The 144,179-nt window shown below is 43.6% G+C and overlaps 1 protein-coding gene across 1 annotated transcript; it reads left to right on the forward strand.

Annotated features, from left to right (window-relative positions):
- Positions 1-38,221: 38,221 nt before the first annotated feature.
- ATP10B (ATPase phospholipid transporting 10B (putative)) lies at positions 38,222-118,078 on the forward strand. Its single transcript, XM_056847969.1, has 22 exons — positions 38,222-38,493; positions 40,235-40,429; positions 59,906-60,110; positions 66,687-66,772; positions 69,148-69,254; positions 73,030-73,161; positions 77,830-77,957; positions 80,462-80,714; positions 87,716-87,945; positions 90,299-90,478; positions 92,881-93,478; positions 94,721-94,827; positions 97,120-97,246; positions 98,504-98,688; positions 101,014-101,329; positions 103,328-103,404; positions 104,375-104,500; positions 107,639-107,839; positions 111,245-111,325; positions 111,617-111,721; positions 112,307-112,494; positions 117,598-118,078. Exons 1-22 carry the CDS (start codon positions 38,222-38,224, stop codon positions 118,076-118,078), a joined length of 4,380 nt encoding a protein of 1,459 aa, XP_056703947.1.
- The last annotated feature ends 26,101 nt before the right edge of the window (positions 118,079-144,179 follow it).

The raw sequence follows: 144,179 nt of genomic DNA on the forward strand, positions 1-144,179 counted from the left end.
AGAAAGTCCACTGTTTGTTGGTTTATCAGACCCAATTGGAGTCCTTCTACAATAAAAGTCTGAATCAAGTTTGTTAATTTAGACGTGATATTTCCAGCGATTTTTTTAATAAAATCTGGTATCTGTAAGTTGCCTCATGATCTCGTCCCTATACTGTGAAGCATCCTGTATGACAATTGCCCCACCTTTATTGGCTGGGCGGATCACTATCGAGTCGTCACTGGCTAAATCTGCAATAATTTGATTTTGAGCAATGATTAAATTAGAAGGGGGCTGCCATTTGTGTGATTCTATTTTAGAAATGTCTTGGGTAACTAATTGTTGAAATGTGTTGATCAGACAAAAGAATTCGGAATAAAGGAAGATTTACCACGGAATTGTCCGGTTTCATTATTGGATTTATTTTGAAAAAATTCTTTCAATTTAATATTACGGAACAACTTGAACTGTTCTATTCTCGTCTGGAAAGAGGAATAGGGTGCGTTAGGAACAAAACCTAATCCTAATTTGAGAGTATCAATTTCTTCGTTGGTAAGTTTGCGAGAGGATAAATTAACTACTATTTTTTCTTCTTCCGTTGAAAAGTTTGGGGTCGGGCACCATGGGGAAAAATTTTTTGCCCTTGTGACCTCAATTGATATGATCTATTGGAAGAAGTAGAATAGTTGGACCCATAAGAACTGATGCTGTCTTGGTCAGAACCCATAGGATCATTATCACGGTTCTGATTATCCCAATTATGATATTTTTTGTTCCTATTTCTATTGAAATTACTGTCCTGAAATTCCCAGTTGTAAACTCTATTTTTAGCATAATCATCCTTGTCGCAATTGTATTTGCGCAATTTATAAGTTTTTATGTTGGCTACATATGAAGCTAATTCCTTGTCCATATTTTCAATTTGAGTTTTGTACTCCTGTTCGGGTAGATCTTTTTTAATGGTACTTTTTGTCTTTTCAGTTTCAGCATTCAAATTGTCAATCTCTGTCATAGCCTGTTCAATGATAAGGAGCATCAGATCCATAGAGCAGCGGTTAAGCACCACCGCCCATTTTTCTTTAAAGGCAACGTTCTCATTGAACAATGCAGGGCCTTTCTGTATACGGAGACCTCTCGGTATAATATTCGCTTTCGCATAATCAGTTAACGAAGATCCATGCATTTCGATTCTAGCCTTTTTCTTAAGTATGTTATACAGTCTGTCACAATCAGCAGCCTCAACTGCATCAGAGCTACACAATGAAGGCATCACTTTCAATAATTTTTCACGTTCAGCATTGGAAAAGGTGAACATAGAAATTTTATGAGCCATATTGAGAAAGGAAACTTAGCAAAAAGACTCAATGCCACTGTTAATACAAGGTTGTAAGAACTAAACAGGGACAGCTCAAAAGTCAAATATACAAAAATTGTATATTAAACGTTACAACAAGTGCAAAAAATCAGAACAAACATTGTGACAAGCTATATACAAATATGTACAAAGGTAATTACAAGCTAATACGATACATATAACTTTAAGCACACTGGCCAAATCCAAAAGCGGGTGATCTCCTGCCACCACCTGGAGGTTGGCAACCCTAGTTCTCTGCCTAAGCAGGCATGTCTAGCTGTCTTTTTGATTGTTGGTGATGTTTTCTTCTCTGGTACCCTCTCTGACCTACTAGAAGATTCGTCTGTACTTAACCTCTAACTGTTGTGTTTGGTAACCATCTTCCAAATAGTGCTCATGATCTCACCTCCCCCTTTTCCTACTAAAGCTGGAGCCAACAGCTTTATTGATATGTGTTGTTCCCAAATATTTTATATATCACTCTAATATGATGCTTTCAAGATATTTACACAACTCCTTCTTTATTCTCCCCTCATAACTGTTGATCGCATCAGTTTTTGAGGTATACGAAGAAACTAGCTTAAAATAAATTCTATTAAATGAACGTGCCAGTTTCCTCCACCCAGAACTTTCCTCTAAGAAGTGTCAATATTATATACAAACAAGTGGGGACCTGCAAGAAACTTGCAAGAGCACCTATCCCATCCCCCACCTTTGCTTTTGCCCCTCTCCCCCTACTTCTCCCAGTCTCTCACTCTTTCTCCCTTTCTTTCTGCTCCCACCCCACCCCACCCCATCACACTCCACCCCATCACTCTTTCTGCCCTCCTTCACCCTCCTGGCCTCCACCTGCTTCCTCTGCCCCTCCCCTGGCAGCAGCAATGCCGGCAGCACTCCACGCTGCCCCCCTGCTTCCTCCCCCTCCCACAGCAGAAGGAGGCAATGACTCTCCCAGAATCACAGCGGATGTCCCAGCTACAGAGATCAGTTCCCCTTAAGTTTGTACATTAACTGTGATAGTAAAATGGGTTTGAGCCACAATTCTGTCTGATTACCAAATGCTGTAGACCCAAAGGGGAGAATTGCTATCATCCTATCGATAGATAGAGTTTATTTGCGGCCCTTGGCCAGATAAAACAAAATACGTGGACAAAAATGGTCTTACCGACAAAGGTTTACAGTCCAAGTCTTAAGTCACTTAAAAATATATAAATAAATAAATAAATAACATCCAAGTTACATCTGCCATTTGGACTAAGAGACTACTCCGTGGCAACGAATTTTCATTGCAGCCGTACAAAATTTTTCATCCTATCTTTACAAGAAGTAACTGGCCACTCTAGGAGATGGAATATTGTTGATGCAATAAAAACAATTCATGTGTTGTAATGTTCTTTTAATGTTTTCTTTTCAAAACATCCTCTTCGCTTTTCGTTCGAAAAAATTCCAAACATGAAAAAAAGACTTGCATATGAGACAGGATTATTTGTATATGTATATACTGGGTGAAAAACCTGTTCCATTTGCAGTTTCCATGGTAACAGGACTGAAGCCTTACCTGTTTTGTTCCATTACCAGTGGTGAAGCACAAATAATTTTTGCAATGTTTGAATCCAGTATTAATGTATTTTTCTGTGTTGGTAAAGGCCAAAAGCACTTGGTAAAGACCAAACATTTTCCTCTTCTGTAATCAAGGGCTCTACAAGGTAAAGATTTAAACACAACTTCTAATAAGCATTCATGAATATATGGAATTCAAAGTGCTCGTTTCTATTTACTATGCAAATGAAGATCAAATTGATTGCAACAGAGATACTTCTCAGTCTCTAGAGAAATGGTTTCAATGTAACCTCATCTAGGGATAGCCACTAGCACAAGCCTGATGAAGTCTGGATTTCTCAAAGCCCCAGCATGTTTATCCCTGCGTGTTTATTCGGAAGTAAATCCCATTGATTTCAAAAGAGCTTATTCCTGATTGCAGCCTTCTCATTAACTCATTAACTGCTCATGACATTCACAACCAAAGTTCACAGAGTTCTGTGTTACTTCTCTTTTCTCAGACTCTTGTAGTATTTGCAGTTCTTGGATTCATGGGTGATTTCTCATGACATATCAATGGTTGTGTGTTGCATACTGTAGATAACTAGCAACAAAAGTATATGTTAAAAACTCCAGTAAATTGTCATTTTGGATTATGTATGTCTGTGTGTAAGTGCCATCCAGTCACCTCTGACTCATGGGGACCCTATGAATCAATATCCTCCAAAGCAGCCTTGCTTAGGTCTTGCAAACTAAAGTCTGTGGCTTCCTTTATTGAGTCAGTCCATGTCATGTTGGGTCTTTTGGATTAGAATAACAGTTAGGATGGCTTTCTAACAGTGGAAAGGGGGGGAAGCTACCCCCTTATAATGAAGTTAGAAAGCAGGAATCACTGAGCAATAGCGATACCTGCAGGTACAAGAGGTAAAGTTGCCAACCTCCAGGTGGTTAACAAAATACAAAAATTATTATTAAGTGCTAGACAAAAGAGACAATATGAAGTGAATATTCTTAACAACTGTGACTAAGCAAAATACAATATGTACAAGGAATAAGTTATTTTCTGGGCAATAAAGTCCTCTTCTTAAAGATGATCCGTTCCAATGGTATAATTAATTCTCAGATATTAATCCAACAGGTATGGATCCACAGTATTTTAAATCAAGACATAGGGGGACGGCCGTTTCACCTTGGTTTCTTCAGCCCCATATTATTTCATCCATACAAAGGTAATTTCACAGCCTAATCAAGTCCATAAAGGTTCAATCTTAAGCCACAGCAATGTCCACAAGTTCCCCTAAGGGATACTAACATGTGAAATTACCTTTGTATGGATGAAATAATATGGGGCTGAAGAAACCAAGGTGAAACGGCCGTCCCCCTATGTCTTGATTTAAAATACTGTGGATCCATACCTGTTGGATTAATATCTGAGAATTAATTATACCATTGGAACGGATCATCTTTAAGAAGAGGACTTTATTGCCCAGAAAATAACTTATTCCTTGTACATATTGTATTTTGCTTAGTCACAGTTGTTAAGAATATTGTCTCTTTTGTCTAGCACTTAATAATAATTTTTGTATTTTGTTAACTGGCTCTGAGTATTTGTATACCTTTTACCCGTGCTAATTTCCAAACCGGTTAGGTATAGGCACGGAGGTGCTTTTGTTTTGGCTTTGTTAACCTCCAGGTGGTAGCTGTAGATCTCCTGGGATTGCAACTGCTCTCCAGCCAATAGAGATCAGTTCACCTGGCCATTTTGGAAGGTGGAGTCTATGGCATTATACCCCATTAAAGTCCCTCCCCAAACCCCACCCTCCTCAGGCTCCGCCCCAAAAATCTCCCAACCAACACCACCCAACTAAAACCTATGCTGCCAGGCCTGCTATGGCTCTCAGCCACCACCACCCTCAGTTTGGAGAAAAATCTTTCTTCTCTCCATGTGGGCTCAATCAGTGGATATAAGTGTCCACAGATGAACCCACATGTGGCTATTAGATATATAGATGTATTGCAGGAGCAAGGCTCACTGCCCCATTAAGGAAATGCATGACAATTTCCAAAAGCTGCACCTCAAATTACTTTTCCCTCTTCCCCCATAACATGCAACAAACTAACTGCAAGGTGTCATCATGCTTAGCATCCTCTCTGCAATCAGCAGCCAATGAGATGATGGAGAGGGGAAATGAACAACTTCTGCATAGCATTCTGTGTGATGGAGAGGAGACATGGGGTCATTGCTTTTGGCTGACAACAGATATTCCTTAGAGTCGTGAGGTTTAGTTTGAAGTTAGTAACTAGTGTGCCTCATAGTAAATGAGAATGCATATATAATGACCAGGTAGGAAAACTGGATGGAAGAGGAGTTTCAGACTTCAAAAAGTATCAGGGGGTAAAGATGGTCATGGCTGATCAGAGACTGCTTCTGAAAGCAAAGATTCAAGCAAGACTGAAACATTTTCAATAAAGTTAGAAGCACCTTGGAATTGCTGTGAACTTAAATTCCATGCCTAAACTTACCTTTTTACAGTGCAATCAATTGATTCTACGAAAATTATAGGCATTTGCAAAAACAAAATTACAACAATGCATAGGTGATTTCCTGTATTTTTATGTTGAACACTCAAGAATTCAATGTATAATTCAAAGAGCACTTCTGGAGACTATAAATTAAACATTTGGTCTGCAATGGAGAACACAAGTACCCATCCCCTAAATTTTCACTGAATATAAGGCAAAACAAAGTGTAAGCCAGTGGTTTTTAATGGAGCCATATTGCAAAACTTTAAAAACTTTTTAAAGAACATCCAAAACAAAGTTACAGAGTTACTCTGTCTTTTAGGCCACCGGGGAGGGGCTGTGGCTCAGTGGTAGAGCATCTGCTTGGCATGCAGATGGTCCCAGGTTCAATCCCTGGCACCGCCAGTTAAAGGGACTAGGCAAGTAGGCAAGGTGAAAGACCCCTGCCTGAGACCCTGGAGAGCCGCTGCTGGTCTGAGTAGACAATACTGATTTTGATGGACCAAGGGTCTGATTCATGTGTTCATATTTTCATGTGTTCAAGCTTACTCAAGGAAAATAAGCACAGCAAAGAAACTGTTCTCCCCACCACACACACAAGTGGATGCTCATAGCAGAGAATTGCTACGATGCATTCTCCACTCTGAATATCTGTCAGAAGTTTTCAAAAGAAGATGCTTTAGTAAACTTAATAGTAATTAAATAAACAGGGGTATTAAGTAGGGTTGTCAGCCTCCAGTTGGAGCCTGGGGTTCCAGAATTACAGGAAGTATGGGATGAAAAGTAAGTATGTATAGGTCGTACCTAATCCAGAAAAGTAGAGACTATTCAGTATTTTTGCTAACTAGTTAACACCTGTAATGACTGGACAATCTCAAGTTTGGGTAAGATAGTTAACAGGAATAATGTAAGACATCCCAAGTCCCTATTCAACTCTGTGCAAAGTGAGAAGGGAGTTAATGTGAAATTTGTTAATGAATTCCAGTTCAGCTCTTTCATGCGTCACGATAACGACACATCCGGGTTTACACTACAAAACAGGGACACTCTAGCACATTTCTTTTAAAACTCTATGGAAACCATAGAATTTTGGGAGGAATGTAAACCCAGAAGTGACAGAAACGCTCAAACACATTCCTCTAAAAACTCTATGGTTTCCACAGAGGAGTTTTTTTAGAAAAATGCTAGAGACATTATTGCGGCATGTGCGGATCACACATACCCTAGCCCCAACACAATAAAATGCCCGCCAGTGGCGAGGGGGCACCTGGCAACCGTACCCACTCTACAGGGGTGGAGTGGCTATTTAATGTACAGGGAAAATTCCTGGTGGGCCCTGGAAGTAGGGTTGCCAGGTCCCTCTTCACCACCAGCAGGAGGTTTTTGGGGGTGGAGCCTGAAGAGGGCGGGGTTTGGGGAGAGGAGGGACTTCAATGCCCTAGAGTCCAATTGCCAAAGCGGCCATTTTCTCCAGGTGAACTGATCTCTATCAGCTGGAGATCAGTTGTCATAGCAGGAGATCTCCAGCTAGTACCTGGAGGTGGGCAACCCTACCTGGAAGTGAGGAGCATGCAGAGCCAAGCCCCAACAATTTTGCCAGCACTTCAAGATCTACTTGGCTTGGACCTTCCAGCAGCAACAGTGATTGGTATCAGCTCACCCAACTGCCTCCTGCACTGCCTCTAATTTACAGGAGGAGGCAATGGGGGAGCCAGTACCCACATCTGGACCTGCAGCAATGGCTTGTAGCTCTACAAGGGCTCCTCCACTTGGCTTGATCCAAAGCCATTTCTTTACTTCCCAGTCCGCCCTAATGGATCTCACTACTGTATTCCCCCCCTTCCCTTCAGACTAGTCCTTCCTTTATCCCTTAGAAGTTCCTTGATCCTTTGATCTTGAGCAGCACAAATCTAATGTTTGAGGGATATAAGGACTGAAATAAATTTTGCCACTGACAATGTAGCCTTGGGATCCCTGTCACTTAGTAAAAAAGGCATTATGTCAGAGACAGAGGCATTAGATTTATATGTTAAAAGGGGACAGATATAATGTGATCGAAGTTCCTCGTAAAAGCGGCATTCCAAGAGGGCATGAGCTAATGAATCGATAGAGCCAGAAGAGCAAGGACAGGTCCTGTCTGGGTATGGTATATTCAGAATCCTGCCCTGCATAACCATAGAGGGGTTAGCATTCAGTCTAGCTAAACAGAAGGCTCTAGAAAGACGAGGAGTTGTCAGATAGTAAGTATAAGCGGGCAAACTGCTTGGTGGTGGTATTCCGAAAAACTGAGATGAACAAACACGGCAAGCACGAAAAGTAGTGCTGTTATAATCAAGCTCTTCAATGCGCTTTTACCCTTCAGACTATTGCTGTAAAAGGGACCAAGGAATCACTCAAACTTTCCCCCCCTTTCCGCTGTTAGCAAGCCATCCTGAAATGTAACATTCTGATAACTGCCTTCAATGCTTATCTATTAATAGCTCCATTTCATACATCATTAGGTTGCAGCTTATGAAAGCTTACTCCTTAAAAAATAACCAAAGTTGCTCTGTAAGGCTCATTCTTCCTTTTCAGCTTTTTTCCCTGCATTTTCTCTCTCGATCTAGGCAAGGCTTTATTTTTATTTATTTTTTATTTTTTTAATTATATTTTCAAACATAAAAAAATAATACAAAAAATATATAACAATATAGAAAACTACATAATAAGAATTATATATATATATATATATATATATATATATATATATATATATATATATATATATATAATTTTAAAAAGAACCAAAATACATTCATTGCATTCTTATTACATTTATCCTACCCATTTATTCTCACCGCCCTCCACCAGTGTACCCTTAATCCCTCCCACCACTGTGTTGAACGTCCGGAGAAGTGTCTAAACAGTTTATTAATACATTATTTAAACAATAATCTAAATTACCAAAAATTGAATCTACAACTCGTTCACTATATTAATAAAGTTCATTTTTGCCAGCTTGCTCCAATATGCGAAGGCTTTTGACCACATAGTTTTAAATTCTTCCACATCCTTCCCATGAAGGGAATCTGTTAATTTAGCCATCTGCATATATAACCATAATTTTTCTCTCCAGTCCTTAATTAGAGGTCTATTTACTAGCTTCCAGGATTTTGCAGTAATAATCCTTGCCCCTGCAAAACTATATTGACATATGACTCTATCATTCCTATTCATGTTATCTTTAGGAATTCCTAATAAACAAAAAGCTGGATCCATATTTATTTTGATATTAATCAAATTGTTGGTCTCCCTTACTACCTTTCTCCAAAACTTTTTAATTTTTTTACAAACCCACCAGGCATGCATAAAAGTTCCTTTTTCCATTCCGCATTTCCAACATAAATCAGAATTTCCCACTTTAAATTTACTAACCATCACTGGTGTAATATACCATCTATAAAACATCTTATATAAATTCTCTCTTATTTCATTAGTGATTGTAAATTTAAATTCTGTTTTCCATAATCTTTCCCAAACTTAAAGATTAATATTATACCCCAAATCTCTCATCCATTTTATCATGACTGGTTTAATCCTCTCTTGCTCTAAATTTGTTTCTATTATAAATTTATACATCCTTGCTATCTGACCTTTATTTCCTAGATTTAATATTAATTCCAATTTAGATTTATTTCTATTAAACCCTATTCATTTATCTTTATTAAATATATCCTTTAATTTATAATATATAAACAAATCTCCAATCTTAAATTCTCTTGTTTTAAGAGTCCAAGTATCACCACTATCCTCGATAATATCCCTATAATTACCTATATCCAAATTAAGCTGCGTTCCCCTTTTCATAAATGCTTCTATAGGATTAATCCACCCTGGTGTTTTAACTTCCCAACATCTTTTATACCTTTTCCAAATCTGTAACAAACTATTGCTAACATGAGAGTTAAAGTCTCTGTTTACTTTATCTTTATCATACCATAAATATGCATGCCAGCCAAATCTTATATTAAAACCTTCAATTTCCAACAATCTAGGATTCTCTAGTAATATCCAATTCCTTAACCAACCAAAACAAGCTGCTTCATAATACATTCTTAAGTCTGGAAGACCCAAGACTCTAGTTTCTTTTAATTCAATTAAATTGTGATAAGCTATCTTATCTTTTTTCCATAAAAAATTCGAAATTTCCTTCTTCCAAACTTTAAAAATCTTTACTCCTTTTATAATCGGCAAGTTCTGAAACAGAAAAAGCATCTTTGGTAACACCATCATTTTAATTACTGAGATCCGTCCCCATAATGATAACGGTATCTTCTCCCATTGCTTAAGATCTTTAACAATTTGTTGCCAAATTTTTACATAATTATTCTGAAATAAATTAAGATTATTTGAAGTTAACCATATTCCTAAATACCTGACTTTAGATTCAATAATAAACCCTGCTTTACTAGTTAAATCTGCTTGTTGTGATAGAGTCATATCCTTTACCAATATTTTCGTTTTGCTCCTATTTATTTTAAATCCTGCAAGCTTTCCACAGACCTCTACAATGTTATTCCATTTTTCCATTTGACAAGTAGGATTAGTCAAAATACACACTAAATCATCCGCATATGCTTTAAGCTTATAATGATTTCTCCCAATTCTTATACCTACGTTATCATCTTGTCTAAACGTATTCAATAAAACTTCCAAAATCCTCAAAGCAGCCTGTTCCAAGGGACATACCAGAAGAGGACAAATCTGAACAAGCATCTGGAGGTGTTCACCCAGCAGAAACACCAGAAGAAGAGTCTCCTTCAGAAGAGAATGATGGCTGAGCTGTTTTTATAAGATTCAGGGGGGGAGGGTGAGTGGGTTTAAATAGGTATTAAAATTGGGGGGAAATAGGGATGGGAAGAATTGTAAATTGATATGTTAAAAATATTGTCATGGAATATTAATGGTTTGAATTCTCCCAACAAGAGGAGAAAGGTGTTTTACCATTTACAAAAATCTAAGGCCAGCATTTTTTGTTTACAGGAAACACATATGTTACCCAAGGATGTAATAAGATTAGAGAATCTGAAATTAGGGAAACTATTTGCATCTTGTAATGAAAAAAAAAGTCAATGGAATAGCTATGAATGTTTCTTTGATATTGGAACCAAAGTTAATTTATAAGGATATGGAAGATAGAATTTTGTTAATAGAAATTACAAGTGGATATCAGAAAATACTATTGGTTGGTATTTATGCTCCTAATATGAAACACAAAAAAATTTTTTTAATGATTTAGCTTTGATACTGGCTGAGTATGGTACTGAGAAAATGATTTGGATGGGGGATTTTAATGGGGTATTGGAGCCAAAACTGGATAGATCTGTAAAGAAAAAGAAATTGAAATGTGAGGGTAGGTTGCCTGGTATTTTTTCAAACATGACGAACCAATGGGAAATGTTTGATATCTGGAGACTTATAAATGGAGGTAAGAAAGGATATACATACTTTTCACACAGATATCTTACCCACTCAAGAATAGGCAAGGTTTTATTTGAGCCAAACATCACTACAGCTCAATTCTGTAGCCTGTTTTTAATGTCAGGAGTAGTCTGGAAGATGTCAGGAAGTAATGCACATTTGTAAAGTACCACCGAACACCCCCAGTTTCCCCTAGCCTCATTTCTGGGATTAGAAAGTAATGCTTTAAGATTAAAAAAAAATCATAGATTTGAGTTGTGCTTAATGTTTGGCAACTCCCTTTTCTTAGGGATTAATGACTGGACCTTCCTAAGCAGAATCATCCCTTAGACCACACAGCAATGGTCAGTGAAGTTATGTGATCACTCCGATGGTGGTAAATGGCTGCTGCCGAGCTGCAACGGAGGAAGGGCACGCCCTTCCTGGCAAGCATCATAGAATAGCTTTTGCACCAGGAGCCGAAATCAGCACCAGGCAGGCATGCAGTTGCTGCCAGTGAAGGGTGGTCCCTTTCCATGCCCACCAGTTAAGGGTATCTTCTTCACTGACAGCCATTCACTACCAGTACAGTGCCTCATTGGTTACCATGGCTACCGTATATTTAAAATTGCTGAGATTTCCCTATTTATCGTTTTTGAAAGTTTTAAAACTTTCAGCTCTGTTGACTATGGGCCTAGCAACCCTATCCATGACTCCAGTCCCAATTTCGGCCAGAGGAACCAGGAGAATACCATGATTGGTGATACTGAAGGCCACTGAGAAGTCCAGGATAATCAAGAGGGTCACAATCATCCTGCTTTAGTAACCAAAGCAGTCTCGTGGCAAAATGAGACTTGAAGCTGGATTGAAATTATTCCAGATAATCAGTAGCATTGAGATAAACCTATAGATGAATTGCCACCACTTGGTCTGGCATGAGGCAGCAAAGCTCTTGGCTCCCACAGCTGTTTGGCGGAGCAGTGGGAACAAAATGAAGGGGAAGTGGGGCATTATAGCAACACCACTTCTGATTAAGTAGCCAGAAGTGCCTTTGCAGCATCTCTGTAGGAATCTTTTACCATAGAGATCTGGGGAATTCCTAGAACATTGCTGTGACTCCATGACGTCACTTCTGAGCATGTAATGTTATCAGTCAGTCAGCCAGTGATTAGAGACAGAGTATTTCTAATCACTAGCTGACTGATGGATTTGGCTCTATATTTATTTATAAAACTTGTGGCCAAAAGTAGCACGCAGTGAGACATGGCAGAGAAATGAGAACTATTATCCCACTATGTAAGAACATGCATGCATGAAACTCTGCTAATTACACTCTACTGTGCTGTACTGATTGCATACTCTAAAACTAACCTGACAAAAGGGCGTGAAATGCTCACAAATAACCCAATAACCATGGAGAATTGGCTCCCTGTTCACCACTGGTGAGCAGAATGTGAGCCAAACTGACAAGGTGTTCCCTAGCCCTGACCCCATTCAGGCATGGAAGTGAAGAAAAAGTAGCATCCCGATCATGATGGATACGACTAGGCTAAATGAAGGACTGTCTCCTGCCATATATGCTTACCAGCCCTTGCCACAGAGTAGTCTCTTAATCCAAATGGCAGATGTAACTTGGATGTTATTTTATTTTCTATTTTTTTAAGTGACTTAAGACTCGGACTGTAAACCTTTGTCGGTAAGACCATTTTTGTCCATGTATCTTATTTTATCTGGCCAAGGGCTGCAAATAAACTATCTATCTGCTTACCAGCCCTGTGCCCTGCAATGTATCCCTTTTCTGCTTGAGGTGCAATAAGTTGGGATGCATTCTCCAGAAAAGCAACATGATGTTGAATGCTCTCCTGAGAAAAATCCACCTCATTTTTCATTACGGTTTTTTTTTATTCTTCTCTAAGTTGACCTAGTTTTAGTTTTCCTTTGCCGTCTGATACTTGAGGGATTGATATTGACTGCTGTGGTTTTGCCATTTATTGGTTAGTTTAAATGAATATATGCTTTGATATTTTTTTTAATCCAGGCTCACGGATTTTGCTTTTGCAATCAACTTCTGTTTATATGAAATTCATTGATTGCTGGCTGATAGCCCCTTAATTGTGGACATATATTGAACATCAAGAAGGATTGTTGCGATAGATGAATTTCAAAAGAATTGGAAGTGTTATTTTGATTATAGAAAATAGATAATAAACATGGAAGAATTTATAGCAGAGTCATAAGATTAAAATAGAAGTGGTGGATAAGGTTTAAAATGTTTGAAGTTAGAATTTTTAATCTGTAATTAAAATAATTAGAAAACTGACAGCAAGTGAGAAAAGAAGCTCATAGCATGTAAATAAATGTATTGATTAATTTTGAGTGATGTAGAATTGCTAATCAAGCTCCCTGGAAGAAGCCTAATTGGTATCTGTATGTGTATGTGTATGTTAAATGTTTGTAAATTTTAAAGTGTTAATAATTTTTTTTTAAGGATTGTTGCATCTTATTTGATCTGACATCCTTAGCAGCCCAAGAAGTGTTGTATGGGGCACATTTGTACAAATGAAAACATGGGATGTTCTGTTTTCATGGTGAAACATGGCCATATGTAGGAGCAGGGAGAATTGAAAACACTGCAGTGATGCTTACACGCTCATCCGCAGTGGCAGGGCCCTGTTGTAGCCCTGCCGCAGAAGGCTACGTTACAGATTCCTGCTCTCTGCTCCTAATTCAAGCCATGTTTGAAAGACTTATGCAGTTTTCCTTAATACCTTTCCACACAAGGCTCTCTGGTAAATAATGCATTTCAAGCAGAGATGCCCGGGAAATTAGCAAGTGGAGTGTTGAAGATTTGGAAATGGTGTTCTTTGGCAGGTAATCTGCTAGACGGGATTTACCAAGCACCAGAGGGAAAAGGTTTCTACCAGGAAAATGACAAATGGTGTGACTTGAATAATTCATTCAGACAGCTCTGCCGAACAATGCTTGTCCCCTCGCTCGAGTGGTGGCTATCAAGAAATGCTGTTGCTGTATTTGCACTGGATTTCTGTTTTCAAACACATTTTCTCTCAATTTCCCTCACTCTTCCTTGAATTTCTGAAAGAAAAGCACGTCACCATGCATGGATGGGGGTCAGGATTTTCTTGCAGCAACTTTGATAGCCGAATTCTGCCTTCTGTACCCAATAATTAGTATTCTTGTAGGAGCAGTCTGAGAGACCAAGACTTATTAATCATTAGCAGAACCAGTCTGTCCATAGGGATGTGTTGTAATTAGAACTGTGTCAGCCTCCCAAGCAACTGTTTAACAACATATGGTCTAACTTTACTGACCTCTGTTGTTGCTAAGGTTGTTTGTTGACAGTCAGGGTCAGCTCAACCTGTGGACATCTGTCAATGGCAACATCTGGCCTGTGGTTGTGTTTTTATGGGGCTGCATCTGCTAGCAGCTCTTGATCTTTCTTCCTTCAGCAGCCTACTTTCTGTGATGGTCCACTTCCAAAAGGCATCTGAAACAGGTAGTCTTTGGTCACAGGAGAATAGCACTGACATGTCTCTGGTGCTTACATAGTTCAATTGAGTTCAAGTGGTTTCAGGAACATAGTTCCTGTGATTTCAGAATTTTTGGGCCAGCAGCAGTGTCAAACTTTGAAAATATTATTTTCAGAGAAGAAACATGAGAAGACACGTTTCTTCCAGCCCAGGATGAAAACTGGAATAGTACACATAAGTCATTTATGCATGGGAGTTTACCTGAGGTTCGTTGCTCCCTGGACCCACACTTTCCTGTCGGGAGTCTATGCACCAGCAATCTCCAAGCTTAAATCAGGAAGTATTTGAATCCCTACCTCTTGAAATGCTGCTTTGTAATTGGCTGTAGTGAGATAAAAGTCTCCCCCCAAACCCATTTGCCGCATAAAAAAGGCATTTTAAGTAGGGTTGCCAGGGCCCTCTACGCCACTGGCGGGATGTTTTGGGGGCAGAGCCTGTGGAAGGCAGGGTGTGGGGAGGGGAGGGCTTTCAATGCCATAGAGTCCAATTGCCAAAGCGGCCATTTTCTCCAGGGAAACTGATCTCTATCGGCTGGAGATCATTTGTAATAGCAGGAAATCTCCAGCTAGTACCTGGAGGTTGGCAACCCTAATTTTAAGAGCATTTTAAAAACAAAAAACAGAGCTATTTGAAAGAAGGGCTCATTTTTAAAAGCCTTCTGCTCAGAAAGAACTCTGAGGAAGCAGAAAGTATTTGAATCCCTGCCCCTTGACATGTTGCTTTGGCTGTTTACTTGCTGTGAGAGAAACCAAGCTTCTGTGTCCCACACTTTGCCTTATGCATGGGGATTTCACCCGGGCTGACCTCAGGGGAGAGGAAAGAATCGGGTTAACAGGGGGATGGGAAGTCCCAGGATTTGCGATGGATGGCAGTGAGGTCATCTCTGATGAACAGAAAACTCATGCGTAACTCCAAGGAACAACCTAGACAGATGGGGGGGTGAAAGTGAGTGAAAGTACCCATGCATAAATGACCATAGCTTAACAGAAGCCATGATCTACCAATAGAGTCTTTTCATAGCTGCTCAACAAATGCGTGAACCTTGCTGTGGGATTCAGGGCTCCTCTTGGACAAGCACAGACTGGTAGCCATATCTGCTTTTTCTCTCTTGCTCTACTCCTCTGGCCTGTGGCCTCCCCTCCCCTCTTGAATGGAGTAATGTGTATGCCGGTGAGAGCCTGCTTCAATGTTCAAACTCACTGAAGATCTGGATGAAGGCTAACAGTCCAAAATGTAATTCAGGCAAAAGAGAAATGCTGCTAGTTAGAAATCTATTGGATGGGGTTGCACACCTCCTTAAGGTACAGGTTCACAGCTTTGGGTTCTTGGACATGGCATGACTACTAGAGGTTGAGAGACAGCTGTGGCTTAAAGTCCCCTTTACCAATTAAAACTGGTTTGCCACATGTGCCCTTTCCTGATAGAAAAGAACCAAGCTAGTACACTTCAATTACATATAGGCCTTTTATGCATGGGTTTGATCTCCCTGGTTGGACCTGGGTTCATTGCACATTAATGTAACCCGATTTGGGGGAACTGTATGCATTGGCTTGAATGATCAGGGACAAAACTGTGTGCTAATCGAGCCATGAATACAGAAAATCAGTCTCCCAAGCTCAAATCAAGTCCCACACCTTTAAATGCTGCTCTGTAATTGGCTTACTTCACAGTACTCACTGTGAGATAAGATTTCCTTTTCCCCAAACCCAACTGCCCCATAAAAAAGCATTTTAACAACAAAAACAGAGCAATCTGAAAGGGGGGGGAGAAATCCAAACCTCGTTTTTAAAAAGCCTTTCTTTTGCTCAGAAAGAGCTCAGAGGAAGCAGGATGCACTTGAATCTCCACCTGTTGCTTTGTGATTGGCTGTGACAGAAGCCAATCTTCTGTGTTTCCCCCTGCTTGCCATCTGCATGTTGCTTGGAACAGGCTGAGCTCAGGGCATGGGGAAAAGTCAAATTAACGGAGGAACAGGAGGACCCGGGTTGGTTTTGCGTTCGAACAGCGTCAAGCTACCAAGGAATGGGATATCGTACATACTGAAAAGTTAGATCCTGGCTGAAACAGGGAATAAAGGAAGTTACAGTGACTATGCATAAATGCCCATAGATTCAATTACTGCAAACACTCTGTGTGGACTTGCTTTGCTCAGAAACTGATGGTCCCCAAAGCAGCTGTCAAACTTATGATTGCATGCCAGCATTACTACATCTTCAGTGGCTTCCAGATAGTTTCTGAGTCGAATTCAAAGTACTAGTTTTAACTTTGAAGCCTAATGTGGTTTGGGTTGAGAGTACATGAAGTGCCTTCTCACATATATGGTTGCCAACCTCCAGGTGGCACCTGGAGATCTCCCACTATAATAATTGATCTCCAAGATCAACAACTGACGACCAATTCCCCTGGAGAAAATGGCTGCTGTGGAGGATGGACTCTATCTCATTATACCCTGCTGAGATACCTCCCCAGACCCCAGGCTCCAACACCCCCCTTAAATCTCCACTTATTTCCCAACTCAGATCAGGCAACCCCAAATATGAACCTGCGTAATTTGAAAGATCTTCCTCTGAGATTCTGTTGTGAATGCCCCCACCATGTGAAGTGTGTTCAGGGTTATACATGGCAAAGGAGTAGAACCAGGTCATTTATGCATGGTCGCTTTATCCTCCTTTATTCCCTGTTTCAGCCAGGATCAAATTTTTCAGTACGCACGTTATCTCATTCCTTGGAAGTTCAACGCTGTTTCAACGCAAAACGAACCCGGCTTTTCCCATTGCTCTTTTGGCCAGAATTAAACCGTTCATCCTGGCTCATTCCTGAGTCAAAGAGCGAGCATACTCTGTTCTCGGGTAGAGCTTCGCCCCACCCTTTTCAAGGCAGCATGAAGAAAGCCAAACAGGGGAAGCACAGAAGATTGGCTTTTCTCACAGCCAATCACGAAGCAGTCTGTAAAGAGGCAGGGATTCAAGTGCTTCCTGCTTCCTCAAAGCTCTTTCTGAGCAAAAGAAAGGCTTTTTTAAAATGAGGCTTGGATTTCTCCCCCCCCCTTCTTTCAGATTTTTTTGTTTTTTGTTGTTAAAATGCTTTTTTATGTAGCAGTTGAGTCTGGGGGGAAGGAAATCTTCTCTCAGGGTGAGTACTGCAAGTCAGCCAATTACAGAGCAGCATTTAAAGGGGAGACTGATTTGAACTTGGGAGACTGCTTTTCTGTATTCATGCCTCCATCAGCACACAGTTTCATCCCTGATCATTCCAGCCAATGCATACAGTTTCCCCCAACCCAGGTTACTTTGATCCTGGCTGAAACAGGGAATAAAGGAGGTTAAAGCGACCATGCATAAATGACCTGAGAATTCCTTCCTACGTACCTCATCATTAATGTTTTTCAATTGACAAGTGAAGACACTCCTATTCCCAAGAACACTGGGAATCTGTTTTGATTGTGCTCCAGTGTGTTTTGCTGTTCCTTGGTTGATTTGTTTTGACAGCTTGATTCTTATCTTGGCTGCACGCTGATTTATCATTATGCTTTGTGTCTTCTTGGTTTGATTTTGCATATTTTTGTGTCGTTTGTTCTCTTTTTAATTGTGTGATTTCAAAAAGAAATTTTTAAAGGACTGCTAAACGAAGCCTAGGGGAAAGGCAAAATAAATATTTTATTGTGCAGTCCTAAGAATACTTTTCTGGGAGTAATAGGGTTGCCAGCCTCCAAGTACTAGCTGGAGATCTCCTGCTATTACAACTGACCTCCGGCCAATAGAGATCAGTTCACCTGGAGAAAATGGCCACTTTGGCCATTGGACTCTATGGCATTGAAGTCCCTCCCCTCCCCAAACCCCACCCTCCTCAGGCTCCGCCCCAAAAACCTCCTGCCAGTGGCAAAGAGAGACTTGGCAACCCTAGGAAGTAAGTACCATTGAATAGGCCTACGGTAAGTAGGATTCTGAGTAGGCCTGTTTAAGATTGCTGTGTACATCAGCTGATCAACAACTAAAAAACTATATGGTTTGCATAAACTTTGTTCCTATTTACTCAAGACCGACCTTTCCTAGTGAGCCAGGCCTCCTTACTTTCATAATTATGTTTTATATGGACTTACAGCCATGTTTTGCTATTTCTACAGCTCGTTCAGAAGTCCATATACCTCAACCCCAAGGGTTGATTGTGGATATTCTTCCCTCAGGCACTCAGATTTGTGACAATACTAATGCGGGTCCCCTTGGAAACTTGCCTGAGTACCTTGGAAGCCAGCAGTGTTCACAAAGTAGCCCCCCCCCCAATTATCATCTGAATGGCCCTCTGAATAAAAATTGAGTCCCTGTTCCTAAAATGTAATTACAAGTCTGTTGTCAAGGTTGTCAAGTACAAAATGTTTGTGGGTGTGTTATTTATTTGGAGCCCTGCTAGATTAACCTCTCATCACAATCATGAACATATAAGACTTCAAGGAAGTCATTTTATCACTTACTATAATGGTGATTTTATAACTCTACTACAATGGATTTTTTTCCCCTTTATACTGCCAGTTTTTTCATTAGTAAAATACTAGGAGAAATTGATGGGTTTTTTCTCCAACCTGTAATGCTGGCTGTAATTCATTATACCATAATAACGGAGGAAACAGATTCAATGAGCCAACTATTTATGTCCTATTCACTGGTGCAATCTTGGGAGAAAAACTCTGCTCCAGGTAGTGCAATAAAAACTGAAATAACTAGACTGATAAAGCAGTCTCTGCTTATCCTTCACTTTGCGCAATGCATCTCTGCCCCCTTTTGGTCAATTATTTTTACACTCTTGTTGGGCAGTATATTCTCAGCTGAAGTTGTCCTGAACAATAGAATTCTGGTGTCTAAAAATAAAACTATGTTCATCAAGGTTTTTTTTTAAAAAATCATTAGATTTGTTTAAAATTGCTTTAAAGCAAAGGTTATGCCATTTCCCTGTTTTCATCAAACTACAGTGCCTGAAAAACTGGGGGGGGGGGGAATTTAAATTATTGACGCTCAGAGGCAGATTAAGCCTAAGAGCTAGATAATGGTAATTTAGTCATTTTTAGTAATTTTTTCATGTAGACGCCCTTCATAATCAGTTGCCCTAAGCTGTAGTTTGCTTTGCTTGGGCATATATCCAACTCTGTTGAGTAGGGTTGCCAGCCTCAGGGTGGGAAATACCTGGAGAATTTGGGGGTGGCGCCTGAGGAGGGCAGGGCTTGGGGAGGGATTTCAATGGTGAATAATGCCTTCCAAAGTAGCCATTTTCTCCAGGTGAACTAATCTCTGTTGCTAGGAGATCAATTGTAATAGTGGGAGCTCTCCAGCCACTACTTGGAGGTTAGCCACCCTACTGTTGAGGCTTACAGGCTTACCCAGCACTTAGTCTCACTGAATATAGTGGGGCTTACCTCTGAGTAGACCTTAGGGATACCAACTGATATCCAGATTACAAAGTTCAGATCCCATGGAGGATTATACTGTGGGTGTAGTCCATAATATATCATAGATTCTAGGGAAAACAGAAGTCCTAGAGTGACATCACATCCCCACTGAGCTCCTTTCCAAAACTGTCTTTCCCTTAGCACTGCTTCCCAAGTTGGAGCTGACAACAGGCATGCATAGAATTACTGTATATCACATGCTAGTCACTATAGGTATGGTTGTTAGGTCCCTTTTGGCAACTGGTGGGAGGTTTTAGCGGCAGAGCCTGAGGAGGGTGGGGTTTGGGGAGGGGAGGGACTTCACTGCCATTGTCCAATTGCCAAAGCATCCATTTTCTCTGGGTGAACTGATCTCTGTTGGCTGGAGATCAGTTGTAATAGTGGGAGATCGCCAGCTTGTATTTGGAGGTTGGCAATCCTAACTATAGGCCCTGTGCAGATCAGACCTTCCTCCCCATCCTGGCCACTAGGGCTGTTGAATTAAAAAAAAATCGGTATAGTTCAGATTCGGCTGAATTCGGCCCGTTTAGATTCGGGATATGCCAAAGTCCGAACTCCCCCGCTTCGGGTCCGTGCAATTCGGTGGGAATTCCAAGTTCGGGGGGGAAATTCGGCCGAATAAAGCCATTAAAAACACAACCGTGCCTTTCCGCGGCTCTGGGGGGGCATTTTTGGGGGTAGAGGTCCCAAACTTTCAGCGGAGCTTCAAAGGCCGTTTCTTGAAAGACTCCCCAAGTTTTGTAAAGATTGGGTCAGGGGGGGCTGAGATATGGGCCCCGAAAGGGGTCCCCCCACCCTTAATGTGCATGTCTGAGCAGAGCTTGCCGCCCACGCACAAAGCTCCCAGCCCCGACAAACAGCTGATAAGTTTTGAGCAAGCATTCAAATAGACCTAACCGCTCTTATGAATGAGGGAAAACCTGAAGACACACAACTGAAACCACCCCCCTCAAACCAGGGAGAGAGAGACTCGAGGGGGAACACACACCCCAGGCAGAACCGGCAAAAGCCCCCTTTGGCTTCCCCACCCACCCACAGAAACTGCTCCCTCCCCACACACACACAAACTCTGCTTCCCCCCCCCCCCACACACACACACACAGGAGAAAAATTATAGATTAAAGCCCCCAAAGGGGTCTTACTGTGGCTGTCTTCTGTTCCATCAGGAGGGGCTGGGGAGGACTTATAATCCAAGATGATTCCAATTAGGCACGGGACGTTTTGCTCTGGAGAAGCATACAGGATGAGCTGGTCCATTCATCCCAATAGGGAAAAGGGGAAAGGGGAAAGCCCATATCTCGGGACCCCCTGACCCAATGTTTACAAAACTTGGGTGGTCTCTTAAGAAGGCTTGTCTGAAGCTCCACTCAAAGTTTGGGATCTGCACCCCAAAAAATGCACCCCCTGCAGCCACGGAAAGAGAACCCATCTTTACAAAACTTGGGTGGTATCTTAAGAATGATTGTCTGAAGCTATGCTGAAAGTTTGGGGGCTATATCCCCCAAAAAGCGCCCCCTGCAGCCACGTAAATGGGAAAAGGGGGAGGGAAAAGGGGTGGAGCCCATATCTCGAGACCCCCTGACCCAAGTTTACAAACTTGGAGGGTATCTTAAGAAGGTTAATCTGAAGCTCCACTGAAAGTTTGGGGTCTGTACCCCCTAAAATGCGCCCCCTGCAGCCATGGAAAGAAAAAAGGGGGGAGCCCATATCTCGGGACCCCCTGACCCAATGTTTACAAAACTTGGGTGGTCTCTTAAGAAGGCTTGTCTGAATCTCTGCTGAAAGGTTTGTGTCTGTACCCCAAAAATACGCCCCCTGCAGCCACAGAAAGGAGCGAATGTGCACAAGCACCCACACACACACACACACACAGGAGGATTTCCTCCCCTCTCTCTCTCTCTCTCTCCCCGGCCCGGGCCACACATCAGCTGATTCCTCCAGTACTCAATCCTGACTGATTGGCCAGAAGAAGACCCAGCTTGGCCACCGATTGGCCGGGGGAGAAGAATGCTGCTGACTGATGGTTATGCTGCTTACTGACGGCCCCGAATTGGCCGGATTTATTCGTGAACTCCCGAACTCGCTGAATTCGGCTCCCCGGTTGCCCGCCATTTTTGAGTTCGGTTCGTCCCGAACTAAAAATCACCGAATCAGGGGAAATTCGGTTGTTTTTCAGTTCGGGCCGAACCGAATCAACAGCCCTACTGGCCACTACTTGGCACTAGTTGGTGAGGTATGTATGAGGCCTACCTATTTCCTCAGTGAGTGACAAATGTCTGTTTCATTATGAACTGTCTCATGGCTACTGCCTCTCAAAACGTTATTAGATAATAGAAAGCAGACAGTGAAATCTTAATCACACATGCTGTTCTTTCAAAAGTCCAATAGTATGACGTAAAGATCTCAATAGTTCCTGATATACATACTCCAGAATTAGGTAAAGAGGTCAAAACAGCAGCAAACTTCTATACAGAGTAGCTTTTAACTCATAATATGAGTTGTTTTAAAACTCACAAATTTCTGTCAGGTAGGCTAAGGTAGGAAGCTGTTCTTTTACCACAACCTCTTTCCCAAGATTTATTTTGTTGAGTTGGGATACCAAAAGAACATCAAAATTAGCCGAAATCATAATAATTTGATAACAATTCCTATTAGGGCTGCCAAACTCCACATGGGGCCTGGAGACCTCCTTGAATGAAAACTGATCTCCAAAATACAGAAATCAGTTCCCCTGGAGAAAATGGCTGCTCTGGACGGTAGTCTACTCTGGAGGGTGTTGTCCCCAGACTCCACTTCCAAATCTTCAGGAATGTCCTTACATGGAGCTGGCAATCCTGATTGCTATCCTGTCCATTAAAAAATCACCATCCCATTTCCAGCAAATATAAAGTCCATACCGAGGTGGGCTAAGGTAACAGAATGTTTAGAAAAGGGAGAGGGTGGCATTGCTAGGGTTGCCAACCTCCAGGTACTTTTAACAATAATAACAGCACGAGGGCTCAAATAAATGATACAATTTACTGAAGTAGAATTCTGCAATGTAACACCACAATAACACAAAATCCGAGAAGGCATATAAACAAAAGAACAGAGTTCTATCTAAGGAATAGCCTGTGCATCAAGTCCAACATAAATGAAACTAGGTTAATTCACCCAATAAGTATCAAACCAACAAAGAGCAGAAAGTTCTTCAACAGCAACAAGGCGACTCCTCGAATTTGGTGGTGGTTTCGCAAGTACAGAGCTTCTTCAGTTATTCTTCTCATATGAGTGGGCAGAAATCCTCTGTGGGGATACACAGGAATATATTTGATAGAAAGAATTTTTATACATCTTAAAAAGGGGCCAGAAAAAATGGTCTTACCGCTGTCATATACAAAAGACCACTAGTTTCCTTCCAAAAATAACATACAGTTCATAGGCAAAATGCCTCTGTAAAGATATTAGAATACAATCAATATAATCAATGTAGAAACATTTGAAAGAACAAAGGGGCATAGAATCAGAAGACAACTGCTATTACAACTGATCTCCAGCCGATAGAGGTCAGTTCAACTGGAGAAAATGGCCGCTTTGGCAATTGGACTCGATAGTATTGAAGTCCCTCTCCTCCCCAAACCCTGCCCTCCTCAGGCTCTGCCCCAAATACCTCCCATCGGTGGCAAAGAGGGACCTGGCAACCCTAGGTATTGCACATTCTCTGGATATGGAAAAAGTAGGAGAGGGAATGTTCGAGTATGCGGTGCTTCCTGTTTTTCTATAGCTGGTAGAAGATTTGAAAAAGTACTTGCGGGGAAAGCAGACAAACTCTGGGTGTCGAAACAATTTTCATGTCCCTGCCATGCAAATTCCTTTTTTGATGTTATGCTGGCTGTGTGAAAACAGAGTGCATAACACTTCCTACTATTGCTGCAACCACTTAATAAGTGAAACTCCCCTCAAGAGGCATTGTGTGACAGTTTTCTGAGGGGGGTGGGATAACGTCAGGATGGAATGAGTTTGGAAGAGTGGAGAGAACTCCCCGAAGTGCATAGAAACTTCAGAAAGAATGATCACTGTATCTAATAGGAAACTGGATGGCTTGAGCCATCCAGAAAAGCAGCAAAATCAGGGCACCACAGACAAAATAGGAGTTTCTACATACTTGGAGAATGCCACAGGTATTAACCAAAAAAACCCTCCAAAAATGGTCAGCGGAAAAATGAGCATTCTTTGGGAGGTACAGAATGTTGAAAGCTGTTTGTTTATTTACTTACTTACTCCATTTATACCCTGCCTTTCTGCTAGGGTTGCCAGCTCCGGGTTGGGAAATAACCTGGAGATTTTGGGGGCCGGAGTCTGAGGAGGGTGGCGTTTGGGGAGGAACTTCAATGCCATAGAGTCCAATTTCCAAAGCAGCCATTTTCTCCAGGGGAACTGATCATGACCCAGCAACTACCTGGAGGTTGGCAACCCTACATTCTCCCCAATGGGGTCCCCAAGTGACTTACATCATTCTCCTGACCTCCATTTTATCTTCACAATAACTCTGTGAGGTATGTTAGGCCGAGCATGTGTGACTGGCCCAAGGTCTCCCACCAAGCAATCATGACAAAGTGGGGATTCGAACCTGGGTCTTCCCAGGTTCTGGCACATTAACCACTATACTACATTGGCTCTCCAGTTGACAATCAGTGAGGGTGGGCAGAGAGAGATGGGTTAATTAGTCTGCTCAAGACCCTGACTGTTTAACGAATTGGGGAGGGGAAAATTTGGGTTTTGTAGGGAATTTTCAAACTGACCTCCCTGATTATTTTTTACAGTCCTCTAGCTTGTAAATATACTAGGATTAGCAGCTGTCTGGAGAAAAAAATGTCCTGCCCCTTTAATAGAGGCTTAATCGGATGTTATTTACCAGGTGATGTTATTTACTTCCACATAGGAATCCTCTGTTAAAGGAACAGGACATTTTTCTCCTGGCCTGTTGGCAACTCTAAAGTATTCTTATGTCAAATGCCATATTGACTAGCCTTTTGATTTTAGTGACAATAAATACTTAATTGTGTTGTATATGTAATGATGGCATAATTAACCATAGATGGCCAGTAAATGAATAATGCCCATGTTTGCAGTGCTTTTTAAAGGCACAAAAACTCTCCTGCCCTCAGTGGCTTCCTTATTCAGATCTGCTGGCATATTCCTTTATGCATGTGGATTTGTTAACTCCTTTGGAGTAACAGGTTAATCTACACATGTAAAAGATCCCTTTGTGCACTGTGGCACACCTGGGTCCTTGGATTAGCGTGAAGGTCTACCATCTGGTCTTCTCTAAATATGCCAGTTGCCACAAAACATTGCTTTTCAGAATTATGATGCCTGGCACACATGCCTTGTAGCAGTCCCAGCATAGCAGAGAGCTGGTCGGAATTATGGTCACGGGTCCCAAATATAAGCCTATTCCGAAAGCTTTTGTCTGCGCCATTAAAGAGCAAAAGACTTAACGGTAAGTACAATTGTGCTGAATATAACAACCCACATTTTCACTCTGTTCTGAGAGTATCTCGATGTAAGCATTACTGCCTGATAGTAATTCTGCCTGGAAGGTATGAGTTTTAAAGAATCATCACTGAGAACAATACTCAGCAGTTATGGAAACCAAGGCTGTACTGTATTTTTGCCCTCAAATATTTTTGAGCTGAAAGTGACACTTTGAGGTGGTGAAATTCCCCTTTAAAAAAAACTTGTTGTAGTTGTTCACATCCAGTGGCTTCAGTCTCTATTGCCATTTCAGCACTATTTTGTTCTTTACTGCATTCTACCTTAAGTAACTGCAACCAATTAAAGGTAGTCCTCTGTGCAAGCACCAGGTCATTCCTGACCCATGGGGTGACGTCACATCCCGAAGTTTACTAGGCAGACTTTGTTTACAGGGTGGTTTGCCATTGCCTTCCCCAGTCATCTACACTTTGCCCCCAAGCAAGCTGGGTACTCATTTTACCCATCTCGGAAGGATGGAAGGCTGAGTCAACCAGTTAGGGATCACTTAATAGATGAGATGACAACATAGTAACAGGTAAACAATCAGAACAAATAGCTAGTTATGTTCCTGAGGGCAAACAAAGCTTCACCATGAATTAGGCTTGTCGATTGCCCAGTATTGGCGGGCAAATGCTTAGAGGAGATTGCTAGAGCATCCCCATCGCTTCTGGGTTTACCCTGAAGCGATGCAGATGCTCTAGCACACTCCCCCCAAAACTCCATGGAAACCATGGAGCTTTCAGAAAAGGTTGATAGAGCGTCTGCCTCACTTCCAGGTTGCATCGCCCCAGCCCCAGAAAGCTCCCGTCGGTTGCCAGGGGGGGACCTGGCAACCCTACCCTGAATGACTATGGGGCAGAAGAGGAATATGGCCTTATTGCTGAGGCACCCATCCTACCTGCTTTACACTGTTACTCCTGGTAAGTTCTGCTGTGACAGCTCTGCTCATCTGAGCAAAACCATTAGCCACCCTGCAAACCAGTAAAAAAAAATTGCCCATTCACATGTATTCTCTGTGGTGGCTTTTACATTATGGAACGGTCTTCCTCAGGCTATTATGAAGGTTCTCGTACTTTTATCATTTGGCAACGTGTACAAAACAGACTTGTTCAGGAGGAGGGCATTCTGAAAGAGAGAGCAAATCTGTGTGGTAATAGATCAGCATGAGAGGTCACTTTCATTAGAAGAAGAAGTGGAAGAAGAAGAGTTGGGTTTTTATATGCCGACTTTCTCTACCTCTTAAGGCAGAATCAAACAGGCTTACAATCACCTTCCCTTCCCCTCCCCACAACAGACACCTTGTGAGGCAGGTGGGGCTGAGAGAGCTCTATCAGAGCTGTGACCAGCCCAAGGTCACCCAGCTGGCTTCATGTGAAGGAGTGGGGAAACAAATCCAGTTCTCCAGATCCACCACTCCAAACCACCACTCTTAACCACTACACCACACTGGCTCGCTTAGGGATAAGGTTCTTCCTGCACTGATGATCTTGCTGCCTTAAACAGATAACTTTGTTTGAGCTGTTCTTTTTCTCCTCCCCCGTTCTACAATCCCAGCCCAATTGCCTTCTGTTGTTTCACCAGGGAGCTTTGCTGTTGGATTCAAATGTTGTTATAATATTGTTGTAATCCGCTTACTGATTGACTGAAGTTTGTCTCCTGCTTGTAATCCACCTTGAGTTCCAGTCAGAAAGGCAAGCTATAAGTGATAATAGTAATAACGAGGCGTAAGGGCAAAAGCTTTCTTCAAAGGCAGCCAGGGGAAATGGCTTGGGTGGATGGGAGCAGAAGCTTTGCATTGTCTCATGGCATCCTGTCCTGGCCCAGTTTACAGCAACAGCCTGTAATGCCTTTAGCGGCAACTATCCTCCTTATCCAGCTCCACAGCCAGCCTTTATAGTTGGGGCAGAGCACCTATGCAGCAGTCAGGAAACTGAACTGATTAAAAAGTAACAAAAGCTTTATTCGTGGACCTAGTAAACTGGATAGGAAAGAGATAAACCCACCTGCCTTCTAGCAGAGAGAGACTTCTAGTAAGGTTGCCAGGTCCCTCTTCACCACCGGCGGGAGGGGCGGAACCTGAGGAGGGCGGGGTTTGGGGAGAGGAGGGACTTCAATGCCATAGAGACCAATTGCCAAAGCGGCCATTTTCTCCAGGGGAACTGATCTCTATCGGCTGGAGATCAGTTGTAATAGTGGGAGATCTCCAGCTAACCTGAGAGGTGGGCATGGGTTCCAGGCTATTTATTTATCAAACTTTTCTCTCTTTCCCTTTGGCTTCCAACAATATAAGCACCATCAATATAATATACTGCACAGAATACAATTGTAGCTTAAAAGTTGGTGCAAGAGCAGTCTTAAAACAACCCAAAGGCAATAAAGATAATCCTATTATAATTAAAGCAACCATCTTGAAAGTAGCAAGGCTAGCCATTTTCCAGCTGGCCTACACCTTCATCCTTGGATCCCAGTGTTTTACTACTATTATTATTATTATTATTAAACAAGGCCATAACACCAAAAACCTAAAGCAAATACCAAAAAATTAATCGAAGTCTGTAACAAGACTATCATTATATACCAAAACAGGCTTTAGGATGAACATATAGTATTAAATAAAGCCTTGACAAGGGGAACAGAGAAGGATGCTGTCGCTGGCCGCTTTCCGTTACACGTTAATAGCAACGTTCTCCATGAGTGTAAAATATGGCAGCTGCAGGAAAACAGCAGGAGCAACTAGTTTCAAACAGCCTGTGATGTGTGAAGAGTACAGATTCCAAGCATCTCTCATTGAAAAGGTCTAATTCAGCTGGCACAAATGTACATCTTCAGCCCTATATCTGGAAGCAGAAACCCATCTATTAGCCAAGAGCGCTGATGTGAACACTGATGAGAAATGAGAGGGGGAAAGTACTCTGTCAGCCTGATGGAGCCAGCACAGCTGCATAAACTACCCTCGGGGATTATCTTAATGAAAACCATGAGCACGTGGGAGATATTGGAGGTAAACCTACTGGTGTGGTTGCTTGAGTGGAAGTTAATACTCTAAAGCACCTCATACATTGCCAGTAGTAAAGATTATACACTTTAGAAAGAAATAAAAAATTTAAAAGCATCTAGAACTTTTTAAATATACAGTTATTTCTATATTCCACAGTTGGGGACTAAGAGCATAGGAAGACATTCTGAATCACACCAAAAATCTACCCAAAGGTTTCCAAGAATCAAGGCCAGTTCTGTCATGAGGCCAACTAAGGCTGGACTTGATGGGCCTTGGTCTGATCCAGCAGGGCCTTTCTTAACAGACTCTGGAGGGCTGGCACTAGGGTTGCCAGGTGCCACTGGCAGGGAATGGGAGGGGGTAGAGTTGCCAGACCCAGGTTGAGGAATTCCTGGAGATTTAGGGATGGAGCCTGGGGAGAACAGGGACCTCTGTGGGGTACAGCACCATAGAGTCCACCCTGCAAAGCATCCATTTTCTCCAGGGGAACTGATCTCTGTAGTCTGGAGATGAGCTGTAATTCCAGGGGGTCCCCAGGTCCCGCCTGGAGGCTGCTATCCCTAGCTGGCACCCTGCCAGCCTCCACTTCCATCACCTTCCCCTCAGAGCTGAACTAGATGCTTTTAAAATCTTCCTGCCTTCTCTCCCCCAGCCCTCTTTCAAATGGACATTGCCCTCAGACACATGAAAAGCATTGGTTTTTTCCTGAGACAAGGGATCTGTCCTTCAAGATTCATCAAGGATGTTTAACCCTTTTCAGTTGATGTCTTTGTTTTATCTTCAATGTTAGTTCACAGCATAGCCATTAGCACTTGCATAGCTAACCCGCTGTTATTTTGCATGGTTCCTTCAGGAGGGTTCTTCTTGGCAAACACAAAAGGTCGCGTTAATTGGGCTCTTTAGTAATGCGAAGCAGGTATGCACCGGCTTCGCAGTCACTTCCAGAATGATAGTTCAGCGTGAAAAATTCAAAAAAATATATGGGGCAATTCAGCCTGGAACACGCGCTGCTAACTACCATGAGAAAATGGCCTGTGTTTACCAACTCACAGTGCTACAACAACTAAGGTTGCCAACCACCAGGTAGTAGCTGGAGATCTCCTGCTATTACAATTAATCTCCAGCTGATAGAGATCAGTTCCCCTGGAGAAAATGGCCGCTTTGGCCATTGGACTCTATGGCATTGAAGTCCCTCCCCAAACCCCGTCCTCCTCAGGCTCCGCCCCAAAACCTCCTGCCGGTTGCAAAGAGGGACCTGGCAACCCTAAAAACAACTGACTTTAAAACTACCCCAAAGTCACAGGACTTGCTGTGTTATAATCTGTCCATTCAAAAGTTGTGGAGCAAAACCTATAGACTGTGAAAGCCCAATTGGCAATAATTAACATCCTTGATTCTGTCCTTCCCTGCCAGTAATATTCAGTCTCTAACTGCAGAGCAACCAGAAGAGAGAAACAGGTGGGACAAAATTCCAGGGGCCCATGTGTATTTCCAACTTTCATTTTTTAAAAAGGAAGTCTCTAGCTCTTTCCATTGCAGAGATATGCCTTTCCCCTTGTATCTCCACAAAAGAAAAGACTAGAGATTTACTTTTGATTTCTACTGAAAGATGGGAATTCAGAACACTACAACACTACTTATCTGCTTCCCCTGCCATGTTGTATTGTGGCTAGTTTAACTATGAGAATAACAGGATTCTGCCTTTTGCCTCTTTTCTAGATCTTTAACTTTTTTACAATAATAGTGCATGGCCAAAGGCTGTAGAAAATATGCAGATCTAGTATACAGTGGAGAGGTCTGTGCTGTGCCAAACGGGAAAAGGTATGTATATTCCATCTCTGGGCTTGAAAACAGTGCAAACAATTGCAAATTCCCAGCCTTTTGTGCTTTAGAAAAGCTGTTTATAAGTATTTATAATAAATATCCCAGCTATGTTAGTATTTGATTGTACCACACATCCCAGCTAGCATTGCCAAGTCCCTCTTCACCACCGACAGAAGGTTTGTGGGGTGGAGCCTGAGGAGGGCTGGGTTTAGGGAGGAAAGGGACTTCAATGCCATAGAGTCCAATTATCAAAGCGGCCATTTTCTCCAGTTGAACTGACCTCTATCGACTGGAGATCAGTTGTAATAGCAGGAGATCTCCAGCTAGTACCTGGAGGTTAATAACAATAATGTACTGAATGTAACAAAGTGCTACACAGCCAAACAATTGTACATAAAGAATTATATAGTCCTGGTACAGTAACAATCAATCCAAGGTCGATGTCTTCAGTTGAAGAAAGATAAAAAGGGATACGATCGTTTCAATTCTTCCTCAGTCCCGTTTAATTATTGATGTCAAAATAAGTACTTTTTCAGTATAAGCGTCTGTAGCTTCAAGAATCTTTCATGGAATTCTTAATCACTCCCCTTAAGGGATCAAAATAGCAACGATATATTTCTCTGTATTAATAATTCCAACAATAGGATATCCATTTATCACAGTTGCACAGGCAGGTTCACAGTTCCCACGTTCCCGAACGGTATTGGTACAGAGGGGTTAATCTGGATTGCTTGAGTACCTGGAGGTTGGCAGCTCTAATCCCAACTGCAATTTTTAAGGCCTCCCCCGCTGGGCATTTCTGTCATCAAATGACGCCAGGACAGTGGTGTATTTAGAAACAAAGCTGGGGAGTCATTCATAAAACTCAAAGTTACCAGAAGGGCCTCAATAGTTATTTCTCTATTTGAATTTATGAGAACGTTGCTTGAGAGCCATTTCTCTTCGGCATCAATTTTCTTCCCTCAGAGTGAATGATTGTTTGTCTGCTGACAGCTGGCACTGTGATCAGCACACAAACTGTTCATAAATGTAACGGCTTTCAAGAGAGCTATTTGTACAAGGCAGGAAAGCACAGTGGCTAATAGAGGGAGCTGGTAAACACGGTGTTGAGGTGGTAAAATAAATTCATAGCTGTTCAGAGATTGTCTGCAGCTTAGGACAGCTTACACCCTTATGAGAGGCAGAAGCTATATGTTTATTTTTTTCATGAGGTTTGTGGTCTTAATTTTTTCCTTGATGCAAAATGCAGGTGCCTTCTCTCATTCCACTGCCAGTGTTATGTTGCTAGTCACGAAACCATGCTTAATGGGTATGTTATTTATCAGGGGATTTTTTTTTTAGCTCCGTGCCATGAAAATTGTCCTGTCCCTTTAGCTGATGCTTAATAGGTGGGAACGGGCAGCTGAAGCTTTTCATGGCACAGAGGTGTATAACAGCTGGTCAATAATATCCCATTGAGCCTCTATTAAACAGACAGAATATTTTTCTGCAGGCAACTGGCAACCCTAATCTCCTAGCATGGTTATCAAGCACAGTTCCTTATGGGACCCGCTTACCTAAAAACGGTCCATTTAATAAGCACCTATGGAAAATCCAAATCAGGTGTTATGTGCAGGGGCAGATTACAACAAATAAGTAAACAGACATGTGAATCTCAGCAACATGACTTCAGACACAGCCAAGTAATAAATCAATCATCGTTGTAAAATGCAAGTTTGGCTTCTTAAGGAAAGACGTAACATTTTGGGACTTGGTATATGAGCAACATGATTTACACTATTAGTTGAAGTAGAACATATCAGATAAATGTCTTTTAAGGACAGTTTGCTGCTTGCTTGCTAAATTTATTCTAAGTCAGAGGCTGGTTAACAGTAGCTGTATACATTATATTTTTCTATTGTACGCCTAAGTTGTTTTATGTGGAGGAGTGGAGAAGGGAGAAAGGCACACCCCCTGATGGAAATTCCTTCCATTAGCAGAAACTTTCAGTGGATCCAAGCCAATGAATGAATGTTTTACAGGTTTTACAGTGCAAGCCGAAGAACATTTTCGTGAGAGTCTCTTTGAAGAGCCCTGAGTAGGATTCTGAATTATCCTGCCCAGGATTGCTTTTAGTGCAGTTCCATGTTGCATTTGCTATGGGATGCAGTTACAGCCTAGAACATTCTTTCCAACCTCTTATGGTTCACCTGCAAGGAATGCAGGTGGACCATAATGGATTTTTAAGTCACTTCAAGAAATGTTTTTGATACCTATCAGCCTACCAAAGCAAATGGCCCTGGCTAGCTACATCATAATATAAGAATGTGTAAGCACAAGCTATAAATCTGCTTTTCCTCTAAGCCAGGATCACTTCATAAATTACAGACTCCATGAGGGAGCTTCTGAAAATGGCTTCACAGCCGTTCAGGTAGGAAGTGTAATGTTCATAAGGATTATGTCATACCACCCGCCTACTCAAGTGGAGAGTTTGCCAGCACAAAATATGTTTAGTGTGGAGATTTTCTGATGACCTGGTTGGCATGTGTCTCTTACCTTACAAAACAGAGTCCCAGTGTGACATACTAGAAAGAGTGCTGATCTTGGACTATGATTGGAATCCTGCGTTCAGATACATGCTTGGCCACCTGGGGCCAGAAACTCTTTTTCAACCTAAAACCTCACAGAGTTCTTGTGGAGATAAATCTGGAAATATTCCCATGTACACCCCCATGAACCATATGAAGGAAGAGACAATAAATAAATAAGAATTTTTGCAGACTATAAATATTCATACATACATACATACATCATACATACATACCTGGTATGTGTCCCACTGCTATGTGGAAACAGCTTTTAGTATTCAGCACAAATAAAGGTGTATAATGTAGAAGGGGCCCTGGCAGCAGGGTGTAAGAGGCCCCGACTCCACATGAGCGGCGGAGGCTATTCTGGTGAACTAAATTTGTTTCCCCACTCCTACACACAAAGCCAGCTGTGTGACTTTGGGCTAGACCCAGTTCTCTTAGAGCTCTCTCAGCCTCACCTACCTACAACAGGGTGTCTGTTGTAGGGAGGGGAAGGGAAAGTGATTATAAGCCAGTTTGATTCTGCCTTAAGTGGTAGAGAAAGTCGGCATATAAAAAACAGTTCTTCTTCTTCTATGTTATAAATGGCATACGTATTCATCTCAAATATGTAAGAAACAGTTGTATCCTATCCATTACACTAGGACTGCCACCTGTTTCTCCAAACTAATCTAATTTTTTAGTGTCTTCCCATGATCATTGTATCTCCTGGTTTTTTTGCATGACCCATCTTGGGTTCACCCTTTCTTATTATAAGTGGAGTTGACAGAGGCTTGTGTGGTGGTGGAAAGTGCCATCAAGTCACAGCTGACTTATGGCAACCCCATAGGGTTTTTGAGGCAAGAGACTTTCAGCGGTGGTTTGCCATTGCCTGCCTCCGTGTGGGCTGAGAGAGTTCTGAGAGAATTGTGATTGGCCCAAGGTCTTCATGTGGAGGAGAGGGGAATCAAACCCAGTTCTTCAGATTAGAGTCTGCCGTTCTTAACCACTACACCATGCTGGCTCTCCTGGCAAAGTCTTGTACTGCTAATATTCTTCCAGAAAGTCCTAGCGTAACACGTTCTAATTTCAATTGCCTTCCTTTCGGTTAGTTTTGGGTGTAAAGTTCCAACAAGTTGCAGCCGATTTATGGCAACCCAGTAGGATTTTTAAGTCAAGAGATTAACAGAGGTGGTTTGCAATCGCCTTCCTCTGCATAGTGACCCTGGTATTCCTTGGTGGTCTCCCATCCAAATACTAACCAGGGCCAACCCTGCTAAGCTTCTGAGATCTGACAGATCTGGCTAGCCTGGGCCATCCAGGTCAAGGCTTCTGTTAGTTAGAGAGAACTTACTTGCGATGATGATAGCTACCTGGGAAAAGTGTGTGTGTGTGTGTCCAAATGGGATATTCAGGATGTAATTAATTTTGTCAGAATGAGCCATAAAATTTGTGGCAAACAATTTAAGAAAAAGCTAAGACTCTAATAACATTATCTTATTGAAATTGCTTGTAGGCCTTGGAGACAGTCTTATATCCTGATTAATACACCGTCTAGATAAGGCATATACAGAGCAGCTAGACACTGTCTAGTCTGATGTAGTCCAAATCAGGTGATATGACAGTTTCATCCTGGCCACTGAGACGCCTAATGAAAGGGAAAGTGGGAAATGAAAATGGAGATGAATTGCTATTGTTTTTTGTTGTTAAACCTTAGAAGTTAGTGTACTTTAGGCAGTTAGCTTCACAAAGCTTTCAAGGGGAACCCTTTTTTAATATTTTGAAAAAATATAAAATCATTTACATTTTTAATTTTTTTTAAAAATAGGTGTAATGAACAGTTTTTTCCCTTTTGCTTCTCTCTGTGGCTTCTTCTTGCCAACATATATAAGATCAACAAGCTGTTCACTTCTGTAAACATCCTCGCTTACTTTATTTGCTACCAACCTGATGGGCACATACATGTAGGCTGGTTAATTAATCCTTTGGAATTTGCTTGCAATGTCAAGGTGAACACCCTAATCCAATAAAAAGTGTTAGCATTGCCTTTGGGCACAGGTGCAGTGGGACCAGTTTTTTCTGTAACAGAAGCAAGCTGGGCCACAGTTTATGAAATCCCTGTAGAATGAAACTGTCTCTGCTTTTTCAAGGCCTTGCCTGTGAGCCCATGTCTGTTCATATCCACCTGTTTCCTTTTTCGAGATGAGATTTGTCAGAAGCTAAAAATTTTACAGTTCCAGCCACCCATGAGTAAACAGTGTCATGCTGGAAGAATATGCATACACGTCTTCATGACATTTCCTCCAAAGGAGCAGCGTGGGAGGAGCATTTCCATTCTTTACAACTGTAACATTAGGAGTTGCCCACAGTCTCCAAACAAAATCTATAAATAGGCCATTACAAAGGGAGACGCTGTGTACACAAGGGACCAAACATTATTAGGGTTAAGCAGGAAGGTCTTTCCTTCTGAGGAACTCAACCTGTTTAAAAGAAAATGTGCCAGGCTGGACTTCTTATGTTCATATTAAAAGACAGATTATTTTGTATCTCACTTTTAAAACAAAAACTACCGTATGCTTATCGTCCTTGACACATATGAAACTACATACTACTGTGAGAAGCAAATCTTCCTAATGCAGCTTGGTGTTTCCTAAAAAGGCCGTGTTGTTTGAACTTGTTGCTGTGGCGTTCCCAATGAAAGAAAAGCCTTCAAGCGCATTTTCACGTTGGACTGCCTCCCTTGCAATAACCACTTTCATAATTAATCCAGGTTTTTTTTTTAATTTAAGACACCAAGGCCTGGAGGCAGAAGTGAGAAAAGATGGAAAGAAAAGAACTGGAACAAACAAGCAGAACACAAGAACTGACTTGCAGAATCAGGTCAAGGGGTGGGGTTGCCAACTCAAGACTGGGATATTCCTGGAGATTTGGAGATGGAGGCAGGGTTTGGGAAGAGAATGGACCCAAATGGTTGTTATGCCATAATGTCCACCCTCCAGAACAGCCATTTTCTCCAGAGGAAAAAATGTAGTCTCTGTAGTCTGGAGATCAGGGAGAATTCCAGGAGATCTCCAGGCCTCACCCAGAAGTTGGCAACCCTAGAGTCCATCTAGTCCAGTTTTCTGTTTCTAGGGTCCATCTGGCCAGCCAGATGTCTTCAGAAGCCCACAAACAGTGGTCGAAGGTGTCTTCTACTCTGTTTGGCAATTCCTACCCTATCTTCCCTCCCCTCAGCTTCACCTACCTAGTCTTCTCCTAACTGATTCATCCTAGGTCTGCCTATGGAAGCTCCTTCGAACTGTATATGAAGTAAAGGTGGGGAGCTGAACCTCAAGCACCACCAAACCACTCTTTTGTCTTCTGCTACAGCTACACCTGTCTTTTTACAGAAGGAAAGCTAGTCAGGCTGAGCAGCAATTGACTTACTCAAGACAACAAACTGAGAAGAAGGCAAACTTGGAGCCCTACTCCGCCAACCCACCAAAACCTCATTTCCTTCTCTGATGCCCCCCATCGTAGCCTATGAAATTAATTTTCTGCAAAAAAAAAAAAATTCTATCCCAGATTATATCTTCTCAGTTCACACCCCCAACGAGGGAGGAAATTCCATCATTTTTCTTTCATGCCTGCTCTACCTTCTTAACCCATATGGCCATTTTCCACCCAGATCAATGCCTGTTCATCCAGCTTTCCATTTATTCCTTACTTCCTTCAACCCACATGAAGCTCAGTCCTTTCTCCAGCCTCTGTCTCTACTGTAAAGTATGATAAACAAAGAAGTGCAATTAGAAATGGGCGGCTGTTGTCAACTCAGCAGTCGCTCAGAAGTGCCAAGGTGAACCAGCCTGCCTCAGCCACTGCACCAGACAATAACACAGATACCTGTCTGGTGGTGAGCAAGAAATTGTAAGGGCAGGTTAGGAGCTATCTCTTTAGGCATGGCTACTCTGAAACATTGTTTCCCACTTACAACTTTTTAAAAAATGTTTAAAAAACAAAAAAAAATTGTACTTCACATGATGGAAGATTGTACAAAATCGTTTTATTTCGATTGCACCTGCATGTTAATTTCCATGACTTTTACTGTGCTTTTTCAATATGGTTTGTAGCCACACTTGGTATGCCTTGAATACAGATATGCAATCACTCACAAACAAGGCCTGAAGGTAATGTCCATCCCCTGTTGTTCATCTCCAGCGGTTAGTGCTCAGTGCCATACACTCTCAGAACATGGATATTCCATGTAGTTATTATAGCTAGTAACTATTGATGATATTACTATGAATACCAGGAAATAAATGAGAGCAGGAGCACTAGGGTTGCCAACCTCCAGGCGGTGGCTGGAGATCTCCCACTATTACAATTGATCTCCAGCCAATAGAGATCTGTTCACCTGGAGAAAATGGCTGCTTTGGCAACTGGACTCTATGGCATTGAAGTCCCTCCCCTCTCCAAACCCCACCCTTCTCAGGCTCCCCCCCAAAAAAAAAAATCTCCAGGTATTTCCCAACCCCATGGAGCACCCATAACTTGAGATTTTTATGACTGCAGACTCTTGCTCAACTCTAGCTCACAAAAGCTTATGCTAGAATAAATTTTGTTAGTTTCTGAGCTGGTCACCTGTTCTGGTCTGCCAATACACAACTGCCCATCAGGATTGACCTTTCTCCAGGCAATTCAACAAGAGCAGTTATCTGGGGGAAAGTTCTGCAACTGAGGGGTCATGTCTGCAGCCATCATCTACGTTCCGTTTGTAGCTAAAGCTGCTTTGAGAACTAGTGAATGAAACTACTGTTGCTGGTTTCCTGCTGTTGGAACTGCATGAGGATTGGCTTTTTTCCCCCCTGTGTATCCAGTTTTGATCATTTCAGTTTGGGGTTGTCAGCCTCCGGGTGGGGCCTGGAGTTCTCCCAGAATTACAACTGATCTCTAAAGATCAGGTTCCCTAGAGAAAATGCCTACTCTGAAGGGTGGATTGTATGACATTCTGCCCTGCTTCATGTCCCCACCCTTCCCAGGTTCCACCCCCAAATCTCCAGCAATTTCCCAGCCTAAAGCTGGCAACACTATTTCACTTCTGATTAATTTCATCATCCACTGGAAGCAGAACGAGAATTTCTGCAATGACAGACATAACTATCTGTTGAGCGTGGTAGACACCCTTTAGTTGTTAGGTTGTCAGTGCATCTGCCATTATGACTCAGTTCATTGAACGTTGGCACAGCTTTGCCGCTCTGTGTTTGTGAACCTAGAGAGAACCTCTGTACACTATTTAGCGTAAAGCCATTCCTTCGAAGAGTCAGCAATGTATTTCTTTCTGAAGTGTTTCTATTGCATTTGCCCGCCCTTGTAATTGGCGCCGGAAGCACTAAATCTGAAACACGTTTGAGTAAACTGAAGTTTCATTTGCTCCTTGAAACCTTCTCTAGCTAGAAAGGTATTTTGCTTCCACACCGGAACTTGCTCTGAGCTCTTGTTATGCATTTGTTTTCCAGACATCCTCTCTAGGTGAGAATGGCTTTGTCAGTAGACTCTGCTTTATATCGCTGGCAGCATCTGTGGCGTGTAAAAGGATCCTCTCAGCTGGAGTCAGCGCCTCTGTTGTCCTCTGACCACGAGAGGAAGAAATACGATTTCAACAGGTGGAGAGTTATATTTCCCAGTAATGAGAGATTTCAAAAGGAGTCCAGCAAAGTCTCTCGGTTTTATTCTGGAAATGGGATACAGACCACAAAGTACACTTTGCTGACCTTTTTACCCCAGAACATCTTTCACCAGTTTCACAGGTATGTATGCACAGCACAGCCAAACAAAAAATCATTATTTTTAATGTATTTGAGTTTTACAATAGGAATTTTAGAACAGTCATTAAAAATGGATAGAATAATAAACCTAAACTGGTAAATATGATAAAGCTAAATATGGTTTTAAAAACTAACAAAAAATCTAACCTACACTGGCTACATTTGTATCAGTGTATAGATGAAATGGGCCTCTGGCCTGATCTCATTAGATCTTGGAAGCTAAGCTGGGTCGGCCCTGGTTAGTACTTGGATGGGAGACCACCAAGGAAATACAGGTTTGCTGTGAAGAGGCAGGCAATGGCAAAACCACCTCTGTTCATCTCTTAGCCCTTACCTGGATGGCCCAGGCTAGCCTGATCTTGTCAGATCTCAGAAGCTAAGCAGGGTCAGCCCTGGTGAGTACTTGGATGGGAGACCACCAAGGAATACCAGGGTTGCTGTGCAGAGGAAGGCACTGGCAAACCACCTCTGTTAGTCTCTTGCCATGAAAACCCCATAAGGGGTCACCATAAGTCGGCTGCGACTTGAAGGCACTTTACACACACATAGATGAAATACCTTGTTTGATACAGTTGCTTTTTTGTACCATTCCATAAGAAACCATCCAATTCCCACAGAACACATCTAGGTAAATTTGAAAACGTCTCTCTCCAGTATATCATATTACATATGGCTGAGTTACAGGGAGTCCTAGGGAAACAGGTTTTCCGCTGTGGCATCTTTAATTTGGAACCCCCCCTGCTGTGATGTGTCACCTGACACCAAGCTTGCTGAGCTTTAAGTGCCAGGCAAAAATATTATTTTTCTCCCCAGCTTTCTAATGAGTTTTATTTTCCTATGCACCTCTTTGTTTTTCTGCTGGTTTTTCTGCTTAGTCTCTTTATAGTTGTTACTATTAGTTTTGTGGGGGGGGGGGGTTAATTATGTAGTGTAATCTGTAAAAAAAAAATTAAGTAACCTTAAATGGATATATGTACCATGAGTTTTCATTAGGGTTGCCAACCTCCAGGTGGCGGCTGTAGATTTCCTGCTATTACAACTGATCTCCAAGCGACCGCGATCAGTTCCCCTGGAGAAAATGGCCACTTTGGAAGTAAGACTTTATGGCATTGAAGTCCCTCCCCTTTCCAAACCCCGCTCTCCTCAGGCTCCACCTGAGGCTCCACCTGATGTACTTGAACCCATGGTGTCGATGAATTCAAATCTTGATAAAAACCCAAAAATGTAAACTAATTAAATGAGCTGGGGGGAGGGGGAGGTTGTGCTCTGTTGGAGCTCTATCCAAACAGTTTCTAGTAGGTAAGGGTACAGTAGGGTTGCTTGGATGTATAGATTCTGTCATAAGGTTCCCTATCCATTAGGCCGCATATGTGTAGTATGTGCACTTGAAGTTGGACCCAAGGGGAAAACCGAGAATTCTTCCTTCTCCACACTGCTTGGTAGATTCCGTAACTGAGATGTTTGTTTATTGATTGGTTTAGAAGATAACTCAGGTTATCTTCTCAGGAAAACTTTGTCTCACAGACTTTGTTGTATAATTCTTCCGATCTTGGAAAATGACTGGGACAACTGCTCCCCTTGTCCCTGCCCCTGTCTCACTCTGGTTGCCAAGCTGGGGCTGGCAACCCTGTCACTCATATGCAGAAAATGAAGCCAATTAAAATTTGCAAGTTAAATTTACAGCTTGGTTAATATTATGTGACCTTTTCTTTTCTTTTTTTAGGCTGGCCAATTTGTATTTCCTGATTTTGGTTATCATCAACTGGTTCCCACAGTTAGAAGTCTTCCATAGGGAACTCACAATGTTACCTTTGGCTGCTGTGCTTTTAATTATCGCCATTAAAGATGGCGTTGAAGACTGGAAGAGACACAGATTTGATCAGCAGATCAACTTTTCTAAAACAAAAGTCTATATTAAGTAAGTAAAAAAAGGGTTGCTATAAATAACGTAAATGAATAAAATGGTCCTTCATTACGTTGTGCTCTAACTCTATACTCCATTACAACTTTGATCATAATAGGTGCAATTCAAAAATTTGGAAATAACTTTCTACAGAATGCTGTTATTGGTTTAAAATTAATATGAAGATCCTTCTTCTGGCCCCTGTGCGTGTACTTCTGGTTAGTTCAAGAACCGCATCATGAATTCTTACTATGGTAAACTTTTTAGGAAACCATTCTGGTGTTAAATAAGGGTTATTTAGACTCCTGACCTACTACTTCTACTACAGAAGAAGTTTGTAACTGTATCTTTTTTTGTTGTTCTTAATTTATTTTAGGAGAGTTACAGCAACAAAAAAGATACAGCTACAAACAGCCACAACACATCTCCTGTGCCCTGGCCCTGTTCACATCTCATAGAGTTGCAAGTCCCCCCTCTCCTCCAATGGGAGGTTTGGGGCAGAGCTGGGGCGGGGATCGCACGTGCGCAATCACATGTGGTGCAATTACATCACTTCCTGTGCAATTACATCACCACTTTACCACTCAAACCCCTACAACGCAGTTTGAGTGCTAAAGTTGCCCATTGTGAAGCGGCACTTCCGGGTGTAAACCGGAAGTGATGTTATCACGTCAGCACAGCCGCACACTATCCCTGCTGCTGAGCTGGCTGATGGATTGGCAGGCAATTGTCCACCAATCCAAGTGTCCTGGCAACCCTACTCTTAACCAACTTTCAAGGCAGATTCACACAACCAAAAGGGGTCTGACCCTGGTTCTTGCCGATCCTTTACACGCTTTCCCAACTACTCTTGATTATTTACTTTAACATTTACAGTACAACCCCGAGCAAAGTTATATACTTCTAAGAACTGGGAAGGCATTTTTTTTGTTTTGTTATTTGCAGGCTGCCTGGTTGGCTGGGGTGACCTGGATTTCTTGCATCCCATAGCAATCTGGTGTTTGTTGTGTGGTCTTGTTTTTGGATTTGGAAATGGTGTTGTAGTTAGCATTTGGTTGGCAAATGTTTCTCTTCCTGAGGCCCAAGGCAGCCGGTACCAATCAGAGTGAACAATGCTGCATGGGGTTGCCAACTTCAGGCTGGGAAATCCATGGAGATTTAGGGTGAAGGATGGGGCTTTAGGGAGGGGAGGGACCTCGGCAGGGCATAATGCCATAGACTCCACCCTCCAAAGTAGCCATTTTCTCCAAGGCGACTGGTACCTGTAGTCTGGAGATCAGTTGTACTTCCAGGAGACCGTGAGGCCCCACCTGGAGGCTGGGAGCCCTAATTACTGAGGTAAATGGACCAGTGGTCTAACTTAGTATAAGGCAGTTTCAAATGTGCATATATTCATATTTTCCATGAGAGAGGAACATAACTGGAGGATGTATGTTAGCACTCTGCAAATCTTTAGCAAGGGATACTTAAGTAGGGGTGCCAGCTTCAAGTTGGGAAATACCTGGAGATTTTGGGGGTGGAGACGGAGGAGGGTGGGGTTTGGAGAGGGGAGGGACTTCAATGCCATAGAGTGCAATTGCCAAAGCAGTCCCTTTCTCCAAGGGAACTGATCTTTGTCGGCTGGAGATCAGTTGTAATAGCGGAAAATCTCCAGCCACCACCTGGAGGTTGTAGTCAAAAGCAGGCTATTAGTGCTACTGGAAAGTTTTGGCAATTCAAAATAAAAGCAACAGCAAAATTACACACATAGGTAACAATAATGCAATTGCTTTTAAAAAATATATTCATTCAACTGTGGTTCTAAATGATACAAACAAATTGAGCAAACAACTCAGTAGTAGTTTACAAATGGTCCAGTAATGACCCCAGTACAGAAACGCAAGGCGTTAAGAAATAAATAAATAAATTAATGCATACAAGGAAGGCATACTCCTTCCCAGCGTGAATGCGTTGAAGGACTTATAAAGCTTGAAAAAGTATCGCATAAAATGGAATTTTACCGGATCTCCATTGCTACACGTCCGGTCTCCGCTGCCTAATTTATTGCATTTGCACTTTATGTGTATGAACTCTCAAGTACTGAGCAATTTGCCTGCCATTAATTAATTTATTTATTTCTTAACGCCTTGCGTTTCTGTACTGGGGTCATTACTGGACCATTTGTAAACTACTACTGAGTTGTTTGCTCAATTTGTTTGTATCATTTAGAACCACAGTTGAATGAATATATTTTTTTAAAGCAATTGCATTATTGTTACCTATGTGTGTAATTTTGCTGGTGCTTTTATTTTGAATTACCACCTGGAGGTTGGCAACCCTATCCTTAACAGGCTTTGGGCACCTAGTTCAGTCCAGCTGTGCCAGTTCAGTCCAGGAGGTGTCAGCCTGCATCATCCTATGCCTGATACCATTTTTCCTCTGAAATTATCACCAGAAGATAAATGGGCCTATTGAGGTTCTACCCAGGCAGACTGTCTGTTACTGTGCTTGTCCCCTGTTTTCTTAACAGCAAACTATTGGAAGTTATGCAATTTCCTTTTAAGAACAAAAAGAAGCCAGAGTACCAGGAAACTTCAGTTCACCATATACTTTTCTGTCTGCTTTCACCAGCACTATCACCCTTGTCTTGCTGTTGAGTAGGGTTGCCAACCTCCAGGTAGTAGCTGGCGATCTCCCGCTATTATAGCTGATCTCCAGTCAATATAGATCAGTTCACCTGGAGAAAATGGCCGCTTTGGCAATTGGACTCTATGGCATTGAAGTCCCTCCCCTCCCCAAGCCCCGCCCTCCTCAGGCTGTACCCCAAAAACCTACCGCCGGTGGCAAAGAGGGACCTGGCAGCCCTGCTTTTGAGACCTGCTTGCCTCCATGGTTTGCACTACAGCAAATTACAACAGGCCTCTGGCCATCATTGAACAAAAGTCACACAGCCAACAGAGAAAGCAGGACTGCATCTATTTCAGTCATGCTAACCGGAGCTGAATAGGCATCCCACAGAATTACCTGGATTTGTATTTAATTGCCTTGGCCAGTGTTAAAATCCTTGGCAAAAAGCCAGGGGTACTCGGAAGAAGATACTTTCCTTAAATTGAGCTATTTTGGTGTGTGTATGGGCTCTTGTTGGAAAGCAGACACAAGTTTGTATGAAGATGGCTCAAGCTACGCAGGTATTCTGACCACACATGGTAACACTATGATCAGACACATAGAACAAATAATGAAAAATAAACAAAAATATGCAAATATGCTTTATTTTGTATAATGAATACATGTTGTAAAGTTCAGCTTTTTACAGAATATAGCAAAGCAATTCTGTTTTTGTGGAATTGGGTTGCATGAAAACTTGGCATTTCTTTTTAGCAGAGTTAAGAAGATACTGAAAGTTTTCTGCTTTTCAGTATGTTGTGCAGAATGTTTCTGTGCAGAGGTAAATCTCCAGAACAATTTCCTGACTTATCAACACAAAGAGCAAGCACTAGGACCCAGGGTCATGCACACTGAAGACAGGAGAACCGGTTATAGGAGGATGATACTACTGTGTGTGTGACGTCTGTGTTCTGGCAGGTGTGGATTACACGCAAGCGAAAGGTTTCCTTAAACTCAGTCCGGCACTTCACCATCTAGCAAATCGGCTGCAATACTTAACCTTTAATTTTCTAAAACTTGCACTGGTAAAGTGTAACTTTTAAGGGACAGTAAGATGTTAAAGAAATGTGCTCTATGCAATTCATAAGGGACAGGCTTTGGTTCCGAAGCCCACGCTGTCAGAGTGGCGCTTCAGATTCTGCGACTTGGAATGAGGAGCCTGTGAGGAGATGGAAGAGGAAAAAGAGGAAAGAAGAAACAAAAAGAGTGGTTGTTTCTAACTTGCCCTTTGAAGGCAACAGGTGGAAAGAAAACCCAAACAGGCATTATGGAGGCAACAAAATCAAAACGACAAGATATTCCCTCCTGTCTTTCATCCCCAAGAACATCTTTGAGCAATTCCATCGCTTCGCCAACATATATTTTGTGGCCATCGCAGTACTCAATTTTGTGCCAGTGGTCAATGCCTTTGAGCCAGGTATATCTGTGCTCCCGGTTTGCATTATAATGGCCATCACAGCCATCAAAGATGCCTGGGAGGACTTTCGGAGATTCAAGCTGGACAAGGAAATCAACGGAATGGACTGCCTAGTATACAGCAGGTAAATGACTGGGTGCTCGACGTCTGTGGAACTTTCTCCCTCCTGATGATCACCTGGTGCCTTTTTTGAGTTTAGGCATCAGGGGGGTGGGGGGGAACTTGCTTATGCAGTATTGCTCTGAGTTGAATTTTGGCATCTGGTTTTATTCTCTTATGTCGAGCTGGTTGTTTGGCTTTACTTTCCAACTGTGATCCAGCAGTTTGCTGCTTCGCAACTGCTCCTATCTATGGTTTAATCTACTGCTAATTCTAATTTTTGCTCTGTGGTGGTTTAAAAATTGCTTAATATGTTTGATTTGTCTTTTTATTATTCTTGCCTTTTTCCTAACCTCTTATTGGTGTAAACTGTTTTGAACATATCGGGGAAATAGGATGCTTATGGGAGGGCAGCTGGCTCGCTGGCCAGATAAGAGCTGTCAAGGGGCCAGATCCAGCCCGCAGGCCTTATGTTTGATACCCCTGGATTAGAGCCTGCCGCTCTTAACCAACCATGTTGGCTCAATCATTTACTAGGAATGGATTTACAATTTATGTAAAGTTGTCCCTGGTTTCCATGCACAGACACTTTAAGTTCAAATCCTCTACGTTCTTAACATGATTAAGCATGCTCACACAGAAAGAAAGATTCAGTGCCCCGGATCCAAAATGTGCTCCATCACAGCTTTATCTGAAGGATCATCTCTGCAGATCTGAGCCTGAGTGTCAGATAAGCTCCTTCCAGCAGTTTTTAATTTCTGTGCCATCTAATTTCTATGCCATTTAATTTCTATGCCATAGGCCTTTTCAATTATTGGCCTGATCCTCTAGAATGAATTGCCAAAGGATGTCAGGAGACTACCCTTGCTACTGACCTTCAGGAAATCTTGTAAAACAGTTTTGCTCCCAAAAGTTCTTATTTCTTTGGAAGAACAAATTACTGGAGGAATGAGCAGAGTACTGCATCTGGAGTTTGTCTTAATTACAGTGAAGTATATCTTGAATTTAAGCATAATATATACCTGACTGACCAATCTACAACTATTTGCTGTTTACTAATTTTCCCTGATCATGGCACACTGTGGTCAAATCTGAGTTGGTTGATATATCTGTGAGCTAATGAGCCAATCTGCCATTCCGTTCAGGGTGAAGCCAGTATTTTCTGTCTAATATTTAGGCAAAGGGAATGAAATAATGCTGAAACAGACATCTTCTATTAAATTCATTGGGGAAATACTCTGTTTTCGTTGGTAGGGTGCGAAAATTCAGAGGGCATTATTTTACATGACATGCTGCAATACATAATTTCAACAAACTATTTCAGCTTACTTATGACTGTTCTCCTCACCTCACAATAACTAGGGTTCTCAACTCTGGATTGGGAAATTCCTGAAGATTTGGGGGATGGAGCCTGGGGAGGATAGGGCTTGGAAACTGGAGGGATCTCAGCAAGGTATAATGCCATATAGTCCACCTTCCAAAGCTGCCATTTTCTTCAGGGGAAATGATCTCTTTAGCCTGAAGATCAGTTGTAATTCCAGAAGATCTCCAGCCACCACCTGGAGGTTGACAATCCTAACAATAACCTATGAGTCGAGAGAAAGATTGACAGGCTCAAGTTTACCCAGTGAGCTTCAAGTTAGAGTGGGGATTGGAACCGCAGTTCTAATCTGACACACTAACCTCTACACCAGCGGTTCCCAAACTTTTTGAGTCATGGAGCACTTTTCAGGAGAGAAATTCATCACAGAGCACTAATTTTCACCTAGCACCTATATACTAAACCGAATGACAGTAGTATTTTTCTTTCCAATCTCTTCACGGTGCAGCAGGAGATGTTTTGCGGAGCACCAAGTGGTCTGTGGAGCACAGTTTGGAAATCACTGCTCTACACCATAATAGAATGGCTCTGAAAGTGCTAGGGGGGGAGGTCGTGGGGGTGGGGGGAACGCTCTCTGAAATAATTAGCATTTTTGTCACTCTTCACCACATCTCTCTCCCATGAACTCCTCTCTATCCCCTTCTTTTTATTCCCAGGTTTTTGTTTTGTTTTTTAGTTTTTTTCTAGTTCCCTTTCCTCTAGCAATAGCATCTTTTGGCTACAATATTTCTACTTCTTTTTTTAAAACTCTCATTTACGGGTTCTGCTGCTTGTCCTCTTGAGTCAGTTCCTACTGACGCAAAGATACCATTCTGGGTCTTTAACCCAAGAAATTAAACCATGTTCACTTCTTTTATTATCTAAATGAGTTTACTTTTTATTTGCTCTTGTTGGGACTGCTTGAATTTATGAAGGATTTCTGTTTGGATAGCAACGAGGGCAAAGGCAGTTACTGTGAACTTTGATCAGAGAGCAACAAAGTGGCACTAACAGATCCTCAAGAAGGAAGTAAATTGGAGGGAAGGGGAACTCCCCTTATTGGCTTTGGGGGGCTTTCTTTGCCACAGCAGCTGTGACAGGAGTAGAGTTGTGTAGAAAGGCCTCGTCACCTCGCAAGGCTCTACAAATGGCCCAAACCATTACAGCTGAGAATTCGTACCCAGCAAAGCTGTTTGTCTCGATGGAACTGTGTAACATGATTGTGTCCCAAGGCTTAAACCTTAAGAAGCAGTCATTCAATGTAACATGGATTTCCTGATTGAACTGAAAAGCACTCACTTCAAAGCATTGCCCTTATACTGCTTTTCCAAATAATGGAATGTAAATTGGAAATTGAATGGTATCTATAAATACAGGGGCTGTTTTACAAAGGTATACTGTGTGTATCTTATGGGACATATTTGTGAAAGGAAATAGTAGAGTTACGCATTGCATAGATTTGCAGCTAAAGCTGGAGTTAAAGCTGGCCCAAGTGAACTGCGTTTGTAAATATTTCATTGCTTTGGGGGGTTTGTGATGGATCATAGGTAGACATAAATGCCTTTTTGCAGTACACAGAATTCAGCTGAGAACTGAATGTTTCGTATGGAAACTTCGCAACGTAGGCTAGGCTGGGAAAACAGTTAATCTGAAGCCTGTGTGAAGCACTAGATGAATGAGGGTGGGCAGAGTGAAAGTCGGAGCCATAATGGGACATGATGTTTATGTGGTGGTCTTGAACTACTTAATCTCAGCCTAAGTTATACCCAAAGGATCATTGTGAAGATTTCTGAGGTAAAGGACCTTAGAAATAGATCACGATTGTGTTTGTCTGTAGTGGTAGAAAAGAGCAAGGGTCCAGTAGCATCCTTAAAGACTAACAAAATTTCTGGCAGGTTATGAGCTGGCAGAAGTGAGCTGTGACTCACGAAAGCTAATACCCTGCCAGAAATTTTGTTGGTCTTTCATAGTGTTGCCAACCTCCAGGTACTAGCTGGAGATCTCCTGCTGTTACATTTGATCTCCAGCCAATAGAGATCAGTTCACCAGGAGAACATGGCTGCTATGGCAATTGGACTCTACGGCATTGAAGTCCCTCCCCTCCCCAAACCCCACCCTCCTCAGGCTCTGCCCCCAAAACCTCCTGCCAGTGGTGAAGAGGGACCTGGCAACGCTAGTCTTTAAGGTGCTAGCAGAATCTTGCCCTTTTCTACTGTAAAGGACCTTGTATGTCAGAAAGTGAAACAGGAATTCTTAATGACAGTCATATCAGCATTGGGGTGAAATCGTTCCACTTTCACTTTCTCGTCATTTATTTTAAGGGAATTGCTCTGTTGATGGGGGTGGTATTAATGTATTATTACTAATACATAATATTTCAGCAATAGCAATCTATAAACAACTTCTCACTATTCTCTGTGTAGCCCGTACTGCCAACGCATAGTTGTGATTAGCTAATCTAAGGTTTATATAGTCTTATAGGAATCTTTATTCAAATATCAACTCTCTCAATAATGTAAAAAACAAAATCAAGAGGGAATGAAGAAAAAAAGTCCAACTTTTCTACCAGTCAGGAAAGGATCGATAGAAGCACAGTATGTCCCTAACGTAACCTAAAGTGGAGGTTTTTTTTAACAAAGCTCTAATAAAGAGAGCATGTTAGAATCTATACACCTGTGATTCAGTTGGTTCCAAAGCTAGTCTCTTTTAATGGCACAAAACCCTGTGGTAAATCCAGAAAAGCAGCAAATAATCTGGTTTATAGCAGAGCAGTATAGTTAAATATCAAGTCATTAAGAATAATCTCTTTATGAAACCAGTCAGGTATTTGGAATGGTTGAGAGCTGAAAGCCAGTCTGTTCCTCTGAGGTTGGGTTTTAGGAGCTGTTTTCAAAAATGCTGTTAGAGATTATGTGTTCCATTTCCTAAATGGTATACAGACAAGGAACAGGACTGGATGCAAATCAATAGTTTTTAAAATGTTTAACTCTTCATATCAACTGTGTCATTCACATTACAGGGGTGTGTGTGTGTGTGTGTGTGTGTGTGTGTGTGCGCGCGCGCTAGGGTTGCTCTTCACCACCAGCGGGAGGTTTTTGGGGCGGAGCCTGATGAGGGAGGGGTTTGGGGAGGGGAGGGACTTCAATACCATAGAGTCCATGAGAAAGCACATGTGCAGAGTTGATGTTGCATAGCCTCAATCTGAGTTTTTGTAATTATTGTAGTTATATATCATATGTTGATTTAATGTTTATGACAGTTGTTAAAATACAGTTGTTTCACGTTAATTAGCATTATTTTCTGGCGGTTCTGCTGGTTTTGTTCACACAATATACTATACAGCAGGCTAACTCACATTTGCTATACCACCTGGAGGATGGCAACCCCACTGGGAGCCCATGGTGTCTTTGGCCACCCTGTACTGACAGCAGCCATCATGTAGGGTGTAAATTAATCCTATAGACCTTAGCTCAATACTAGGCGACCAGTTCCCCATTTCTTTGTTTTTTAGTATAGCAAGCTCTGTGAGCTGCTTCTGACTCCCGCCTTCTCTCTTGCTCAGTTTGTCTCAGCAGCTTCCATAGCTGGCGCTCACCAGGGTTGAGCCCTAAAGGGAATAGATATTTCACAGAATGATAGTAACAGACTTGCTGCGACATTCAGATCACTCCCAGCAGTAAATTAATGCAGCAGGTTTCCATTTATCAGTGAGAGTCTTTCTCTTGCAAGGCTGCAGGAAGAAATAATGTGCCATTTCCCAGGCAGAGAACACAAGCAGTTCTTTAATCACTGACAGTGCCACACCCACTACTTTCAGTTCTTTGTTTAAAGTGGGCTGAAGATCTCCTTTCACCTTGGTGAACGCTTTGCAGGCAACAGATTTAAAAGCCTGTACTTTTTCATTTCACAACTTGATTAAAATAGTTCCACAATACAGCAAATACGTTTTATTACCATTAAATGTCTTTTGTTTATGACTATCACAAGAAAACATGGTATCAGCACAATAAAAAAGGTAAAGGTCCCTGTGCAAGCACCAGGTCATTCCTGACCCATGGGGTGACGTCACATCCCGACGTTTTCTAGGCAGACTGTTTACAGGGTGGGTTGCCAGTGCCTTCCCCAGTCATCTCCTCTTTACCCCCAGCAAGCTGGGTACTCATTTTACCGACCTCTGAAGGATGGAAGGCTGAGTCAACCTTGAGCCAGCTACCTGAAACCAACTTCCGTTGGGATCGAACGCAGGTTGTGAGCAGAGCTTGGACTGCAGTACTGCAGCTTACCACTCTGCACCACGGGGCATAATACTGACCCATTAATCCTTGGCCCAGAGCACAGAGGAATCTGCCTTACTATGTGCAGCTGTCTTAAGAACATAAGAAGATCAGTGGTACATCTAGTCCAGCAACCTGTTTCACACAGCAGCCAATTACCCTGGAAGGCTAACAAGTAGGCCCAGATATTGCCTCCTAGTACTGGTATTCTAGGGTTTATTACCCCTGTATATAGAAGTGTCCTTTAGTCACCATGGCAGTAGCCATTGATAGAACTCTCCTCCATGACTCTGTCTAACTCCCTTCATAGGGTGCCCCTGAGTGCTAGTATTAGGGGAGAGGCAGAAAAAGTTCTCTACTTTCTCCACCTCTGTCATGCCTCCCTTCAAGCAAAGACTTGAAACGACTGCTGCTGAAGGTGAAAGCAGAAAGTGCCAAAGCAGGATTACAGCTGAACATCAAGAAGACAAAAGTAATGACTACAGGGGAATGATGTAGTGGTTAAGAGCAGTGGTTTGGAGCGGTGGACTCTAATCTGGAGAACCGGGTTTGATTCCTCACTCCTCCACATGAGCGGGGGACGCTAATCTGGTGAACCGGGTTGATTTCCCCACTCCTCCACATGAACCCTGCTGGGTGACCTTAGGCTAGTCACAGCTTTCTTAGAGCTCTCTCAGTCCCACATACCTCACAGGGAGTCTGTTGTGGGGAGGGGAAGGGAAGGTGATTGTAAGCCGGTTTGATTGTAAGCTGGGGGTTGGACTTGATGACCCTGGTGGTCCCTTCCAACTCTATGATTCTATGATTCTTTCTTAAGAAATAGAGAAAGTTGGCATATAAAAACCAACTCTTCTTGACGATGAGGAAATTGAAATTGTTCAAGTTTTTCTGTTCCTTGGCTCTATCATCAACCAAAGGGGGACTGCATCCAAGAAATCAGAAGGAGATTAAGACTGGGAAGGGGACCATGAAGGAACTAGAAAAGATTCTGAAGTGTAAGGATGTACCGGTGGTGATCAAGTTTGAGTGAATTCATGCCATAGTATTCCCTATTACTATGTGTAGGTATGAAAGTTGGACAGTGAAGAAAGCTGACAGCCAGGAAGAAAGTTGATTCCTTTGAAATGTGTTGGAAGAGAGTTTTACAAATACCATGGACTGCCAAAAAAACCAAATAAGTGGGTTCTATATCAAGTCAAGCCTGAAATCCCCCTAAAATCTAAAATGACTAAACTGAGGCTATCATACTTCGGTCACATTATGAGAAGACAAGAGTCGCCAGAAAAGACAATAACATTAGGAAAAGTTTAAGAAAGCAGGAAAAAAGGAAGACCCAACATGAGATGGATTGACTCTATAAAGGAAGCCTCGGCTCTCAGTCTGCAAGACCTGAGCAAGGCGGTTAACTATAGGACCTTTAGAGGACATTGATTCATAAGGTTGCCATGAGTTGGAAGCAACTTGACAGCACTTAACACATCCACATCATGCCTCCCTGGTTGCCTTTTTTCTAAACTAAAAAGTCCCAAACTTTTTAGTCTTTCCTCATAGGGAAGGTAGGAGTTGTCCTCTTCTGCACTTTTTCCAGCTTGCCAGTATCTTTTTTGAGAAACGGTTACCAAAATTGCTCTTTGGATGGGGAATTAGCTCGAGCAATCGGTAACTATGTATTTATTAAGCCGGGATCGCCCTATGTCTACGAGGGTTTTTCTCAGTGACTCCCCAAATAAAGACAGACTCAGGAATTCCAAATTAAAAGGTGTTTATATATATATTCATTCATTCAATGTTACAAGTAACACACATACGAGAAACTAGGAATAAAGATAAAGGAGGTAAGCTAGAGACATTGAGGGAGTTATTAATTAGGATACTTTACCAATCTCTAGAAGTGGAGATGTTCCAACATCCGTGGCATAGAGGTAGACAGAATACAGCGGGGGGGGAGGGAGGGGTGTATGGAACTTAACACACGAGGGAGACAGGGCAGAGAGTGAAGGGGGAAGATCTGCCCTGAGCCTTGTTGGGTAGGGCAAAATATACCCTTTTCTGGGGGTGGGGGGGGAGTGAGATTCTCCAGATGGCTCCTTCCTAAAAAAGGATCAAAAGACTTTTTCTATGGCTGTGACTATCAGACCAAGTGACAATTTGTTTTCTAAAGCTGGCACCCCTGATTTATACATCCTGAGATGGTCCTTCTCCGGAGGTTGTAAATCTTCACATTCCAGGGAGGCGGCAGGGGGAATCCTTTAATGTAGATAGCTGAGGATGTTTTTCCCAAGATACACAGGAGGGGGGGGAATATGCAGAGAAGGGCTACGTGATGCTCTCGCCTTGCAATAATGGCTTCTCTTTGGCTCAGGCATTTGGATCAAGAGGCAATCAGGGATCATGGCAATTGTTCTGCTGGTTCTGCAGAGGTGATCCGGCCTCCTGTCCCTGGAAAGTCTGGCTTGTACAAAGCTGGGGAGAGCTAGCCCAGAGCAGCAGGCTATTAAGGTGCAGGCAGCAATGTTTCAAACAGTTCAGTGAGTCTCTGTTATAGGTGCCATCTCCAGGGCTGGAGCTTTTAGGTATCAAACCAGTGACCAGAAACGTACACAGTATTCCAAATGGGGCTGCACCATATATCTATACAATATATCTATTACAATATTATTCATTGTATTTTCAATCCCTTTCCAATAATCCCTAGCATGGAGTTCACCTTTGCACCACTGCTGCACACTGAGGTAACATTTTCATTGAGCTGTCCACTACAGTCCCAAGATTATGGGGGGGGGGTAGGTTTTATTATGTGTGTTTTGACTTGTTTGCCACCTTGGGGGCCCTTGTGAAGATATGAATTTTGTAAAATAAAAATCAGGGATGGGGCCATTTCCAGGGCCGTTTTAGCCTCCCAGTCGGTCCCCAGCCGCTACATTGTTCACCCCCGATTCCAAATCATTTATGAATAAATGAAATAGCACTGGACCATCCTTGTGGGACTGTTCACTTCCCTCTATTGCACGGGTCGCAAAAGCGCGGCTCCCGAGCCGCATGTGGCTCTTTGAGCCCTTGAGTGCGGCTCTTTCCAGTCCCACCCAGCTGGCCGGCGGGGGTTTGAAGCGCTTCTCGCCCCTTCAATCTTCCCCGAACTTCCAAGGGCCCTCCCGGTTTCCAGCCCCGCCCCTTTCCTCTCCAGCGGGTGGTCTGGTCGGGGGGCCGTCTGGTGTTCATCTGGGCCCGTCTTTCCGCCGGCTGGCCCGAGAGCTACCTCCCCCCGGGGCCTCCTCTAGGTCGCCCTGCTTTGGCTCCCCTCTCCCTTGTTGTAAGGGCCGCCTGGTGCTGGAGCCGTCGGCGTCTGCACGCCGGCCCGCTGGGGCGTTGCCCTGCCCCGGGTCGCTCCTGGCCTCACCTTTCAGCCCCGGCATGCTGGCCGGGAGAATGCCTTTCTGGCCCGCCCTCCCGTCGGGGATGGCTGTCGGGGCCCGTCGCTCGCCTCTCCCTGCTCGGCCCGGCATCGTGGCTTGGCTCCGTCCACACCGCGCTCCCGCCGCACTGTGCCGCCTGTTCCCCGGGCTCGGAGGTAAGTGGGGCACGGTGCCCATCAGTATCCGCCCAGGGCAGTCCTGGGTCGGGTCTTGAGGGAAGGTAGGAAGGAGCCCAGGTGGCGGCAAGGAGGAGGTCTTGGATTTGCCACTCAGATGCACATTTTCCCCATCCAGATTCTCAAAAGTCTGCCTGGGGGTTATTGGCCATTTATGAATGGGAGGTTTTGCATTGGATTTGCCACTCAGATGCACATTTTCCCCATCCAGATTCTCAAAACGCTGCATGGAGGTTATTGGCCATTTATGAATGGGAGGTTTTGACTTGGATTTGCCACTCAGATGCACATTTTCCCCATCCAGATTCTCAAAACCCTGCATGGGGGGCTATTGGCCATTTATGAATGGGAGGTTTTGCCTTGGATTTGCCACTCAGATGCACAACTCAACAATAAGCCCCCCTGCAGAGTTTTGAGAATGCAGATGGGGAAAATGTACAGTGTTTGTCAGTCATTGTCATGATTTAATTTTATGGATGCCTTACTTTTTCCCCTCCTCAGAGGCCATGTTTACCCATTGGCTTTCTTGTCGGTAGACCTGGACTCCGAGGAGGGGAAAAAGTCCCCCTTCAGAGACCAGGTCTACCAATTGGCTTCTATGGGCCTCCGGAGGCCAGGTCTACTGCCAAGAAAGCCAATGGGTAGACCTGGCCTCCCAATGGGACTCAGCCGGAGGCCAGGTCTACCAATAGGCTTTTATGGCTGTAGACCAGGCCTCCAGACGAGGACTCCGGACGGGGAGGGGGAAATGGCAGGGACTTACAATTTAATTTTTATCAATAAAAAAGATTATTAAGTATGATATCAAGTTTTATTCAGTGTACCTATAGTTTAATTAAGACTTAAAACTTTAAATAAAGTTAATAAACAGTGTACCTATCTATATAGTTTAAGTTTAAGAAATTTGGCTCTCAAAAGAAATCTCAATCGTTGTACTGTTGATATTTGGCTCTTTTGACTAATGAGTTTGCCGACCCCTGCTCTATTGCAACAACTGTCTGTTTATTCCCACTCTCTACTTCCTGTTGCTTAACCAATTTTTGATCCATAAAAGGACTTGTAGTCTTATCCCATGACTGTTCATCTTACTCAGGAGTCTGTGGTAAAGTACCTTGTCAAAAGCCTTTTGGAAGTCCAAGTATATAATGTCTACCAAATCACATGCCACGTGCTTGTTAACCTGCTCAGAGAATTCAAAAGAGTTAGCGAGGTAGGGCTTCCCTCTGCAGAAGGCATGCTTATTTGCCTTCTGCAGACTTTGTTCCTCAATGTGCTTAATAATTCTCTCTTTAATAACAGTTTGTATTAATTTACTTGTAATACAAATTACAGTTTGTATTAATTTACACACATGTTAGACTAACTAGCCTGTAATTCCTGGATCCCCTGTGGACCACTTTTTAAAAAATCAGTGTGACATTTGCTATTTTCCAGTCATATTGCACTCAGGTCCATTTTTGCATCAAGTCACATATGCTGATTAATAGATCAACAGTGTCATATCTGAGTTCTGTAAGGAGCTTCAGGTGTATGCCATCCTGGGGGTTTACCGCACTTTGTATTCCCAGCAATGTATTAAGAGTTTGAAAATGTTGTAAAAAACATCGCTTTAAAAGGGTTTTTGGATACCATAGCTTATAAATGGTTGGAAGACGTCTTCACAGCTAAAGGGGCCAAACAAAGTGCGAATAGTGTTTTTTATAACGTTTTCAAACTCTTAATACATTGGTGGGGATACATAGAAAGTGCGAACAGTATTTTTTATAACGTTTTCAAACTCTTAATACATCGCTGGGAATACAAGTGTGGTAACCGGAGTTTTCAGTTTAGTTTTCAATTTGCCCAGTAGTCCTAGAACATTATCTGTTGTCACCTTGTTTAGACTCAGTTCTTCAGATACTTTTCCAGGAAACCCATAAATCTTCTCAGGCATAAAAACGTAATACATGCTTTGCTAGATGAGACCAGTGGTCCATCTAATCCAGAATCCTGTTTTACATATTGGCCAGCTAGTTATCCTGGAAGGCCTACAGGAGGCTATAGAGGCCATCCCCTGATGTTGCCTCCTAGCACAGGAGTTCAGGGTTTCAAATGCCTCTGGCCACAAGCAATACGATCCCATAACTTCCGGTTTACTTCCGGAAGCACCTCAGCACAATGGTACAATTTACCACTCAAACCCCCCATTTGAGTAGTAAATTATCCTGTCATGCTGCAGCTTTCTTGAAGTAAACCGGAACTGATGGGATTGTGTTGCTCGCGCCGTGCGCACGTGATCCTTGTTGTCAGCCAGCAGATGGAATGGTGAGCCCACTATTCCAAGCCACCTGGCAACCCTAATGATGTAGTCAGGATGATACAGGAACTGCCACTTTCTGCTTTTCTACTAAAAGACATATTGGAAGATGGACCCTCAGAAAAGCAGGGATGCGAACTGTTCTATTGTACATTGTTGTGGGTTGTACCAGTCAACATTTTGCCCTGGAACTTACAGACAAGGGTGTATTTTGTTTTGTAAATAAAGAGTTCCTTGTTAAGCACAGAGGTGCCTCAGATTGTGTTGTCATCCCCACACCTTAGTCTTGTTCAGTGTATTTGTCCTTTGAATGAGTACTGATTTGGCCCCAGAGAAATAAAGTGATCAGTAGAGTTGCCAGCTCTGGGTTGGGAAATAGCTGGAGATTTTGGGGGCGAAGCCTGAGGAGGGTGGTGTTTGGGGAGGGGAGGGACTTCAATGCCATAGAGTCCAATTGCCAAAGCGGCCATTTTCTCCAGGTGAACTGATCTCTATCAGCTGGAGATCAGTTGTAATAGCAGGAGATCTCCAGCTAGTACCTGGAGGTTGGCAACCCTAGTGATCAGGCTCCCTCCCTTCTAAATTCGAGGACCTGCAACATCTGGAACAAGGCAAAGGCCTGCTTTTTTTATTACACCGGAAGTACAAACCTCTCTCTGGCTCCAGCATTTTGAACAGAAGCTATCAGTTGTAAATTTGAAGGTGGAAGACCTTTATTCTTCTTCTGTAGATCAATGGAAAAAACATGTGGCCAAATTGATCTATGCTAGAGATAAGAGTTACACTCATTTTGATGCTCAGTGGACATGTTCTCCACATGCCCTGGGCCTGTTATCTACGGGTAATCTTCCTTCCTATCTGGATTCTCTGGTTAGTCAAAAGTTATGTAGAATCTTTATGCATTAAAGATTTAATTTCCCATTTTAAATGGTTTCGCTGGGCTGTATGCTAAGGCTCCTTTTTTCAGACCAGCTGTGTCCTTGCCCTCTTCAGTTAGTGGACTTCTTGGTACATATCCTTTTGCATTGTCCTTATGTGTACCAACTTAGGCTAAAATGGATTATACCATGTTTTAACTAATGGTCCACATTTTCTCGAGCAACTTTGGGCAAAAGGTTCAATTCCTCTTAGAAGACTCTGACCCTCAGTGTACTTATTTTGTTGCTCGTTTTTTGGAGGCCGCAGAGAAGAGTCAAAGGGAGGTGTTTTTAGAGATGGGTCTTATTTAAGTTCTATGGGTTTTATTGTTCATGACCTTGATCTAAGAACAGGGGGAAAGAAAGAAAAAGGAAGGAAGGAAGGAAGGAAGGAAGGAAGGAAGGAAGGAAGGAAGGAAGGAAGGAAGGAAGGAAGGAAGGAATTCCTGGAGATTTAGGGGTGGAGCCTGGAGAGGGTACACTTTGGGGAGGAAAAGGCCCTCAGTGGGATATAATGCCATATAGTCCACCCTCCAAAGTAGTCCTTTTCTCGAGGGGAATTGATCTTTGTTGTGTGGAGATCAGGTGTAATTCCAGGGGATCTCCATGCCCAACTGGGAGGCTGGGAACCCTCAAGACAGAATTTTTGTGGTATTTACTGACATTTCAATTAGCTCCTACAGTCCCAGTTGATCTTCCCATATTAGGCCACCAGAGAAAGGAGAACCCAAATTCACTAGCTTCAAGGCATTACTGAGACTAATGGTATCATCTCTCTCTGCCAAGAGCTAAGGTGCATTTGTCAGGCAGAGAGCACCTTATAGTGAAAAATATGCTTTCGTACGCATAATTAAAGTTGCCCTTAGTTACACTTGGAAGAAAGTTACCTGTGAAAAAGACTAATTTGAAGTTCTTGGCACATACATTATTTGCTACACAGGAGTCACACTCCATGGGATAAGAGCCAAAATCCTTATTAAAATGCAGCATTCAAAGCAGCATGCAAACTTCATCTAAACCAGGATGTGCTCACTTCACCCACTTAAAGCTCTTCATTGTTTTTATTCTGTCCCAGACTTTACAGTGCTGAGCAGGGCAGAACCATTTTTCTTCCCTTGGGGTGAAGCATTACATCTGCCTCCTTTGTATCGATTGTAGCGTCGCTCTCCAATTTATCAAGGTCATCTGAGACTTTTAAATCCTGTCTTTTAAAGTGTTTACAATCCCTCCTCAAAGGCTTGTTTCCCTAACAAATACATACTTTGTTTTCTACCCATGATGTTGCTGATGAGGATATTGATCGGTGCAATCTACCGCTTTTCAGCAGGTGTGAGAAAGACAGTCATTGCGTCTACCATCACCCCCTTTCAATTACTTCCTCCAACAAATTCCCAGTTTAGGGTCAGTGATTGTAAATAAGTGAGGGAATGCAGAGTGGAAGCTTAATGAAAGATCGCATAAATGTAAATGTCCTTTTTTCTTTAAAAAAAAGATGTGAAATAAAAAGTTCAGTTTATTTCCATAAGTCCCAAAAGCTTCTAGGAATTAGACAGGAGTTGGTGGTGAAAGACATTGGGGGGGGGGGGGTTGTATCATTTGCTATGATAAAGGAGCAAAGAATGAGCAAGTGAGTGGTTTGATTGGCAGACATAGAACCCAGCAGGAGACTTCCGGGCAATTATGCTCAATCCTTGCCACTGCTTCAAAGGCCAGCAGGGGAGAAAGGGGTGGGGAATCAAAATCATTTCTAGAGCAAAATCAGAAGTTAACCCATAGAGCTTTGGGCAAATCCTAGAGCGTAGTCCCAACATCATGATGTAACTTCCGGTTTTGCACTGGAAGTGACATCATGTGCCAGTGCATTGACTGTGCACCTATCCTCACCCTCCTGTTCCACAATTCCTCCCAGCAGGTTGCCTGCTGCTGCTGGCAATCCTAGTGGCAGTTCTTTTGAGTCTGCACAAATCTGTAATTTTACAGGGATTGCCCTAACTTGGAGGTAGACCACCAAGACCCTGGCAGCTTACTCTAAAAAGTAACAAGCATGGGCAGGGCCAGCCCAACCTTTTTTGGTGCCCTAGGTGAAGAATTACTTCAGCCCAAAGTAATTCTTCAGGTGGAGAGTTACTTTCGCCGAAGGTTTTTTGGTGCCCTAGGTAAAGAATTGGAGACCAAGAATTTGAGGAAAGGCTGAGGGAGTTGGGAATGTTTAGTCTGGAGAAGAGGAGGTTGAGGGGGAACATGATTGCTCTCTTTAAGTACTTGAAGGGCTGTCACTTAAAGGAGGGCAGGGAGCTGTTCCTGTTGGCAGCAGAGGATAAGGCTCGCAATAATGGGTTGAAATTGTGGGCGGAAAGGTATCGGCTAGATATTAGGAAAACCTTTTTTACAGTAAGAGTTGTTCAGCAGTGGAATCAGCTACCTAGGGAGGTGGTGAGCTCCCCCTCACTGGTGGTCTTTAAGCAGAGACTGGACAAGCACTTGTCAGGGATGCTCTAGGCTGATCCTGCATAAAGCAGGAGGTTGGACTAGATGGCCTGTATGGCTCCTTCCAACTCTATGATTCTATGAAAGGGCTGCAATCCTAAAAGAGCTTACCTGGGAGTAAATCCCACTGAACATAGTGGGACTTACTTTTAAGTAGGCATGATACATACTCATAGGAGGAGTAATGGTTCTGCTGCCTCTTTGCCCTGCACCCAGGACTCCAGGGATTACCTGCAGCTTTCTAACTCTTTTGGTCCCCTCCCATCCTCATCTATTCGCCCTAGACAATCACCTAGGTTTGCCTAGTAGCTGGATTCCGCTTAAATCAGTTTCCTGTGCCCTAAGCAAAGGAGAAGTTTTGGGTTTCGATGGGAGTATCAAGTCGTCTTCTCTTTTCTCTTAACAGAAGCCAAAAGACCTACATTGAGAAGTGCTGGAAAGATGTGTGCGTGGGAGACTTTGTACAGCTGCAGTGTAATGAGATAATCCCTGCTGATATCCTGCTGCTCTACTCCTCTGATCAGAATGGGATCTGTCATTTGGAAACAGCAAGTCTCGATGGGGAAACCAATCTTAAACAACGACAAGTGGTGAAAGGATTCTCTAATCAGGTAGGCCTTATGCGGCTTACCTTTCCTCTCTTCTTTGTGATACAAAAACAAGAAGCATGCAATTGCCCAGCTAGAGGGGGGTCTTTAATGGGACAACTTCTTCGACAGATGTTCCTCTCTCTGCAACATGTTCCTTGGTTGGCTTGCATGAGATCATTAACCCAGATGCCATAATGTTAGCTCCAAGTACAAGATCAAAAGTGACTAGGGGTTCTGCACACAGAATTGTTCTAAAGAGATGCTCAGAACCAACCCCAAGCCTTTTCTGATGAGATACGGAAACATGTTGAGAGGTGGTTACCGTTCAGTAGAAAATATTGACACACGCTGAATTTGAACAGCCATTGATTGTATACTATGTGGTATATAACTACATGAGCAAACAAGCCTGAATCCAGGCCTGCCCAAGGTATCAACCACTAAGCCAAATGCAGCCTGGCAGCCATTTACTGGGCTTGCCAGATGCTTGAAAACATACCCTTCCTGTCTCTGCATTCCCAGGACAGAAAAAAAATGGATACATTATTGGGCTCTTGGTGAACTGACATCTACTGGTGATTGGTGGATAGCTTACTGGGTCACAAAGTAGGCAAGCTTGTCAATAATATATCTTATATTTAGGGTTGCCAACCTCCAGGTACTAGCTGGAGATCTCCCGCTATTACAACTGATCTCCAGCCAATAGAGATCAGTTCACCTAGAGAAAATGGCCACTTTGGCAATTGGACGCTATGGCATTGAAGTCCCTCCCCTCCCCAAACCCCACCCTCCTCAGGCTCTGCCCCAAAAGCCTCCCGCCGGTGGCAAAGAGGGACCTGGCAACCCTAACCATCACCCAACTAACGCCTATGTTGACAGGCCTGCTGTGGCTCTCAGCCACCCACCCCAGCTTGGAGAAAAATCTTTCTTCTCTCCATGTGGCCTCAATCAGTGGCTATAAGTGTCCACAGATGAACCCACATGTGGCTATTAGATATATAGAGATAGAGAGATAGAGATCAGTTCACCTGGAGAAAATGGCCACTTTAGAAGGTGGGTTCCATGACATTATACCCCACTAAAGTCCTTCCCCTCCCCAAACCCACCCTCCTCAGGCTCCACCCCAAAAATCTCCTGACCACCATCACTAGAGTTGCCAACCTCCAGGTAATGATATTCAAAACAAACCTCGTGCTAAAGATCGCTAACAGCCATACTATGATCTGTGAGCTACATGCTTTTCAGCGTCTGAGATAAATAGTAATCTCTCGCTGCATTATACTTCCCCGATGGACAAAGCCACGGTGAAATGGGTCTTACTGGTCTCCCATCTCAGGATGAATACCACGGCTTCGGCACAAGAAATTTTATTGTTGAAAGCCTTAATATGCATCTCCAGCACCACGGGACTCTTGTCCGGGTTTTCCATTTCCTCTCAGAGTGCCGCCTTGCCTCCGTTTCGATTGGAGCCCCTTCGCCATTCAGCGTAACATCACGCTTTGTATATACTTCATAGTATTTCAGGCATTACAGAATATCTTGTAAGTTGTGAATTATTGTATGGGATTTTTCCATTATATAAGTTATGTGCCATCAGTACTTGTTGTTATTTATTTAACCTCCAGGTAATAGCACACAACAAACATATTAGCCTGCTGTAAAGAGAAGTCAAACCAAGTAACAGCAGTATTGGCTGTGAAAAATACAGAAAACTATAACGTGAACAGCATAGCTTTGTTGTCAATTGAATACTGTACAAAAGTATATTCAACTACAATCATATAATACAATGTGCAGTTCTTAGATGAACAGAACTGTCGTATTCTCAATATAAAATAGAGAGAATTAAAGTCCAAGTCCATGCCCAGAACTCCTTGAGACGGAAAGGAAGAAGAAGAGTTGGTTTTTATATGCCGACTTTCTCTGCCACTTAAGGAAGAATCAAACCGGCTTACAAACACCTTCCCCTCCCCACAACAGACACTTTGTGAGGTAGGTGAGGCTGAGAGAGCTGTGACTAGGCCAGGGGTCACCCAGCTGGCTTCGTGTGTCGGAGTGGGGAAACAAATTCAGTTCACCTGATTAGCCTCCGCCACTCATATGGAGGAGTGGGGAATCAAACCCGCTTCTCCAGATCAGACTCCACTGCTCCAAGCCACAGTTCTTAACCACTACACCACCCTGGCTCTCAACAATCAATCCCAATCTCCCTGGAGCTGTGTGGCGAGGTACAGGACTTCAAAAGTGGACAATAATTGGTTTAAATGAACCCATCACAGGACAATGATAGGTTTCGGTAGGTTCTTCATCAGGGTTCAACACAGACTGCACAGTAGCAAGTTCACAGGTTGATTGGAACACAGTGTTCTTAAGTGTTTCATGTATTGGTTGTATTAATATATAAAGTTATTGTTTAGCAATTTAGTGAACTGTTTTCTGCATGCAATTAGTTGATGTATATTTAGTACACATCTGTTTAGCCATAGTTGCTGCTTTTTTTGCTTAATACCACCTGGAGGTAGGCAACCCTATGCCTTCCTGATGCACAGGGGCATACTTGGATTCAAGCAGCAGATATGAAAGAGCATCTGCATTATAACTGGGTGTAAAATTAGGACACATTTAAATTTGAAAGGTTAAGAACAAATGTTGGGCTGACTAAATTTGGGTTTGATTGGCAGTTGTGATAGAAATTTAAATGCTTGTGCTCCTTTTTTAAACTACTTGTTGCCTTTTCACGAAACAGTACATTGAATTATTCCTTTTGAGCCATCTTCAGGGGATAAATCTTGAGTTTACAAGACAGTTTAACTTCGGAACACTTGCATTTGTCACACTCCTGAGTGATTTCTCAAATATATTACTGACAAGTTTCAGATAAAGATAAAATAGGTTAACTCTGCAACATCAGGATGAGAAGAAACACTTTGTTCCCTTAAAATGTGCTGAAGCTAACTGCGCTACATCAGATCTACGAACAGATGCCCTTTTTCCACTTGTAAAGCCCCTTTAAAGAGCCAGCATGGTGTAGTGGTTAAGGGCAGTGGTTTGAAGTGGTGGACTTTAATCTGGAGAACCAGGTTTGATTTTCCACTCCTCCACATGAGTGGCGGAGGCTAAACTGGTGAACCGGGTTGGTTTTCCCACTCCTACACATGAAGCCAGCTGGGTGACCTTGGGCTAGTCACAGCTCTCAGAGCTCTCTCAGCCCACCTACCTCACAGGGAGTCTGTTGTGGGGAGAGGAAGGGAAGGTGATTGTGAGCCGGTTTGAGACTCCCTTAAGTGGTAGAGAATGTCGGCATATAAAAACCAACTTTTCTTCTTCATTGAAACTTTACATACAAACATTTTATGCAAGTGAGAAAAGTGCAGCATATTGTGTTTTAGTCTATTATATAATTGCTACAAGAGCCCCGTGGCGCAGAGTGGTAAGCTGCAGTACGGCAGTCAAAAGCTCTGCTCACGACCTGAGTTCGATCCCGACGGAAGTCGGTTTCAGGTAGCCAGCTCGAGGTTGACTCAGCCTTCCATCCTTCCGAGGTTGGTAAAATGAGGACCCAGCTTGCTGGGGGTAAAGGGATGATGACTGGGGAAGGCACTGGCAAACCACCCCTTATACAAAGTCTGCCTAGTAAACGTCGGGATGTGACGTCACCCCATGGGTCAAGAATGACCCGGTGCCAACTTCCGGTGCTGAGCTGGGCTGAGTGCTGCGTCTTCCCAGGGGCTCCTGGGGAGTATCCAAGTTTGCGTGTGATTTGGGGTGTTTTATTGCACCCCAACCCAGCCCTTGCAAGTGGGCTGAGAGGCAGGAATTCCCTGCAGCCATATATGCGGTTTGACCTCCTGAATACTCTGAGGTAGCTTTAATAAGCCCCCCGGAGTTTCAGACGTTTGGTCCCGTGGGCACGAAGGGATTGAAATCGCCAGCGCGCAACTTCGGCTTTAGACTCTACCCTCCAGCACCCTATAAACATCATAAGGACTACATTAAGATTAAAGCCTCACCTCCGGGCGCCCAAGTGAGTAGATAAGAATCCTTCGTCTTTCACTGGCGTCATCGAATAACAGGGGGTTGAAGAAAATATTCCTGGTAACCGTTTTTCTCCCTTAATTGAACTGGATGATTTTGTTGTATGAGATCCATCAGATAAAGCAGCAGGAGCCTTATCAAACTGATCAACTTAAATTAAAACGAGCTTGAATGATTGATGTAAGATCTGCCAATCCGACGCGTTCTTAAAGGAAGGGGAGGGAAGAACTTTTGAGAAGTTACATGAGGAAAAAAAGATCCTCCAGCCACGTGTACAACAAAGAGGATCCTTTGACCGGAAGACTCTGTGCTTTACCTCTCCACTGCTCTACAAATCAACAGGAAGAAGGTCGTAAGACCGGAAATTCGTCTTACTCGTGTTACACCAAAACCACTCCTGAAGGTAATAACCATAGAGAAGAGACGATAGAAGGTCTACGATTAGGTAATCCCTGGAATACTTCCTGGCTCAGCCGATCTAGAGCGTCTGGTAAAACTCGTTGGTATTTTTAACTTTAAAAAGTTTTTTTAAGTTTAAATACTTATTTTTTCAACCCGAAAAAGACATTAAGTTGGACAATAAAGTATTCTCTATTAACTACATGCTGGACTCCTGCTAGATGACCATCAAATTTTTAATTAAGTTACATACTCTGGAGCCTCTCCCTGATCTGGCTAAATACATAGCCCTGCTCTTATGAAATCAAAGGGAATTTTACTGAATTTAACCATGGAAAAAAAAGTACAGGACATGTTTGCTAAATATTCTGAGGCGACAATTAAACAATTAAAACAGATTTCTACACAGATGGCTCAATTGATTTCAGTGATGATGACTCTTGACCAATCATCACTGGTATGTAATCAGAAGTTGAATCTGGTTACAGAAGACATAAAAGTCTTGAAAATTCAAATGATGACTACAAATATGGACATACAAGCAATGGATTCTTCTGCCCAAAAAGTTACGGAAGAATATCAGGATATAAAGAAGAAGACAGAAGTTCAAGAAAGTAACCAGCCGGCGACAAAGAGACCAGACATACAAGAAATTGACTTTTCATTTAAAAAAGACATGGAAGGACGTGTGGATACAAGGAAGAAGAGAGCAGATCAAGGAACACAGATTGAAGCCACGATGGGGATTAAGCCCAGAAAGAATTATTTTTGGATATGCACCTTGCCTGAGGAAATGAGAGAAAACAAAGAAATCTTGTTCCCATACCTGACTGACTTATTTCAGTTACAGAAGGAAGTATTAGACCATGGTTAAAGGATTGACTTAAATATGATTGCTGGATTGGAAGGCTTTGACAGTGTGGACGGGTGGCATGGCTATTTTAAATTTATGTTAAATGGAAAGGGACAAAGGTTTCAGAATAAAGGGATTAAATCATTTTAACGCTAGAACTGGTGGAGTTGGAGAAACTGGGGAAAAGGGGAGTATTGAAGGAATCATTGTGATAATGTACAAGATCTGGGAATAATGGAAGGCTACTTTTTATTTTGATCCAGAATGTAAAACTTTATAAAACATGAAACTTTAGAATGAAATTAATGCTAGGATCAGTATATGTTAACGAAGGCTAATAATACTTTATTAAGAGGTAGATGGAGGTGACGGGGAAGTTGTCATATTTTTTATGTTTAATGGTAATTAAGACAACAATCAATATAATTGCGATTGTGATATTATTTTTACGCTGTTGTCAAAATTATGGAGAATTTATAGCTTTAAAAAATCAATAAAAATTTATAAAAAAAAAAAAAAAAAAAAAAAGAATGACCCGGTGCTTGCACAGGGAACCTTTACTTTTACTTACTTTATAATTGCTACAGTCAGAGATTAGTCTGCTTTACATATCATCTCTCAGTACTGCAGTTAACTGCACCTACAATTAACCAGCAAAGTCCTAAGCAGATCTAACCCTCTTCTAAGTCCACTGAAATCAGTGGGCTTAGAAGGATGGTACTGCTGTGGTACTGCTATGTAATTCATCTGATTATAGCAGTGTTTTACAATGACTCCTGACCCTATTCTAAAATGCCAGTATAACACGTTTGTGTTCCAAAGTATACCACAGTCTTTCATGGGGTGCATAACTGATTAACTTTATATTGCCACTGCAGCCTCAGTGCTGATCCATTTCCATTCTACAATGGAAATGGATCTGCACTTACACAAGTTTTTTTCACTCTATATTATAGTCATTTCAGGTGTTTGCAAAACAAGACAAGAGTTGGTTTTTATACCCTGCTTTTCTCTACCTTTAAGGAGTCTCAAAGTGGCTTACGATCACCTTCCCTTCCCCACAACAGAAACCTAGTGGGATAGGTGGGGATAAGAGAGTTCAGAGAACTGTGACTAGCCTAGGTCACCCAGCAGGCTTCATGTGCAGGAATGGGGAAACAAACCCAGTTCACCAGATTAGAGTTTGCCACTCATGTGGAGGAGTGAGGAATCAAACTCAGTTCCCCAGATTAGAGTCTGCTGCTCTTAACCACAACACCACGCTGGCTCTCTGAACTAATTACATTTCCCCCCTTTGTTTTATTTTGCAGAATGCTGAATTTGACCCAGAATTATTCCAAAACATCATTGTTTGTGAAAACCCCAACAATGATCTTAATAGATTTAAAGGCTATATGTAAGTAATCTTACCCTTTATTGATATCACTCTACAATCAGGTATCTCGTAAACTTTATAAACAAGCATAAGAAACTTATGATTATCTAAATATGGACTAAAATACATTTGTAAGCTGATTGACCTGATTTCACATTTCTGTAAGGAAACTGAATAAGCACACAAACTGCCATGGATTCTTGACTGCCAAATGGCAAGCCAGATACAGTTTCTGATATGATGCCCAAAATGCACACTCAAAGATTTGTCAAGTGAAATATGCAAACCCTATATCAAGTATTACATCAGATGTACAAATTATTTCGTTGCACTATCAGGATCAGCTTAGAAAACTTTCCCAGACATCACTACACCAGTCACGCCACCACATAATTGCTAGCGAGAGCCATTAAATAAGGGCTGTCAGCTGATAACTATAGTGCTGGCTCTGTTTCGCATGGTGTACAACGCCTAAAGCAGAAGCAGCACTATTGTTGTTAGCTAGATGTTGGTAGCTAATTTTTGTGACCATTAGGGGAGTTCTCATCACATACACCACAATCCATGATAGGACCACAATCCAGTATTTCTGGACTTGGGTGTCAATCGTTGTTTCCAGATCTCAGCAGCATCACAAAACTGGGGGTTACCACACTTGTATTTCCAGCGATGTATTAAGAGTTTGAAAATGTTATAAAAAATACTGTTCGCACTTTCTGTGTATTCCCACCAATGTATTAAGAGTTTGAAAATGTTATAAAAAATACTGTTCACTTTAGCTGTGAAGACGTCTTCCAACCATTTATAAGCTGTGGTATCCAAAAACCCTTTTAAAGTGATGTTTTTTACAACATTTTCAAACTCTTAATACATCGCTGGGAATACAAAGTGCGGTAACCCCAACTGCCATGTAGGTAGACCTGTCATTTGGAGCCTGTTACTGTTGTTGCTGAGTTTACATCAAGGTTGCTTTTCACCCATGCTGGTCCAGCAGGTACACCTGCACTAGCAGCATTTAGCAAAAGAATTTAAACAGCTGGCTTCTGTGGGTGTCTAGCGTGACAGCATGCTGGTCATTCAAAAAACCTATTTAGATCTCTGGGGAAAGCCAACATTTGTGAGTGCTATAGGACACAGCAGGAAAATGCTGAAATGACTTCTGCTTTGAATGAGTAGCCACTATGTTCCTCTTCCCGTGTGCTAAACCAGATGCATGGTATGGAGAGAGTGGGCAGGGAGAAGCTTTTCTCCCTCTCTCATAATGCTAGAACATGGGGGTCATCTGCTGAAGCTGGAGGGTGAGAGATTCAAAACAGATAAAATGAAGTATTTCTTCACACAACTCATAGTCAAATTGTGGGACTCCCTGCCCCAGGATGTGGTGATGGCTGCCAACTTGGAAGGCTTTAAGAGGGCAGAGGACATGTACATGGAGGATAGGGCTATCCACAGCTACTAGTCAAAATGAATACTAGTCACAATGCATACCTATCCTCTCTAGTAGAGGAGCATGCCTATTATATTAGGTGCTGTGGAACACAGGCAGGATGCTACTGCAGTCGTCTTGTTTGTGGGCTTCCTAGAGGCACCTAGTTGACCAGTATGTGAACAGGCTGCTGGACTTGATGGGCCTTGGTCTGATCCAGCATGGCTTTTCTTATGTTCTTATGTTGCATTAAAACTATCTGTTACATTTTTATCTCACCCTTCTGCTGAGAAGCTCAAGGTGACATATATATATTTACCCCCCTCCATTTTATACTCACAAATATACCCCTACTCTGAGGTAGGTTAGGCTGAGAGAGAGTAAGCAGCCCAAGGTCACCCAGTGAGCCTCATGGCTGACTAGAAATTTGAACCTGTGTCTTCCAAGCCCTAGTTCAACATTCTACCACACTGATTCTCAGGCTGGATTAGGTTCATTTTCCCGCCCTTGCCTGTTAGATTTAGGCACATAGTGAGATAACTCTGTAATGAATACTCACACAACCTAGAATCTTTGCAAAGCCAGTTTGATAGATGGGTGGTAGGGGAAAAATAACACTATTTGAAAGTTATTGACAAACAAAAAGCAAGTGATTGGAGAAAAAACAGCTTCTGAGAGTTAAGCATGGACACCGTGGTCTTGTCAAGGCCACAGTGACCTAGAGATTTATTTTCTCGTAATGTGCTCTGGTTTCTCACTGGCACAAAACTGCTGCATGCTTAGAAACCATAGCACGTTCCACCCTTGAAAAAGCAGGCCTTGGAAGCAGTATGCGTCTTTTTAAGAGAACACAAAATAAGGAAATCTCCCTTGTAGGGAGCAGCTTGTTCTCGCATAAATTGGTCTTATCACTAGTATGTATATGTCAAGAGAATGAGAATTGAAAGGAAAATCCCCTTCTTCTTTATAGGGAGCAGCCTGATCTCACACGCATTGGTTTTAACAGAGAAAGCCTTCTTCTTCGTGGGTGCACAATGAGGAACACAGAAGCTGCAGTAGGAATTGTTATCTATGCAGGTAATAATAGCTTTCCTTTCTCATCCAGTTACCAACGGAGAATTTTTGAAGTCCATTCAATCTAGAGTTGCCACATATCAGTGAACCTATGGCCATTTATGCACAGCTGTTTCCTCGCAGTCACCCCGCCGACTTCTTTGGGGCTTTGCTGTGATTATGCTTGCATTTTCCGACCATCAGAGGTCACCTCGCTCTGCCCGTTCATTTTCCCCACATATTCTGGATGCTGGCTAAACACAAATCCAGAAAACGTGGGCAAAACGCATGGAAACACTCGGGGAGAGTGGAAAATGCAAGCATAATCACAGCAAAGCCACGAAATAGTCAGCTGGGTGACAGTAAGAAAACAGCCATGCATAAATGGCCATTATGTTATGGCTAGGAAATTGTTTGACAAAGTACGAGCCCAAATCTGACATACCTGTCAATATGCTCAGCAAATTGGATATCCCAGAAGCTCTGTCAAGGCCTGCATCAACACACCACTGGATGTTACACCATCATTCGGCTACAGCAGTCATTCACAACTGGGTTGACTGAATTCCTGTAGCACAACAATCACACAATATCCAGCAATGTTGTGGATGCAGCCAAGGGCAATCAGAAACAGGCCAAAGGAAGGAGAATATGGGCTGCTCCAGGTGGTTGTCCTATACGGGTGGCAGATGGCACCACAAGGAGAAGCTACTTATATAGACTATATACTGTATAGAAGGTTTCAGAGCTTCTATATACTGTATAGAAGATTTCAGAGCTAAATGGCTTATTGTGTGTTCCTGAGCATGCCATTGAATTTCTGAGCGCATGGCTATCATCCTAAACCCCTTTGCTTGGAAATAAACATTATTGAAATTAACGGGACGTGCCGAATAAGCTCTTAGGACTGAGATGTCAGCATGTTATCAAATTGCAAATTATACTTCCCTGAGAAAGAATGTTGTATTCATGATCAAGACTGTCACTAAGAAAAGAAAGTCTTTGCCATCCTCTGATACGTCTGTTTAAATGACAACTTTTTGGTTTCAGGGTTATACTTTTAGGAATACTAGGGAGGACCGAGAGGAACGCATTAAGAATATTCTGTCTTCATCAATCTCTGCTCAAAACTGTCTACTTGCATCTTAGATCTTTGGTGCTGGGACTGTCATTTGTTACAAGTTCATAGCGCCACAGTGGCCATGCTTGTAGCAAGGGGAAAGCAAAGTGCTCAAAGAGCGCAGTGAGGGGTACAGAATAAAGTCTGGTTTCCTTTTCATGTCTCATGGTTCGAACTTCAAACGCTCATCCGCTGAAACTGTAGCAATTTTGATTCCAATTTTGTACACATTTCCTTTTTGTCCTGCTGCTTTGTTGGTACTTCAGATTCGCTTTGGGAAAAGCTAAATAACATGAAAATTACTCACTGCTAGATCTGACATGTTGGCTTGCTTTGTGTTCACACAGAAAGTGCACTGGTAGCTTCTCATTAAGTCAATTTGGCTGCTGTGAAACAGTAAAGCGCACTTAAGAATCGGTCGGCCATCTAATTAGATTCCAACACATTTAAGTACTTTGGTCTTTTCATGTTGATGTTCATTGCACAAAAAGGTGTGTGTTTCCACCCTTTTCAGATGCTGGAAAAAAAACATTGCCTTTGCTGACTATACAGGAGTGAGATGCTTCATGTAATAATGGTTCAAAATGACAGGGCTTTCTCACGGATCTCCTGCAATAAAGGAAGAAAAGCTATAGCATGCTTTATCATGCCACCACTCCCCAATAATCTTGTGATCTGGTCAGTGTATTTCAATGAGTGTTGTGGGGAGGGGAAGGGAAGGTGATTGTAAGCCTGTTTGAGTCTCCCTTAAGTGGTAGAGAAAGTTGGCATATAAAAACCAACTCTTCTTCTTCTAATATACTCATGGAAGAGGGATGTGAACTCACAGAGCAGTCCAGTGTCAGGAAGCAAATCTGACTTTCATGTAAGTTGCCTCTGAACTTGATAAAAGTTATTTTCTTCTTGTAGTTCAAGTTTGTTTTCCCTCCATTTTGACAAAGCAACTGAGAGATGTATCGGTTGGTAAATACAATACTGGCTTGTGCTTCCCTCCTGCGCTTTCAACCAGGTTGTCTGCTTTTTAGAAATTTTTAATGGACCATGTGTATACTTATTCTGTTCAATGCATATGCACTCTCCCTTTTTTAAGAAATAAAAGCAGACTCTTTTTATTGTTCAAAAAGTGTTTTAGAAAGGAAGATAGAGGGAGATTATTAACACCAATCAACACTGCATGGCTGTGTTCTGTGGTAAACTCACAGGACCAGTTTCCCCTGAGGCTGATGCATGAGTATCTAAAGAGTGTGTATCTAAACAATGTGTTGAGCATGCCACCAAAGGAGCCTCACTATTAATGTTCTATGTATCTGTATGCACCTTCATAATGCCTTCCATCAACTTGCCTGCTGAGAGGTCTATCATAATGGATTCTCCCTGGATGGTATGAAGGCTAACACATTGGGCGTTTATGCATTCTCAGTTTCCTCTTATCTAACGTCCTGTTTCTTCAGGGGGGTTTTCAGTTCTGCGCATGTTCTGCTCTCTGATGGTCGATTCGACATCACACAGCTTTAAATGAAGCGTTTCTCCCTGTAATTTAAATCAGCAGCCTTTTGTGCTTGATAAAAACTGGTGTTATATTGAATCAACCACTGGAAGGAGCAAAACACGTGCAGAACTAGGGGGGGGAAACCTTAGAAGAAATAGGAAGTTAAACACAAGGAAACTGAGAATGCATAAAAGCCGTTGTCAGACCATTGGTTTGTCAAGCTCAGAATGGTCTACTCTGACCGGCCATGACTCTCCAGGTCTTAGGCCGTTCACATCACATACTACATGAAGCTTCTCACTGGAGATGGCAGGGATTGAACTTTACTTACAACCTACTGCATGCAAAGCAGTTGCTCTCCTACTGGGCCACAACTCCTCCCCCACACACAAAAATATTTTTAAAGATTAAGATTCTTTTTTGCCAACTTCCAGCACTCTAATAAGGGGAACAGTTTTACTGGCAAGATAACATATTAGAAGTTCTCTTGGTGGCACGCCCATCCAGAACCAATGACATGTCGAATTATTGGTCAATTAGTTCCTTGTTGACGTAATTCCTCAGATCCGTAGCCTCCCTGCCAAAATGATTCAGGCAGGTGTATCTCTCCAACATTCCCTGCAGTGAGGACAGATGCAAAGACTTCATTCGTCTTCTCTACAATGCCCTTGTCTTCACTTAGACCTCCTTTTTCCTACTTGTCATCTCAAGGTTTATCCCTGTCGGCTTGGCTTCTTTCTTCTAATGTGGTTACATTTCTTTTGTTATCATTCGTTTACAGAACTTCAGCCATTTTTCTTCTTGAATTCCTTCTTGGCTTGCTTGATTGTAAATTTTCATATGGATGGCCAGAGTTTGTGCTACTTTTTAATGTTTATGATAAGGCTTCCCCTTATAGGATGCTCTCTCGCCTTGAACTGACTCCTTCAATTCAAACCTTTCCAGATCTAGTTGGGAGATATACTTTACTTCTAAAGTTGTGGCATGCTGCCCATATTAAAATCAGGTTTCTGTATGTGTCTGCTCTTATAAAGAACTTCCCTAAAACTAAGAAATCATGAATTTGACATCGTGGATATCGGGAGCCAACCTGCAGGTATCCATGAACAGATCTAAATGTATCTAGCTCCCAGCAATTCCTATGAAATTAAATTCATATGCTTGTCACTTCCATTTTTTTTGTCTTGAAGGCCATGAAACCAAAGCCATGTTAAATAACAGTGGTCCTCGATATAAACGCAGCAAAATAGAGAAACGAATGAATGTTGACATATTCTTTTGTGTGGGACTGCTGATCGTCATGTGCCTCGTTGGAGCTGTAGGTATGGAATAATGGCAGAAACCTTGATTTCAGCTATGAAAATCATTTGTTGTTGTGATGTACTTAATTTGTACCTATTCCAATTATGAGCCACCTTTTGAACAGCTCATAGATTTTTTAGAAGAAGAGTTGGTTTTTCTATGCCAGCTTTCTCTACCACTTAAGGAAGAATCAAACCGGCTTACAATCACCTTCCCTTCCCCTCCCCACAACAGACACCCTGTGAGGTAGGTAGGGCTGAGAAAGCTCTAAGAGAGCTGTGATTAGCCCAAGATCACCCAGCTGGCTTCATGTGTAGGAGTGGAGAAACCAACCTGGTTCACCAGATTAGCCTCCGTCGCTCATGTGGAAGAGTTGGAAATCAAACCCGGTTCTCCAGATTAGAGTCCACCTTTCCAAACCACCGCTCTTAACCACTACACATGCTGGCTTCAAACCACCGCTCTTAACCACTACACCATGCTGGCTTCAAAAACAACTATACCATGCTGGCTTCAAAAACAATAGCTGTTGCCATAGGGTGCATTTTTAATGGGCTTTCTATCCAGGATCCAAACTGCTGCTTAGATTCACAGAAGGAGACCATGAAATTTGTGGCTCCTTTTCTTTGAACAGCTGACCCAGGTACCATATAACAAAGGTTTTTCGAAGTTCCTCTCATTTTCGGTGGCAATGTGCTGTGCAGCATGAAGAGAACTGAGTTCTAGGCGAGGAGAAAAACAAGATTATTTGTGCAATCCTAAAAAAGTTACATCCTTCTAAGTCCTCTGAAGTCAATCGGCTTAGAACTGTGACATTGTGTTTAGGATGCACTGAAAATCCTCCCTAAGTAGGGGTGCCAGCTGCAGGTGGGGGGATTACCTGGAGATTTTGGGGGTGGAGCCTGAAGAGGGTGGGATTTGGGGAGGGGAGTGACTTCAACAGGGTATAATGCCTTGAGTCCACCTTCCAAAGTGGTCATTTTCTCCAGGTGAACTGATCTCTGTCACCTGGAGATCAGTTGAAATAGTGAGAGATCTCCAGCCACCATCTGGAGGTTGGCAACCCTATCCCCAAAGTTCCAGAACAAGTTACTCTCTCGCACATGCACACGCACACACATGCACATATATTAGAGAACACAAAACCTGTTTTGTATCCCCTGGGGGGGTCACTTGAAATTAAGGAGACTTTCAAAAGCAAATTGTGATGTGGTACAACAGTCTGCTTTTGACAAAAGAGTGGGGGAAACCACATGCATGCCAAAGACTTTGGCTATGCTTCAAGTAGCTCTTTGGATCCTAGTCATATACATTTCATCTGTATATTGCCCACTGAATAGCCTGCAGACCTTTTAATATAGGAGAGACTTCAGAAGATAAACTCTGTTGTTAGATCCTAAAACAGTCATTTCAAATATTCGGTTGCTAAGGGACCTTTTCCCCATAGTATTGTCTGCTAAAGTACTCCTGAATGTCTGCCACAAAATCACTGTGCTTTTCAAAGGATTCTGGACATGCTAAAAGGCACACATTCAGCTCACACAGGACACTAGGAAGGATCCACCATACAACACACCCAAAGCGCAGCCCGATGTGTGGTTGCATGCTGGAGAAGAAGAGTTAGGCAAGATGTCTCCCAGGGAATCTTACCTACTATTATTGTCGCTTTCACTGAGAAGCCCACTATCTAGGAGCTAGATTCAAGTCCAGTAGCACCTGAGGGACCAAGATTTTTGGGGTATAAGCCTTTGGGGGTATAAGCCTTCATCACTCTGATGAAGGGAGCTTATACCCCCCAAAATTGTGTTGGTCTCTAAGGCACTAGTGGATCTGAATCTAGCTCTTCTGCTGCAGACCAACATGGATACCCTCCTGAAACCATTATCTGAGGAACCTCAGGTTTCCCTGGAACATGTTTTTGGAAACCATTCAACATGGACAGAAATTTGGATCAAGAAACAAACTTCACAGGTGAAGTTAATCATTCATTTTTGAGAGATTCCCTAGATTGCTGCTGCCAGAACTAATCACTTTCAATAAACAGCAAGGAAAAGGCTTTCTTTCTAGCGTCTGCAGTGATCCTCTCCTGATGTGACTATCATTTGCAAGGATGAAAATGAAAAAAAAGTCCACTGAGTTTTCACAAATAAATATTTGGCAAAGAATGTACCAGTACCTATAATTGTATCTTGTTTTTCTAAGTTGTACAAAATAAATGAAGTGCAAAATACAGAGCAGAAAGGATTTACACCAAGTTTCTTTATTTCTAGTAGTGAGCCTTGAGGAAATGTGGCATGACAAGGCAGCAAGCCAGTAAATTAACCAGACTAGGAGGACAAAAGACTCAAAAGTGAAGAGTCCTCTTCAGCTGAGTAGCAGCTTCGGTTTCATTAATTGTGAAAGTTGGTACTTCAGTTCAACAATCAGTTTCTTGGTTTGAAATGGAATTTCAACTAGATCAGTTTTGTTCGAAGAGGACAAGGGGGCTGCATATTCAAAGAAAGCTTTAAAAAGGTCCAGACTTGAGATGGACATGCAGGCTAGTTACTTCTTGAGCAGATTTTGCATGTGTCTTTGCAAGCTCTTGGTAGCTCTCTGTAGTACATCCTGTCATCAGGAATCTAGGGAGCCTTGAACAAGTTTCTCTTCAGGTGTCTTTTAGGCTGAAAGGGTGGTGTTGTTTTAAACACCTGAGACAGACAGTGTAATGTAGTGGTAAGAGTGCTGCACTAAGATCAGGAAGAACAACACTGGAAAACCTGCCCCCAAGATCAGTGAGTGATTTGGGGCCAATGCAGCTCGAAGAAGGTAGGACAGTGGGGAGGAGAAGAATTATGGATAAATATTGCCCCTTAAATGAAATAAATATTTAATATAATATAAATATCAGAAGGCAAGAGTCACTAGAAAAGACAGTCATGCTAGGAAAAGTGGAGGGCAGCAGGAAAAGAGGAAGACCCAACAAGCGATGGTTTGACTCAATAAAGGAAGCCACAGCCCTCAATATGCAAGGTCTGAGCAAGGCTGTCAAAGATAGGACATTTTGGAGGACTTTGATTCATAGGGTCGCCGTGAGTCGGAAGCGACTTGATGGCACAACACACACACACTGCCCCTTATTGAAGATGCTAGTATGTTAACATTCAGCCCATTCCTGAAGGGCGGTGTTCTGGGGAACACAAAACCACAGAACTGTAGAATCATAGCGTTGGAAGGGACCTCCAGGTTCATCTAGTCCAACCCCTTGCACAATGCAGGAAATTCACAACTACCTCCCCACACACACACACACACACACACACACTAGGGTTGCCTGCTCCAGGTTGGGAAATACCTGGAGATTTTGGGGGTGGAGCCTGAGGAGGGTAGGGTTTGGAGCGGGGAGGGACTTCAATGCCATAGAGTCCAATTGCCCAAGCGACAATTTTCTCCAGGGGGACTGATCTCTATTAGCTGGAGATCAGTTGTAATAGCAGGAGATCTCCAGCCACCACCTGGAGGTTGTGCAAACAAAGGTTAGCGTGCTGTAAGATAGTTAGCAAACGAAGACAGCAACAAAATTGTCAAACAGGTAAATGAAATTATAATAGTGGTATTAATTTATCATATCCACTATATCAAACATAGAAAGCACATATGAACACATATTAATCTTGATATTATGTGCACAACGCTGTGATATTGATTCCATGTACAAGCATAATATCTGCAAAATCAGCGTTACAAGTATAGTCCTTTTAAAGGTGCAAGATGCTTCCTTTTCTTCAAGCGGTTCACTTCATGTTACAACAGAAGTCCGGTAACCATTCCATTTCGGCTTGTCAAAGCCTTCCTCAGGGACCACTAAACAAATAAAACAACTCATACAGTATATATGACAAAAAGGCATAAATGAAAAGGTACAATCAAATTAGCAAGTATTATACTTACACGCTAGCTGTTTCTAACTTGCTTGCGCATTGGCAAAGTAGCTATGACAGTGCAACAAATTTAAGCACTACATTCACATGTGATACTAATAAGCACAAGGTACAAAATTTAAAGACACAGTACAGCATTATGTGTTAGTCTATAGGTAGCATGTTAAATCCAGTGAAGTATTTAAACCTTTAGGATATAAAGTCTCAAAAAGATGTATATATTTAGACTCTTGACGTCTTAATATTAAATCCACATCAGATCTATCATATTTATGTGTATTATTAAAACGCCAAAGTACAAAAAATTAAAGCTCTTCATCAGTGTGATTTCTGTCCAAAAAATGCTTATTTTCTGTCCAAAAAACGCCAAAGTACATATCAATATCACAGCGTTGTGCACATAATATCAAGATTAATATGTGTTGATGTGTGCTTTCTATGTTTGATATAGTGGATATGATAAATTAATACCACTATTAGAATTTCATTTACCTGTTTGACAATTTTTTTGCTGTCTTTGTTTGCGAACCACCTGGAGGTTGGCAACCCTACCCCCCCCCCACCCCCAGTGACTCCTACTCCATGCATGTTTCATACCTATTTTGTGATATTTAATCGAATCCTGCTGAACAAAATTGCCTTACTGCAGCTTTTTGGATTTGAACTCTTTGCAAACAGGGGGGAAATGCTAGGCTATTGCCAGTTGTGACCCTCACCCCATCCCCGAGTGCTCTTATTCTGAAGTAGCTTGTTTGTTTCTTTTTGCAGGCCACGGCATTTGGAATGGGCTTTTCTTCGACCCCCCTTTGTACATCCTCCCAGACAGAAATGGCAACTACCTTGCTCCAGCTCTGGCAGGTTTCTACATGTTCCTGACAATGATCATCCTTTTACAGGTGGGAACATATGTCCGGTTGATGAGGGGAAGGACTGAAGTCTGCGGTCCTGTACAAACGGACTTGGGAGTCAGTCCCATTGAAATGTCAGGGGGGACTTGTTTTTGAGTGAACGTGGGCAGGCTCAAGCTGTAGATTGAACAGAGGGGCTGTATAGTGGCTAAGAGTGTGAGCTGGGAGCCAGGAAGCGAAACATCACCTTGGCCATGAGCTCACAAGGCAGCCTTAGGCAAGCCACCTTCTCTCAGCCTCAGACCTTCCTTTCTCTTTGCAATATGGGGAGGGGGGGATACTGACCCACCTTACTGAGTTGCTGGAAGGCTAACAGTGCGATCCTGTGCAGAGTTCTTGCAGTCTAAGCCCATAGAAATCAATAGACTTAGACTGGAGTAACTCTGCACATGATAACACTGTGAGGTAATGATGTAAACTATGTTGAATATTCCAAAATGGTAGGAGTCATTTTTTCCCCATTTACAGTCTTGTTAAGATTGTTAGTGAATAGCCTTTTCCCCCTTATTAAATCTAAACTGCAGTATACCCTACACTAATTATTTTTCACCCCATACTTCTTGTGTTTTATTTCTTCTTTACCATGCTGGATTTTGTTTTATCATCCTCTTATCACAAATAAGGACCACATTCAGTATTATCTGAAATATCTATTTTTAAAAAGTGAGCAAAAAAGCTTACGGTATAATTTTAAAAGTATGTTTGTAACATGCTATGTGAAATATTAATTATGATTACTCAATAACAGAAACCTAAGGAACCAGATTATCCTAAAAAGTGTTTCAAAAGAAATGAAAGGGCTTACTCCTGATTGGCTACAGTTACCCAATATATGTCATGGCTGCAGTCTGAGGCCAGTATCCAAAGGAGTTATGTGCACACACCAGAGCTTTCCCACCCTAGCGCTTCTTACCCCTTGTAAACATGCTCTTGATGGCTGGAGGGACCCTCCAAGATAGCGTTGCCACATCCCTCTTTGCCACCGGCGTGAGGTTGGGGGTGGAGCCTGAGGAGAGCAAAGTTTGGGGAGGGGTTGGGACTTCAACGCCATAGTGTCCAGTTGCCAAAGGCGGCCATTTTCTCCAGGGGGAACTGATCTCTATCGGCTGGAGATCGGTTGTAATAGCAGGAGATCTCCAGCTAGCGCCTGGAGGTTGGCAACCCTACTCCGAGGTGACGTTGGATGTGATACCAGGGGTTACAACTAGAGGGCAAATTGGGCAGTCCAGGTGTGCACATGTGGAAGCCCCTTAGGCCCACGTGAAGAGCTCTTTTTAATTACACCAATACAGATGCTCCTCACAGGAACATGTCCTGTTCTCTAGTCCTGAAGTTCTGTTTGGGTGTATCTCAGGATGACTGGAGCTGGTGGCCTCCTGAAGCGTTGACGGTTGTGTTAAGCTTTTCTTGCCTTGGTTGACCTGGTTGGCCACTGTGTGAACAGACTGCTGGACTTGATGGGCCTTGGTCTGATCCAGCAGGGCCTTTCTTATGTTCTTATAATGAGCTGCAGCTGCCCAAATGCCCTCTTCTACACAGCCATTAAAAGCCCTGCCCTCTTTGGGGGGGGGGGGTTACTGTCGTAATGGTTCCTCAGCCAAGGTCAACAAAAATCATTTGTCTTTTTCACAGAAGTAATACTGGTGTGGAAAAAGAAGATAAATGAGGGCTGGGAGATATCCAGGTAGAGCTATTTGGAACCAGTGTCTGAGAGAAGAAAAAGACATTCATTTTCCTGTTTTATTGTGGTGGCTGTTGGCCTATAAGCAAACCAAATTTTATTAATATGAGTGAAAGATAGTTTTTGGAGCTGTTTGTAGGATTCCAAAGGGAGGCTATACTTTACGTGAGAAATGCAATTGTGTCCATCCAAAATAATTGAAGGGAGAAAGGAAGCGGAGGGGGGAAATACAATCTTTGTTTCTGATAACAGTTACAAGCTATGCGAGCTTCTCCTCATGGACCCTTGTAGGATGAATCACAACTCTCAGAAAGAACCTCTGGGAGACTCTAGTCATATATATTGTTACCATGTGAGTACTTGCAAGAATATTAGTTGCTACATTTTTGCACCGAAGGTTTTTCCGGCTGCAGCTGACATCTGCACAATTGTGTCCTCGTCCCATAATAAGAATTTTCTAGCAATATCTTACTCCTGGTATATGGGAGGAAAAATCTCTGGTTCTCAGCGGCCATTCACATCAATTCTGAAATGACTTTTTTTCTTTGGTTCTCCTTATCGGCAGTCTGTAGCCCCAAAGGCTACAGCAGCATAATCAGTGTACCTGCTGTGAATGACAAGAGAAGTGCCAATGTTTTTGCTCTTAACTTTTATCTACTGTTTTTTTTAATAGGCAGAAACAGCTTCTTTTCCTTCCCTGTCCAGGAAGCCTCGTTACAGCAGCCAATACAAAACCTAGCTATTGCGGAAAAGTTGAAAAGGAGCCCGGCTAATAAATTTCTAACTTTATTGGAAATTGTCCTTTTTTCAGATTTTAATCCCCATCTCCCTCTACGTGTCCATTGAACTAGTCAAGTTGGGTCAAGTTTTCTTCATTCATAATGATATTGACCTGTATTATGAGGAGCAAGACCTGTCCATACAGTGCAGAGCGCTAAATATCACTGAGGACCTGGGACAAATCCAGTACATATTCTCAGACAAAACGGGGACCCTAACTGAGAACAAGATGGTGTTTCGACGGTGTACAATCAATGGGAAGGAATTCTCGCATCAGGAAAATGGTAATTCCTTTTGGACCTAATATGTTATTCAACATGTAATGCAGACAGTGCCACAGAAGACAGAACATTCATCCTTTCGAAGCTGCCTTATACTGAAGCAGACCCTCAGTCCATCAAAGTCAGTAATGTCTACTCAGAACAGCAGCGGCTCTCCAGGGTCTCAGGCAGGGGTCTTTCACATCACCTACTTGCCTAGTCCCTTTAACTGGAGATGCCAGGGATTGAACCTGGGACCTCTGCATGCCAAGCGGATGCTCTACCACTGAGCCACAGCCCCTCCCATATTTTTTTTAAAATCCCCCCCCCAATAAAGGAAATCAATTTGCAATGTTGCTTCAGTCTTTGGGCGTAGCTGTAGACAATCAGCTTATCTGTAATTTGCTTGTTTAATTTGTAAATTGCTGTAATGACTTCTTTATCGCTTAGATGTATAGAAAATTCTGTAGAACTGCACCTGTGCCCTGCACCAATTGCAGCCAATACAAGGCAACCAGGTTGCTATCCCTGAGCAGTGAGCAAGGAGAAAAGACTTGTGTGTTTCACAGAAGTAGCAGCTGAGAAGGAAGGGAGGCTAGGCCACCCAGAGCATGGGGCCTCCAGTGTACTTTTTAGCCCATCTCTTCCTATGTTCTTATGGCTCTCCTATGTTCTTATGGCTGCCAGCTTGGAAGGCTTTAAGAGGGGAGTGGATATATTCATGGAGGAGAGGGGTATTCATGGCTGTTAGTTAGAATGGATACTAGTCATGATGCATACCTATTCTCTCCAGGATCAGAGGAGCATGCCTATTATGTTGGGTGCTGTGGAACACGGGCAGGATGGTGCTGCTGCAGTCGTCTTGTTTGTGGGCTTCCTAGAGGCACCTGGTTGGCCACTGTGTGAACAGACTGCTGGACTTGATGGGCCTTGGTCTGATCCAGCAGGGCCTTTTATTGGGGGATCGGGGCCCCAGTTCGTGTAAAGGGAACCCCGATCTTTAATTTATCTGCTACCAAATCAGAGGGAATGGATCGTTCCTCTTGAACTATGAGAATTGAGATCACACACACACACAAAAGAGGCAAGACGCATTTGTCTTGAAGTAAAACAATCTTTACTCTAACTCAGGGTAGGGAAAAAGTCACTGGGATACAAAACAAATAATATCTGTCTACATTCTATGTTTCCTATACTTGCCAAAAGCCTTTGGCAAGGCACTAAGCTTACTTACGAGTAGGCACCCTTAGCAAAAGGAGAGCCTCTCTCCATCCTGCCTGTTCAGCAGTCAAGCAAGGAGAAAGTGATCAACTACTTTCTCTTCTAACAAAGAAATCGAAAGCAGTTGAACATGCAAAGTAGTTGTATACGTGACCCTCGGGCACGACTGCAATGGTCACTACACTGACCAAATGGTCAGTTACAATATTAACCCTTTAACTGTCTGACATGTAACAAAGCTCGCTCTCTAATACCCAACAATCCCCTTTTCGAGGTTTAGTTACATTCAGACATATAAACACAATGCATCACGTAAGTATTCAAACTGTTGTCTAGGCAGTGGCTTCGTCAGGATGTCGGCCACCATCTCTTTACTTTCACAGTACTTCACTACTACGAGACCTCTTTCTTGTTTGTCTTTTACTGAGTCCATTTTGAGTCGAAGAAGTCTCTTCCCTTTCTTAGAGTTCTCGCCATTCAGTAGTGCTATACACGATTGATTGTCCTCAAACATTGTAGCAGGTGTCAGTTCATCTAGTCCAAAGTCACGTAGCAGTTCAATTATCTCTTCCAGCTCTGTACATGCGCACTTGGCTGCTATGCATTCTGCTTCAGTTGAAGATGTTGACACAACTTGCTGTTTCTGGCTGGTCCAGGAGATTAGGTTTTCTCCAAAGTAGAACAGATATCCACTTGTAGATTTGCTGTCTGTTCTAGTACCACCCAGACTAGCGTCCATGTATCCTATCAGTTTCAGCTCAGTATTTGGAGTTATCTTCAACTTCAAATCAATAGTTTTCTTTAAGTATTGTGTGAGGTGTTTGATTGCATTCCAATCATGTTCTGCAGGTGTGCTGGTCCTTCTACTTAGGATTCCGACTGCTGCACTTATATCCGGTCTACTAACGTTGCTCAAGTATAGAAGTTTTCCAATAGCTTCTCTGTACTTGTGATTGTTAGGCAATAGTTCACCTCCGTCTAGATCCATATATGAAGGGTCAAGTGGAGTGTTCTTGGTCTTGCACTCCTTCATATTCATGAATTGTAGAAATTCCAGTATCTTGTTCCTTTGATTGATTGAAAATCCATTGTCTTGGTTTCTTTCAATCTCCATTCCAAGATAGTTCTTTACTTCTCCAAGTAGTTTCACTTCTACTGATTCATTCAGTTTGTTTGCAATTTCTTTTGCAGCTTCTTCAGTGTCAGAACAAATCAGAAGATCGTCTGCAAAGGCCAAAACAAAGTCCCATCCATCATCCTTCTTCCTTCTGAATAAGCATTTCTCTATATTTCCTTGTTCAAAGCCTTGAGCTTTCAATAATGAGGTTAGTTTGTGGTTCCATGCTCTTGCTGACTGTTTGAGCCCATATAAAGTCTTTTCAAGTTTACAAACTTGATTTTTAGTATCACAGTCCTTTAATCCTGGTGGAAGTTCCATGTATATTTCTTCTGATAAGTCTCCATTCAGGAAAGCTGTTTTGACGTCGAGTTGCAGTACCACTTTATTCCTGGAGGCGGCTATACTCAGCAAAGTCCTTATAGCCGTGTGACTAATCACAGGTGCGTAGGTTTCTGTGTAGTCAGTTCCATACTTCTGGGTAAATCCTTTTGCAACTAGCCTTGCTTTGTATTTGTCAACAGTTCCATCCGAATTTTTCTTGACCTTGAACACCCATCTACATCCCACAGTCCTTTTGTTTGGTGGGAGTTTGGTTAGTTTCCAGGTATTATTCTTCTGCAGTGAGTCTAATTCTTCTTGAATTGCCTTCAGCCATCTCGACCGCTCCCCATCGGGCAACTTTTGCAGTTCGTCCCAACTTGAGGGTTCCACGTGGCTGTCAATTCTAGTGAAAAGACTCAGTTTCTCTGCTGGTATTCCTTTTGTAGTCCTTGTAGATCTCCTTAAGGTCTGAGAGGGTTCCGCTGTTCCATCAGCACCGGGATCAACCCCTTTTGAATCTGCAGTCTCTTGCTGTTCCGCAGGAGCAGGTGGATTGCAATCCCATGCTGTAAATGGAATCTCTATGGTTTCCTCTTCACAAACCTCTGGATCATCAAAGTTATTAATTTGTTGATTATTAATAACATTTCTTTCATCTATATATACTGCATTCAATATTTGTAAATTGTAAGTCTTAATGTCCATTATCCTGTACCCTTTTGAGAAAGGATGGTATCCCACAAGAATTCCAAGTTCTGTAGTAGGATCCATTTTTCCCCTTTTCTCCTTTGGGATGTATGCAAACACACGAGATCCAAATGCTTTCAAGTGTTTCAGACTAGGCTTCCTGCCATTCCATCTTTCATATGGAGTCATGTTGATAGCACTTGAAATTGTCCTGTTGTAAAGGTAAGCTGCTGTATTTACACATTCTCCCCAGCAGGGGTAAGGCAAGCCTGCCTGTAGCATTAAACATCTTGCACTTTCCATCAGAGTTCTGTTAAACCTTTCTGACAACCCATTGTTCCTAGGGGTATATGCAACTGAGGTTGCATGCTCTATTCCTTCAGATTCAAGAATTTCTTTCATTTCTTTATTAAGGTACTCACTTCCATTGTCAGTGGACAATAACTGTATACCTCTGTCATGTTTATTCTTCATCAGGGCAACATAAGCTTTAAACTTTTCAGCTACTTCAGTCTTTGATTTCAACAAATACACATATGCAAATCTTGAAGCACTGTCTATGAAATGCAGAACATATTTTGCCCCTCCTGCTGAAGCCTTGAGTGGGCCAATCAAGTCTGAGTGCACTTCTTCCAAAATTTCTGCCTTAACACTGCTTGGCCTCTGCACGTGCTTAGGCGCTGTTCCCTTTCCTCTGAGACACACTTCACAACGTTCTTTGTCCTTAAAGCATTCCTTAACTGGCATTCCACAATCAATCAGCAGTTGCTTCACTGACTTAAAGTTTTTATGAGCTAGTTTCACGTGCCATTGGTACAAACAGTCCTTGTGGTTACAATCTGCAGCCTTCTGCTCTGCCAATCCTTTATTAAAAGCAACTAGGCACTTTGATTCTTCCTCAACATTATTCTCATTTCCATCAAAATCACTTTCATCAGAATCAACATTGCTCTCAAAATCACTACAAGCATATTCCTCCAATTGACTTGCAACATTCTCCAGGCAATAGTGCGAGCCTACTGATAGCACTGGGTATTCTCTTCCTTTAGAATCAAATAAGCGACATTTGTCTCTTTTTATAGACACTTCAAAGTCTGCATCCACTAGTTTATTCACGGACAATAAATTTTCATCTGAATTAGGCATTAGGAATACGTCTTGTAAGGTTAAATGCATTACATTTCCACAATAGCTTTGAATTGCAATAGAAACTTCTCCTTTCTGAGTGCATAGAAATCTTTCTCCACAAGCCATAACTAATGTTTCATCACAAGGCTCTAGAAAGTCAAAAGCTGATCTCAAGCCAGACACATGTACATCTGCACCACTGTCCAGAACAAATGTATTTACACACCTTAAATAATCTTTGGTTGAAGCTGTATTCGAGACTAGATAAGCCTTTGGGTGACTGTGCCATCTGGGCTTCCCTTGGCTTGTACTTGGGCTCCCTCTTGTGGACGATTGGGGCTGTTGCCTCCCATTTCCATCCCTCTCCCTTTGTGAGGATTTGGCGGGCTTTTCTTCCCGGCGAGAGGGGGGGGGAATTTCTCCCTTTGTTTCACGTCTCTCATATTGAAACGACCGGTGACCATGCCTTCCACACAAGAAGCATCTGATTGTGGATTTGTCATTTACACGCAGTACAGACACTCCACGAGACAATTCCCTCTCTTGGCTCCTGTCTGCTTCAAACTGTTTAAGTGCAGTCACCAGCTTAGTAAGGGTTAAGTCCTCCCTACCCAAAAGATTCCTTTTTTCAGCGTTATATTTAAAATGCAAACTTCCCAGAAATAGTACAAGAAACTCTTCTTCACCGATTTCCCCTCCTACAGCCTTTAACTCTGATTCCATATCTTGCATTTTCTTAAGGTGTTGCAAGAGGGTCATATCACCAGACATTTTATTTGCATACAGTCTAGTTTTTAAAATCATTTTCTGGGTTTTTGACACAGTTCCAAATTTCTCATTGAGTGCATTCAGCATTTTTCTGCTGGTATCATTATTCAAAATTATTGCAGTTTCTTCCGGATTAATCGCATTGGAAATCAAATTCATTGCCTGGGCATCTGAAATCTTAAATTTCTTTAGGGCTTCTCTATCTGTGTCAGCTGGCGGGTCTTCATTCAAAACGTGATTCACCCCAATTGCTGTTAAAGCATTTTCCACCATTCTCTTCCATACTGGAAAGGAGGCTTGGGTGATATGGGGAACAGAAACGGATTGGGGTTTTGAATTCATACTTCCCTTGTCGTTGCTCATTCCAGCGGCTCAGGGCTGCTTTCTTCTTCACAGGATTCAAGCGCGGCGCGCGGGGTTAAGTTTCCTGCCGTCCTTTGCAGACCAGGCTGCTGGCTCCGTCACAGGAAAAATTCCCTCTGGGCGTTTGTAAATCCTTTCGTCTCCAGTGAAGATCCCAAAAGCAAAAAAAAAAGGAGTGCGGTGTGATCCTATCTCAATAGCCAAAATAAAAACCAACCGTACTCAGCTACCGCTTATTGGGGGATCGGGGCCCCAGTTCGTGTAAAGGGAACCCCGATCTTTAATTTATCTGCTACCAAATCAGAGGGAATGGATCGTTCCTCTTGAACTATGAGAATTGAGATCACACACACACACAAAAGAGGCAAGACGCATTTGTCTTGAAGTAAAACAATCTTTACTCTAACTCAGGGTAGGGAAAAAGTCACTGGGATACAAAACAAATAATATCTGTCTACATTCTATGTTTCCTATACTTGCCAAAAGCCTTTGGCAAGGCACTAAGCTTACTTACGAGTAGGCACCCTTAGCAAAAGGAGAGCCTCTCTCCATCCTGCCTGTTCAGCAGTCAAGCAAGGAGAAAGTGATCAACTACTTTCTCTTCTAACAAAGAAATCGAAAGCAGTTGAACATGCAAAGTAGTTGTATACGTGACCCTCGGGCACGACTGCAATGGTCACTACACTGACCAAATGGTCAGTTACAATATTAACCCTTTAACTGTCTGACATGTAACAAAGCTCGCTCTCTAATACCCAACACCTTTCTTATGTTTTTATGTACCTCCTTCTCTTGCACCACCTCCAGCCTATTTTTCTCCCCCTTCTTGGAAGGGCTGCTGGACTCTGGAGGTGCCAGTGTCTCATCCGGTTCCTCTAGTAGCCCCTTTATTTTATTTAAAAATAAAAAATAAACCATGTGTAGGTTCAAAATTCTTCTACTTTCAAGAATTACAAATTATGGTAGAGGGCCACTTGGGTTCAGTCTGTCAGGAGAAGGTGAAGGTAGAGACCACTCTGGTTGAAAGGGGTATTCATGGCTACTAGTCATGATGCATACCTATTCTCTCCAGGATCAGAGGAGCATTCCTATTAACTTAGATGCTGTGGAACACACGCTGGATAAATGCTGCTGCAGTTGTCTTGTTTGTGGGCTTCCTAGAGGCACCTGGTTGGCCACTGTGTGAACAGACTGCTGGACTTGATGGGCCTTGGTCTGCTCCCGCATGGCTTTTCTTATGTTCTTATCATGCATCACAGGCTTTCCTACCTTCACACACCTCTGCAGACCATGGGATCAGTGATGTTTCCCCCCACCCTTTCATTCTATGTCTACATGAAATTGCTAGGAGAGGCTGTCTAGAAAATGGCTCTGTGTTGACTGAAGAGGGAACAAAATGTTTGTTTCTCTCTTAAAGCCAAGCGACTGGAGACCTACAAGGAGCAGGATTCAGACAGTGAGGACTGGATGAAACATTTCACTCTCCCTTCCAACAAGGGTGGAGAAACAGCCACGTCAACAAGGATGGCCACCAAACCCTTGAGGAGGAGTCAGAGTGCTCGGGCTCATTTCCAGGGGCATGTGAGACACAGGTCTCTGGGGCGCTGTGGAAGCTCTCGGTCTCAGGTGGCATTCAGTAGCACCATAGTGAGTAACATTTTTAATGCATAGTTAACTATTTAATGCATAGTTAAATTGTGGCTCCCTGCCTCAGGATGTGGTGATGGCTGCCAACTTGGAAAGCTTTAAGAGGAGAGTGGACATGTTCATGGAGGAGAGGGGTATTCATGGCTACTAGTCAAAATGGATACTAGTCGTGATGCATACCTATTCTCTCCAGGATCAGACGATCATGTCTATTATACTGGGTGCATTGGAACACAGGCAGGATGGTGCTGCGGCAGTCATCTTGTTTGTGGGCTTCCTAGAGGCACCTGGTTGGCCACTGTGTGAACAGACTGCGGGACTTGATGGGCCTTAGTCTGATCCACCATGGCTTTTCTTAGGTTCTTATTTTTAACTGCTTTGAAGTATCTCCGCTGCATACAGTTTGGGAGAGTGAAGATAAGCAATGGTGCTATGCTAGGGTTGCCAACCTCCAGGTGATGGCTGGAGATCTCCCATTATTACGACTGATCTCCAGCCAATAGAGATCAGTTCCCCTGGAGAAAATGGCCGCTTTGGCAGCTGGACTCTGTGGCATTGAAGTCCCTCCCCTCTCCAAACCCTGCCCTCCTCAGGCTGTGCATGAGTGGCGGACTCTAATCTGGTCAGCCAGGTTGGTTTCTCCACTCCTCCACATGAAGCCAGCTGGGTAGCCTTGGGCTACTCACAGTTCTCTTAGAACTCTCTCAGCCCCACCTACCTCACAGGATGTCTGTTGTGGGGAGAGGAAGGGAAGGAGATTGTAAACCAGTCTGATTCTCCTTAAAGGTAGAGAAAATTGGCATATAAAAACCAACTCTGTTATTTTTGACTGAAAATGTTTAAGACAGAGTCCTAGGACTGAAATGAGTTCATAAGTCAAGATCTGGTAAGGAGGGGAACAAATTTAGCTCTGATTAGAGGAATTAGAACTCATGAAAATAGCACAGAAGTTGCCAGTTGTTGTTTTTTAAAAAAATCTGTGCCTATGAATTAGGCTCAATACAGATTTTCTTTATTATTTACATAAATGGTAAACAAAATCTTGATTCTGGCTAAAAGAAAACAGGTGTGCTTCAAATGTCGGGTCAATACACATTGTTGGGTTTTGCTCAATAAATGCCAAGATTCTTCAGGCTTACGTGCCAGGCGTGAAAAATGACAGCCTCAGGTAGAATGAACATGGAAGAAATTGGCACTGCAGAGAGAACATCATAATTTCTCGCTAAAAGTTAGCACAACATCTTCAAACACCTGCTTCTTGATCCCATTGCCAAGAAATCTGATCAGCAGCAGAGCAGAGGACCCTACACTGAGCTTTAATAGAGTGTATTTGCACAACAACTCCCAAAATAACAACGTGCAACCACAATTAAATGTCAAGGATTTCCCCCCCTGAAATAAGAGGCCATAGAACTCTCCCCATTTTAAGAAATCCTATGGAGGGCGTCTTGCCTGAAGGCTTCTCACAGGTGGCATTGGCTGCTGCCCTCAGGAATGTGTCTGATGTCACGGTTATCAAACCATGCAAAGTGATACCTGACACCTTGGAACACTTAATTAAAATGAACATCGAATCATAGAGTTGGAAGGGGCCACCAGGGTGATCTAGTCCAACCCCCTGCACAATGCAGGAAATTCACAACTACCTCCCCACACACACATACCCAGTGACTTCTGCTCCATGCTCAGAAGATGCAGGGGAAACCCTCCAGGATCCCTGGTCAATCCGTCCTGGAGGAAAGTTGCTTCCTGACCCCAAAGTGGCGATCAACATTACCCTGGGCATGCAAGAAAGGGCCATGAGAACCAAACACTGAAGTCACTCTTCCTGCCCTACCTCTCTTGATCTGCCTCATGTATATAAACAACCATTTAACTGGTTAAAAAGTTAAATTAAAATAACTGATGAACTGTCCCTGTCTATGTGTATGTATGCACATACATCCATACCCAATCTGCTGTGAGATTTGTTTGTAGATTTCAGTGCCTGCATTAGCTGATGTGTGTGTGTAATGTGTCGTCAAGTCGCATCCAACTTATGGCATCCCCTTTTGGGGTTTTCATGGCAAGAGACTAACAGAGGTGGTTTGCCATTGCCTGCCTCTGTATAGCGACGCTGGACTTCCTTGTTGGTCTCCCATCCAAATACTAACCAGGGCTGACCCTGCTTAGCTTCTGAGATCTGATGAGATCAGGCTAGCCTGGACCATCCAGGTGATGGCATGCATTAGCTGATACAATGGTATAATTCAGCACACATAGCATTTTTAAAAAAAAACATTAGGGGAAACTGTTCTTTTCACAGTTTCTTAAGCACGCAGGACATTTTTTAACTGAATAACATGCATTTCAGGAAAAGAACGTGACCCCAGATAACAGGCTGTTGATGAAAGTGAGAAATGCATCGTGCCAGCTGGAATCTTTCACACCGTTTATGTCTGCAAAGACCACCTCTTCCGTCACCGACTTTTTCCTTGCCCTGACCCTCTGCAACACCGTGGTGGTCTCCACAGCAACTGATCCAAGACAAAGGGTAATCTCACTTTAACTTTACTGTTTGGAAAGGAGATTTGAAAAGAAAGAGGCAGAAAGTGCATTGAATTCAGTAAAAGGGTTGAAAGCTTTATGCTGACAACTATCTTGGCGATTTAAAAAAAAATAAACCTGCTTTAGTATTGCACTGTGGGGGGTTATTTATTTCCCCTTTGGGCTCAAGTAATTCCACTGAATATTCTCTCAGCATATCTCTGCCTTTACATGTCCCTGCCTATCTGCTTGCCCTGATGGCCCAAAGGAATATGCTGATTTGAAACCGAAAGAGTATTCTCCTCTATATCTTGATTATGGCTGCAAACATCAATTGATTAATTGGTGTGATTAGATGATTAAAGCCTTAATTGCAGATTAAAAGCATTCCAGTTTGTCAGGCAAGTCTCCTTTCCAGAGCAATCTCTGTTTGTGCTATAAAGGGTGCCCTTCCTTGTGCGATGGAATCTCGAATTGAAGCTGGGGGGGAAATAATTTTAATATACCTTACAATGCAATCCTATGCAGAGTGACTCCAGTCTAAGCCCATTAAAATGAACGGGCTTGAACTGGCGTAACTCTCTTTGGGATTGCACTGTTAGTCACCTCAGCACCTCAGATTGTTCAGAACATGAGGAATAAACTAGGAGACTGCCTTCATTGTACCAAGTCCATGTTTTTTAAAACCATGCCTGAAGAACTCTGACTCATGGGGACAACGAAGCCTGTCAAACCTTGCTCAAAGTCACCATAGAATCATAGAGTTAGAATGAGCCATGCAGACAATCTACTCCAACCCCCTGCCTAAAGACTGCCAGTGAGGGGGAGCTCACCACCTCCCTAGGTAGCTGATTCCACTGTTGAACAACAAATTTTTCCTAATATTCAGCCAGTATTTCTCTGCCCGCAATTTAAACCCATTATTGCGAGTCCTATCCTCTGCTGCCAACAGGAACAGCTCCCTGCCCTCCTCTAAGTGACAGCCCTCCAGATACTTAAAGAGAACCATTAAGGGCCCCCCCCACCCTCAACCTCCTCTTCTCCAGACTAAACATTCCCAACTCCCTCAGCCTTTCCTCATAGTTAAGCTCACAACCCTAAGGCTTTAAGAGTACTGCCTGAGTTACAGATTTGACAAGAACTGTAGAAGGGCCAAACTATATGAGATACTGGGAGTTCCGTGCATTCTTTTTTTTTAAAGCGGGACCCCAGTTTGGACTGGTGCCATAGGACAGGGGTACGGAGGGGTTAAGCCTTCTCCCCAGTGCCATTTTCCTAGCCACAAAATGTAAACATGCATTTGACCTGTATGTTTTGTCTGGAGGGCAAACTGCAACTCATCCAAAAATCTCCTGTAGTATGGCCCTAAGAATAGCTTTCCTTTCTCTAAAACGTAGGGATGGATAGAATAGAAAATGACACTTTGCACATCAGCTTGACATAGAGATGGGAGAAGAGGATCGAAGAAAATTAAGGCAAAGTTGTGGACTTCAATGCTACCAGTTGACTGTCCCTCCAGTAAGCACAGAATGAGAGTTCTGGAGTTGCATCCTGTGGACATTCTGCTGATGGAAGGGTGATCTTGTCCAGTTCACTTCCTCCCAGGAAAGCACTTGTTCAATATATGGAAACCCAATTGTTTATTGAATTAACGTACCCAACAAGCTAGTTAAAATCCAGATCGTGGAGAGCAGCTGCCAGTTTGAGTAGACAATCCTGACCTTGACGCTAAGTAGTCTAAAGCAACTTCATATGCTCAGGTGTTCAATTCATCCATTCATAAATCTTTGATTGACAGCCTCTTCTATGTGTACGGTTTTGTATGTGACAAGATTATCTAACTATTTGTTCAATTATCCCAGCACTTTCACAGATTAAAAGTACTTTCAGTCTATGGTCTTTTATGCATGGCTGTTTCACTCACTGTCACCCCTCCAATAACTGTGGGTCTTCGTTCTGATTATGCAGGCCATTTCCTACTGTCAGAGGTCGCCTCGCTCTCCCCCTGCGTTTCCCCGCATTTCCCCTGTGTTTTCAGAGACCTGTTTTATCTCGAATTTAAAAACACGGGCAAAACATGGGGAAATGCAGGGACAGAGTGAGGTGACCTCTGACGGTCGGAAACGGCATGCAGAATCAACACAAAGACCTGAAGTTGTCGGAGGGGTGACGGCAAGTGAAACAGCCGTGCATAAATGACCTGTGTCTTCATTTCTAAAGCCCCACTCATAATCTAGATGTCTGTTTGACAAATTCCTCACTGTAACTAGCAACATCTCCTGGTGGATACTTCTTTCACAATCATGGTGTGTGATGCGTTGCAATGCTCTGGTAGTTTGAAGGCAGCCCTATGCCTTGCGCTCTATAATTTTAGCTCTCATTAATCCAGGTTCCCTCTTTTCTCTGAAGGTTACTACTCTCCCCCTAATGAAGCCAGCAGGAATTTCCCTGGAGAGAATCCACCAGCTGTTCCAGCGGCTAAAGCTGTCAAGCCTCAACTACTCTTTCAAATCCGCTCAGTCGAACACAGGAGGCAGTTTCAGCACAGAAAGCACCAGAGTCTGCGCCGATTCTGAGAAAAGAAATTATTTTCCTTCACAAAGCTGCTCGACCTTAACAGATTATGACAGTTTTCAAGAAGATTCAATAATTCCGGAAGAGGCCTCTGGGGCCAGCGATGGCTGTTTGCGTGAGATTTGCGAGACAGATACCGGGGGGCCTTTGCAACCAGAATTCTGTTACGAGGCTGAAAGCCCAGATGAAGCAGCCCTCGTCCACGCCGCCCGTGCATACCAGTTTACATTAGTGTCCAGAACCGCTGAACAGGTGACTGTGAGGTTGCCAGAGGGCACCCTCCTGACTTTTGACCTCTTGTATACTTTGGGATTCGACTCCAACAGGAAAAGAATGTCCGTCGTGGTGAGGCATCCTCTGACCAAGGAGATCATTGTCTATACCAAAGGGGCGGACTCTGTCATAATGGACTTATTGGAAGACCCTGCCAGAGGTAACATGTGCATTAACCAAAAAACTGTTGACAAAATAAGAGCTTGGTTTGCATGAATTATATATCCCATCTACGAGATTATAATGAAAGCACAAGCGTTCGCTCTCCAAGTACCGCAGCTCAGAGCAAGAGATGGCAGTTTGTTTAATTAGAGAGTGCTCAGAATATAGAACAGCCTAATTAAGAGTCAGAGGTAGTTTGCATGGATAGTTCTGTGCGCAGTATGGTAATGGCACAAGACCCTTCTATGTTGTGATCCCATAACAGGAAGGAGGATTGGCACTGCTATCTAGCAGTGGACTATTAACCATCATGGTCTCAATTCAGGGAAATTTAAGCACTGTTACCGTAAGTGTTGACATCGTGTTGATTTCAATTCATAACATGTGGTAAAGACAGATGCAATATAAAAACAAAGTTCACGGTCGCTTTCTCCTCAGTTTGCAACTAAAATGACAGATGGCCATAGTTGCAAATCAGATGCTGGCTCAGACCTCCATCAAAGCTCCCTGTCCACCCGAATTCAAGCAAGCCGTTCACCTTTTAAAAGGGCAAGTGGTACTTTTATGTGTTTATCTATGCATTCACTGCTTTATTACTAAAAAGGTAAACTAAAAAAAAAAAACCCACAGAACTGCTTTGGGAATTGGGATGGGGAGGCTCTTTTTAACATTGTGTACAGCCAGGTACTGTAAATTTGCAGAATTGTTTTGTTTTCCCCAAGAGCCTGGCTCTGCAGTGAAAAGGTACATTTGGGTCTTTTATGCATGGCTCTTTCATGCATGCCATTTCCAGCTGTCGGAGGTCGCCTCGCTCTCCCCCTGCGTTTCCCCGCGTTTTGTCCGCATTTTGAGGGACCTGTTTTATCTCGAATTTGAAAACGCTGGGAAATGCAGGGGGAGAGTGAGGTGACCTCTGATGGTCAGAAACCGTATGCATAATCCAAACAAACACCTGAAGTCATCGGAGGGGTGATGGCAAGTGAAACAGCCATGCATAAAAGACTTTGGAAATAACACAGTGAGCTGGTATCCAAAGCACCCTCCCCATTCCAAAAACGTTATGTCTCTGATTTTCCACCTAGTTACACTATGCATCATAGTGGGCACATGACACACTTATAGATTTGGAAAGAGATTATGGCAGTATGAGAAAGCCTGCAAGTGAGGTGCCAATTTGGGCTGTTAGGCATGGAATGCTCAATAGCTGGAATAAGCATCATTTTCTGCCTGTGTTTCACAGCTACCATGACTATGGAAAAAAGGATAAGGAAAGTAATAGTTCAAACACAGAAGCATCTAGATTGGTATGCACAAGATGGCCTGAGAACTCTGTGCATAGCTAAGAAGGTAAGAAGCAGTTATCTGCTGACTTTTGCCTGAAAATGTTAAATAATTTTTGCTTAGGAAAAAAAGAAGGCTTAGACTTATATTTCAAACCAGTTCCCCTGTGGAAAGCTGGTTCCATATCTGCATTCACAGGCTTGTTTCCTATTCCTTTTTATCTCCTTCCACTGAATTATCTGAAAATTAAGCTAAATGGACAAATACTCTTATCCAGCCTTTCCATTTCAGCTTGTGATTATCCTAGCTAACTTTTTTTGTTCCCAATTCTTTTATTTTTCAATGTTGCATTGTATCTGCTCATTTTTATCCCATGCTTCTTTCAAGGAGCTCGGAGTGGTGTACATGATTCTCTCCTCCCCTATATTTATCCTCACCACAACCCTGTGAGGTAGGCAGGGCTGAGACAGAATGACTTTCTCAAGATCACTCAACAAACTTCATGTTTAAACCTGGATCTAAATCTTACACCACACTGTTGATCCTGTACTCCATTTAGGGTGATTAACAGTTATTTAAATGGTCTGAAACTGGTGACTGCTTTCTACAGACAACGTTTGCTAGAGTAACACTGTTGAAGTCCCATTAAGGCCTGCAGAGACGTTTTAATTGTGTCTTTAAACTATTTATACTTTCACACTTTAGCCGTGCCAACTCCCGAAAAGAGTGGAGTCTGTGGCAAAGTATGCAAATGAGCTAGGAGTCAGATGAGGTGTTTGGTATTCCATTCAGCACTCAGAGCTAGTTCCACGTTCTGTGGCTTCCTGGATAGAATTTCTCGTGGTCCCATGGTGCCCCCCTACATTTGTGAAGAGGGAAATTTATGTAGAGTGGGATCCCCCTCTATGCAGTGTTCCCTGTTAGAGAGACAGAGTATACATTCATATGTAGTGTTCATAGGTAGGGGCACCAGCGTGGTGTAATGGTTAGGAGAGGTAGACTCTAATCTGGAGAACTGGCTTTGATTCCCCACTTCCTCCACATGAGCGGCGGACTCTGGTGAACTAGGTTGGTTTCCCCACTCCTACACATGAAGCCAGCTGGGTGACCTTGGGCTAGTCACAATTCTCTTAGAGCTCTCTCAGCCTCACCAACCTCACAAGGTGTCTGTTGTGGGGAGAGGAAGGGAAGGAGATTGTAAACCGATTTGATTCTCCTTTAAAGGTAGAGAAAATCGGCATATAAAACCAGCTCTTCTTCTTCTTCCCAACAATTGGCCACAGAGAGGAGCTATTAATGGAGACAGCACAACATGTGGAGACTAAACTCCAGCACATGAAGAGAGGAGTGAATGTAACAACTTTAAGCTGACTCATGTAATCCCGAGTCACCTAATGATTTCTGATGATACACTAGCATAGCAGTTGATACAACTACTGTACATCAGTATACTTTGTACAGCCCTTGTCTGCCTCATACATGGGCAGTGGATCTCTGAAGGTAATGAGCCCTGGGTAAATGACCTTGTTTACTCACTTGATAAAACAGCCTGTCCACACTTCAAAACATCTTGTAGGTCATGTTTAGGGCCACTCCTGGGTAAGGAGAGCAGGAGGGTGGAAAATAGGTCATGATATTCATATGACACAGGAGACAGTAAGCAGACCTTGTCAAGACATGCTCCTTCTTCCATCTTGCTCTTTGACGTGCATATTCTGATTTCCTCCTCTCTTTTGTAAACCATGTTTTGCCATTACATCCAGAATGGCAAACGATGGTTTGTACCAATCAGAACTGGAAACTATGGACAAGTCGTGTTTTCTATTTGTTTTGAAGGGCAGGCAAAAGTAATAGTTTGCCAGTTCAGTTGTGATGGAAGGGAAGGAGGGAATCCCACTAGATGAAGGGAGGAATGAATATGTCAACTCTACGCTGACTCATGTAATGATTTCTGATGATGCAGTAGCATAGTAGTTAGTTCAATCCATTTTATAGATTCATTAACTAACACTACAGGGGAGGGGAGGGGCTATGGCTCAGTGGTAGAGCCTCTGCTTGGCACGCAGAAGGTCCCAGGTTCAATTCCCGGCATCTCCAGTTAAAGGGAATAGGCAGGTAGGTGTTGTGAAAGACCCCTGCCTGAGACCCTGGAGAGCCGCTGCCAGTCTGAGTAGACAATACTGACTTTGATGGGCCAAGGGTCTGATTCAGGATAAGGCAGCTTCATGTGTTCATGTGTTCAAGGTCTTAATACTGATATATGAACTCACCTAAACCCAACGGAAATGTCTAGCAACCCAGCATGCTGCTGAAATGCACAGTGCCTTCACTTCCTGAAATCTTGAGTATCTGTTGTAGGTCTTAAGTGAAGACGACTTTCGGAAATGGGCCAACTTCCGTCACGAGGCAGAAACAGCGATTGACAACAGGGAGGAGCTATTAATGGAGACAGCACACCATCTGGAGACTAAACTCACTCTACTAGGTATCTTTTAAAAGAATTCCTTTAGGACTCAAGAGTAGTTGATTACCTTTCTGGTAATTGTGCCACAAACCAAGCTCACAATATGAAATAACAACACTGTTGCGTGCAGTGCCCTACAGCTGTGCTATACACCATGCCATACTGTGGTTTTGTCTCTAAGATGCTGAGATGTGGCTCAGGCAGCAGGTGAGTGGCCAAAGAGGCTGGTAAGAGCACAGGCCTGACGGTGCCAGTAGCAAAGGACGTGGGGCTCCCTCGTTCCTCAAAGAGCACCCTAAATCTCTGCTGCCTGTTCTACTTGGGGCATCCATGGGGCATCCATGATTGAAGGGAGAACCTGAATTTCATATACAGTCATCACTACTAATATCTTCCTGTTCACCTCTGGTAGAAGAGATGCTATTACTCTTTCAGTCATTAATTATATTTAGTGTTCACTTAGCCTTCTGATCTTCATTCTGGAACATCTCGAGCAAGGAAATGTAATATAACCTTCCACCTTCCTTTGAAGAGTCGAGGAACTGACCTGTTTAGTAAAGGTCTTTTGATTAAACCATTCAACTTTCAGTTACATGGTGTGCCTTTCTTGTGATGATATGACCTTTCTAAAGATACGGGTCATGATTCAGACGATTATTGGAAGATGATGCAAAATCCCTACTTACGCACAGAGGTGCAATCACTGGCGCAAGCTGTGTTTATGATGAGCCTGCTCCAAACTAAGTTCTGCATAGAGAACAGATTTGTGGCTTTCAATTTAGGTTTCCCATACAAGAGTTCATGCACAGGAGGAACCTGAAAGTATAAAATAGTTCCAGTGGTTCTGAAGCATATTCTGCCTAGAGAGAAGGATCTCTGGACCAGAGCCCAGATGCCACTGTGGCTTGGCCACCACACTGTTGTAAACTGCGATAATTCAGCTGTCAGCATGAAGTAAAATTAATATCCCTTTGTTAATCTTTGCTGGAATGGTGACATTTGATATTTCAAACTAAATTCAGGTCTTGGGGATGCTTCATCACATAGCAATTTGTTGGCAATCATCCAAATGTTGCCTGTGTGCTGAGTATGGGGGGGGGGAATAATGCATGGTTTTTCCTTCCCGTGTCTTTTATTGTTTTGTTTTGTTGAGGGGCTTATTAGTAAATCTGGAAGGACTACAGCAAAAGAGCAGAACCTAGCTGTGGCGTGCTCGGTTTCATGTGCATACGTGCACATGAAACATTAATCACCTTCTCCTTTTCCCCTTTTCACTAGGAGCAACTGGGATTGAGGATCGTTTACAGGATGGCGTCCCTGATACAATTGCTGCATTCAGAGAGGCTGGGGTCCAGATATGGGTGCTGACCGGAGATAAGCAGGAAACAGCCGTCAACATTGCCTATTCTTGCAAACTTCTGGGCCAAAGAGACACTGTCTTTACTATTAATACTGAAAGTAAGGTAGGGACTTGTGACGGTAGGTTAGGGCCAAGCCCCCATGAATGGATTCATGGAAGTGGATCTTTCCCACCTTCCCCTCCACTATAAACCTACCAAGGCCCCCCAAAAGCCACTCTTGGGGGTTAGGGGACCATGAAGCAGGGGAGGCTTCAGCAAGAAGAGGAAATCTCCCTTGCATGAGCTTTTACTCTGTTCGCAAAGCTTGCTCACCTCACACAAGAGCAAGGAGGAAATTTTGTCCGGGTTCCTCTTCTTTCTGCAGCCCTCAGCGCTACATTCCATACCATTCTGGAAGACATCTCAACCTTCAGCAGTGGTTTTGAGTGGGTGCAGGGAGGCTCCATTCTCAGGAAATCAGAGCCAAAGCATTTGGTGGAATAATTTGGTTCATGCAAATCCTTCGTTTTAATACTGCCCAAGAAGGAGAAAACCTCATGCCAAATTATTATTTTGAAAATAATTGAAATAGCACTAAATCAGAATGCAGAACGCAAGTAGGGCATTTGGGGACCGAAAACAATTCTAAGGAAATTGGCTCTGATACAGTGATAGGTATTTGGCAGTCTGCAAAAAGCCTTTTCTCAGAATACTACTGAGGTTTATCTTTTGCTAAGTAAAATTTCACTTCCCACAATCATTTAACATAGAATCGTAGAATCATAAGAGTTGGAAGGGACCACCAGGGTCATCAAGTCCAACCCCCTGCACAATGCAGGAAATTCACAACTACCTCTCCCCTACACACCCCAGTGACCCCTACTCCATGCCCAGAAGATGGCCAAGATGCCCTCCCTCTCATCATCTGCCTAAGGTCACAGAATCAGCATCCAACCTCTTCTTAAAAACCTCCATGGAACGAGAGCTTACCACCTCCTTAGCGCTTAAAACTAAGACTTTGCCCTGTAGGTCTCTTGGACAGTGAAGCTGTGGCAGTTTATGGCAGGCCCTACTAAACTTGAAGCCCAGGTAGCCTAATAGAGCCCATCGACTCTGAGGAATGTCTTACCATTTTAGCCGCCTGGCTTTGGTTTCAGACATGGGTCAGTCAGGCATTTGGCCCAATGGATCTCAAGTTGTGCAAGTCTGGCTTAGCAGCTGGGGTCGGTGATGACGCAACCACGGACCAATGGCGCTGAGACTGGCCCCAAAGCTGGCACTGCCTCCTTGTACTGACACCACCCAGTCTTCTGAGCTATTGCGCCAGCATGGCAGCTTGAGCATCAGTACGCAAGTCACCTTTGCTACTGCAGTTGCACATAATACAGTGGAGAAAAAGAAGAATTGGTTTTTATACCCCATTTTATATGATACAATCATTAAGAGAAATATCAATTTGAGCACTCCTGCATACTGTGGTTAATTCTACATATTTACTAAGATATCCTATGCTATAAATAACATGAACGAGGCAATTTGCAAATTTTAAAATATGGACAGGCAGGTAAGAATGGATACAAACAAGCCAGCGTGGTGTAGTGGTTAAGAGTGTTGGAGTGGTGGAGTCTGATCTGGCGAACCAGGTTTGATTCCCCGCTCCTCCACATGAGTGGTGGAGGCTAATCTGGTGAACTGCATTTGTTTCCCCATCCTAAACACAAAGCCAGCTGGGTGACCTTGGGCCAGTCACATTCACTCAGCCCCACCTACCTCACAGGGTGTCTGTTGTGGGGAGGGGAAGGGAAGATGATTGTAAGCCAGTTTATTCTGCTTTAAGTGATAGAGAAAGTTGGCATATAAAAACCAACTCTTTTTCTTCTTCTAAAACTTATAAATGCATTTATAACATGTACTAGTTGGATAAGTACAATGGGTTGGATCTGATGACTCCTTTCCACCAAGATCCATCCAATTACTCCCTTTCACCAAGTATTCCTCCAGCAAAGAAAGATATTCTCCCTCAAAGAAGCCTTAGTGGAAGGGAGTCATTGGATTCAACCCAATTAGTTTCACACCATCGATGCTAAAGGCTTGATCAATTGCCATGTTGGAAGGTTTCCATAAGGGGATGTGAAAGTTTACCTGCCTAAATCCTCATCCTGCCTTTCTGTTATAAATAAATTCCTGTTGTTTTGTACTTTTAACACAAGCCTCTGGGTGCCATCAAATTTCCGACAGACCTAATTTCCCTGAAAAATCCAAGTCTCCCTTCGATCCATCACAGGGGACAATTTAGTCACATTCAAAGGTCTTTACGTTGCCCAAACAAAATGGTACTCTATGGATTGATGAAAAGGTTAGCAAAAAAATACTGAGTAATGGAACAACTCATGTTGCCCAGCTTATAATGCAAAATAACATGCCACTTTAACAATTATCTGTTCGTAGGAAACCTGTGAATCCCTGTTGGATATCACACTGGAAGAAGTGAAGAAGGCTCAAGTAATTGCAAGAACAATGTGGAATGTTTTTGGCATTAAGCTACCATTTTCTTGGTCAAGCACTGTGACTCCAAATCCTGCTGTTGGTCTGGTGGTGGATGGGAGCACTCTGAATACCATTTTCCAGGGACAACTTGAGCACAAGTTTCTTGAATTAGCCAAGTACAGCCGTTCAGTTTTGTGTTGCCGGTGTACCCCACTACAAAAGAGTATGGTAGTCAAACTTGTACGAAGTCACCTGAAAGTCATGACCCTGGCAATTGGTAAGTGCCCTTTGAGTGGCCTGATCCTATAAATTGATTTTAGCTGCTGCTGCTACTACTGCTATTACTACTATTACAACTCCGAACTCTCCCTAGAAAGTAAAATGGCTAAACTGAGGCAATCATACTTTGGTTACATTATGAGAAGGCAAGAGTCACTGGAAAAGACAATAATTTTAGGAACAGTTGAAGGCAGCAGGAAAAGAGGAAGACCCAACAAGAGATGGATTGACTCAATAAAGGAAGACACGGCCCTCAGTCTGCAGGACCTGAGCAAGGCTGTTAATGATAGGATATTTTGGAGGTCATTGATTCCTAGGATTATCCTAAATTGGAAGCCACTTGATGGTAGTTAAAACACGGGCAGCCCGTTCCTGAAGGAGGGGCTGGATGCACAGCGGCTAGGAGCGACACAGATGCACACCTCCACAGAGGCTTCCCGGCCACCGCAGAGAAAATAAAATAATAAAAATGTAAAATGGGGGGAATGCCCCCATAGAAAACAGCAAGGCTACACCACCCATAAAGTTGGTGTAGCAACGCTGCAACTCAAGGGTGCATTCCCAGAGCGAAAAGGGTTAGGATGCTGCCTAAAGGCAGCTCCGCCCCCTGGAGCGCCCCCACACACGTCGGCATGGGCTCCCACTTCCGGGATTTCGCTCACAGCATGGCTGTGCCAGCGGCAGAGCCCCACACAGTGATGCGGCTTATCGGCACCAGCGTGAATGCGCCTCATGCCAGCGTAAGTGCCCTTTATCCCAGGATAAATGGGCATTTACATCGGTGCGGGGTCACACCAGCTCCTATGCTGATTCAACCCCCCCCTTCAGGATTGCACTGTTAGGCTGGATTATGAAAGCTACTTCAATTTCGTAGATTGTCCTGCTCTGCTGTGCCCACCATTGGCTTAATGCTTATTCATGCACAATGCTTATTTATGGGGGATAAGTGGCACATGTAGTCCATCTCTTCCCCATGTTTGTTCTTTTTTGAGAATAGATTGGGTCCCACACAGCATTTCCAATGACAAGAATTTCCATCAGTGCAGCCTAACTTTCTTGCATCCCCTGTATTCTGTCCTCTGGGAGGAGCATTTGCAAAAGCATTTTGGGCTGCAGAAGGAGGAAGGAGATAAGAAAGTTGCATTCCACTGATGGAAATCGTTCTGTCCCTTCTGTGTTACTGTAGCTCCATTAGTACAGAATTTTAGTCAGGCTCCAAAGAACCATGAAACTAAATCAGTGAGCTGAAGAGGACTTAAAAGTTGTTGTTGTTGTTTTAATCAAAAAGTAGGCACAACACACACACACACAATGTCAAATAGGAAATTGTTTTTTAAACCAAAGGGGAGGGAAGACCAGAATTCCACTGAGCTAGTGCCCCATGGTGCAGAGTGGTAAGCTGCAGTACTGCAGTCAAAAGCTCTGCTCACGACCTGAGTTCAATCCCGATGGAAGCCTGTTTCAGGTTGACTCAAGGCTCAAGGTTGACTCAGCCTTCCATCCTTCTGAGGTCGGTAAAATGAGTACCCGGCTTGCTGGGAGTAAAGTGTAGACGACTGGGGAAGGCATTGGCAAACCACCCATAAACGATGGCTGTTACCGCACTAGGTATTCCCAGCGATGTATCAAGAGTTTGGAAATGTTATAAAAAACATCGCTTTAAAAGGGTTTTGGATGCCACTGCTAAAAAATGGTTGGAAGACGTCTTCACAGCTAAAGGGGCAAAACAAAGTGCGAACAGTATTTTTTATAACAGTTTCAGACTCTTAATACATCGCTGGGAATACCTAGTGCGGTAACAGCCATAGTCTGACATCACCCCATGGGTCAGGAATGATCCTGTGCTTACACAGGGGACGACCTTTACCTTTAGATAAATCTCTTGCTTTTTGGATCTTGGCTTTTGGGATTGAGCAGGATTATATTTTAGGACTGAAAAATATGTTGAACAACGTTTAAAAGTTGTTATTATTACAGTGGTTTTATTCTGTTTCAGGTGATGGTGCAAACGATGTAAGTATGATTCAGGCAGCTGATGTTGGAATTGGCATTTCTGGACAAGAAGGTATGCAGGTATGCATGATAATTTGAGGGTATTCCTTCATCTTTGACATCTACTGTTCAAGCATTTATTGTCAGTGTTCAGAATTTATAAGAGTCTGTTCTATATATAACATGAATTTAAGCTATCAATATTGCTGTCTTGACATTATACTCCATTATCCACCGCGAAACCAAGGTAAAAGGTCCTGTATTTGCAATTAATCAAAATGCCTACATCCTTACCCATATTATTTAAGCATATAGCCTACCCTCAAAGCAAATATCTAAAGCTGATAACATTGCTGTGACTTGTTTGTTTGTTTTTACACAATAACCTTAGGATGTGCAGTTCTCTGATTGTGAGTTGCAGCTACTAAGTAGCTAAGCAACCCAGTGAGCCCATAGCCAGGTTAGCCCAGGTGTTTCTCAGCTCCATCGGTCTCAACATAGGATCACAGGGTCTTTAAAAGGCTACAAAAAGTGGATCCACAAGGACTTGTTGGGGGCATCTCATTCTTCCCTCCCTCACTATTTCCTCCCCTTCTCTGAACGCCCCCAGCCGCTTCTCTGTTTCCTTTCCTCCTTCCCACCCACCAACCAACCTACCTTTATCTGCATTTCCTTCTTCCCTCCCTCGGCAGCCTCCACCCAGGAAAACAGTAGTCCAATTGCATGGTGGGAAACACTCAAGAACTTGCTTGGGGTACTTCATTTTACCCTGTATCCCCCTCCCACCAGTATTTCCTCTTTCCTTCCTCCTGGCAACCCCCATATCCTCATCTTTCCCTGCTTCCTTCTCTCCTACCCATGATGGGGGCAGGAAATTATGAGGCCCTAGGATTGCATGTGACACGACAGCACTTCAAGGAAAACTGGAAGTTGTGTTACATTTCTCTAGGAAACCCTCAAGTGATGCTGTTACCGCACTAGGTATTCCCAGCGATGTATCAAGAGTGGAGAAAACAAATTACTTGTTTTTAATAAATGTTCTCTTTTTTAGGCTGTCATGGCCAGTGACTTTGCCATATCTCGGTTTAAACACCTCAAGAAGTTGGTTCTAGTCCATGGGCACTGGTGTTATTCTCGCTTGGCAAAGATGGTAATTTACTTTTTCTATAAGAATGTGGTAAGTTCAATGCCTTATATGCTTCTATGCCAGCCAGTCAGGCTTTCTTCCCATAGACACAGCAGATAGTGGAAATGACCATTTATATAGGGGTGTGCAGTCAGATGTTGCCAACCCAATACAATATTTAGTATTTCCTGTATTGGACCTGTCATATCTGATAAAGTGAAAGGCTTTCCCAGTATTACCCAATTCCAATATGTTGCTCCTGATAAATATGGGAACTATATGGAATTGGGTTAGGAAGCCTTTCACTTTGATCTTTAAAGGGCGGTTGTTTTTAGTGGGAAGACCAGGCCTCCCAAGTCTAAGGGCCATGGCAAAAAAAAAAACCTTGAAAATAATGGCCTTTAAATTTTAAAGGGCAGGTGCACCATTGAAGAGCTGGAGGGTGCTCTAAATAATATGTGGTACACCTGGCCTCCACACTTTAAAAGGGCATTATTTGTTGTCTGCAAAGATGAGGGGGAGCCTATTGCCAGGCTGGCTGCCACTGCATCTATTGAAAATAGTGGGTGGTTAATAATGGAGCCCTGGACTCTGGAGGCTGGGTTTATTGATTTTACAGCACACATACACATAGGCCTTTTATGCAGGGACATTTCCCCGTGGTAGCCCCCGCTGACTGCTTCGGGGCTTCCTTTTGATTATGTATGCCTTTTCTGTCCATCAGAGGTCACCTCGCTCTCCCCATGCATTTTGCGTACATTTTCCAAATTCTAGCTAAAACAGCTTCTGGAAAACCTGGGCAAAACGTACAGGGAGAGCGAAGCAATCTCTGATGGTCGGGGAAAGGCATGCATAATCAAAAGGAAGCCCCGACGCAGTCGGCAGGGGTGACCACGGGGAAACATCCCTGCATAAAAGGCCACAGAGAGGTGTTCAGTGGCACATCTGCCCTTTAAACTTGAAAGGGCCATTATTTTCAGTGGGAGGAGACCTGGCCTTCGGGGTTTGGAGGCTAGATCTTCTCAATGAAAATAATGGCCATTTCAAGTTTATAGTGCTGATGAGTCATGTACCAGCCGGGGGCCCTTTCTGTCTCTCTTTCTCTCCCCACTCTTGCTGCATCCCAGGGGAGGCACTTGCAAAATTATCCATTTGTATAGGAAAGCTGGGACAGGCATTGCCGGGAACATTCTTCCAATATTTCCAAAATGACTTTCCGAAACAATAAAAGTCCTTCTATTTTTTTAACAAAAAATGAGAATAATGCCCTTTCTGATAATCTGTAGATTTATATTCTACTTGATTAGGAACCCACTCCAGGCATTTTATGAAATCCAAATAAAAACCTTAAATCATAAACAACCATTCAATAAAAAAAAGGCAAGATAAAACAGACTGACCCTGGACTGGCTAAACAGGCTCATTTGCATTTTCAAAAAAACCCACCAAAAATTACCTCTATTTGATGATTCCCTTTTTTTAAAGATACCCTGACAGTTGTTTGTTTAATCTTGGCTATGCTTCTGCATATAGAATGATAAATTATAACCGTTTAAAATGGGAGTTGGCTCTGGGTTAGGCTGAAAAGCCTGCCAGTACGTTTAATTTGATGAGAGCCTCATGCTAGCAATTAGCAACAACAGTAATCAGCTCCTTTACACACACCTCCATTCTTAAGTACTACATTTCTAACATTCAATGTGGCTTCTTTAGGAAATCCAAAGCCTAGGTGTGGTAAAGCGTGACGAAACAGCCAGACTTCAAAGGAAAACGTGTGTCACCTTTATAAAGTTAATTCGTGCTTTTTATTCCCTGTCAGTCAATTTTGGAAATCCAAGTCACATTTTACTCCAGTGGCTACTTTCAGGATTAATGCTGAGATGCTTTTTTCTTTCTAATGTGTATCTTGTAGATGCACTTAATGCTGGGTAAATTGCAGGAACATGGGTTTTTCTTTACCCCCTAAATGTTGCATCTCTAGCACATGGACACTTAATTCATATAATCCAGTAGTATCAAATAAATGCACCCTTAAATATGGATTTTCAGTAGGATCTTCAGTATATCCATTGCTGGCTTCAGTCTGCCATTTTTCTATAAAAGTTCCTAACATTTTTGCCATACCGGCTGTCCATCAGGGAATCTAGCCTGTCCTACATTTTTAAAAAACAGATTGCTTTATCTTCAGTTTTATTATTACTCTTCCATGTTCATAATATAAACATCTGTAATATCTGTACACTTTTGCTAATAAAGGTGAGGTTTGTTTTGCTAATAAAGGTGAGGTTTGTAAAAACATAAAATGTTAACTTTCCATCATCCATCATGTTTGTTTTGCTAATAAATGTGAGGTTTGTAAAAACATAAAATGTTAACTTTCCATCATACATCATGTGGAATGTGCTGCCGGGGGGGGGGGGAGTCCCCATCTTTGGAGGTCTTTAAGCTGAGGTTGGATGGCCATCTGTCGGGAACACTTTGATTGTGGGATCCTGCATGGCAGGGGGTTGGACTGGATGGCCCTTGTGGTCTCTTCCAACCTTGTGTGATTTTGTGATTTTGTTTTGTGATTTGATTGGAATGACATCAAAATATAGGTGTCAGGGGGGTTTTTTAATTGTGAAAGCAACTCATGTTTTTGGAATATCAAATAGGTGGTTATTTGTGGCTTAAAGATACATAGAGGCTAACCACACATTGCATGCAAATGTATGTAACTGAGCCCCAATTCTACTTTTAAAAAATGCAGGAAAGGGAAATTTGAATGGAGAAACAATGTTGAGGGACTGTTTCCTCATTCTAAATCCCTTGCATAGCTTTTACCATCAAAGACTTGGAAAAACTAGGTCAAGTACATTTGTAAAATGGGGGGGAGCCATGTGGGAGACCAATTAGAACTGCAGACAATGAAAGGGTCAGTCACTCTTCCCCTGCTACTCCACCTTAAATTCCCCTTTTCCAAAGCTTCTTTTCACTTTTAAAAATGGTAACAGTTTTACACGTTTGCAGGTAAAGGATGAGTACCCCTGCAGTCTAATCAGAAAGTTCAGTCAAGGCCAAATACTTGAGGTTTTGCTCATTTGAAGTTCTTAGGACCAAGCTGTTCAAAGAGCACATATGAATTATGCATGGGCATGCAAATAATATCCTGAATATTACAAACATTGCCTTTTAACATATTCCCACCAGGCCTACGTCAACCTGCTCTTCTGGTACCAATTTTTCTGTGCTTTCTCGGGGGCCTCCATGATAGACTACTGGCAAATGATCTTTTTCAATATGTTTTTCACTTCTGTGCCACCCATCCTTTCTGGAGTCCTGGATAAAGATATTTCTGCAGAAATTCTATTAAGTTTGCCTGAGCTATACAAGAGCGGACAAAACTCAGAGGTATACCTTTCTTGTTCAAGTGTGTTTTATGGGCTTCTGCAAGCCTGAAATCACGACCTTTGTAATTATCCCGATGTGAAATGCACTTCATAAAATAGACATCATGGACATCTGGCTTTGTCGGTGGCTTTATAAAGGGGTCTCACAAGGCTAGCCTAAGGCTCAAAGTATACATTATTTGGAGTTTCGTGATTCTTTCTTCTGTTTTTGTTTTGTTTTTTTAACCCAAAGCATTTCTGGACAGGAAAAAGAAATGGGGGGAGAGACTCCTTAACTGTTTGCCCTCTGGGAAGCCATGTCTTTCAACCAATAGGTGAAAAAGAAGTGGTTTTGAGCTCAGAAGTTACTGGGGGGGGGGGTTAAGCAGCTTCCTCCAGGGTGCCCTTCCATTAATCTTCATGGGCCCTTCCTCCAGCCCAAATAGACTTTGCCAAGGTTGATCTGAGTTAAAACAAGCACAGAAGAAATAATCTTCACTGTTAGGGTTGCCAACCTCCAGGTAGTAGCTAGAGATCTCCTGCTGTTACAACTGATCTCCAGCCGAGATCAGTTCACCTGGAGAAAATGGCCGCTTTGCCAATTGGACTCTATGGCATTGAAGTCCCTCCCCAAACCCCGCCCTCAGGCTCCACCCCAAAAACCTCCCAAAGAGGGACCTGGCAACCCTATTCACTTTGTAGTTGTATCTCAGCTACTTATAAAAGTATACCATTTGGGTGGCTTGCCTGGTACTGAGAGAAGCAACGCAATGAGATCCAAAGATTTTAACAGAACAATGAAATAATCAGTGGCTTTTTAGAAAGCGAATTGTTTTATTCTACATTTCAGTTATAACGTCTATTGTACGTTTCAGTTTTAACTTTTGTTGTTATCGTTTTCATACATATAGTACTTGCAGTATGCAAAGCTCTTTACAATCCTTCCTTCCCTTGCCCTTACAATACACCCATTTTACACATGGGGAACCTGCAACTCAGACCATCACCTGTTCAAAGCCAACTCATCAAGTTTATGTCTGAATGGAGTCCTGAATACCAATTTCCCAGATCTGTGTCCAACACTGTTCTGATACAAAGATGATTTACCAGTTGGTGCAATGCTCACTTCTGCTGTTGCCGGTAAAATGAAACTTTTTGCCCTTTTCTACTCAGTGTAGTCTTCATGAGGGGATTAAAACTGTTACTCCCTTCACAGAGTATGCAGCATGCTGAACTACCATCTTAAAGATGAGAAAGATGCAGTAACAATCAATGTGCAATTTGATTTATCTCTAAAATGGAAGTCAAGGCCTATCACTCTGAGGCTCCAGTGAACATAGTTTTGCCAGCTCTGGGTTGGGAAATACCTGAGGAGGGTGGGGTTTGGGGAAGGGAGGGACTTCAATGCCATAGAATCCAATTGGCAAATCAGCCATTTTCTCCAGGTGAACTGATCTCTGTTGGCTGGATTTCAGTTGTAATAGCGGGGGGTCTCTAGCTACTACCTGGAGCGGGGGGTCTCCGGGGTCTCAGGAAGAGAACGTTCTTCCCCAGCATCTGCAAAGCCCATTGGAGATGGCAGAAATGGAACTTTCTGCATCCAAACATATCTTGTTCACTTGAACAGGTATACAAATAGGGCTCGCAGTTTTTGCCTCCTGCCTGCTCCTACGTGTAAGACTTGAGTCCCACAGGGTGCCTGCACTACAGGGACATTTGTTAGGTTAGAAGAGTGAGTGGAGGCATGGGTGGCACAGGGGCGTGGGTGCTGATGGGCCAACTGCCCTTCTTTCAAATGACTGTGCTACCTCTTGAAGTTGGAGGAAAGGAGGCAGAAATGCAGAACCTAGGACAGAGAGCCAGCGTGGTGCAGTGGTTAGGAGCGGTGGTTTGGAGCGGTGGACTTTGATCTGGAGAAACAGGTTTGATTCCCCACTCCTCCACATGAGCAGTGGAGGCTAATCTGGTGAATTGGGTTGGTTTCCCCACTCCTCCACATGAAGCCAGCTGGGTGACCTTGGGCTAGTCACACTCTCTCAGCCCCACCTACCTCACAGGGTGCCTGTTGTGGGGAAGGGAAGGTGCTTGTAAGCCGGTTTGATTCTTCCTTAAGTGGTAGAGAAAGTCGGCATATAAAAACCAACTCTTCTTCTGTGAAGGGAACAAATAGCTTCTCCCTCCCCGGACTGGTCTCAGCCTTTCAACATCAGCCTGATGTAATATTCTAGTGGTGGCATGTAAGTAGGGGAGCAAGGGCTTGACCCTTGCTCCCCGTGCCATGCCCTGGTCAGTCCCTCTGGTCAACCTAACTGCTGACCTCTGGGCTGCTTGGTGCTAAATGATCATTTATTACTTACTCGGCAAGAAAAATCAGATTATGAGCAGAGCATTTACATAACCATGGGTAATAGATCTTACTGTGCAGAACTTAGTACCCTGTTGGCATGAAATAAATCTTAGTAACGGTAGTTGTAATGGTAGGATAGAGGTTGTTGAATATGCAGACTCCTCAAGTCTGCTTTGCCACAGTTTCCGTAGCAGCCCTGATCCAATCCCACATTGTCAGGTATCAGTAAATAACATCCATATCCAAATGCCTTCTGCAAACTATGCAAAACTGAACTATTCAAGAAGGCTATTCTTCACGAGTAAAATAGTTTCACAAATGTACTTGGATAAATGATTGGGACTTCTGGGCTTTACTACTGTGTGTAAAGGTAAAGGTCCCCTGTGCAAGCACCGGGTCATTCCTGACCCATGGGGTGACGTCACATCCCGACGTTTACTAGGCAGACTTTGTTTACGGGGTGGTTTGCCATTGCCTTCCCCAGTCATCTTCCCTTTACCCCCAGCAAGCTGGGTACTCATTTTACTGACCTCGGAAGGATGGAAGGCTGAGTCAACCTTGAGCCGGCTACCTGAAACCAACTTCCGTTGGGATCGAACTCAGGTTGTGAGCAGAGCTTGGACTGCAGTAATGCAGCTTACCACTCTGAGCCACGGGGCTCCTAATACTACTGTGAATTGCGTATTGTAAATAGGATCTTATTATGTAATTTCTGTACCGCTTAATGTGTCATGTTAATACTTACGCTATTCTTCTGTTTCTGGTGGTTCCATACTTCTAATACCCGAATGCATTAATTATTGAATGTCCTGTTTTGTTGATTGTACTGACTCCCTACGTGTAATCCACCTTGACTCCCTATGAGAAAGGCAGTCTATAAATTATGTATATAAATAAATGTGGCCACATAAAAAGAGCATTGTACCTACTCCTTCAGTCCTTTGGAAGGGGCTTGTTGAAATAGGAGTGAGAAGATCAGGATGCCCTCATAATGATGATGAGTTGTGAAATGCCAATAATGTTAAATGGCACAGGTCCTTTGAAAATCACTGTTCTCTCTGTGTCATAATTTGCTTACAGATATACAAGCCGCTGACATTTTGTGTTGCCATTTTGGAGGCTTTCTACCAGAGTCTCATCTGCTTCTTTGTCCCTTATCTAGTAAGTATTTAAGGCATTTCCTAAATTGGATTAGATGCAGAGGTACTCTTCAGCCAGTGTAATAGCATTTATGCTAGCAGAACGGCACTTCTGTTGTAAGAGAGAGGTGTTGCCAATTGCCCCATCCCATTGTAGCCCCTCCATTTCACCCTGTTCATGAGTGAGATGGGAAAGTGTCATTAGGTGACTTTCATTATGCTGACAATACTTTAGATCCGAGCCACTGTCTTTTATGAAGGCAAAATCATGTGTAGTCATCTCAGTATGTCTATGGTTGCTTCTGCTTTCTAGGTGTATTTTGATTCTGATATTGGTGTTTTCACATTTGGGACAACCGTCAACACCGTCTCCCTCTTCACCATTCTATTTCACCAAGCCTTAGAAGTTAAAACTTGGGTATGTATATGAAGTTCTTGACTGGTTATGGTAGCTTTACCTGCTTTTAGAAATGGTGATTGCTATTATTTCTCCATACTACAGTAGCAGAATACCACAGAGAATGCAAATAAATAAGCAGTATAGAATTCCTCTGAAAATAAACCTTCTGCAGGGAAACTGATCTGTAGTCTTCAGATCTATTGTAATTCCCAGAGGACTTCAGGCCCATCTTGAGGTTGGTAACCCTAGCCTGAACCCAACCCAGGTGCCCCTTGTAATGCCGCCAACACCACAGGGGGCCTTCCTGGTAAATTAAAGGGCCACTCGACCCCTGCTGCTGAACCCTGAGGTTTATCCCTGAAATACCTCAGAAAAGAGGTCACTATCTTCCTACACACTCTCAGTGCCCTCACATCCTAGAAATGTCTTAGGGACTTGTGGCACAAAGACCATCAGAAGCAGAGCCATATTTTGTGCAGTTTGCGTTCAGTCTTGCTTTTGAACCAACATTGACAATGACGCATTCGCTGCCATCTTGCACCGGCTATGAAATTTAATTTGGGTTGTTGTTGTAATTGCTATTTTTGTCACTTCTGTTCACAGACACTGTTCCATGGGATAACAATCATTGGGAGCATACTGCTTTACTTTATTTTCTCAATCATCTACAATGCTGCCTGTATCATCTGCAACCATCCCACCAATCCGTATTGGATTATGGAGATGCAATTCTCAAATCCCATTTTTTATCTTATATGCCTCATCACCCCAACTGTAGCGCTTCTACCAAGGTTTGAACAGTTGCCTCCATTCCTTTGTATTGTGATACGTGTCTCTGATCTGTAGGTAGATTCCCCAGATGATCTCTTTGTGAATGAAGTCCTCCAGACCCATTTAAGCATGATGCTAGGAGTGTAGGAAATATATATGCAGCATGAGCATGCAGTGTGATGGCTCCCCAGGCCACAGATTCCTAGCAGGCTAACGATACAAGCATAATCCATGTGACAGAGTTTAAACAATACATTCGCTTCCTAGCCAAGTGATCTTACACATCTGGCATCATATTTAAATTGGGAATCAGATTATTGATCCAAGTCCTCAACTACTACTTCTCACAGTGGCCCATTCCCCATCTGTGGCAAGGACCATTCACAACCTACATTTGCACTTGGTCTGGCTACTTCAAAGTAGCATCACAGTCTCCGTAGTGAGTTGGCCACTGGTCCTCCCAGAATACTGACTTGGGGTTCTCTTCTGACCTGGAATATTTCCTGAGGTAACTGTGGTTCTGGGGAACAGGCAGGAATAGTATCTGAAACATCCGTCTTTTTTAAAAATATATACTAAAAATATTTTTAAAAGACTGATTTCTCAGCCAAAACATGTACAAATTATAATAGAAACTGAGATTACTACAAATGATATAGAAGGACACAAGTCAAAGTCTCCTTTAAAGATAACATAGTAAACATATAATAATAAACATATTATTGCTCGTTAAAAGATAAAAGATACAATACTAAATGCAAAACTAGTCAATATATAAGATAATAAGATAATACAGATCACCATCCATGTATGGAAATGACTTCTCTGACTTTGACTGAATAGTTACGGTGTTACTTATTAACTAATGAATTATATTTCTACTATGAATTAAGTTTAAAGTTTGATGCTATTTACTGTGTTTATTGTTGTAATCATACTTCAGTCAAGATGGAGTAAACTTAAGTTGTATTACTGGAAAGAGACATCCGTCTTTAAGGGCCAGGAATTCAGGAAGATTCTCTCCAAAGGAAACTGATACACAGAGGGAAAATGCTTCTTCTGGGATAGTGCTGAAGGAAGGCACATCTTCTGGCTTTGTGGTTTTCCCCATCTGCCATTCCAACAGGGACAGAAGCACATGTACAGTGAAAGTTAAATATGCAGCTTGCACCCTTGCTTCCCAGACAAAGCTCCATGCAAACTTGGCATTAATATGCTGTTTCTTCTTTCTCCCAATCTGCCACTCTCTTGTGATTTTTGACTAACTCTAGAAGGGACGCCTAAATCCCCTGACAACCACACTCTTTCATGTGGCCACAAGTTTTTCTGTTCAGGGGAACACAGTCTATGTGCCTTCACTAAAATAGAAACACTTTGTTATTGTGCTGTGTGATACAGGTCTTTGGGAGGCAACCTTTGAGCATTTCAAAGAAATGTGTTTTCTGTGCTTTCCGCTCCAGAGCTAGAATATGGGGGGTTACCACACTTGTATTCCCAGCAATGTATTAAGAGTTTGAAAATGTTATAAAAAATACTGTTTGCACTTTCTGTGTATTCCCACCGATGTATTAAGAGTGTGAAAATGTTATAAAAAATACTGTTCGCACTTTGTTTGGCCCCTTTAGCTGTGGAGACGTCTTTCAACCATTTATAAGCCGTGGTATCCAAAAACCCTTTTAAAGCAATGTTTTTTATAACATTTTCAAACTCTTTATACATTGCTGGGAATACAAAGTGTGGTAACCCAGAATGAGGTAGCTAGCTTTCAGGTCTTGAAACATTTCCCAGCTGTCAAACAGGCCTTGGAAGCCAAGCAGAGGTAAAGTGCCTCCCCCCCCCTCCCCATTGTTTGTAGGGCCAACAGGTAGAATCTCCATTCTGTTCAAGTAGATTGTTCCCATGACTAGAGGGCAGCTTCATGAGAACATTATACTTTGTTTCTATAGCATTGTGCTCCTTATGGTTTCTTTCTGTGCAGAATGAGAAATCACTTCCTCTGCTGGCAAATAATTGTTCAGAATGGGCTACTCAGGAGTCTCTATAGTATGGAAGTAGAACATGAGTAGAGCATGCATGAGCTGTATGAGGTCCATCATGGCTCTCACAATTTTCCATCTGCCATTTGTTTACTTGGAATGTATGGAAGACAGCCCAAGTGGAAGATCCTACTACAGATTTGGCTGCATTTGGTTTCCCTTCTGCCCTATCCCAGAGAAAGAGTGTTGGGCTGCAATCTACCCCCACTGTAATCTTCAGTGAGGGGGGGGGAGAGATAGGAGCTGAAATCCAGCTCTTCTGAAGAATGGTAAGATACTAGGTTGCTATCTACTGACACGAGGAGGAGGAAAGGGGATCTTGTCCAGTTCCCTCCATCACTGTAGCCCCATCCCACATGGATTTGTGTCCAGTGATCCCTGCCATAGCCTTTTTTGGAGGTCAAAAGGGACCTTTCCTCTGTTGATCCAGCAGAAGAGTTGATAGGCTCCAACCCATCTTACCCATTGCAGACAGAGAAGTAGGAATAAGGCTAAACTTTGGTTTACTTCGGAACTTTTAAGTGCTTTAATAACAGCAGATACAGACTACAAGGCAAACCAAAAAAGAATTCTATTGGAGCTGTAAAACTGAAGGGTGTAAAAAAAATTCCCCACCAAGAGTCTAAAGTCTAAATAGACAAGCCAGCACAAGATCTGGCAATAGTCTAATGAACCAGTTTTTACACAGAACAGCCATCAACATGCATAGTAGCAAATGATGTTACTTTCAAATTTGGCCACAGGCCCGCTCAATCTGTGCTGAAAATTGGCTCGTAAGGCTGTTAGCACCACAGGACAATTTGCAACCATGGCCCAGCTCTGTAGTTTAGCTAGGGCTGACCTTTGCCCATTTCGGGTTAACCTGCTATCCTTGGTTGTTTTCCTTTCTGCTTCTCAGGATATTGTGTTAAAACAAGGTCTAGCCAGTGCCTTGGTCAGATCCAAATGCACTTTGCAAGGCAAGGATGGGTGAAATGTTTTCGTAGCATAAACTTTTGTGGGCTACCACCCATTCGTCTGGTGTGACAAAGATGCGGACAGAGTTTCTTCAAAAGGGCCACACTAGAATAAGTGATGCTAAATGTATTTTCAAGTGCCAAAAAAGTCTATCAGGAGAGATGGAGATTCTGTAATTTGGTTTTGCCAGTGGCACATTTACTAGGACATAAGCCCATTGAACGGGGGGGGGGGGGAGGCTGATTTCCGAGTTATCACATTTACAATTGAGCTATGAAAGTCCATACAGTCTGTAGCCACCGAGATAGAATTAGGATACTTCTTTCTGCAGTGCAGCTAGCTTCAAACCAAGTTGGCTACCTGAGGTGGAAGTAGTAGGTAAAGGCTATGAACAGCTGGTCCATACAAATTCCCACCATTACTAAGGTGGGAAATGTGCCAGATGATCTTCAGATTCCCACCATCAAAACCACCATGAACACAGTTCTGCTGTGGTTGTGTAGGGTTTTTAGGATGGGACTACACCTTTAGAGATGGGGAGGGGTGTGTTCCTCTGGGCAAATGCAGAATATCTTTCCTTAAGAACATAAGAACATAACAAAAGCCATGGTGGATCAGAGCAAGGCCCATCAAGTCAGGCAGTCTGTTCACACAGTGGCCAACCAGGTGCCTCTAGGAAGCCCCCAAACATACGACTGCAGCAGCATCCTGCCTATGTTCCACAGCACCTAATATAATAGGCATGTGCCTCTGACGCTGTAGAGAATAGCTATGCCTCATGATTAGTATCCATTTTGACTCATAGACATGAATACTCCTCTCCTCCATGAACATGTCCACTTCCCTCTTAAAGCCTTCCAAGTTGGCAGCCATCACCTCATCCAGGGGCAGGGAGTTCCACAATTTAACTATGCGTTGTGTGAAGAAACACATCCTTGATAAATGAGTCACTCCCTCTGAGTCTGGGGTTTAGGGAGAAGGTTGCCAACCACATCTCTTCAAATAAACTGAATGCACATTCATGCATGCTTTCTCCCTGTAGATCTCTCTGCCTCTATCTCTCTCCTGGTTTCCTTCTGTTCTACTTTAGTGCAGTGGCTAAGAAGGGAACTATCCTACAAGTACTTATTTGGGAGTAAGCTTCATTGCACTCAGTGAGACTTACTGCCCATAGGATCAGTCTGCAAGAGGGTGAGCCAGGAAGCCACAAATTCAAATTTGTCCTCTGCCATGTCGTGTAGGTAGAGAGCTTTGAACATCAGGCCACAGAGTGCTAAAGTAGTTTGATGCTAAGTAAATGAACTCATGTGTGCTCCCACTCCACACCCAATAGGAAGTGAAGAATACTTAGGATCTGAACCTGTGAAACTCATGAGAAGGACCTGCAGCTCAGCAGCTTTGTATGTAGTTCAGTCTCCTACCATCTCTAGTTAAGAAGAAGAGTTGGTTTTTATATTATGACTTTCTCGACCTTTTTATAAGGAGAATCAAACCGGCTTACAATCTCCTTCCCTTCTTCTCCCGACAACAGACACCTTGTGAGGGAGGTGGGTCTGAGAGAGTTCAGAGAGAACTGTGACTAGCCCATGGTCACCCAGCTGGCTTCATGTGTAGGAGTTCAGCCAGAAAGCTTGAAGAGCTGGCACAATGAAAGGTTTTCTATGTGGAGCCTTTCAGAGCTGTGATTGGCTCCTTCCCCTGTGGCAGCCATTGTGTGATTTGGTCTGACCTGAGGTTAGCAACTTCCAGGTGGGGCCTGAAGTTCTACTGAAATTTCAAGGGATTTCCAGTGATCAGTTCCCTTGTGAAAATGGCAGTTTCAGAGGGTGGACCCAATGCTATCACTTCCCTTCTAAGCTCTGTCACTTCCCCAAACTCCACCCTCTCCATGTACTACCACCAAATCTCCAGGGATTTCCCAAGCCCGAGTTGGCAACCCTAGCCCCACCCATAGTGGCAGCTATTGTGAGATGGACCCAGACTATTCTTTCTAAAAAAATTCCTGAAGTTGAACAAAGTTGGGTAATTCTTCCTTAACAGCAAGCATTGTATCTCCCCATCAGACAGCTGCAGAAAGGGTGAGCGCAGACGTTTGTCAGATGACTAATAAATTCTTTTCCCTTTCCTAAGGTACCTTATCATGACTGTGCAAGGATCCTTCCAAGTTTCTCCCATTCTCAAAGCCCAATACCTGGATAAGCTCCCTAAGGAACAACAGGACCAGGAAATACAGAAATGGAAATCGAGGAAACAAGCCACATCAACCGCATCAACACCCGCTAGTAATGAACTTACCCAACCCATTGCAAATGTGGGCATGTCGATATTCGATCATGCAGAAGCAGGAATAGCACGTTATGAGAATGGTGGCTGTCAGAATCTCTACTCCTCAGAGCAGGATATACTAGGAGAATGGATGCCAAATACAGAAAGCAGTGACCACACCAGAAGTTGGGCAGAGGAGGAGGCTGGGGCTGCCAGTTTCCTTTCCACAGAAGCTTCTCTCGGGCAACGTCTGACCGCAAAACCCTTTTCTGGCTGCCTTCCCAGCGATACTGGAAGTTCTGTTCGAAGGAGCCATCGGAGATCTGTGAGTGCGGTGACTCTATGAGAGAGCTTGAACTTCAGATTTAAAAAGGAGTCGTGTCTCTGAACATTCTTTCCTTCCCATGTAGTGGAAGGAGGAAGCAGAGGGAAAACAGAATTTCTATTTACATTAAATGGCAAAGGCTTCTAGATAGTGACATACAACATGATTTCACCAGCATATTGGAGCAACGCTTCTTCTCTTCACAGTCTGACATACCTCAAGTAAGCAAGTATACACTTATGTGGAGGGAGAAAAGTTGTGTGAGCATTCCCAAATCAATGTGAAACGGACTCTGGCCATTTATGCAGGGTCGGTTTTGAAGCTCGCTCAAAGCTTTTTAAAAAAATGCGACCTTTAAAATGACTATTCACGGTCCCGATGCAAAAGGAGAAATTCCACCCCCAACACACACTTGCCGGCTCCTTGTTTGCATAGCCATTAGCCATTAGCGATCACAGGTTGCATAGCTAACGCACAGCTGTGATTTTGCATGTTTCTTTGAGGGCATTCTTCACTGCAAGGGCGGAGCTTACACAAAGGGTCGCGTTAAAGGGGCTCTTAAGTAATACGAAGCAGGTATGTGCTGGCTTCGCAGTCACTTCCTAAATGACGGTTCACCATGAAAAACTCAAAAAAATATGCGGGGCAATTCAGCCCGGAATGCGCTGCTAATTACCAAGCATAAATGGCCTCTGCTTGGAAACCAACAACATCTCCTGAAGAAGATCATTTTCTTTTCTTTTTCCAGCTCATGTTCTGTCTTCTGAATCACCCCCTAGTCTCGCTACTTATCCCCTGTAGCCTGGCTAGCAGATTAATAGATGTGTAGCTCCAATTCAATCATGAAACAATTTATTATGGTAGCAATAGGTTATAGGAATTGCTTCAGGTTGCAACGCTTACACAAAGATTGTCAGGTTTAAGGGCCAGAATGAACTCACTGCACTGAACTCATTAGCCTGGACACTTTGCAAGTCATCGTCCATGTTTGAAGACTTTTTTTAAGAACTTTTTTTATAATAAATTATTATAATACACAACAGCTTCTGACTTTTGCAGATCCCCATCTGTGTGGTTTGTGTAATCGACACCCGAATCTGAAACACTTCCGCTTGGATATAGGCACTGTTGATTTCAAAGGAACTATGTTCCAAGAAGGTGTGCTTAAGATCAGGATAATAATACTGGTTTAAGCCAGAGCAGCTAAGCAACTACACTGGGATTTAAGCTAGTTTAGCTCCATACAAGTCAATGAGGCAGAACAGGCTTAAACCCTCCTGTTCTACTTTAGTAGAAAATGGCAAGAGTCCAGTAGCACCTTAAAGACTAACAAAAATATTTTCTGGTAGGGTATGAGCTTTCGTGAGCCACAGCTCACTTCTTCAGATACAGCTAGAATCTAGCTGTATCTGAAGAAGTGAGCTGTGGCTCACGAAAGCTCATACCCTACCAGAAAATATTTTTGTTAGTCTTTAAGGTGCTACTGGACTCTTGCCCTTTTCTACTACTTCAGACAGACTAACACGGCTACCCACTGTTCTACTTTGACTGACTTTATAGATTATTGCCTACCTAGAAATGGCATTGCCTGGGCCAGAGGAATGAAGAAGTAGGGAGAGGGCCTGGCACAGTGGTAGAGCACCTGCTTGGCATGCAGAAGGTCCAAGATTCAATCCCTGGCATCTCCAGTTAAAAGGACTAGGCAAATAAGTGATGTGGAAGACCTCCACCTGAGACCCTGGAGAGCCGCTGCCAGTATGAGTAGACAATACTGACTTTGATGCACTTTGATGGTCTGGTTCAGTATAAGGCAGCTTCATGTGTTCATGTGTTCAAGTAAATTACTATCAGAGTGTGGGTTTTAATCCACTACCATTCATAAATTTAAGGTGAATCATCACATGCTGCTTCTACCTTGTGGCTCGGACCCCAGGCTGCCCACTCTGTTTTGTTAATTACTGCTGGGAGGGGGTAAATGGCATAGAATCGTAGAGTTGGAACAGACCTCCAGGGACATCTAGTCCAACACCTTGCACAATGCAGGAAATTCACAACACCTCCCCCCCCCCCGCCCCATACATACACCCCCATGCCCAGAAGATGGCAACAAAAACCCTCCTGGCCAATTTGGGCTGGAGGAAAATTCCTTCCTGACTCCAAAGTGGCAATTGGCCTTACCCTGGGCATGTGAGAAAGGGCCACGAGAGCCAAACACTGGTGCAACCCTTCCGGCCCTCCCTCTCATGATCTGCCTAAGATAGCGTTGCTGTCAGATGGCCATCTAGCCTCTGCTTAAAAACCTCTAAAAAGGAGAGCCCACCACCTCCCAAGGAAGCCTGTTCCACTGAGGAACTGCTCTTACTGTCAGGAAGTTCTTCCTAATGTTTAGCTGAAAATTCTTTTGATTTAATTTCAACCCATTGGTTCTGGTCCAACCTTCTGGGGCAACACAAAACCACTCCGCACCATCCTCTCTATGACAGCCCTTCAAGTACCTGAAGATGGTTATCATATCACCTCTCAGTCATCCCCTCTCCAGACTAAACATACCCAGCTTCTTCAACCTTTCCTCATACGACAGGCAGGGGAAGGACGAAATATCCCTTTTGTTGCCCATCGTATTTCCCTTGCAGCTCTTCCCCACTCCCAAAGCCAATTTGCAGAGACATGGTGGCCAGTTTTAAGACCTACAATAGAGGTGGAGTGAGCCAGTCTGTCTTAATAGGTGGCCTTGAGCAAACTGCTGGCTCAACATCAGGTCTCCATATAGAAGTGACACAGAGAGGGAGATTTATTGTGAAGATTGTTAAGATAATGCTTTGTAGAGCATTCCCAACACTACAGGAATAACATATGAATAAAGTCAGAATCGAAATCCAGCAGTCTTGTCTTCCTTCTGTGCCCTAAAAACCCATTCATTCAAATCAACAGACTGCAACGGTTAAGTGCCTACCTTGTTGCTGGTACAAATCTATTTAGTTCAGGCAGTAAAAGGAATCCCAGTGAAACCACTCATCTTCTTTTGCTTAGCACCATTCCATCACAGCAAGATAGCCACAAAATTACCCATGAATGGGTTCATGGAGAGTTAAGAATCGGAGGACTTGCCAAGCTAGGAAAGACAAAAGCAACCTCTTCTGGAGAAGAGATGTAGTCAACACTTCATTAACTCTCTGATCATTGGCAGAAGTAGCAAGAGCTGTTCTAAACTGGGGAAGGAGATAAGAACCATCCGCCATGTTCTGAGGAGGGGTGTGAAGTAGAGAGGCCCTGATGGGCACACGTTATTTTAACTATGTAAATCTTTGTGCATGTATGCATAATGCTGAGTATTTGTAGGTGTCAATCTCCAAAAAGCCATTGTTTTATTTCCAGCACTGCAAGGCCATTAGGGACCACATACAGGGTGCCAGGCAATTAGATGCTTGTAAGCAACGGTAATCATTAAACATTGAAATGCAAAACCAAGAGATGGTTCAGCTAGCAAAAAATGCTGATGATTGAAAGTGCTTTGGTTAATACTAAAGGCTGGGATTTGTTGCTTTTGTCCAGATATGAAGCAGACATTGCTAGGGCTCCTCCAGTAATGATTATCTCTTGCATGGTAACAAGCCTGTGTGTTGGAAGAAAAGATTCAGTATGTTTTCAGAGAGAAAGCTGCTTTCTGCCCTCTGTTATGCCTATGTGGCACACAAAGGAGCAAAGTCATCACCGATTCCTTTCCATGTGTCACGCTCAGCATCCTTACAAGGCATGTGCCATACATGACAATGTGAAATCCTATGGTGGGGGCTATTTGTGTACTGGCGAAAGACTTGAGAGCCAAAAACAAGCCTATGTCTAAGAGAGCCAGTGGATGCAGTGGGCAGAATGCTGGACTTGACCTAGGGGGACTTGGATTCAAATACTGGCTAAACTATGTGGGTCTCTGGGGAATCAGCCATGCAGCAGTATCAGACGTCACAAACAAACCATGATGAATGTGTGATGTAAATTAACCTGAAATCACATGCTCATTCCTCTCTCCATGCACAGCATCGAGGTTAGAGACTTCCTGGTCTATGAGTCTTCAATGTGTAACCCCAATTTGTTGTGAAATCCAAATTCAAACACTTTGGTCATTTATGTAGGGGAAGTTTGTGTTTGGTTTACTGCACAGTTTTCTGATCTGAATTCTCAAACATCATATGCACAAGGGCTTTCCCTCCCCCAAGAAATTCCAGGAGTACCTTGTGATTAATTATGCCTCCCCAGTGAATCATGGAGTTTCTGAGTCCCTCCCCATGAAAACACAGCCTTGTTGCAGTTTACTTGGCGGGGGGGGTCAGTTCTTAAAGAGAATGTTCCCTGTCAGTGAGTGTGCTTTTGCAAAGCTGGGTACTCCTCCCCTCCTTTCTTCAACAGCTCTCTGCCAGGAGTTGCCTTACAGCCTCTCTTTGGTTGGTGTCTTCGTGCACATTTCAGGTTTCACTCCCTCTTTTGTGCTTCGCTTTGAGGGAAGGGGTTGGATGGGAGGGACAGACATGTGGGAGGGAGAAGCCAGAATGGGCATGGGGAGAGAAACCTGAAGTTAGGACTATGCATAGAAATGGAGGGGATTTGCCTCGCTCTTCCCTCGAAGCAGAATTTAAATTCGTTATGAAACAGCATCCTAGAACTGGGGGGAAAGAACAAGGTTGGAGCGAAGTGACTTCTAAAGGTTGGTAAAATCATGAATAATGCAAAGAAAGCCTTGAGGCAGTCCAGCAGGGATCGCGAGCTAACTACCCCTGCATAAATGGCTTTGGCATTGCTTCTTGCTCACAAACTGGTGGAGGTGGAAAGTGCCATCAAGTTGCAGCCAACTTATGGTGAAGCGGGTCGTGCTGTTCAGATGACAGGCTCTTAGAATGTATCACTTACTGAGAAGTGAAATTATCTTATTCAGCCAGTCATCGAGTAAGCAGGACTCAACAACTTTACCTACTTTTAAAAAGCAAGTCTTTTTATTGATATACTTCTAGTAAAATATGTGTAAATGCAGATTATCAAGTCTTTAACACTTCTATAAAAACTCTTGTCAAAGTACAATGTATGTATTTACAATGTCTGAAGTAAAAGCAAGCAAGTCTTACATACTATTCAGTTTCAAAATCCAACTTCTAAAATATAACAGTCAAATTATTCTGATTCAGTTCAAAGTATCTAATTCATAAAGTCTAGAGTAATGTATTTAAGCCATACATACGAGTCAGCCTTTTCTTGAGAGCCTTTGGAAGGTTCTGATTCTCTGGGCTTACTGTGGCTGTATTTATACTGCTTCAGACTCATTAAGAGTGTTGATTTTACCATCAGGAGGGATATCTTCCTCCCCACTTTCAGATAACATGAGCAGTGCAATAATGTACAGTTGCAGCTGTTCAGGTTATTAGCTTCTCCCCATGACCAAATATGGGCTTCCTTTCCTTTCAGTCTATTTTGCTTAAAGTATAAACAATCATTTCTGAGCTCCATGATCACTCCATATACTCAGTTTTCATACCATTCTCATCTTCAGTACAATACGCATTAAATGAGACTATTTAGAAATCCACAATACAATATATAACTATATAAATCATAAAACACAATTATTGCTCACATTGTAACATATAACCATCTGGTCAGTAGGCAACATAGCCTTCAGCAAGGTTATAGAAAGCAAGAAGCTTACTGCACTTATAGCCTTGAGGTCTTTGAGTAGACCTCAAGGTTTGAGGATAGCAGGACTTTTCTGCTCTTGAGATATGAGCAGCTGACAGCTGGCAGTTGAATCAGGAAGGGTAATTTCAGATACACCTTTCTGGCAGATAGTGAAGAATGACTCTGTTCTTCTCCCTTCAAGGACAAGACCAGGGTAAGTTTGTTAGCTCTTGAAAGAATTCAGACCTTGAGAGAATTCAGTCAGCCTGTTCTAAGGACATTTGCATTTTGCAAGCTGTTGCCAGGCTTTTCATTACACAAACCTCTGCAGTTTGTGGTTCAGTTTGTATGTTGTGTTCAAGCTCTACATGGAATTAATTCTGCACATGTACACAAAATACCATAATTATGTCAGAGACCGTGATAATGGCAACCCCTCAGGGTTTTCAAGACAAGAGACGAACAGATGTGGTTTGCCATTGCCTGCCCCTGTGCAGCAAACCTGGACTTCCTTGATGGTCTCCCATCCAAGTGCTAACCAGGGCTGAACCCTGCATAACTCCCGAGATCTGAATAACATGGGCCTTCCAGGTCAGGACCGCTCACAAACTAGGATTCTAAATTGCTGTTTCACCCTGACGCAGGATCCTAGTTTGTGGGCCACAAATGTATTAAGCCATCCAATTCAACAATCACAACAAATTGTGGCTAGACTGAAGACTTTCCTCAAAAAAGGAATTCTTCAATCTTGCCACAATTCACAAGGGAAGGATAGAGAAACTACACACCCTGAAGATTTCAAGGGGGCAGAAAGGATTTCAGGCTCATTATCCCTCACAAACAAAATGCACTTTGATATTGAGGTTCGGTGCAGCCAATGACTTTCAAGGACAGACAGAACTATACATTCATATAACACCCTGCATTCCAGGATTGCACAGTGGCATATACTGTAAACCCATAAGAATGGTATATGAATGTGACATATACTCATCAAATCAAATTGTTTGAAATTTTGCAGAAATTTTGGGCAATATCCGATGTCGGCGTCTATCTTAAATATGAGGTTTTCTCCCCTTTCTCTTCCCACTAAGCATGCACAATATAGCAAGAAAATATGCAGAAGCAAAAATAATTTGGATATTTTTCAGCTCTGTACAACAAGGGAGACTAATTGTTTGATACATTCTTCCCCACCTATGAATACAATTTTCTCATTCTGGTTTTGTTTGGTTAATGGGGTTTTCAAAAGGAAGAACCGAATTATGTAACTAAATGCAGTAAAAAGTAGTTTAAAACCAACATTAACTGTTAGTTTTCCCAGTTGTGGTAATTTTATAAGAGTGACAGTAAAAATCCAGCATTGATAACGAGTGAGGTGTGGGTGTAAGCACTAGCCCCGTGACAATCCCATAAACAACATCCACAGATGAATAGTCCAAAAAAAAGTTGATTTATTGGACCATCTACAGGTTAACAGCAGCTGACATTCAAGATGGCACTAATGAGAACTAAGAGCATGGTACAGGGTATATATGAAATCAAAAGCATTGGATGCCACGAGAACCCCCCTCCCCTTGAGGTAAGATTCACGCAGAGTCCAGAGTCAAAACACAAGTTGGCAGTTGCTACAGTTGACCTTGGCCAGCACCTGCAGTAAGCATAAACATCTTCGGTCAGACCTCGCCTGGCATTTCCTGTACAGGCTAGGCCTGCCATTCTGCCCCCCCAAAGGCCCCCACCACCACTACTCGGGCGCTGGCTTGTGCGGGTAGGCAGCATGGAATTCACGGACCAGACGGGGGGCAGAGACATCATGTGAATGCACCCACTCATCTTGAGCAGAACTGAAGTGTTTCCAACGAACCAGATATTGGAGGGATCCACGATGGATACGCGAGTCCAAGATTTTGGCAACCTCAAAATGCTCCTCCCACACACACACCATCACAGGCACTTTGGGTGGGGATTCGGGATGCCACTCTGAGGAGGGAACATGCAGTTTTAACAGACTGACATGGAACACGGGATGGATCCTTTTTAACAACTTTGGGAGAGAGAGTTCCACAGTGACCGGGTTGATAACGCAGGAAATGGGGAATGGACCCACAAACTTGGCACTAAGTTTGCCACATGGGCAGGTTGACCATAGGTTCTTGGTGGACAGATAAACCGCATCTCCCACCCCGTATTCTTTACCTGGCGACCGGTGCTTGTCAGCCTGAGATTTATATTTGCGTTTGGCACATTCCAGATTTTTCATTAACCACGGCCAGGTTGTTTGACTCGTATGCACCCAGGTAGCCATATCTCCACCTCCCTCTTCCCCAGATAAGTCAACAGAGCCAACGCTGCCAAAGTCCTGTCCATACGCAGCCCGAAAAGGGCTAAATCCAGTGGTCTGGTGCACAGCATTATTGTAAGCATACTCAGCAAAAGGCAACAGTTCTATCCAATCATCTTGGTGGTAATTGACAAAGCAACGTAAGTAGCATTCCAACACAGCATTCACCTGTTCTGTTTGGCCGTCAGTTTGGGGATGGAAGGCGGTTGACATTCCTTGTTCTACCCCAACCAACTTTAAAAAAGCTCTCCAGAACTTAGCCACAAAACTACTTCCATGGTCGCTGACCACCTTGCGCGGAAATCCATGTAGGCGGAAGACGTGCGTCACAAAAAGGCGGGCTAGTTTGGGGGCAGAAGGGATACCTGCGCAAGGTACCAGATGCACCTGTTTTGAGAACAGGTCCGTGATGACCCAGAGTACAATTTTTCCCTCGCTGAGGGGTAGATCGGTCATAAAGTCCATCGCGATTACTTCCCAGGGTCTAGTGGGGGTTTCCAAAGGCTGTAACAGTCCGGCCGGTTTGCCTTGGCGTCTTTTGGCAGCAGCACACACTGGGCAACTACGGATGAAGGAATCCATATCAGTCCGCATGCCCGCCCACCAAAATTGCCTTCTCAACAGATATAAGGTTTTTAGAAACCCAAAGTGTCCCGCAGTTTTGGCTCCATGGACCAAATGCAGAACCTCCCTCCGCAGTCCCTTAGGCACATACAACTTAGAGTCTTTAAACCAATAACACCCGCTTTCAACCAGAGACGTTGGCAGGGTGTTTGCAGACACTTCGGCTTGGCAACTACAATGGAGGGATTCCTTAAAGGACTCAGTCAGGCCCTCCATGTCTGGCGCAGAGGGAACTGCGTCAGCAGGCTTCAGCGCAGGACGAGACATCGATGCCGAGGGGGGGGGTTGGGTGGATGGCTGTCCTCTGGGACTAGCATCTTGGGACTGGGGGGGTGGAACCAGAGCCGGGGAAGAAGGCGTAGATGGGCTGACCGACGGGGTCTTGTTTAGGACTTCCCCCCCCCCGTGGAGACTGTGATGAGAGTTGGGTCTGCGACCAGGTTTGCACCGCCAAGGTGGGCAGTGAACTCCTCTGAGCTGGAGTGAAGAGGGACTCTGTGGGGCATTCAATTTTGGTAGGGTATTGGGGCAGTCGGGATAAAGCATTGGCCAGTAGGTTCTGCTTTCCTGGCACGTATTTTAATACAAAGCGGAATTGAGTGAAGAAGTCCGCCCATCGTACCTGTTTAGCAGACAGTTTGCGAGCCCCGTTAACGCTTCCAGATTCCTATGATCGCTCCACACTTCAAAAGGGACCTTAGAACCTTCTAAGAATTGTCTCCACACCGTGAGGGCATGCTTGACCATGGCTGCCTCTTTTTCCCAGATCGGCCAATTGAGCTGAGACTGCATGAACTTCTTCGAGAAGTAAACATACGGATGAAGGTGGCCATCCCCCCCTCACTGTAGCAATGCACCCCCCATCGCTACGTCAGAAGCTTCTACCTGGACTATAAACATCTGTTCAGGATCAGGGTGTTTCAATACCGGTTCGGAAGTAAACAGTCGCTTGAGACTGTCAAAAGCAGTTTGGCATTGGGGGGTCCAATTCACTTTAGCCGACGGTAGGACGGCAGCGCTCCCCTTTCCTTTAGTCTTAAGGAGGTCTGTAATGGGCAGAGCGACCTGAGCAAAGTTGGGGAGGAACCCCCTGTAGAAATTTGCGAACCCGAGAAATCTTTCAACCTGTTTACGGGTTGAGGGTAGTTCCCAACTGGTCACAGCTTGTATCTTTTCTGGGTCCATCGTTAGTCCTTGATGTGAAATTATATAACCCGGAAAAGTCAACTGTTTTTGGTGGAACTCACATTTGGACACCTTAGCATAGAGTTGATTGTCTCTAAGACGTTGCAATACTTCTCTAACCAGGGCAACGTGCTCTTCCACGGTCTTAGAGTAAATAAGGATGTCATCTAAGTAAACTACCACTCCTTTATACAACAAGTCATGTAGAATCTTGTTAATGAGTTGCATGAAGACCCCCGGAGCCCCCTTTAATCCGAAAGGCATCACCAAAAATTCAAACATCCCAAAACAATGGAAAAGGCTGTGAGGGGTTCGTCCCCTTCTCTGACTCTGATTCTATAATAGGCTTCGACCAGGTCCAATTTAGTAAAAATGCGTCCTTCTTTTAACTGCCCCAAGAGATCGGAGATTAGAGGAATGGGGTAGGCATTGGTTTGGGTGACCGCACTGAGTTTCCAAAAGTCAGTGCACAAGCGCAAGTCACAGTTTTTTTTGCATACAAAGAAAGCGGGGGCTGAATATGGAGTGGTAGAGGGTTGGATAAAACCTTGAGCCAGATTCTTGTCTAAGAACTCACGGAGCACTGCTCTTTCAGAAGCGCTCATGGGATAAATCTTGCTTTTCGGCAGTTTTCCCTCCCCCACCACCTCAATAGCACAGTCAGACCTGCGATGGGGTGGGGGGTAGCACATCACACTCTTGTACGTTAAAGACATCTGCAAAATCCTGATATTCGGCAGGCAGTTGGAGTGGCCCGGGGGCATCTGAAACCAAGGCAGGGGTCAACGGGAGTACGGTTTTAACAGCTACTTCGTACCGATGTTGTTCGCAACCAGGGCTGGAAAATGACAAAGTCTCGGCCCCCCAGTCAACGGAGGGGCTATGCCCAACACTACAGCGTATCGAATATGGGGGGCTATAGTGAAGTCGATTTGCTCCCAATGATGGCCTATGCCCATCGGTACACCCTATGTACGACGGCCAACTGGCCCACCTTTAAAGTCACTACCATCCATCTGGGTGAATTGAACAGGGTTTGGTAGAGGTACCGCTTTCACCTTGAGTGCCTTGAAAGTGGCTTCATTGATCAAAGAGCGGGCACATCCCGAGTCTATGAGGGCTTTGACTTGTAATTGGGGTCCCTTTCTATAATGCTGCAAGACTACATTCACGTATACAGTTTCCCCCACTTCACTCACCATTACAGAAGCCTTGGGTTTGGCAGAAACATCTGCAGAGGTCTGCGGGGCCGCTCCACTCACCGCAGACCCAGTCCGTTTTTTGAAAGATCCAGGGGAGACTCTAGGTTTAAAGCAGCATCCCAGTGGCGATCCTCATCCAACGATGCAGAACCTTCCCGTTGGGGCAATTGTAATCCGGGACCCCAATGGGTAAATTGTAATCCGGGACCCCGATGGGTCTGCTGGCGAGGTCTCGTGTTCCGGCTCCTCGACGTGGAGGGCTGGGGGCGCTCTCCGTCCCGGTGCGGCACTACGATCCATCGCGGCACTTCTCCTCCGAGCGCGTCCTCTTCCCCCGAGGTGTCCCCTCCGGGTGGGGAGCAGGAGTCGGTTGTTCCGAATGAAACGGGCAGGCCACAGCAAAATGGCCCATGGCACCGCAAACAAGGCAGGCTCCCCTTTGAAAGCGCGACACTCGGTCTTACGCAGGTGGAGCCGGTCTCCGCGGGGCAGGAGCTGCGGCCCTTCAAGGGGTTTTCTGGTTTCCTCCCTCCTTGGCCCAACGTCGGGCCAGAGTGATGAACTGGCGGCGGCTTTCTACTTCTTCCGCCAGCAAGATCCATTCCTCTAGGGTGGCTGGATCCCGTCGCATATAAGCCCAGTTCAATATTTCGGGGTGTAAGGCTTCCCGGAAATAGTGCACCCGGGTAGCCTCAGTCCAATCCACAATCTTACTCGCAAGTCTCTGAAACTCATCAGCAAAATCTCTGACTGAAGAGGATCCTTGACGGAGCTGGAGGAGGGCTGCTTTGGCCTTCTCCCCTTGGAACGGTCTTCAGTATAAAAATCCTCCTCATCCGAGTATTCCAGCATGTCGGAAGTGAAGGCGAGCCGTTGTCTGCGAGCCACATCCCTGGGCAGGCCTCGATCCGGGGAAAACGAGGGGAAATACTGTCCTAGTCCTCTGGTCCCCTTCAGGCGCACGTCGGCTCCTGCCGCTGCTCGCGCCCGAGCAGCAGCCGCATTGGCCAAAAGTTGCTCCTCCGCTCACCTATGGTCAGCAAGGGCTTGATCCGCCTTGAGCTTGGCGGCGGCAGCCGTTGTCACGATCGGTAGGGCCTCTTGTTGCAAGAGCGACTCAATCTCCTTGGGCTGGTCCAACAGCGGTTGGACCCGGGCAGCTAGATCCGTTGAGGCAGAGCCAAACTCAGGGACCAGTAGTTTCTCGATGTCGGCTGCCATTGTTGTAGCCGGCAGCAAGTCCAGGAGGACCATAACCATCCTGGCTGCCACGTTCCGAGCTTCCCGTTGGCACCAAGCGGGATCGGGAACGGTTGACAGGACATTTTCCCCTACAGCTCCCGCCATAGTAGAAAACTCCTCAGGCCCCCAGATTGGGGCCACTGGCGTTTGTGGTAACTCATGGAGGGTGAGCTCTGCCAACAAACGAATCAAGGTGGCTAGGTCCTCTTGCGCCAGCCAGACTTCTTCGAGCAAAGTGTCCAGATGCTGAAGGTCATCCTGGGCAAGTTGGTCAGCGTCCGCAGACCTCCAGGGAGACGCCTCAGCCAGACGACGCCACTGGTCGCTCACGAAGCCTAGCAGCCGGTTGGCCTCCGCGTCAGTTTGCAGCGTTTCTTCCAAAACGTCCTGCAACAAAGCGGGGTCCTCGTCTCACAGCTCACGTTGAGGAGACGAGCATCCTGGGGAACCCTCCAGGGCTCCAGCCACGGTCTGTGCACTCAGGGAGCACGTCCTCTGCTCCACCCAAGGTCCCGGCGATCCCCTTAGGGCTCCAGCCAGAGACAGTCCACACAGGGAGCACAGCTTATGCCCCAACCCGAGACCCAGGCAAACCCTCCAGGGCTCTAGCCAGGGATTAAAATCCAGGTAAAAAAGGTAAGGAGATGATTAGTGCCATAATGTAAGCACTAGCCCCGTGACAATCCCATAAACAACATCTACAGACGAATAGTCCAAAATTTATTGGAACATCTACAGGTTAACAGCAGCTGACATTCAAGATGGCACTAATGAGAACTAAGAGCATGGTACAGGGTATATATGAAATCAAAAACATTGGATGCCACGAGAACCCCCCTCCCCTTGAGGTAAGATTCACGCAGAGTCCAGAGTCAAAACACAAGTTGGCAGTTGCTACAGTTGACCTTGGCCAGCACCTGCAGTAAGCATAAACATCTTCGGTCAGACCTCGCCTGGCATTTCCTGTACAGGCTAGGCCTGACAATGGGAGATTTTGAAGTGTACAATCATGTACTAGCAAACTTTGAAATGTTTCCAATTTCAACTTTGTGTGTGTGTGAAACTTTTGAGTTCAGCATTATGGGAGCTCAGCATTTTCCAAAGTGAAAAAGGTCTACTTGTTTTATATTCCCAGCAGTGTTGAATGAGCTCAAAGAAAAATGTGCAGTGCTGTCAGAATGGAAGAAGGTGTTTTAGGGCATCAAGTAACTATCCCTCCATTTACCTAACCATCCATTTCCTATCCACACTTCCATTACATCAGCTCTCCTCTGCTTTTAGAAGAAACAAAAAAACCCCCTAACTTGTCAGCTCCATTTACCAATTGTGCTAATTAATCAGTTGATGGGAACCAAGTCCCTTCTTTGCTAAATTTGTGGGTACAAAAGGGAAATGCTGAGCAGCAGTTTTATGATTCTTAAGAATCATCTCTAGGACACTGACAAGCATAGGTGACTTTCAGAGGGAATTAGACAGATTAGTATTGGAGTAGGGATCCATCAATGGCTTCTAACCACAGTGCCCAAAGGGAACCTACATATTCAGAGGCAGTAAACCTTTGAATACCGGTACTATGCAGTGCCAGCCCGTCCATTAGGTGCATCGGGGTGATTGCCTAGGGCACCAGAGGTGAAGGTTCACCAACCAGCCCTGTCACCACACTGGCCTGCCCACGGCATCAGCAGCGCAGTGTAGGGGTTAAGAGTGGTGGACTCTAATCTGGAGAACAGGTTTGATTCCCCACTCCCTCCACATGAAGCCAGCTGGGTGACCTCGGGCTAGTCACAGCTCTCTTAGCGCTCTCTCAGCCCCACCTGCCTCACAAAGTGTCTGTTGTGGGGAGGGGAAGTGAAGGAGATTGTAAGCCAGTCAGAGTCTCCTTTAAAAAGTAGAGACAATCAGCATATAAAAACCAACTCTTCTTCATCTGTCACAGCATTCAGCAACCGGAGAGGCATTCTGGTGAGCCCTCTTCCTCCTTCCCTCAACATGGAGGGGGGGGGCCAAGGAGGACAAGCAGTGTATTTCCACCTCTGCATAGCATGGGAGAGCATGCCAAACTCCAGAGAACCCCAAATCCTTGGGCTGGCCCTGGTGCACAAGGGGCACCATCATGGAAAGGCCTTGGCCTCTATGCCCTGTTTGTGGGTCCTCCCTGGCAACTGGTTGGCAACTGGGATGGAGCGGATGAACCACTGTTCTGATCCAGCAGGGCTCTTCTTATGCTCTAATGACTGGAGAGACCCAGTTTCAAATCCCCTCTGAGGGCCAAACTACAAGGTCGGTCTGTCTGTCATATATATATGGGGGGGGAGTGCTCTTGCCTCCCCTCCCATGCTATTTTCCCAAACCAAAACAGCCAATTTGGAGCCAAATGTGAAATTCCCAACAGAGCATTGCTTTCCTTTAAGAAGAGCTCCCTATAATTTACGAGGCAGAAAACACAGTGATTTCAGTGTATGGCACCTCTTAAGAAGTCCAACTAGCTTATCTGCATACCAAAGTAGGGGAAAGTAGGAGATTGTGTATAATAGTGCCACCTAGTGACATTCCGTACTCTGGATTAAAACTCTGGCTACTGTGTTAGTTCACCACCACAAGAATCACAACACAAAAGAATCTGCCTTTTATTAAATGTACATAATGTTCAAAATGTAGTATGAAAACATGTTTAGTTACACGGTATTTCTTCTCAGGTGGGATGTTTGAGAAAAGGAAAAAGACATTTCTAAGTCTTCTTTTTTACTCTGGAAACGTTTAAAGCCATAAAATGGAACAAGAGAAAGTACCTGAAAGATGGCAGTGCAATCCAGTCTAGAGTTATTCCAGTTTAGGTCCATGGATTTCAATAAGTTTAAGACTGGAGTAATTCTGCACAGGATTGCATTGTTAGTGTTTTCACATGGAAGTCATAAAGCTTCCCCCACACACACACACTGGTTAGTAACACAAATATAAAACCAACATCAGCTGAATGCAGGTTGGTATGGCCTACCTTCTACTACAACTCTCTTCTAACGCTTACCAAGATCTCAGTCCAACTGAAACGCTAGGGGACTTGCTTCAAAGTACACAAGTGAACAGGCTGGTAATTTGGTCGATGACAGGCTTTGTGCTAAAGTTGGATGTAGCAAAACAAAAAGCAAGATAAAGCGGCTGCAGAGAATCCGCTGCCTTTGGGGAAAAACAACAACCACCAGTAGCAAAGCATGTCTGGAATCTCCAATTTGCCTTGTGTTGTGCCTGCATTCTGCTTGTGTAGTCTCCATCCAGGAAAACAATCTGAAACCGTTGCCACTTTCAATCCAATTAACACAAGCGCATTGCTTTTCAAGGAAAGTCAAGGTAGTGACCTCTACTGCTAAAATCCTTGCGCCAGTCTTCCCCTCCTGTTTGCATTTTGTACAGCCGTCGTTCGCCATCTCACAGGCTCTTCTGTGGAGTGTCAGCGTAATGTGGTTGTTTCTCCACCAGAATCGACAGCTGCCAGCCTCTTTCCATGCACTCAATCCAAGGCTATAATCAAGATATTTTCTCCAAAGAGTTGTTTAAAGATGTTTATCATTGTTCTAAAGAGTGTTAAAACAATAAACCAGTCAATTCAAACTAATGGCCAGGTGTAATTTAAGCATTCAGAAGCTCATAAATATTGATTTGTAGATCTAAGTGTCATGACTGCCAGATGCTATGCTGAGAGTAATTGAAACATCGTAAATATTTATACTTAGACTTTTTTCTTTCTTTCAGAGTTTAGATAAATAGTAATATCAATAGTTCTGTATTCCGCTGCAAATACTTCCTAACCTATTGATTTACAAATCTGGTGATGGAACAATAAAAGAAAGCCAGTTCATGCTATACAGGTAGGGTTACCACCTCCGGGTTAGGAAATACCTGGAGATTTTGTGGGTGGAGTCTGAGGAGGGTGGGGCTTGGAGAGGGGAGGGACTTCAGTGCCATAAAGTCCAATTGCCAAAGCAGCAATTTTCTCCAGATGAATTGATCTCTATCGGCTGGAGATCAGTCGTAATAGCAGGAGATCTCCAGCCACCACCTGGAGGTTGGAAATCCTACATATGGGTTTTGTACAGGTTTCCAGATGCCACCATCACCTAGTGATTATTAGCATATCTTGTACCAAATTGCTAGTCTGGGTGCACCCTACTGGAAAGTTTACTGATATCACAGAGAAATGGTCAAAGGAAGTTTAGAAATGCAAAAAATAAAATGGAATAAAGTCTCATGAGCCATATCCAGTTTACATTTCATCTGTTGATCATCCTAGATGTAGACAGTCTTAAGAGAATTTTGTATATTCAATCCAAGGCATTGAAGATGTATTTTATCTCCTCTAAATATTAGAGTTGTTTCTGCTTTCTTCATAGCTCAGTCTGTTTATTTCTTCCCTAAAATATTCCTCAAATAGTAAAGAACCAATTTACTATGGGATTCTCTGTACAAAATCAATTCTGGAAAAGTTAATGTCTATTTTTACAAATAATTATGTTCCCACTATAAATGTACTCATAACTGTTGGGGCTTATTTAGATGTGTGTTTAAGGTATGCCTGTATCACTGTAGTCTTTACAAGGTTGTCCTGCAAAAGTGTTATCATTATATTTACCTCACATAAGATTGGCTGGGAATAGTCTTGATTATAATGGGATAGCCCAGTGGTCGGCAAACCGCGGCTCACGAGCCGCATGCGGCTCTTTGGCCCCTTGAGTGGGGCTCTGCCACTTGGTTCGGAGCCCCTGCTCTCGCGCCTGCTCTTGCCGGCAGCTGGGCTGCGCTTGCTCCCTTTGTGCCGGAGAGAGAGAGAGAGAGAGAGCGGAGGCGAGTTTCCTGTCCGGAGCCGGCGCACCTAAGAGAGAGAGAGAGAGAGAGAGAGAGCAGGCGAGCGAGCGCTGTCTCCCCCCCATGGAGAATGGCTGGGGGGAGCTCCAGGGCCCATCCATTGAAATGCGGGCCAGCACTGCTCACCCCGAAACTGTTCCAGAAGCAGCAGAGTGCAGGAACGCTGCGGCGCCCTTTAAACCTCCTCTCGCCGCCTGTCAGCTGTTGGGCGGCGAGGGGGGGAAGAGGAAGAAGCCAGCCGCGGGCATGACTGCGTGAGGCGCGAAGCTTTCAGCCCTGCTGGGCCCCGCGCGTGCTCATGTGGGAGGAGAGAAAGGTGCTGTGTTGGCGCTCTTCCCTGCCACCCCCCTCAAAGGCCTGGGAGCCACCTGAGGGGATTGAGGAGGAGGAAGGTGGCGAGGAGGAGCTGCTGCTGGAGCCTGGAGGCCCGGCCTCGTTGCCGCTGGCCTCACTGCCCCCGCTGTCATCCCCCGGGCTGGGCTCGGTGCCGCTGCCACTGGCGGGGGCCTTCGAGGGGGGCAGCAGGGAAGAGTGCCAACACAACACCTTTCCCCCCCCCACCGTGCGCGTCAGCAGGGCTGAAGGCTTCCTGCCTTGCACTCACGCGGCTGGCTTCTTCCTCTTCCCCCCCTCTTGCCCCCCAACAGCTGACAGGCGGCGGGGAGGCCAGCAGCAACGAGGCGGGGCCTCCTCCTCCAGGCTCCAGCAGCAGCTCCTCCTCGCCGCCTTCCTCCTCCTCGTCCCACTCAGGCGGCTCCCAAAAGTCCAGCTCCAGGCTGCCGCCGCCATCGTCCTCCTCCTCAGGTGCCTCTCCCCCGGGCGTTTTCGCCCGCCTCCTCCTCCTCCTCCTCCTCCTGGCGCTCGCGGGGGGCCAGGCGGCCCCTCAACAGCCATGCGTCCACCAGAGAAAGGCCTGCCGTCCCCCGCCATCCTTCCCCTCTCCTTTCTCCCCCCTCTTCTTAATTTCTTCCTTCCTTCCATCCTTTCTTCCCCAGTTCCTTCCTTCTCTTTTCTTTCGCAGTTCCTTCCTTCCTCTTTCTTTCTTTCTGTCCCTCCCCCACTCTTTCTTTTTTTCTTCCTTCCATTCTTCCTCCCTTTCATCCTTTTTTCCCCAGTTCCTTCCTTCTCTTTCCTTTCCGAGTTCCTTCCTTCCTCTTTCTTTCTCTCTGTCCCTCCCCCACTCTTTCTTTCTTTCTTTCTTTCTTTCTTTCTTTCTTCCTTCCTTCCATCCTTCCTTCCTTCCTTTCATCTTTTCTTCCCCAGTTCCTTCCTTCTCTTTCCTTTCCCAGTTCCTTCCTCCCTCTTTCTTTCTCTCTGTCCCTCCCCCACTCTTCCTTCCTTCCTCCCTTTCATCCTTTCTTCCCCAGTTCCTTCCTTCTCTTTCCTTTCCCAGTTCCTTCCTTCCTCTTTCTTTCTCTCTGTCCCTCCCCCACTCTTTCTTTCTGTCTTTCTTCCTTCCATCCTTCCTTCCTTCCTTCCTTTCATCCTTTCTTTCCCAGTTCCTTCCTTCTCTTTCCTTTCCCAGTTCCTTCCTCCCTTTCTTTCTCTCTGTCCCTCCCCCACTCTTTCTTTCTTTCTTTCTTTCTTTCTTTCTTTCTTCCTTCCTTCCATCCTTCCTCCCTTTCATCCTTTCTTCCCCAGTTCCTTCCTTCTCTTTCCTTTCCCAGTTCCTTCCTCCCTCTTTCTTTCTCTCTGTCCCTCCCCCACTCTTTCTTTCTTTCTTTCTTCCTTCCTTCCATCCTTCCTCCCTTTTGTCCTTTCTTCCCCAGTTCCTTCCTTCTCTTTCCTTTCCCAGTTCCTTCCTTCCTCTTTCTTTCTCTCTGTCCCTCCCCCACTCTTTCTTTCTTTCTTTCTTTCTTTCTTTCTTTCTTTCTTCCTTCCTTCCTTCCTTCCTTCCTTCCTTTCATCCTTTCTTCCCCAGTTCCTTCCTTCTCTTTCCTTTCCCAGTTCCTTCCTCCCTCTTTCTTTCTCTCTGTCCCTCCCCCACTCTTTCTTTCTTCCTTCCTTCCATCCTTCCTCCCTTTCATCCTTTCTTCCCCAGTTCCTTCCTTCTCTTTCCTTTCCCAGTTCTTTCTTTCTTTCTTTCTTTCTTTCTTTCTTCCTTCCTTCCTTCCTTCCTTTCTCCGCCCCTCCCCCTTTCTTTCTTCCTTCCTTCCTCAGTTCCTTCATTCTCTTTCCTTTCCCAGTTCCTTCCTTCCTTTCTCCATCCCTCCCACCTCCCTTCCTCTACTAGGGTTGCCAACTTCCAGGTGGTGGCTGGAGACCTGGCAACCCTAGCATCTCCCCCCAGTGTACCTATAGTTTAATTAAGACTTAAAACTTTAATTAAAGTTTATTAAGTTAATAAACAGTGTACCTACCTATATAGTTTAAGTTTAAGAAATTTGGCTCTCAAAAGAAATCTCAGTCATTGTACTGTTGATATTTGGCTCTGTTGACTAATGAGTTTGCCGACCACTGGGATTGCCCATCCTCTGTTTTCAAGGATATGTAATCTGCATTCAAGGGACAACCTAGAGATGCTCAATTATGCATGGGAACTGAAGCCAAAGTAAAGTCAAGAGAAGAATCATCTCAATTCTACCTCCACGGCCTATTCAGCTAAAATCTCAAGGTTAAATCTACATTCTTGCTACTGCCAATGAGACTACCAGGAGGCTTCTGCAACCAAGTCAACTTTCAGACCCTTTGGGAAAACCCCTCTCTCATAATGAAGCAATGGAGCAGACTTATATTTCACAAAACAATAGACTGTCCCTGTGGCAATTCAGCATGGCGAAATACTTCATTGGCAACAGTCTATTAGGGCTGTCGATTCAGTTCATCCCGAACTGAAAAACAGCCGAATTTCCCCTGATTCGGCGGTTTTCAGTTCGGATGGAACCGAACTCAAAAAAGGCGGGAAAACAGGGAGCCGAATTCAGCGAGTTCGGGGTGTTCGGTGAATAAATTTGGCAAATTCGGGGTTCGACGCAGCAGCATAACCGTCAGTTAGTAAGCAGCATTCTCTCGCGTCCAATCGGTGGCCAAGCTGGGTCTTCTTCTGGCCAATCAGTCGCGATTGAGTGCATGAGCCCAGCTGCTACGTGGCCTGGGAAGAGAAAGAGAGAATATCTGTTTGTGTGAGAGAGAGATCCCCCTTGGGGGGTGCGTGTGCACATTCGAGCCATTCCGTGGCTGCAGGGGATGCATTTTTGGGGGTAGAGCCCCCAAACTTTCAGCATAGCTTCAGAGGACCCTTCTTGCAAGAACCCCCAAGTTTTGTAAAGATTGGATCAGGGGGCGAAATATGGGGCTGGGAAAGGGTCCCCCCCACCCTTATTGTGCATCGCCCAAAGCTCCCAGCCCCGACAAACAGCTGAGCTGTGGGGAGCAAGGGCGGGGCAGGTGCGAAGAAGATGGAACAGAAGACATCCACAGTAAGACCCATTTTGGGGCTTTTCTCTATAATTTTTCTCTGTGTGTGGGGGGGGGAGCAGAGTCTGTGTGTGTGTGGGGAGGGAGCGGTTTCTGTGGGTGGGGGGGAAGCCAAAGGGGGCTTTCGCCGTTCTGCCTGGGGGGGTGCCTCCTCGAGTCTCTCTCTCCCTGGTTTGAGGGGGGGCTTCAGTTGTGTGTCCTCAGGTTTTCCCTCATTGATAAGATCAGTTAGGTCTATTTTGATGCTTGCTCAAAACTGGTTTTCAAATTGTGACTTAAAGAATGCATTTTCCTGGTCCCGAGTCTGATGCAAAAGGGGAAATTCCACCCCCTCCTGCTCCTTATGTATAGCTAGCGTGCTTCTGTCCCTTTCCATGGTTTGCAAACTCCCAGGTGTCACGTGTTGCTTTGCATGGTTGCAAACGTGTTGCTTTGCATGGTTTGCAAACTTCTTTGCACCTGCCCCGCCCTTGTTCCCCACAGCTCAGCTGTTTGTCGGGGTTGGGAGCTTCCGGAGTGGGCGACATGCTCTGCTAATTGCAAACCCCCATTGTCAGAGATGCACATTAAGGAGGGGGGATCCCTTTCGGGGCCCATATCTCAGCCCCCCCTGACCCAATCGTCACAAAACTTGGGGGTTCTTGCAAGAAGGGTCCCCTCAAGCTATGCTGAACGTTTGGGACCTCTACCTCCAAAAATGCCCCCCGGAGCCGCAGAAAGGAACGATTGTGTTTTTAATGGCTTTATTCAGCCGAATTTTTCCCCGAACTCCAGATCTCATGCCGAATTGAATGGACCCGAAGCGGGGGAGTTCGGACTTCGGCATTTCCCGAATAAAAACAGGCTGAATTTTGCCGAATCCGAATTTTACCGAATTTGTTTTTTCAACGCATCAGATGCAACTAAAACATGGGGGGAAATTTTGGCTATCTCTAATAATATAATGGAGCGAAGGTGGCATGAGATCAGTATAGCTTGATCTCATCAGATCTTGGATGCTAATCAGGGTCAGGATTTGGATGGGAGACCACCAAGGAATACTCTGCACCTTGGCTTCTCACTTGCCTTGAAAGCCCCTTGCTGGGGTTACCATAAGTCGGTTGTCAATTGATGGTATTTATATACATATAAAGTAATAGAACAATAACTCAATCTTAAGCATGTGTACTCAAAAGTAAACCCCTTTGAGTTCAATGGCACTTTCTCCCTAGTTGGTGTGCTTAGGAGTGCAGCCTAAGCCACCTAAGAAGGATGTGATACCTCCTCCTTTAGAATTGTTCAAAAGAACGTTGTATGAATAAATCATTTATAGGATAGTTTGTATTTGGACAGGGGGATGAATTAATTGTTCCATGATTCTCAGTTGGCCCCTCTTTGAAGCCTGCCCAACATGACATGGTCATGGAAGGTGACAACTGCATCACTTGTTATGCTACGCGTCCTATCCAATAAGTGTCTTTGGCACTCACGGGGCCATATTCTGGATAGCACACCAAGTAAAAATGGCCACACCAGCAGAGTAAATAACAGCAGTTTCCCTTTGCAACTATATAATGATGCTTGAGTGCCAGGAAAATGCAATGAGTGCCAGAAAATGCAATGCCTTGGAACAGAAATGCTTCTCCATGGAAGGACAATCGGATCTAGCTGCGCATGTGATTTTCTAGGAATCACACAATGTCGGTTCTATTAAACAGCTCACTTGCTTAAAACTGATTAGCTATAGGAAGTCTTTTCACAAAGGCTTAGAGATTACATATTCTCTCTGACATTAACTGGAAGATAAAGCCCATTGTCAGCCTTTGAGAGCCAGCGTGGTGTAGCAGTTAAGAGCGGTGGTTTGGAGCAGTGGACTCTAATCTGGAGAACTGGGTTTGATTCCTCACTCCTCCACATGAGCTGTGGACTCTAATCTGGTGGACCTGGTTGGTTTCCCCACTCCTACACATGAAGCCAGATGGGTGACTTTGAGCTCTTTTAGAACTCCTCTGCCCCACCTACCACAAGGGGTGTCTGTTGTGGGAAGGGGAAGGGAAGATGATTGTAAGCCAGTTTGATTCTTCCTTAAGTGGTACAGAAAGTCGGCATGTAAAAACCAACTCTTCTTCTTCTTTTGAAAGGGATCCACTACACATGCTTCAGGAATTTTCAGTATTTGATTATCTCTTGCTGACCATCCCCTCATACAAGCAAAAAGCTGCATTTGCCTTACTATGAATCTCTCACTCCTCCCTCACCATTAAATATATCCCATAACTGAGTACCAGTAACCTCTATTTGCTCCTAATGTATTGTTTTATAAAGATGTGAGGCATTAAAGGGCTTGGCCATTAAGCCTCCCATCTAATTGAATTGGCTAAAAATATTTGCATTCATAAATAGTTGCTCTATACAGCACAGTGGATTTAGCTATCTTTCTATTGCAGAATTTGCTGTTGTTCAAAAACCTTGCAGTCTATTTTGCCAAGAAAACTGGCCCCATAAAAGGCACTGCTTTACTCAGTTTGGATCTCTTCCTAATAAGCCTGGAAATCCAGAAAATATATCATCTACTGTCTTTTCTGTCATTCTGGGATGGCTTGGTTTTCTTCCCCTCCTGCATTCCCTTTCTTTCATAATAAACCTTAGTTTACCACTTACTTTTTTACATCAGCACTTGCAGATGTTTCATTTTTTATGAAAAAGGAGAATTCAGTTCATTTAAATATTCTCTCTGAATATAGAAAGAGAAACATAAAGGTAGAAGTGATCTCAAGGGTCATGTAGTCCAACCCTCAGTACAACACAGGAAATTCACAACCACCTACCCTCCCCCCCCCCTCACCCAATGACCCGGGCTGTATGCCCAGAAGAAGGCAAAAAACCTCCAGGACTGGCCAATCTGACCTGGAGGAAAATTCCTTCCTGATCCCAAAGTGGTGATTGGCATTTCCCTGGGCATGTAAGAAAGGGCCTTGAGAGCCAAGTGCTTACTCATCCTTTCCTGCCCTCCTTCATATGATCTGCCTAAGTTCACAGGATCAGCAATGTTGTCAGATGACCTCTGATTTAAAAAAAAACACTGATTAAAAACTCTAGCCAATAGAGATCAGTTCCCCTGGAGAAAATGGCCGCTTTGGCAATTGGACTCTATGGCATTGAAGTCCCTCCCCTCCCCAAACCTTCCCCTCCTCAGGCTCCACCCCAAAAACCTCCCGCCAGTGGCGAAGAGGGATCTGACAACCCTAGACAGAACCATCAGCTGAAAACCCATTTCATTCCTGGGAATGATCATTTATAACTTCAGTTGCTCCGTGGCAAGAAAGCCAGGTTTGTATGAAAACTTAAGGACCTGCTGTGGGTCTACTTGTGATATTATGCCTGTCTTCAGCCATGAAGAGAGATATGTCTGTTAACAGAACTGCTGCCTCTTTTGCTGCAGTGGTTAAATAGGCACGAGGTAAATAGAAACCTTCCCCAGGAATTGGAGAGATCAGGTTACATAACCTTTTTATTTATTTAGAATGATATCAAAGTTGTTTCTTATCATTCCTCAGGTACATTGTGGTGAGGAATAAATTAAACTGACAATTCAACAAAGAGGAGCCTTTTTCCCTCCCCTTGGCTAATTTTCTCCCTATATACCCTCACTCTATTATTAGGGGAAATAACAAGCTTAAGAAAATGGGAGGAATTATTCCGCATCTGTTGATGGCATGCGCAGTCCAAGTGGTCCATCTATCGGTCTGTCAAGGCTATGGCAAGAGAATTTCAAAAGTACCAGTAGGTCTTTTTTACATAATCAGTTGCTGAAGCTGACAAATATATTGAGAGCTGTGCCCTAAGTGGGTTAAGAGATCATGCGTTTTTGGCCTGTGTCTTCTGTGTGTTCACCAGTATCACAATCTTTATCAGATTCAGTTGTTTGCTTGCCTTCCAACCTAATACTAGTGCTGCATTTGTTTCATCCATTATGTAAAATGCACGGTATGTATCATACTCACATTTTAAGGGTACATGTCCCCATTTCACGACAGCTTGAAAAGCCAAAATGAAAACATGAGTCTTACTGCATTGCTGCTTTTCCACACTTGGAAATACTTCCCCTGCAAAGTTTCTGCACATCATGCAGCTATAAAAGGCACAGGGAACCTGGAAATATGGATGCCAGCCTCCTCATAGGACCTGGGGATCCCCCGGAATTACAGTTCATCTCCAAACTATAGAGATCAGTTCCCCTGGAGAAAATGGATGCTTTGGAGGGTGGAGTCTATGGCATTGTACCCCACTGAGGTCCCTGCCCTCCCCAGGCTCCATCCTCACATATCCAGAAGTTTACCAACCTGTATCTGGCAACCCTACCCCCGTATCCACACACACATAAGCTCATACAACATTTCACCATTCCATATTCAACAGAAGGGAAGCCCCTCTTCCTCTTTCCCTCCCTACCAGAATGCACATGATTGTACTGTGGAATAAATCCCTGCCAATTTCAGTGACATTTACATCCAAGATAGTGTGCTTAATATTACGACCAAGGACACAGAAATCTGCATTGTTAATTCTCATGGCAGCTAAGAGGCACTAAGGTTGTCTTAACAGTTAACATTTATTATTATAAATTTCCCATTCAGTACACCTTAACTGCCTAATAAAAAATTTAAAAGTCTGTTAATGTTTGTTCTGCATGTGTTAGGATCGAAGAATAAGATTAATGAAGCATTAAAGCAATGCTGATGTAAAACCAATATAGGAAACTGCTATTTTGAACAGACATTCCCTGCGCCCCATTCAAGAGGGACGTTAAAATCCTGGCACTGAAGTCGGTACTTCCTTCCCATTGTATTTGCAGTTAACAGTTTAACCAAAAGTTACTCAGTTATTGGCTACAAAACACAGAAACCAGCTGATTTCTCACTGACTTATTCAGTTCAGAGGCAGAAAAGAGCGTTGATAGCAGTCCTTTCATTATACCAACTCAACTCAATATGAAGCTGCCTAATACTTAGACCTGTGATGGCGAACCTATGGCACGCGTGCCACTTCCGGCACGCGTAGCCCTCTCTGCAGGCACGCGCGGTTCCTCCAAGCCGCTGGCCTTTCTGGCTCTGCCCCGGATGGGGGAGGCTGTAGCCCAGGGGTGGGGAACCTCTGACATAATTGGCGGTAGCCCCTGGACTCTCCCACATTGCTGCCGCTGGAGCGTGCGCGGCCAGCCAGGCGGGTGGGAGAGCGGGGAACAGAAGCCGAGCATCCACACTCGGCATGGCTGGCGGCTTCTCCGACGCCCTCTGGGCCTGTGCGGGCGGATGGGCGTGGCTGGCCGGTGGGTGCAAAGGAGGCGCCCTCTGCCCCACCCTGCTCGCCTCTCACAAGCCTGCCGCCGCCGTGCCCCACCGAGTGGCAAATCCAAGGCAAAACCTCCCATGCATAAATGGCCTCTTTCTTTTTCTGTCTCCCTTTTCTTTCTCTCCCTTGCTCCATTTCTTTCTCCCTTTCTCTCTCTTTTTCTTTCTTTCTCTCCCTCCCTTCCTTCCCTTCTTTCCTTCCTTCCTTCCTTCTTTCCCTCCAGCGGCTTCTCCGGCGCCCTCTGGGTCTATGCGGGCAG

Source organism: Euleptes europaea, chromosome 1 (genome assembly GCF_029931775.1).
Source record: "Euleptes europaea isolate rEulEur1 chromosome 1, rEulEur1.hap1, whole genome shotgun sequence".
NCBI lineage: Eukaryota > Metazoa > Chordata > Lepidosauria > Squamata > Sphaerodactylidae > Euleptes > Euleptes europaea.

Bases quoted from the DNA above. Each gene is read 5' to 3' on its own strand.
- ATP10B (XM_056847969.1), top strand. From the start codon at position 38,222: ATGGCTTTGTCAGTAGACTCTGCTTTATATCGCTGGCAGCATCTGTGG. The intron at 98,689-101,013 runs GTAGGGACTTGT...ATCTGTTCGTAG, and splicing joins CTATTAATACTGAAAGTAAG to GAAACCTGTGAATCCCTGTT. The intron at 101,330-103,327 runs GTAAGTGCCCTT...ATTCTGTTTCAG, and splicing joins AGTCATGACCCTGGCAATTG to GTGATGGTGCAAACGATGTA.